General features: G+C 46.0%; 1 protein-coding gene across 1 annotated transcript; it reads right to left on the bottom strand.

Moving 5' to 3' along the window:
* Positions 1-61462: 61462 nt before the first annotated feature.
* Positions 61463-141216, bottom strand: LOC138662889 (zinc finger protein 665-like). The gene is made up of 11 exons (XM_069748881.1): positions 141006-141216; positions 136138-136287; positions 135829-136008; positions 135622-135745; positions 135441-135538; positions 88836-88985; positions 88527-88706; positions 88321-88444; positions 88149-88237; positions 87860-87950; positions 61463-63375 (listed from the first exon to the last, which is right to left on the bottom strand). Exons 2-11 carry the CDS (start codon positions 136213-136215, stop codon positions 61598-61600), a joined length of 2892 nt encoding a protein of 963 aa, XP_069604982.1. The 5' UTR covers positions 136216-136287; positions 141006-141216; the 3' UTR covers positions 61463-61597.
* Between the last annotated feature and the right edge of the window lie 2963 nt (positions 141217-144179).

Raw genomic sequence — 144179 nt, 5'->3', positions numbered from 1 at the left:
CTTGCCTGCCTCAAGATCTACTGTGCCCAGCCACGACTGCGTTTCTGTCTGCAAGAACTCGGACAGAACTTCCGCGGTGTGTCTGTTGTCGCCCAAACACTTCATAGCCAATACAGCCTGCTGACGCTTGCCAGTAGCTGGCCCATAATGGGACAACTAGTGTGCAACAGTGGCAGCTGTGGATGGAGTGGTTTGCCGACTGCCGTCTGTGGACGAGCTCTCGCTTCTGCAGAAGGACGAGGAGGAGGGGGTGCGAACACCTACAGCCAACTGTTTCCTAGACCGTGGGCTAGGCAGAACTGTCCCGAAATTGCTGTCCCCTGTGGACCCTGCATCCACCACATTCACCCAGTGTGCCGTGATGGACACGTAACGTCCCTGGCCATGCCTACTGGTCCATGCATCTGTTGTCAGGTGCACCTTTGTACTCACAGATTGCCTGAGTGCATGGACGATGCGCTCTTTAACATGCTGGTGGAGGGCTGGTATGGCTTTTCTCGAAAAGAAGTGTCGACTGGGTATCTCGTAGCATGGTTCAGCGTAGTCCATCAGGGCTTTGAAAGCTTCGCTTTCAACTAAAGGCCCCTTCACATTAAGCGACGCTGCAGCGATACCGACAACGATCCGGATCGCTGCAGCGTCGCTGGAGAGCTGTCACACAGACAGCTCTCCAGCGACCAACGATGCCGGTAACCAGGGTAAACATCGGGTAACTAAGCGCAGGGCCGCGCTTAGTAACCCGATGTTTACCCTGGTTACCATCCTAAAAGTAAAAAAAAAAACAAGCACTACATACTTACCTACAGCCGTCTGTCCTCCAGCGCTGTGCTCTGCACTCCTCCTGTACTGACTGTGAGCACAGCACCCGAAAGCAGAGCGGTGACGTCATCGCTCTGCTTTCCGGCTGACCGACGCTCACAGCCAGTACAGGAGGAGTGCAGAGCAGAGCGTCGGGGACAGACGGCTGTAGGTAAGTATGTAGTGTTTGTTTTTTTTTACTTTTAGGATGGTAACCAGGGTAAACATCGGGTTACTAAGCGCGGCCCTGCGCTTAGTTACCCGATGTTTACCCTGGTTAGCAGTGAAGGCATCGCTGAATCGGTGTCACACACGCCGATCAAGCGTTGTCAGCAGGAGTCCAGCGACGAAATAAAGTTCTGGACTTTATTCAGCGACCAACGATATCCCAGCAGGGGCCTGATCGTTGGTCGCTGTCACATATAACGATTTCATTAACGATATCGTTGCTACGTCACAAAAAGCAACGATATCGTTAACAATATCGTTATGTGTGAAGGTACCTTTACCGGCAGGGCATCATCTCTAACGAGATTAGTCTAGCTATGTGGGCGTTCAAACCCTGTGTACGCGGATGCGAGGATAAGTATTTCCTTTTTCTAACCAGAGTCTCATGTAGGGTGAGCTGGATCGGAGAGCTGGAGATCGTGGAACTAGCGGGTGTGCCGGTGGACATGGCAGAATGAGAGACTGTTGGAGACAGTATTGTTTCCGCCGGTACCCTACATGCAGTGTTTCCTACTACGAAACTGGTGATTCCCTGACCCTGACTGCTTTGGCCTGGCAAAGAAACCTGCTCAGATACTGCAGGTGGTGCGGAAAATGGTGGCCTTACAGTGACGGCAGGGATGTAGCGTTGCTGACTAGCTTCATTGGCCGAGGGTGCTACAACCTTAAGGGACGTTTGGTAGTTAGTCCAGGCTTGCAAATGCATGGTGGTTAAATGTCTATGCATGCAACTTGTATTGAGACTTTTCAGATTCTGACCTCTGCTTAAGGTAGTTGAACATTTTTGACAGATGACTTTGCGCTGATCAATTGGATGTTGTTTAAAAAATGCCAGACTGCACTCTTTCGAGCCTCAGATCCCTTTTCAGGCATTGCAGACTGAGCTTTAACCGGATGGCCACGCTGTCCTCCAACAGGTTTTGGCTTTGCCACGCGTTTTGTCCCATCTACGGGCCCGGCACATGGAACCTGTTGCGATGTTGATGCCTGCTGCGGCCCCTCCTCCTCCGCTTCAGAACTACTGCCGCCTGCACCCTGGATCAGTACCCTGCGAGGGCAATGTTGTGGTCTGAGTCAAAGGACCAGCATAGTAGTCTGGCTGTGGCTGTGCATCAGTGCACTCCATGTCAGATTCAACTTGTAATGGGCATGGCCTGTTAACTGTTTCACTTTCTAAGCCAGGGACGGTATGTGTAAAGAGCTCCATGGAGTAACCCGTTGTGTCGCCTGCTGCATCCTTCTCTGTTGTTTTTGCTGAAGAGGACAAGGAAGCGACTTGTCCCTGACCGTGAACATCCACTAACGATGCGCTGCTTTTACATTTACCAGTTTCAAAAGAGGAGGCAAAAGAGCTAGAGGCTGAGTCAGCAAGGTAAGCCAAAACTTTGTCTTGCTGCTCCGGCTTTAAAAGCGGTTTTCCTACTCCCAGAAAAGGGAGCGTTCGAGGCCTTCTGTAGCCAGACGACGAACCTGGCTCCACAGCTCCAGACTTAGGTGCAATATTTTTTTTCCCATGACCACCTGATGCTCCACTACCACTACCATCATTACCAGCTGACAATGAACGCCCACGGCCACGACCTCTTCCACCAGACTTCCTCATTGTTTTAAAAACTTAACCAAAGTAACGGTATTTGTTGCTGTCAAACAACTTACACAGTGAGCTATAACTTCAGTATGATTTAGATATCCCTTTACAGGTGGGTGAGACCGCAAGGAAAATCAGGCACAATGTTACACACTCTGTTTTCGGTGGCACCAAATGAGAGAGATGCCACACACGCAGGACTGTCACTCAAGCACAAATATCAATATTGATCTCCCACTGATTTTTTTTAATTTTTTCAGGGAGAATTTAGGAACCAAATAAAAAAAAAATAAATAGGCTTTCTATGGCCCACTATTTGAGAGACAGAGATGGCACACCCAGGAGTCAGGAATGGCACACAAGCAGAAAGGCCAATATTAATCTCCCACTGATTTTTTTTTTTTTTTTCAGGGAGAATTAGAAACCAAATTAAAAAAAAATAGGCTTTCTATGGCCCACTATTTGAGAGAGAGATGGCACACTCAGGACTGGCACACAAGCCCAAAGGCCAATATTAATCTCCCACTGTTTTTTTATTTTATCAGGGAGAATTTATAAACCCCCCCCAAAAAAAAAAACAGAAAATAAAAAGGCTTTCTATGGCCCACTATGTGAGAGAGATGGCACACACAGGGATGGCACTCTAGCAGAAATGCCAATCTTAATCTCTCACAACTTATTTTTTTAGGGAGAATTAAAAAAAAAAAAAAAACAGGGACTGTCCTACAATTACTATCTCCCTGCAGTAATATCAGCCAGGTATGGCAGGCAGCAATAAGGAGTGGACTGATGCACAAATTAAATCAAAAGTGTGGACAAACAAACAAGATAGCTGTGCAGAAAGGAAGGAACAACAGGATTTGTGCTTTGAAAAAAGCAGTTGGTTTGCACAGCGGCGTACACACAGCAATGCAGCTATCAGGGAGCCTTCTAGGGCAGCCCAATGAGCTACAGCGCTGAGGGAAAAAAATGTAGCTTCCACTGTCCCTGCAAACAAAAGGTGGTGTTGGACAGTGGAAATCGCTACAGCACAAGCGGTTTGGTGATTAATGGACCCTGCCTAACGCTATCACTGCTTCTGACGAAGCGGCAGCAACCTCTCCCTAGGCTCAGATCAGCAGCAGTAAGATGGCAGTCGGCGGGAACGCCCCTTTATAGCCCCTGTGACGCCGCAGACAGCAAGCCAATCACTGCAATGCCCTTCTCTAAGATGGTGGGGACCAGGACCTATGTCATCACGCTGCCCACACTCTGCGTCCACCTTCATTGGCTGAGAAATGGCGCTTTTCGCGTCATTGAAACGCGACTTTGGCGTGAAAGTCGCGTACCGCATGGCCGACCCCACACAGTGGTCGGGTCGGGTTTCATGAAACCCGACTTTGCCAAAAGTCGGCGACTTTTGAAAATGAACGATCCGTTTCGCTCAACCCTACACATCAGCTCTATGTTCACAAATGGAAAAATGAAGCATATCAAGAAAAGAACACTGTCCCTACTGTGAAACATGGAGGAAGGTCTGTTCTGTTCTGGGGCTGCTTTGTTGCATCTGGCACAGGGTGTCTAGAATCTGTGCAGGGTACAATGCAATCTCAAGACTATCAAGTGTTTCTAGAGAGAAATGTGCTGCCCAGTGTCAGAAAGCTTGGTCTCAGTCGCAGGTCATGGGGCTTGAAACAGGATAATGACCCAAAACACAGCTAAAAGGACCCCACAATGTCTAAGAGGAAAACATTTGACTATTCTGAAGTGGCTTTCTTTGAGCCCTTACTTAAATCCTATTGAACTTCTTTGGAAAGAGCTGAAACATGCAGTTTGGAAAAGGCAACCTTCAGACACGAGACAACTGGAGCAGTTTGCTCCTGAGCAGTGGCCAAAATACCTGTCGAGAGGTGTAGAAGTCTCATTGACAGTTACAGGAATTGTTTGATTAAAGTGATTGCCTCACAAGGTTTTGCATGAAAATGTTAAGTTAGGGGTACCATCATTTCTGTCCAGGCCTATTTCATGAGTTTTTTTATTTTTTTTTAATTCTGTGGAAGCATGATTGAAAAGCAATGTCTGACTTTCATTTGTTCATTTTCATAGATTTATTTATTATTACTTTTGTCAGATTCAAGTTATTTCTGTGACCATTGTGGGTTTTTCTGTCATTAAACGAGGGGTACCAACAATTTAGACCATGTGTGTAGTAGGAATGAATATTTTGACTCCACAGCCACTTTCCGGAAATTAACACACAGTGGATGTTGGAGAGTGAAAATTACACATCTGCCATTTTATTACCCAGCACATAGTGCCTAGATTGTGCTCCAGGAGACACACCACAAATTAAGTGGATTCTTCTCACTATTATTATTATTATTATTTATATAGCACCATTGATTCCATGGTGCTGTACATGAGAAGGGGTTAAATACAAGTTACAAATATCACATACAGTAAACAAACTAACAATGACTGACTGATACAGAGGGGCGAGGACCCTGCCCTTGCGGGCTTACATTCTACAGGATTATGGGGAAGGAGACAGTAGGTTGAGGGTTGCAGGAGCTCCGGTGTTGGTGAGGCGGTAGCTCCGGTGTTGGTGAGGCGGTAGTATAATATTGCTAAATACACAGATCCTAAATGTTGTTTGAGCACACTGCAAGACTCAGACTTGAAAGCGCATTTTGCTGTTTTGGTTTATAGAAACTCTGTTAGTTTTCAACAGCCTTTGAGCCACTAATAGTGTGGGAACCTCTGTTTTTTCATTGACAGATGATGGACCTGAGTGGGGACTTGTTTTTTGCGAGATGAGAATTAATATTATTTTCGCCTACATAACATTGATTGGTTTCTTTTTATTCGATATTTGGGAGGTAGAATGAACAAACAGTTGAACACCACAAACTGCTGTCTCATCCAACAAGGTTTTCTATTCGACTGTGAACAGTCATTGCCTTGGTAAATAACACCATGTGACACAATTTTTGTTCTTGGCTTCCAAGTGTAATATTTAACTGCTGATGTTTAAAGACTATGGAAAAACGACTACATTCAGCACAAACTTACATTTTATGATCACAGCCCAGAAAAATTTCGTATTTTTTTTGACAAAAAAAGGAAATTATTATATTTTCTTTAGTTCATGCGGTCTGATAAAAAAAACAACACTTGCATGGTGAATAGACAAAGACAGTACAAAATCTCTCAAAAAGGTTCAGAAATGAGTAGGTGTTGTAGATTTGCGAGTGTACTGCAAATCGCTTTCTCGAAGAAGCCCCCAAATGTAGTCCCCATCATGTTTTCTTTACACTGTCTTTGGTAACAACATTCAAAGTCCAATATATCTTGATGAAAGCGCTCGCCTTGCTCCTCTGAGTTCTCATGTTCTCCTTGAACTTGTCAAGATGACCATCAAGTATATGGACTTTGAGAGACATTCTGCATCCCATTATGGCGTAATTCTTTATGAGAGTCTGAACCAACTGCACATAGTTTTCAGCCTTGTGTTTACCCAGGAAGCCATGAAACAGTGCAACAAACTGTTCCAAGCCGTTTTCTCCGTCCTGTTCAGCAGCTTGGCAAACTCATCACATTTTATGACTTTCTTGATCTGCAGTCCGACTAAGATACCAGCCTTGACCTTTGCCTCAGACAGCTTTGGAAAGAGATCTTGGAGGTAATTGAAAGCTGCTGACTCCTTGTCAAGAGCTGTGATAAATTGCTTGATGAGGCCTAACTTTATGTGCAGTGGTGCCATCAGCACCTTCAGAGGTTCTATCAGTGGCTCCCACTTGACGTTGCTCTTCCCCACAGAGTACTCGGTCCGCTGTGGCCTGTCCTTTCTGTGATAGTGCACCTTAGTGTCATGGCTGTCCCAGAGGCAAAGGATATTTTGTGAAACCAACTTGAAGGCCCATCAAAAATTACACCATTTTGAAGTCTGCGATGACCTGCCATCCATAGTCGTCATTAGAGTTGAGCGACCTTGACCTTTTTAGAGTCGAGCCGGGTTTTGCGAAACCCGACTATGTCCAAAGTCGGGTCGAGTGAAATCGGCCGATTATGACGTAAAGTCGGGATCGACCGAAACACGAAACCCAATGCAAGTCAATGGGGCAGCATAGTCGGCAGTGAGTGGGGGCCAGGAAAACACCTAGAGTGCCCATTTTAATGTCAAAACCATCCATTCTTCTTAATGAAGCTTGTCAAGCGTAATTTACCTTAAAATAATTGGAAGGCATTTGAAATTGGGGGTCATTTGGCTAAAGTTGTGGGGGGTAGGGCTGGTTCAAGTAATTAGTGGGCCCAGTAAATCTGGACCACGTCACGGCAGTGGAGCAGGGAGAGGTAAGTATTTCAACTTTGCAAGTGCTGTGATCCTGAGCAAGCAGGGGGGGCCCACTCGTTGGCATTGGCACTGGCACAGGGCCCCTCAAAGTACAGCGGTGTGTTTGCACGGCGGGGGCGCCTCCCACCGGCAGCAACACTTTTGCGTACTATGAGAGGCCCTGTGCCAGTGACGTCGCCAACTAGTATTCCTCCCCCCACCTGATGAAGGAACCTGCACTTTCATCTGCACCTTCCTCTTTGTCCCCGTGTAAGGTGGTATGGTATGCGGGAAGAGCAACCTGACTTTCAGCAGGGTCACAATGTTGTTGTGTAGCGTGCACGGGGAATGTTGCGTTATGGGTCAATGTACCAGCAGACTCATCTATCACTGGCTGGGCAATGGGCACGATGAAGTGGAAACACAGATATAGGCCCAAAGAATAAAGTGGGCTAAATGCAGTTCAAAATTGGTAACACAGGAATAACCAGGGGGCATTGCAGTGGAGGACAACTGGAATGAGAGGCTGACACAGAGAGTAGGGCCAAATCAGTAAGTAGTCGAAATGCAGTTCAAAATTGGCAACCGTAGTAAACAGGCGGCACAGCTTTGTTCAGTGGAGGAGAACAGCAAGGAGTGGCAGACACCGATAGTAGGCCCCAACCCAACTAGTAGGCCAAATGCAGTCTAACATTAACAACTACTTAACGAGAGGCTGAAAATGGAATTTCAGGACAGGAAACCAGGAGAACAGCAAGGAGTGGCAGACACCGATAGTAGGCCCCAAACCAACTAGTACGCCAAATGCAGTTGTTCCATTTAACCACAATTTAATGAGAGCCTGAAGATCGAAGCTCAGGAAAGGCAACCTGGGGAACACCTTGGAGTGTAACACACCATCTCTCTCCACCCCATACCCATTTTGTAGGCCTAATGCAGTGTAGTTTTCTACAACTACTAAACGAGAGTCGGAAGATCGAAGCAATGGCGAGGAAACCTGGAGAACACCTTGGAGTGTAACACACCATCTCTCTCCACCCCATTCCCCATTTTTTAGGCCTAATGCAGCCTACTTTCCGACACCTACTAAACGAGAGCATGAAGATCGAAGCTCAGGAAAGGCAACCTGGGGAACACCTTGGAGTGTAACAACAACCTCTCTCTACACCACGGAAGGGCTGATTCTTAGGAAGGAAGGCTGTTGTAAATAAGCATTGCGCGTCCGAGGGTGATTATATTCTTATTCGGTATCTACTCACCCTCGGACGCGCCATGCTTCTTGATTTGTAATTAATGTTTATTTGCAATGTGCTTTTGACTTACTCAATTATTTTTTTAATTATTGATTTTATTAAATTAATAGTTTAACATCTTATTGGAAATAATTTAAAGGAGACGCGACAGGACAACACTCGGTGGATGCCATATCTGTGTTAACAACTCCAAAAAACTTTCAGTTAACTTCTTGCAGGAGAAAGAAATTGTAGCTGTTGGACCTTTGTAGTACAGTTCCAGATATTTGTTGTGTGTTTGTTTTGATTGTTAAAATGTCTGCATTTGAGATCTCAACACGATCTTATTTTTTATAATCAAATTAATTTTTTAAATATTTTATTAGGTTGGTTCAAGGGGTACACGGGCCGCAGTAGACAGGTCAGTGGAGGCCTAGTGGAAGGAGGGACCGCAGATGCGCCACTGTTTCACCCATACACAATTAGTAGGCCTAATGCAGCGTAGTTTCCAACAGCTACTAAACGAGAGCCGGAAGATCGAAGCTCAGGAAAGGCAACCTGGGGAACACCTTGGAGTGTAACAACAACCTCTCTCTACACCACGGAAGGGCTGATTCTTAGGAAGGAAGGCTGTTGTAAATAAGCATTGCGCGTCCGAGGGTGATTATATTCTTATTCGGTATCTACTCACCCTCGGACGCGCCATGCTTCTTGATTTGTAATTAATGTTTATTTGCAATGTGCTTTTGACTTACTCAATTATTTTTTTAATTATTGATTTTATTAAATTAATAGTTTAACATCTTATTGGAAATAATTTAAAGGAGACGCGACAGGACAACACTCGGTGGATGCCATATCTGTGTTAACAACTCCAAAAAACTTTCAGTTAACTTCTTGCAGGAGAAAGAAATTGTAGCTGTTGGACCTTTGTAGTACAGTTCCAGATATTTGTTGTGTGTTTGTTTTGATTGTTAAAATGTCTGCATTTGAGATCTCAACACGATCTTATTTTTTATAATCAAATTAATTTTTTAAATATTTTATTAGGTTGGTTCAAGGGGTACACGGGCCGCAGTAGACAGGTCAGTGGAGGCCTAGTGGAAGGAGGGACCGCAGATGCGCCACTGTTTCACCCATACACAATTAGTAGGCCTAATGCAGCGTAGTTTCCAACAGCTACTAAACGAGAGCCGGAAGATCGAAGCTCAGGAAAGGCAACCTGGGGAACACCTTGGAGTGTAACAACAACCTCTCTCTACACCACGGAAGGGCTGATTCTTAGGAAGGAAGGCTGTTGTAAATAAGCATTGCGCGTCCGAGGGTGATTATATTCTTATTCGGTATCTACTCACCCTCGGACGCGCCATGCTTCTTGATTTGTAATTAATGTTTATTTGCAATGTGCTTTTGACTTACTCAATTATTTTTTTAATTATTGATTTTATTAAATTAATAGTTTAACATCTTATTGGAAATAATTTAAAGGAGACGCGACAGGACAACACTCGGTGGATGCCATATCTGTGTTAACAACTCCAAAAAACTTTCAGTTAACTTCTTGCAGGAGAAAGAAATTGTAGCTGTTGGACCTTTGTAGTACAGTTCCAGATATTTGTTGTGTGTTTGTTTTGATTGTTAAAATGTCTGCATTTGAGATCTCAACACGATCTTATTTTTTATAATCAAATTAATTTTTTAAATATTTTATTAGGTTGGTTCAAGGGGTACACGGGCCGCAGTAGACAGGTCAGTGGAGGCCTAGTGGAAGGAGGGACCGCAGATGCGCCACTGTTTCACCCATACACAATTAGTAGGCCTAATGCAGCGTAGTTTCCAACAGCTACTAAACGAGAGCCGGAAGATCGAAGCTCAGGAAAGGCAACCTGGGGAACACCTTGGAGTGTAACAACAACCTCTCTCTACACCACGGAAGGGCTGATTCTTAGGAAGGAAGGCTGTTGTAAATAAGCATTGCGCGCCCGAGGGTGATTATATTCTTATTCGGTATCTACTCACCCTCGGACGCGCCATGCTTCTTGATTTGTAATTAATGTTTATTTGCAATGTGCTTTTGACTTACTCAATTATTTTTTTAATTATTGATTTTATTAAATTAATAGTTTAACATCTTATTGGAAATAATTTAAAGGAGACGCGACAGGACAACACTCGGTGGATGCCATATCTGTGTTAACAACTCCAAAAAACTTTCAGTTAACTTCTTGCAGGAGAAAGAAATTGTAGCTGTTGGACCTTTGTAGTACAGTTCCAGATATTTGTTGTGTGTTTGTTTTGATTGTTAAAATGTCTGCATTTGAGATCTCAACACGATCTTATTTTTTATAATCAAATTAATTTTTTAAATATTTTATTAGGTTGGTTCAAGGGGTACACGGGCCGCAGTAGACAGGTCAGTGGAGGCCTAGTGGAAGGAGGGACCGCAGATGCGCCACTGTTTCACCCATACACAATTAGTAGGCCTAATGCAGCGTAGTTTCCAACAGCTACTAAACGAGAGCCGGAAGATCGAAGCTCAGGAAAGGCAACCTGGGGAACACCTTGGAGTGTAACAACAACCTCTCTCTACACCACGGAAGGGCTGATTCTTAGGAAGGAAGGCTGTTGTAAATAAGCATTGCGCGCCCGAGGGTGATTATATTCTTATTCGGTATCTACTCACCCTCGGACGCGCCATGCTTCTTGATTTGTAATTAATGTTTATTTGCAATGTGCTTTTGACTTACTCAATTATTTTTTTAATTATTGATTTTATTAAATTAATAGTTTAACATCTTATTGGAAATAATTTAAAGGAGACGCGACAGGACAACACTCGGTGGATGCCATATCTGTGTTAACAACTCCAAAAAACTTTCAGTTAACTTCTTGCAGGAGAAAGAAATTGTAGCTGTTGGACCTTTGTAGTACAGTTCCAGATATTTGTTGTGTGTTTGTTTTGATTGTTAAAATGTCTGCATTTGAGATCTCAACACGATCTTATTTTTTATAATCAAATTAATTTTTTAAATATTTTATTAGGTTGGTTCAAGGGGTACACGGGCCGCAGTAGACAGGTCAGTGGAGGCCTAGTGGAAGGAGGGACCGCAGATGCGCCACTGTTTCACCCATACACAATTAGTAGGCCTAATGCAGCGTAGTTTCCAACAGCTACTAAACGAGAGCCGGAAGATCGAAGCTCAGGAAAGGCAACCTGGGGAACACCTTGGAGTGTAACAACAACCTCTCTCTACACCACGGAAGGGCTGATTCTTAGGAAGGAAGGCTGTTGTAAATAAGCATTGCGCGTCCGAGGGTGATTATATTCTTATTCGGTATCTACTCACCCTCGGACGCGCCATGCTTCTTGATTTGTAATTAATGTTTATTTGCAATGTGCTTTTGACTTACTCAATTATTTTTTTAATTATTGATTTTATTAAATTAATAGTTTAACATCTTATTGGAAATAATTTAAAGGAGACGCGACAGGACAACACTCGGTGGATGCCATATCTGTGTTAACAACTCCAAAAAACTTTCAGTTAACTTCTTGCAGGAGAAAGAAATTGTAGCTGTTGGACCTTTGTAGTACAGTTCCAGATATTTGTTGTGTGTTTGTTTTGATTGTTAAAATGTCTGCATTTGAGATCTCAACACGATCTTATTTTTTATAATCAAATTAATTTTTTAAATATTTTATTAGGTTGGTTCAAGGGGTACACGGGCCGCAGTAGACAGGTCAGTGGAGGCCTAGTGGAAGGAGGGACCGCAGACAGGCATCGAAGGCCTAAAATAATCACACATGGCTGTAGGCAATTTTAAATTGGTTCCAGGGGTACACGGGCAGCAGTGGTGTGGTCAGTGGAGGCCTAGTGGAAGGAGTGACCACAGACAGGCATCGAAGGCCTAAAATATTAACACATGGCTGTAGGCAATTTTAAATTGGTTCCAGGGGTACTTGGGCAGCAGTGCCCTGGTCAGTGTAGTAGTAGTTGAAAGAATGGACCGCAGACAGGCATCGAAGGCCTAAAATAAAAAAATTGGGCTGGCTGTAGGCAATTTTAAATTGGTTCCAGGGTTACACGGGCAGCAGTGGTGTGGTCAGTGGAGGCCTAGTGGAAGGAGTGACCGCAGACAGGCATCGAAGGCCTAAAATAATAACACATGGCTGTAGGCAATTTTAAATTGGTTCCAGGGTTACACGGGCAGCAGTGGTGTGGTCAGTGGAGGCCTAGTGGAAGGAGTGACCGCAGACAGGCATCGAAGGCCTAAAATAATCACACATGGCTGTAGGCAATTTTAAATTGGTTCCAGGGGTACACGGGCAGCAGTGGTGTGGTCAGTGGAGGCCTAGTGGAAGGAGTGACCACAGACAGGCATCGAAGGCCTAAAATATTAACACATGGCTGTAGGCAATTTTAAATTGGTTCCAGGGGTACTTGGGCAGCAGTGCCCTGGTCAGTGTAGTAGTAGTTGAAAGAATGGACCGCAGACAGGCATCGAAGGCCTAAAATAAAAAAATTGGGCTGGCTGTAGGCAATTTTAAATTGGTTCCAGGGGTACACGGGCAGCAGTGGTGTGGTCAGTGGAGGCCTAGTGGAAGGAGTGACCGCAGACAGGCATCGAAGGCCTAAAATAATAACACATGGCTGTAGGCAATTTTAAATTGGTTCCAGGGTTACACGGGCAGCAGTGGTGTGGTCAGTGGAGGCCTAGTGGAAGGAGTGACCGCAGACAGGCATCGAAGGCCTAAAATAATCACACATGGCTGTAGGCAATTTTAAATTGGTTCCAGGGGTACACGGGCAGCAGTGGTGTGGTCAGTGGAGGCCTAGTGGAAGGAGTGACCACAGACAGGCATCGAAGGCCTAAAATATTAACACATGGCTGTAGGCAATTTTAAATTGGTTCCAGGGGTACTTGGGCAGCAGTGCCCTGGTCAGTGTAGTAGTAGTTGAAAGAATGGACCGCAGACAGGCATCGAAGGCCTAAAATAAAAAAATTGGGCTGGCTGTAGGCAATTTTAAATTGGTTCCAGGGGTACACGGGCAGCAGTGGTGTGGTCAGTGGAGGCCTAGTGGAAGGAGTGACCGCAGACAGGCATCGAAGGCCTAAAATAATAACACATGGCTGTAGGCAATTTTAAATTGGTTCCAGGGTTACACGGGCAGCAGTGGTGTGGTCAGTGGAGGCCTAGTGGAAGGAGTGACCGCAGACAGGCATCGAAGGCCTAAAATAATCACACATGGCTGTAGGCAATTTTAAATTGGTTCCAGGGGTACACGGGCAGCAGTGGTGTGGTCAGTGGAGGCCTAGTGGAAGGAGTGACCACAGACAGGCATCGAAGGCCTAAAATATTAACACATGGCTGTAGGCAATTTTAAATTGGTTCCAGGGGTACACGGGCAGCAGTGGTCTGGTCAGTGGAAGTCTAGTGGAAGGAGTGACCGCAGACAGGCTTCCAAGGCCTAACATAACAAAATTGGGCTGGCTGTAGGCACTTTAAATTGGTTCCAGGGGTACATGGGCAGCAGTGGTCTGGTCAGTGGAAGTCTAGTGGAAGGAGTGACCGCAGACAGGCTTCCAAGGCCTAACATAACAAAATTGGGCTGGCTGTAGGCACTTTAAATTGGTTCCAGGGGTACATGGGCAGCAGTGTATGGTCAGTGGAAGTCTAGTGGAAGGAGTGACGGCAGACAGTCTTCGAAGGCCTAACATAACAAAATTGGGCTGGCTGTAGGCACTTTAAATTGGTTCCAGGGGTACATGGGCAGCAGTGTATGGTCAGTGGAAGTCTAGTGGAAGGAGTGACCGCAGACAGGCTTCGAAGGCCTAACATAACAAAAATGTCAAAACAATGGTATTGTCAGTGCCAGGCATTGAAGGATGTCAGCGCCTAGACTACACATTGGTGAAGCTGTGAGAGATAATTTTGCTAGTGGTAGAGCACTGTTTGAGCTGGGGGGGGGGGAACTGGCTTGTGGCCGGCGGTACAGGCACAGGGCCCCTCATATTACAACGGTGAGTCTGACGTTGGGTGCGCACCACCACCGCCAGAGACACTTTATTGTACTATGAGGGACCCAGTGGCAGTGCCGTCGACCAAAAGCGGCCACACCCACCTCTTCAGACAAACAGCACTCTCAAGGGTCCAAGCGCAAAGTGGCGATAGCACGACCCCGTGTGGGGAGTTTGGCCATTTCGTGAGGTGGAAACATGTCGTATGCTGGACAATCAGGTGAAGAAAATTACGAGATTGGAAAAGTCATTCAGAATAGTCCACAGGCAAGACCTTTTCATAGGAAAGCTAGGTGTCAGCCGGGCAGGGTGGGGCAAAAGATTTTGAAATCCAGTTGTGGTTCATTTTAATGAAGGTTAGATCATCTACATTTTGGGTAGCCAGACGAGTCCTTTTTTCTGTTAGTATTGAACCTGCAGCACTGAATACTCTTTCTGATAGGACACTAGCTGCCGGGCAAGCAAGCTCCTGCAATGCATATTCTGCCAATTCTGGCCAGGTGTCTAATTTGGATGCCCAGTAATCAAATGGGAATGACGGTTGAGGGAGAACGTCGATAAGGGATGAAAAATAGTTTGTAACCATACTGGACAAATGTTGTCTCCTGTCACTTTGAATTGATGCTGCAGTACCTGTCCTGTCTGCGGTCATAGAAAAATCACTCCACAACCTGGTCAGAAAACCCCTCTGGCCAACGCCACTTCTGATTTCTGCCCCTCTAACACCTCTGGTCTGCTGGCCCCTGGAGCTCGTGTGAGAACGATCACGGGCGCTGTGTGCAGGGAATGCCAGAAGCAAACGGTCAACAAGAGTTGATTGTTTTGTTGCTAATATTAGTTCCAAGTTCTCATGTGGCATAATATTTTGCAATTTGCCTTTATAGCGAGGATCAAGGAGGCAGGCCAACCAGTAATCGTCATCGTTCATCATTTTTGTAATGCGTGTGTCCCTTTTGAGGATACGCAAGGCATAATCCGCCATGTGGGCCAAAGTTCCCATTGTCAAATCTGCGGTTGTGCTTGGTTGAGGGGCAGTTGCAGGCAAATCTACGTCACTTGTGTCCCTCAAAAAACCAGAACCCGGCCTTGCCACGCCACCAATTTCCCGTGCCCCCGGGAAAGCTTCCTCATTAAAAATATACTCATCCCCATCATCCTCCTCATCCTCCACCTCCTCTTCGCCCGGTACCTCGTCATGTACACTGCCCTGACCAGACAATCGCTGACTGTCATCAAGGCTTTCCTCTTCCTCTGGTGCAGACGCCTGATCCTTTATGTGCGTCAAACTTTGCATCAGCAGACGCATTAGGGGGATGCTCATGCTTATTATGGCGTTGTCTGCACTAACCAGCCGTGTGCATTCCTCAAAACACTGAAGGACTTGACACATGTCTTGAATCTTCGACCACTGCACACCTGACAACTCCATGTCTGCCATCCTACTGCCTGCCCGTGTATGTGTATCCTCCCACAAAAACATAACAGCCCGCCTCTGTTCGCACAGTCTCTGAAGCATGTGCAGTGTTGAGTTCCACCTTGTTGCAACGTCTATGATTAGGCGATGCTGGGGAAGGTTCAAAGAACGCTGATAGGTCTGCATACGGCTGGAGTGTACAGGCGAACGGCGGATATGTGCGCAAAGTCCACGCACTTTGAGGAGCAGGTCGGATAACCCCGGATAACTTTTCAGGAAGCACTGCACCACCAGGTTTAAGGTGTGAGCCAGGCAAGGAATGTGTTTCAGTTGGGAAAGGGAGATGGCAGCCATGAAATTCCTTCCGTTATCACTCACTACCTTGCCTGCCTCAAGATCTACAGTGCCCAGCCACGACTGCGTTTCTTGCTGCAAGAACTCGGACAGAACTTCCGCGGTGTGTCTATTGTCGCCCAAACACTTCATAGCCAATACAGCCTGCTGACGTATGCCAGTAGCTGCCCCATAATGGGAGACCTGGTGTGCAACAGTGGCAGGTGCGGATGGAGTGTTTGTGCGACTGCGGTCTGTGGACGAGCTCTTGCTTCTGCAGGAGGACGAGGAGGAGGAGGAGGAGGAGGGGGTGCGAACGGCTACAGACAACTGTTTACTAGACCGTGGGCTAGGCAGAACTGTCCCAAACTTGCTGTCCCCTGTGGACCCTGAATCCACCACATTTACCCAGTGTGCCGTGATGGACACGTAACGTCCCTGGCCATGCCTACTGGTCCATGCATCTGTTGTCAGGTGCACCTTTGTGCTCACAGATTGCCTGAGTGCATGGACGATGCGCTCTTTAACATGCTGGTGGAGGGCTGGGATGGCTTTTCTGGAAAAAAAGTGTCGACTGGGTAGCTCGTAGCGTGGTACAGCGTAGTCCATCAGGTCTTTGAAAGCTTCGCTTTCAACTAACCGGTAGGGCATCATCTCTAACGAGATTAGTCTAGCTATGTGGGCGTTCAAACCCTGTGTACGCGGATGCGAGGCTAAGTACTTCCTTTTTCTAACCATAGTCTCATGTAGGGTGAGCTGGACTGGAGAGATGGAGATCGTGGAACTAGCGGGGGTGCCGGTGGACATGGCAGACTGAGAGACGGTGGGAGATGGTATTGTTGCCGCCGGTGCCCTAGATGCAGTGTTTCCTACTACGAAACTGGTGATTCCCTGACCCTGACTGCTTTGGCCTGGCAAAGATACCTGCACAGATACAGCAGGTGGTGCGCTAAATGGTGGTCCTACACTGCCGGAAGGGATGTTGCGTTGATGACTAGCTTCATTGGCCGAGGGTGCAACAACCTTAAGGGACGTTTGGTAGTTAGTCCAAGCTTTCAAATGCATGGTGGTTAAATGTCTATGCATGCAACTAGTATTGAGACTTTTCAGATTCTGACCTCTGCTTAAGGAAGTAGAACATTTTTGACAGATGACTTTGCGCTGATCAATTGGATGTTGTTTAAAAAAATGCCAGACTGCACTCTTTCTAGCATCGGATACCTTTTCAGGCATTGCAGACTGAGCTTTAACCGGATGGCCACGCTGTCCTCCACCAGGTTTTGGCTTTGCCACGCGTTTTGGGCAAGATACGGGCCCGGCAGATGGAACCTGTGGCGATGTTGATGCCTGCTGCGGCCCCTCCTCCTCCTCTGCTTCAGAACTGCTGCCGCCTGCACCCTGTTCCCCCAATGGCTGCCAATCGGGGTCAAGAACTGGGTCATCTAATAACTCTTCTTGTACCTCCTGCGCAACTTCGTCTGTGTCACCGTGTCGTTCGGTGGTATAGCGTTCGTGATGGGGCAACATAGTCTCATCAGGGTCTGATTCTTGATCAGCACCCTGCGAGGGCAATGTTGTGGTCTGAGTCAAAGGACCAGCATAGTAGTCTGGCTGTGGCTGTGCGTCAGTGCACTCCATGTCAGATTCAATTTGTAATGGGCATGGACTGTTAACTGCTTCACTTTCTAAGCCAGGGACGGTATGTGTAAAGAGCTCCATGGAGTAACCCGTTGTGTCGCCTGCTGCATTCTTCTCTGTTGTTGTTTTTGCTGAAGAGGACAAGGAAGTGACTTGTCCCTGACCGTGAACATCCACTAACGACGCGCTGCTTTTACTTTTACCAGTTTCACGAGAGGAGGCAAAAGAGCTAGAGGCTGAGTCAGCAAGATAAGCCAAAACTTGCTCTTGCTGCTCCGGCTTTAAAAGCGGTTTTCCTAATCCCAGAAAAGGGAGCGTTCGAGGCCTTGTGTAGCCGGACGACGAACCTGGCTCCACAGCTCCAGACTTAGGTGCAATATTTTTTTCCCCACGACCACCTGATGCTCCACCACTACCACTACCCTCATTACCAGCTGACAATGAACGCCCCCGGCCACGACCTCTTCCACTAGACTTCCTCATTGTTTTAAAAACGTAACCAAACTAACGTTATTTGTTGCAGTCACACAACTTACACGGTGAGCTATAACTTCAGTATGATTTAGCTACCCCTTTACAGGTTGGTGAGACCACCGCGAAAATCAGGCACAATGTTACACACTCTTTTTTTGGTGGCTGCAAATTAGAGAGATGCCCCACACGCAGGACTGTCACTGAAGCACAAATGTTAATATTAATGTCACACTATTATTTGTTTTTTATTTTTATTTTTTTCAGGAACACTTTAGAAACCCCCCCAAAAAAAAAAAATTGATTTTTGCAGGGAGAATTTAGAAAACAAATGTAACAAACTATATGCTTTCTATGGGCCACTGAGTGAGAGATGACGCACACAGGAATCAGGAGTGGCACACAAGCCCAGAGGCCAATATTTTTCTACCAATGATTGATGGAGTTATTTTCTCTGGTAGATTTTGGAACCCAAATCAAGGAAAAAAAAAATAGGCTTTCTATGGACCACAATTGGAGAGAGAGAGAGAGAGAGAGAGAGAGAGAGAGAGAGATGGCACACCCAGGAGTCAAGACTGGCACACAAGCAGAAAGGCCAATATTAATCTCCCACTGTTTTTTTTTTTTTTTTTTTTTTTTCAGGGAGACTTTAGAAAAAAAATAAATAAAAAAAATATGATTTTATCAGGAAGAATTTAGAAACCAAATAAAATAAAATGATTTTTTCAGGGAGAATTTAGAAAACAAATAAAACCAAAAATAGGCGTTCTATGGCCCACTGACTAAGAGAGAGAGAGAGAGATGGAACGCTTAGTACTGGCACACAAGCCCAAAGGGCAATATTAATCTCCCTTTTTTTTTCCAGGGAGAATTTCTAAAACCCCCCCCAAAAAAAAAATAGGCTTTCTATGGCCCACTATTTGTGAGAGAGATGGGACGCTCAGGACTGGCACAGATGGCACACTCAGGACTGGCACAGAAGCCCAGAGGCCAATATTAATCTCCCTTTTTTTCTGGGAGAATTTATAAAACCAAAAAAATATTTAAATAGGCTTTCTATGGCCCACTATTTGTGAGAGAGATGGCACGCTCAGGACTGGCACAGATGGCACGCTCACAACTGGCACACAAGCCCAGAGGCCAATATTAATCTCCCTTTTTTCAGGGAAAATTTATAAAACCAAAAAAAAAATTAAATAGGCTTTCTATGGCCCACTATTTGTGAGAGAGATGGCACGCTCAGGACTGGCACAGATGGCACGCTCACAACTGGCACACAAGCCCAGAGGCCAATATTAATCTCCCTTTTTTCAGGGAAAATTTATAAAACCAAAAAAAAAATTAAATAGGCTTTCTATGGCCCACTATTTGTGAGAGAGATGGGACGCTCAGGACTGGCACAGATGGCACGCTCAGGACTGGCACAGAAGCCCAGAGGCCAATATTAATCTCCCTTTTTTTCTGGGAGAATTTATAAAACCAAAAAAATATTTAAATAGGCTTTCTATGGCCCACTATTTGTGAGAGAGATGGCACGCTCAGGACTGGCACAGATGGCACGCTCACAACTGGCACACAAGCCCAGAGGCCAATATTAATCTCCCTTTTTTCAGGGAAAATTTATAAAACCAAAAAAAAAATTAAATAGGCTTTCTATGGCCCACTATTTGTGAGAGAGATGGCACGCTCAGGACTGGCACAGATGGCACGCTCACAACTGGCACACAAGCCCAGAGGCCAATATTAATCTCCCTTTTTTTCTGGGAGAATTTATAAAACCAAAAAAATATTTAAATAGGCTTTCTATGGCCCACTATTTGTGAGAGAGATGGCACGCTCAGGACTGGCACAGATGGCACGCTCACAACTGGCACACAAGCCCAGAGGCCAATATTAATCTCCCTTTTTTCAGGGAAAATTTATAAAACCAAAAAAAAAATTAAATAGGCTTTCTATGGCCCACTATTTGTGAGAGAGATGGCACGCTCAGGACTGGCACAGATGGCACGCTCACAACTGGCATACAAGCCCAGAGGCCAATATTAATCTCCCTTTTTTCAGGGAAAATTTATAAAACCAAAAAAAAAATTAAATAGGCTTTCTATGGCCCACTATTTGTGAGAGAGATGGCACGCTCAGGACTGGCACAGATGGCACGCTCACAACTGGCACACAAGCCCAGAGGCCAATATTAATCTCCCTTTTTTCAGGGAAAATTTATAAAACCAAAAAAAAAATTAAATAGGCTTTCTATGGCCCACTATTTGTGAGAGAGATGGCACGCTCAGGACTGGCACAGATGGCACGCTCACAACTGGCATACAAGCCCAGAGGCCAATATTAATCTCCCTTTTTTCAGGGAAAATTTATAAAACCAAAAAAAAAATTAAATAGGCTTTCTATGGCCCACTATTTGTGAGAGAGATGGCACGCTCAGGACTGGCACAGATGGCACGCTCACAACTGGCACACAAGCCCAGAGGCCAATATTAATCTCCCTTTTTTCAGGGAAAATTTATAAAACCAAAAAAAAAATTAAATAGGCTTTCTATGGCCCACTATTTGTGAGAGAGATGGGACGCTCAGGACTGGCACAGATGGCACGCTCAGGACTGGCACAGAAGCCCAGAGGCCAATATTAATCTCCCTTTTTTTCAGGGAGAATTTATAAAACCCAAAAAAAAATAAAATAGGCTTTCTATGGCCCACTATTTGTGAGAGAGATGGCACACTCAGGACTGGCACACAAGCCCAAAGGCCAATATTAATCTCCCACTGTATTTTTATCAGGGAGAATTTATACACCCCACAAAAAAAAATACAGAAAAATGAAAAGGCTTTCTATGGCCCACTATGTGAGAGAGATGGCACACACAGGGATGGCACTCTAGCAGAAATGCCAAATTGCCAATCTTAATCTCCCACCAAAAAAAAAAAAAAAAAAAAAAACAGGGAATGTCCTACAATTACTATCTCCCTGCCTGCAGTAATCTCAGCCAGGTATGGCAGGCAGCTACTATCTCCCTGCCTGCAGTAATCTCAGCCAGGTATGGCAGGCAGCAATAAGGAGTGGACTGATGCACAAATGAAATAAAAAGTGTGGACAAACAAAAAAGATAGCTGTGCAGAAAGGAAGGAACAAGAGGATTTGTGCTTTGAAAAAAGCAGTTGGTTTGCACAGCGGCGTACACACAGCAATGCAGCTATCAGGGAGCCTTCTAGGGCAGCCCAATGAGCTACAGCGCTGAGGGGAAAAAAAAAAAAAAAAAACTTCCACTGTCCCTGCACACCGAGGGTGGTGTTGGACAGTGCAAATCGCTGCAGCACAAGCGGTTTTGTGGTTAATGGACCCTGCCTAACGCTATCCCTGCTTCTGACAAAGCGGCAGCAACCTCTCCCTAAGCTCAGATCAGCAGCAGTAAGATGGCGGTCGGCGGGAACGCCTCTTTATAGCCCCTGTGACGTTGCAGACAGCAAGCCAATCACTGCAATGCCCTTCTCTAAGATGGTGGGGACCAGGACCTATGTCATCACGCTGCCCACACTCTGCGTTTACCTTCATTGGCTGAGAAATGGCGCTTTTCGCGTCATTGAAACGCGACTTTGGCGCGAAAGTCGCGTACCGCATGGCCGACCCCGCACAGGGGTCGGATCGGGTTTCATGAAACCCCGACTTAGCCAAAAGTCGGCGACTTTTGAAAATGTTCGACCCGTTTCGCTCAACCCTAGTCGTCATACTTCAAGGCACTCAGCGACCTTTTGACACTGGTGTAGTTCTCTTTGAGATAGAAAGAGTGAGCCATAGGGAGAGATGGGTAGTTGTTTCCATTGCGAAGCAGCATGGCTTTGAGGCTCCGGAATGAACTGTCAATGAATAGCCGCCATTGACTCGGGTTACAGGTGATACCTTAGCCTCAAAAAGACCAGCCACATTGTTGCAGAAGCACAACCCATCTTCTCAACTGAAGAAATGTTTGGTTACGCTTTCTCTGATCTGTGGCTTGCACGCTTTCATCCAACAAGTTCCATTGCTTGAGCCTGGATGTCAGAAGCTCAGCATTGGACTTGGTAAGACGAAGGTCTCTGATTATATCATTGACATCTTTCTGGTTAGGAAAGTATGGCCTTCTCTCCTCATCTGCATCTGTGAAAATGTAATCTTAGTCTCCAATATCTTCCTCGCTGTCCTACTTGCTGCTTTTTCCTGGAAATCGGGGGAGTTGGAACAGGCATCTCGGGGCAGTGTGGTACTGGGGCAATGGAAGAAGGAATGTCTGGATAAACTATTTGAGGCACATTCTTGCCTGTGCGACGCTTGGCAGGATCCACTATGCAGAAGTAGCAGTTGCTTGAGTGGTCTGTGGGTTGCTGCGAAATTCACGGTATAGCAAACTTCATGGCTCTCTTTTCTCCCCTGTACCAACCTGTAACATAGCAGATATAATTAATTATATAAATTTAAAAGCATGAAATTTTACCCATTATGTAATACAGGGGTGTCAAACTGCATTCCTCGAGGGCTGCAAACAGGTCATGTTTTCAGGATTTCCTTGTACTGCACAGGTGATAATTTAATCACCAACTCATTATTTGTGCAGGTTATTAAATTATCACCTGTGCAGTACAAGGAAATCCTGAAAACATGACCTGTTTGCAGCCCTCGAGGAATGCAGTTTGACACCCCTGATGTAATATATTATTTACTATAGTGCATAGACATATGTGAAAATGTCAATTGCAACTCCTTAAACTGTACTAGCTCTAAATCATTGAAATTCTACAAAATAAAGCACTGCCATCAAAATGAGCAGCAATTGTTCACCTTACCTTCAAGAGTTTTCTTGCAATATTCACATGTGAAATGAGGTGCCCAAGACTTGTCTTGATCCCCGACAGGCATGCCGAAATATGCCTTGTAGGCCTCGCACATCTTACGGCATGCTTTCGTGGAATACTTTCTTTCTCTTGTCTTTATAAATTGTCCACACACGTAGCAAAATGCATCTGCGGGGCGCAAACAACCTCTTGATGCCATCTAAAAAAAATAATTGCTCTTTAACTACGATTCGTTATTCTCTTACTCAGCAATAACATAAACCGAAATGTTGGTTTGAGTCACCTGTGCATTTATATTTGTATGACTACTATTGAACAGTCCTCCATACTATTGAATGTTCTTGAAAGTTCTAAAAGCTTCTAGAATATAGGCTGAACTGGATGGACAAATGTCTTTTTTCGGCCTTACTAACTATGTTACTATGTTACTATGTTACAAGAAACTTCTAGATAATTCTGGAAAATTCTACACAATTCTAGCAGTTCAAGAATATTCTAGAAGACTACTCAGTATTGAATACGAATCGAGATTTTTACCAAAAACAGACAAATTTCAAAATTTCATTGTCCTCATCACAGAAGCAATGTTTTGTTGGAACAACAACTATTTTCTATATGTATTAGGCATAACGGGTTAGGAAAACACACCTTCTACCCAGGAAAAAAAAATATTAAATAGTGTAATTAAAGTTTTTTACATAGCTTGCCATTTTTATAGATAGTTTAAGTAGAAATGTTCAAAAATATAAGACTCAATGATATTTTATTAAAAATAATTGTTTTTATCTTAGCAGATGACTGTACCAGGAGATCAGAGGGACAGCTGACATCTTCAATTTTTAAATCTGATGATCTTGAGATCCTACAAGATACAACTGAAGTGAATGCCATTACTCCAGATACATCATCATCCATTCACAGCAAATATCTATCATCTGATCCTATGAAACAAGTCCCATCTTCTGATTCATTACTGACTACTAAGGAAAATCAAAGTCACAAAAGAGGCATTAAACTGCTCCTAAAGCAAATAAGTCATTTTCATGTTCAGAATGTGGGAAATGTTTTAACAAGAAATCACATTTTGTTACTCACCATAGAACTCACACAGGAGACAAGCCTTTTTCCTGTTCAAAATGTGGAAAATGTTTTAACTGGAAATCAGATTTGGTTAATCATGAGAGAACTCACATGGGGGAGAAGCCTTTTTCCTGTTCAGAATGTGGAAAATGTTTTAACTGGAAATCAGATTTGGTTAAGCACCAGAGAACCCACACAGGGGAGAAGCCTTTTTCCTGTTCAGAATGTGGGAAATGTTTTAACTGGAATTCAGATTTGGTTAATCACTATAGAACTCACACGGGGAGAAGCCTTTTTCATGTTCTGAATGTGGAAAATGTTTTAACCAGAAATCAGATTTTGTTAGACACCATAGAACTCACACGGGGAGAAGCCTTTTTCCTGTTCAGAGTGTGGGAAAAGTTTTAAATGTAAAATAAATCTTGATCGGCATCATAGAACTCATACAGGGGAAAAGCCTTTTTCATGTTCAGAATGTGGGAAATGTTTTACCAAAAAAGGGAATCTTTATGAACACCAAAGAACCCACACAGGAGAGAAGCCGTTTTCATGTTCAGAATGTGGGAAATGTTTTACCCAGAAATGGCATCTTGTTAGTCACCAGAGAACTCACACAGGGGAGAAGCCTTTTTCCTGTTCAGAATGTGGGAAAAGTTTTGCACGTAAATCACTGCTTGTTACTCACCAGAGAATTCACACAGGGGAGAAGCCTTTTTCCTGTTTAGAATGTGGAAAATGTTTTAACCATAAAGCAAATTTTGTTAGTCACCAAATAACTCACTCAGGAGAGAAGCCTTTTTCATGTTCAGAATGTGGGAAATGTTTTAACCAGAAAAGGAATCTTGTTAGTCACCAGAGAACTCACACAGGGGAGAAGCCTTTTTCCTGTTCAGAATGTGGGAATTGTTTTAACTGGAAAGCGCTTCTTGTTAGACATCAGAGCAGTCACACAGAGGAGAAGCCTTTTTCATGTTCAGAATGTGGAAAATGTTTTAAATGGAAAATAGATTTGGTTAATCACCATATAACTCACACAGAGGAGAACATTTTTACATTTTCTTAATGTGGGAAATATTTTACTTGGAAATCAACTGTTAATAAACATCAGAGATGTCACATAGGGGAGAAGCCTTTTTTAGGTTCATAATGTTGGAATAGTTTTAACCAAAATTGAATCTTCTTAAATGGCTTGTCTCTTGTCATTCTTCATGTTTGCTGAAAAAAAGGATAAAACTAAACTTTATTAATTCCAAATGTAAAACTATACCCATAATTCATCCCCTGAAGGTTAGTCAGTAGGTGACTAATAGAAAAATCATGTACCCCACATTTCAGTATATAGGGTGAGGTGACGTATACACACTCACTTTCCAGGACTCTCATTTCTACAGGTTTCATCGTCCTCACCAAAGGCGACTCATCAGGAGACTCTTTAATATTGACCTATATTCAAGCGAGACTTGACAAAAAATAAAGTCATGTATCATGTTATCCGAAACAGTCAGAAAACTAGCCACATATTGGCAGATCCCAGACCTCAAACTATATACTTCATAAGTGTATAAGCCACTCCAGTGTCAGGAATAGACAGTATGTGACAATACAATATAATTCTTGTGTTTTTCTCCTATAGGGAGCACCCTAGTTTGGTAATGTAACAGCTTTTAATTAGTAGTGCAGACTAGGGTTGAGCGACTTTTAGTTTTTTAGGGTCGAGTCGAGTTTCGCGAAACTCGACTATCTCAAAAGTCGAGTCGAGTGAAATCGGCCGATTATCGCGAAAAGTCGGGGATCGACCGAAACACGAAACCCAATGCAACTCAATGGGGAAGCATAGTCGGCAGTGAGTGGAGGCCAGGAAAACATGTACAGTGCCCATTTTAATGGCAAAAACATCCATTCTTGTTACTGAAGCTTGTCAATCTTAATTTACCTTATAATAATAGTAAGGCATTGGAAATTGGGGGTCATTTGGCTAAAGTTGTGGGGGGTAGGGCTGGTTCAAGTATTTAGTGGGCCCAGGAAATCTGGACCACGTCACGGCAGTGGAGCAGGGAGAGGTAAGTATTTCAACTTTGCAAGTGCTGTGATCCTGAGCAAGCAGGGGGGCCCACTCGTTGGCATTGGCACTGGCACAGGGCCCCTCAAAGTACGGCGGTGTGTTTGCACGGCGGGGGCGCCTCCCACCGGCAGCGACACTTTTGCGTACTATGAGGGGCCCTGTGCCAGTGATGTCACCAACGAGTTCCCCCCCACCTGATGAAGGAACCTGCACTTTCATCTGCACCTTCCTCTTTGTCCCTGTGTAAGGTGGTATGGTATGCGGGAAGGGGAACCTGACTTTCAGCAGGGTCACAATCTTGCTGAGTAGCGTGCACTGGGAAAGTTGCGTTATGGGTCAATGTACCAGCAGACTCATCTATCCCTGGCTGGGCAATGGGCAGGATGAGGAGGAAACACAGATATAGGCCCAAATAATAAAGTGGGCTAAATGCAGTTCAAAATTGGTAACAGGAATAACCAGGGGGCATTGCTTTGTTCAGTGGAGTACAACTGTAATGAGAGGCTGACACAGTGAGTAGGCCCAAATCAGTAAGTAGGCTAAATGCAGTTCAAAATTGGTAACAGAAGTAAACAGGCGGCACTGGTTTGTTCAGTGTAGGAGGACATCAAGGAGCGGCAGACACCGTTAGTAGGGCCAACAAAACAAGTAGGCCAAATTCAGTGTTTTATTAAAAACAATTTAACGAGAGCCTGAAGATAGAAGCTAGGGAAAGGCAACCTGGAGAATACCTTGGAGCGGCAGACACCATCTCTACAACCCAGACCCAACTTGTAGGCCTAATGCAGTGTTGTTTCAACAACTACTTACTTTACTTTCAATGTTCTTTTTATTGAAAAACATGTTTATACAAACATTTTCAGTGAGTTAACGATAACATAAATCAATTTTAGGATATAGAGTATAATACAAGAATATCACTTGTTACTAATTCTTTAAGTGCCATTTGTCAGGTATATATATACATTCATACATAGTATCTTTTTGTCAAGTCAAGTAAACTATTCTTGATCCAAATTTTGATTGAAAAATCTGGTAAGAAGAGAAATCAACATGTACATTTGAGGAAAAGAAAAGATAGAAGAAGAAAGGAAATGAAAGTTCAGGTCAGAAGAGTAGGGATGGGGGGGGGAATTGATACCTGGGATGTTAGTATAATGGCTTAAGGTGTTGTTTCTGCTATCTTTGAAAGGAAAGCTTGTTGTGTTCTGTAAAGGGTCCAAGGTTTCCAGACATGGTTAAAGTTTCCTAACTTATGATTGACTCTGGCAGCCAATTCTTCGATATGATATAGTTGTTCTATTTTAAGGTGTAGTTGGGTGGCTGTGGGTATTGTCTTGGTGTTCCAGTGCAGTGGGATCAAGGATTTCCCTGCTGCTATGATGAATTGAGCTAATTTGTCAGCTTCTCTGTCATTTGTCCAAATTGGAATGTGCAGGAATATATTTTCGGGTTTACATGTAGTGCGCTTATTTAGTAGTTTATATATCATTGAATCAACCTCTTTCCAGAGGGGGGCTAAAGTTGGGCAGGACCACCATATGTGTAAGTAGTTGCCTTCTTCAATGCCGCATCTCCAGCAATCAGCAGACGCAGCATGATGCCATCTTTGGATCTGCTTGGGCGTGATATACCATCTAGTGACTAGTTTAAAAGAATTTTCTTGGATTCTCACACATTTTGAGTGACCGTGTGAGTTCCTATAAATGTGTTTGATTTGTGAGTCAGTAAAGGTGCAACCCAAGTCCTTTTCCCATCTGGCCAGGTAGGCGCGCTTCAATGTTATGTCTATTTTGATTAAGGATTGATATATAGTTGACAGAACCTTGGTAGGAGGTCTCAGTCCAGCACATAGTCTTTCGTATGCGGTTAATGGTCTATTAAGATCGGCCTGGCGGCTATATTGATTTGTTATATGAGAGAGTTTTCTGTGCTGCAGGAAAGTTAGGCCTGAGAGACCTGGGATTTTGTGTAAATCTTTCAATGGTATAAGGACGCCATCTTCCAATATGCGCTCTAATGGAATTTGTGTAGCTTGTTTTGGAAGGGAATCCAACAAGTCTGCGATTTTTGCTAAGGGGGATAAAGGTGGAGCCAAATTATGGCGATATTTTTCCCATACTTTAATTGTGGCTAAGGTGTGAATGTTTTTTATTTTTGTTGGGGCGAGGTCATCGTTTTGTCCGAGTAGTATAGAGCGCAAAGGGAGAGGTGACATTTCTTCTTCTATATTTAGCCATTGTTTGCTTTTAGCATTTGTGATCCAGTTAATTGTTCTTGAAATGTGTGCTGCATGATAATATTTTATTATGTCCGGAGCGCTCATTCCTCCCATCTCTTTTGGTAATGTTAGAGTTTTTGAATTAATCCACGGTTTACTTTTCCGCCAGATATAACTAAAAAAAGGGAGTGCACTTTAGAGAGGAAGGATGAAGGAATTTGGATTGGAAGCATGTTAAATACGTAAAGAAACTTTGGCAGGATTATGCTTTTTAATATATTTTTTCTGCCTACCCACGACAGATGTGTGTCCTTCCAAGAGTGGAGGATTTCAGTTGTGTTTCTCAGTAACTGATTGAAATTTAGTTCAAATAAGTTCTTTGTCTGACGCGCACAACTGTATACCCAAGTATTTAAGGCTTTTCGGTTGCCAAGGGAATGAATATGCTAGTTTAAGCTTATTTTCTACATGTATTGGCAGGCCTAAATTCAAGAATTCCGATTTTGTTTCATTTATTTTAAAATTTGATAACTCGCTGAACTTTTCCAGGATAGCTAGTATGGCTGGGATACTCCTCAGTGGTCTAGAGATTACCAACAAAAGGTCATCCGCAAACGCCGCAGTTTTGTAGTGGGCTCCCTGTATCTGTAGGCCTGTTATTTCATTACATTGTTGGATGGCTTGTAAGAGTGGTTCGATTGATAATACAAATAATAACGGGGATAGGGGGCAGCCTTGCCTCGTGCCGTTGTGAATCTGAAATGAGTCTGTCAATGATCCATTAAGTTTAATTCTAGCTGAGGGGCAAGAGTACATTCCCATGATGGCAGATATTGCTGATGGGGGAAAGCCAAATTGTGATTGGGTTTCTTGCAGGAAAACCCAGTCGACCCTATCAAATGCCTTCTCGGCATCAATACTCATTAGTGCAATTCGTAGCTTTCTTAGTTTAGCAAATTGCATTAAATGTAAGATTTTCTAAGTATTGTCTTTCCCCTCTCTTCCTTTGACGAATCCAGATTGGTTCAGGGAGATTAATTGAGGGAGCACCACCGCAACCCTGTCTGCCATCATTCTCGCATATATCTTCAGATCCGTATTTAACAATGATATGGGTCTATAACTGCCACATTGTTCCGGATCTTTCCCTTCTTTATAGATCAGTGAGATTCTGGCTTCAAGCATCTGCCGTGGTGCCGCCCCCCCTCCCGAAGACCATTACACATGTTGAGCATATGGGGGAGCAAGATCTCAGAATTGGTGCTGTAGTAATGATTCGAGAAGCCGTCTGGGCCTGGTGCTTTCCCTTTAGGACACTTCGACAGGGCCGACCGGAGTTCCGCAAGTGTAAATGGCTTTACTAATTGTACTTGTTGGGGTTTAGATAGGGTCGGGAGCTTTAAGCGTTTTAAAAAGGATTGGATATCTTGTTTCTTTTGGTTTTTTTCTTTTTCTCCTTCTTCCGGGCGTAATTGATATAGGGATTTATAGTAGGACAAGAATTCTTTCTCTATCTCGGAGTAATTCTGGGTCTTTAAACCTGATTTTGTTTTAATAAGATGAATGGATGTGCGGGCCGTTCTTTTTTTTATTAGTGACATGGTTAGTTTTGAGGCCTTATCACCATGTACAAATATACGGTTTTTCCAAGAAGCAAAGAACTTAGCTAATTGCTCTCTTAGAATGTCTTTTAATCTTACATAGTAACATAGTTAGTAAGGCCGAAAAAAGACATTTGTCCATCCAGTTCAGCCTATATTCCATCATAATAAATCCCCAGATCTACGTCCTTCTACAGAACCTAATTGTATGATACAATATTGTTCTGCTCCAGGAAGACATCCAGGCCTCTCTTGAACCCCCCGACTGAGTTCGCCATCACCACCTCCTCAGGCAAGCAATTCCAGATTCTCACTGCCCTAACAGTAAAGAATCCTCTTCTATGTTGGTGGAAAAACCTTCTCTCCTCCAGACGCAAAGAATGCCCCCTTGTGCCCGTCACCTTCCTTGGTATAAACAGATCCTCAGCGAGATATTTGTATTGTCCCCTTATATACTTATACATGGTTATTAGATCGCCCCTCAGTCGTCTTTTTTCTAGACTAAATAATCCTAATTTTGCTAATCTATCTGGGTATTGTAGTTCTCCCATCCCCTTTATTAATTTTGTTGCCCTCCTTTGTACTCTCTCTAGTTCCATTATATCCTTCCTGAGCACCGGTGCCCAAAACTGGACACAGTACTCCATGTGCGGTCTAACTAGGGATTTGTACAGAGGCAGTATAATGCTCTCATCATGTGTATCCAGACCTCTTTTAATGCACCCCATGATCCTGTTTGCCTTGGCAGCTGCTGCCTGGCACTGGCTGCTCCAGGTAAGTTTATCATTAACTAGGATCCCCAAGTCCTTCTCCCTGTCAGATTTACCCAGTGGTTTCCCATTCAGTGTGTAATGGTGACATTGATTCCTTGCCTCCTGGTTGTGAGTTCTATCAGGGTTTGTGGCAGTAAGGTTTTCTTATGTTGGGATTCTAAGTGTTTTATCTCTTCATAAAGAGAATCAATCTCCCTGCCTTTCATTTTATTCAAATAGGATGCTATTGATATAAATTCTCCTCTAATTACCGACTTATGTGCCTCCCAAATTATTAGCGGTGATGTCTCCACATTATTAATTATCTCAAAATATGTTGTTATGGCTTTTTGGATACGTATTTTGTTTGCAGCATTATCAAGTAAGGAATCATTTAGTTGCCAAGTTCTGCACGGGGAAAATTGCTTGGACAGTACTAGTTCAGTCGTTACATAAGAGTGGTCAGAAAATAGGGAAGGAACTATCTCCACATGCTTAATTTTGGGTAGTAAGGATCTTGGTGCGAATATATAATCAATACGGTGGTATGAGCCATGCGGGTGAGAGTAGAAGGTATAGTCTCGTGTTGATGGGTGCATGTAGCGCCAAATGTCTATTAGATTCAAGGAGTGCAAGGACTGCTTCAATCTGGCTAAGTCTCTTAAGGAGATCGCACTTTTTTTTTTGTAGTATCTATACTTGGTTCCAGGGCTAGGTTAAAGTCACCTCCCAGTATGAGGATGCCTTCTCTAAAGTCTCTTATATTTTTGAATATGGCTAACAGCCATTTCAGCTGTTTCTTGTTTGGGGCATAAACATTGCATATGGTTACAACCACTCCCGCCAGAATCCCCTTCACAAGCAAGTAGCGGCCATTTGTATCTATCATCTGATCATGGAGTTGAAAAGGAATATCCTTGGCTATGGCCACCGACACTCCTCTTGACTTTTTTTGTGGCGAGGTGGCATGGTACCACCTGTCGTAGTATGCTTTGCTAAATGAAGGGACTTTATTGTCAGTAAAGTGAGTTTCTTGTAGAAGGAGTAAATCGATACCTTTCTTCTTGAAGTGCGAGAGAGTTTGGCCTCTGGATATCGGAGAGTTGAACCCTTTGGTGTTGAACGTGAGCAGTTTGAATATCTTCTGACTATCAGCCATCTGGGTATTTCATTACTCGAAGGAGATCATCCCAAGGTGCCTGGGGAGATGAAGAGGGGGAAGGGACCAGAGGGGGGAAGGAGGGGAAAAGTATAGAAAAAAGGAAAAGTTGAGACAACATAAAGGAATTTAGGACAACCACGCACTCGTTTGAGTGCAACATATTAGAATATTTGTTTGAAAGTAGCGACATACTGTCAGCTAGTTTGGAGGTAAGCTAACAAAACATAACTGTGTTTGATAACCATAACTAAAACATTGTTTTAAAATAATGCCTTAAACTAGTGCGCAATAGGTGCACAATTGGTAAGGAAACAGGAACCCAATTTCAGGGAAAGTCATTAAGACTCAGGACTATTAAAGTTATCCATATAACTTGAAGTTCTTCTCAAGTGTCCTGGTCTTTAGTAGGAGTCGTTCTGGGACCTTTGCGCCTTGTCTTCTGAGATTTGGGTGTGGAAACAGATTGCCATGGTGCCGGAGTAGGAAGGGGTTGCAGTGAGGAGGCTGCATGAAAGGATTCAATGTCCGGGTACTGGTCCAGGGTAATGTTCAGTTCTTTGCAGATTTTCCTGATGTCTACCGACGATCTGGCTTGGAGTCTTTTGTCCTCTGTAATGACTTGTATCCCAAATGGGTAGAGCCAGCGGTACTGCAGTTTTTTCTGGATGAGAGCCTCTGTAAATGGTTTAAGTAAGTAGCGTTTCCGTAGGGTTATCGCTGATAAGTCCTGCAATAATGTGAGCAGTGAGCCTTCAAACTTGACTTCTCGCGCCTCCCTCACACGTCTTAGGCCATGTTCACACCATCCTTTTTTTAATGCGGAATCGCGCGATTTTCCCGCTGCGGGTCCGCAGCTGTTTTCCATGCAGGGTACATTACAATGTACCCTATGGAAAACAGGAACTGCTGTGCCCACATTGCGGAAAATCGCGAAAAAAGCCGCGCTGAATAGCCGCGGTAAAAAAGAAGTACCATGTCACTTCTTTTTGCGGAACTGCAGCGGTTCTGCACCCATAGACCTCCATTGTGAGGTCAAACCCGCAGTAAAACCCGCAGATGAAAAAAATATCTGCGGGTTTTCTGCGGTTTGTGGTGCAGAACCGCTGCAGTGTGGCTGCCCCCCCGTGCCCCAATCCCACCCCCCCATGCTCCGATGCCACCCCCCCGTGCTCCGACGCCCGACCCCCCCCCCCGTGCCCTCATCTCCCCCCCCTTATACTTACCCGGCCTCCCGGTGTCCGTCCGTCCGTCTTCTCCCTGGGCGCCGCCATCTTGCAAAATGGCGGGCGCATGCGCAGTGCGCCCGCCGAATCTGCCGGCCGGCAGATTCGTTCCAAAGTGCATTTTGATCACTGAGATATAACCTATCTCAGTGATCAAAATAAAAAAAATAGTAAATGACCCCCCCCCCCTTTGTCACCCCCATAGGTAGAGACAATAAAAAAATTAAGAATTTTTTTTTTCCACTAAGGTTAGAATAGGGTTAGGGTTAGGGGAAGGGGTAGGGTTAGGGGTAGGGTTAGGGGTAGGGTTAGGGGTAGGGGTAGGGTTAGGGGTATGGTTAGGGGTAGGGGTAGGGTTAGGGTTAGGGGTAGGGCTAGGGGTAGGGGTAGGGTTAGGGTTACGGGTAGGGTTAGGGTATTTTCCGCCATTTTAACCCTAAAAAACTTCCTAGAAAACACACAGACTCTGCATAGAAAACTGCATAAAAAAACGCACTAAAAAAACGCATCAAAAAACGCATAAAAAAAACGCACCAAAAAAAGGACCTGCGTTTTCTGCCAAGAGCTGCAGTTTTTAGTCCTGAAAAAAAAGGAGGGAAATCAGGAACGTGTGAACATAGCCTTAGTATTAAATCTTTAGTGCGGAAATCAAGAAATCTACACAAAACATCCCTAGGAGGTTCTCCTTGTTTAGGCTTGGGACAGAGTTCTCTGTGGATCCTTACGATTTCCATATCTTGTGGATCTTGATCTAATAGGAGGGAGCGGAATATCTCTGTAGCAGCCTTGGTTAGGGCTTAAGCGGCCACAGATTCCGGCAGGCCTTTGATCTTGATGTTGTTCCTGCGCTCTCTATTTTCATGATCCTCTAATGTAGTGTGTACGTTTTTATCTGCTCCTCTTGTGCTTTAATACAGGTCAAGATGGCATTGGAGTATTCCACATGGTTGCTTTGGGCATTCTCTAAAGACTCCAGTCTGTGGCCTTGTTGGGATATCTCTTGCTTAATGTCAATCAGCTCTTTCCCAATGGGTTCCAATACTTTGGACAAGATTCGCTTAATAAAGGAACGTGTTACCGGCTGCTCTTTGCCTCCTGAACCAATATCAGAGTCACTTTCCATGTCTGTATCTGTCTCTCCATCTGGAGCTGGGTCAGAAGGGTAGTTTGTTTTGGCAATACTGGCGGCGGTTAGACATTTTTTTAGATACTTGTCCATGTCTGATTGCGAAGTAAGAGTATTGGCTTTAGTTGATTTTGGTGTTTTAGTACTGGATTTAACCATTGTGCACTGTTTCAGGTTATAAATGTGTGCTTCTAATACCTCCTCTAGCTGTCTGTGGAGTTTATTATAGTTTCATCTTATTTGGGTCACAACAGTCACGCAGTTTGTCAGTTTTATCTCTTCAATCAAGGCAGTAGTGTATAGAAAGTTCTGCTGTTCTGAGGGAATATTATAGCTGGAAATTCCCATATATGACCAGTAGGTGTCAGTACAGGTCTACTTAAGCTCAGATAAGCAATCTAGTGTCTATTGTAGTGGTTTCACTATGTTACTTCAAGGTCTCAGGGGAAGGGCAGTGAACGTTTGCGTTTTGGGTTATTACTGCCCTAGCTTCACCTTTTCTTCTGTGCACTAAGGAAAGATGGTAATCTCTGACAGTTCAGCTTGTGCCCCTTCTTGGACTAGGGGGTCTACTGTATTTAGTCCCAGTTTCAGGTGCTCCTCTCTAGGGGGATCAGTTGTGTTTTCTGGACATTAGCGTGGGACCTGCCCGGAAGCCCCAGCACTCACCAGTACAGGCTTGATCACCTCAGCCCCAGTGCTCAGAGCCTCAGCTGTCGGCACACTTCAGTCACCGCACACCCCGCCAGTCGGTCACTTCCCCCCCCCCCCGTACCTCGCTCTCCACCGGTGAGCGCCGCAGGGATCAGATTCTATGGGGTGCCGCTGGATGGTGGTCGCCTCACAGGAGGCGGCTCCGAAGCATTCAGCGCACAGGTAAGCGCCGCCAGTCTCTCTCCCTCGGGCTTGGCGCCGCAATGAGGGCGGCGGGAAGGGAGGGCGGGAAATCTCCAGCCGGCCAGTGGGGTCTCCTTCACCTCCCGTATGCACCAGGAATTCCGGGACACGCTGGAGTTTTTTGGGTTTTTTTTGGTAGAGTTGTGGCTTTCACCTCAGCGCTGTTTGTTCTTATTTCCCACTATTGGGAGGGTGAGCCACCCGGCGGAGTCCAGTTCTCTGCTGTTAGGCCTCAGGCCTGCCCGTCCTAGGCCTCAAGCCTCCTCCAAGGGCCGGAATTAATTTAAGCGAATCAGATCGCCAATAAGTGACTCCGGTGGTCCTAGATAGGCATATGGGGCTTTCAAATGATGAGATAGGGCTTTCAAGACCCTCAGATTGGCCCGATTGAAAGTCTCAGCAAGGGAGCTCATGAAATGTGCGTCCTGCTGCTTCAGCTGCTAGCCACGCCTCCCCTCCCCCCCCCCCGTTTCAACAACTAATTAACGATAGCTTCAAGATAGAAGCTAGGGAGAGGCAACCTGGAGAACATCTTGGAGCGGCAGACACCATCTCTACAACCCAGACCCAACTTGTAGGCCTAATGCAGTGTTGTTTCAACAACTACTTAATGAGAGCTTCAAGATAGAAGCTAGGGGGAGGCAACCTGGAGAACATCTTGGAGCAGCAGACACCGTCTCTACAACCCAGACCCAACTTGTAGGCCTAATGCAGTGTTGTTTCAACAACTACTTAACGAGAGCTTTGAGATAGAAGCTGGGGAGAGGCAACCTGGAGAACACCTTGGAGCGGCAGACACCGTCTCTACAACCCAGACCCAACTTGTAGGCCTGATGCAGTGTTGTTTCAACAACTACTTAACGAGAGCCTGAAAATGGAATTTCAGGACAGGAAACCAGGAGAACAGCAAGGAGCGGCAGACACCGTTAGTAGGCCCCAACCCAACTAGTAGGCCAAATGCAGTTGTTCCATTTAACAACTATTTAACAAGAGCCTGAAGATAGAAGCTCAGGAAAGACAACCAGGAGAACACCTTGGAGCGGCAGACACCATTAGTAGGCCCCAACCAATCTAGTAGCCCTACTGCAGTTGTTCGATTAAAAAACTATTTAACGAGAGCCTGAAGATTGAAGCTCAGGAAAGGCAACCAGGAGAACACCTTGGAGCGGCAGACACTGTTAGTAGGCCCCAACCAAACTAGTAGCCCCACTGCAGTTGTTCGATTAAAAAACTATTTAACAAGAGCCTGAAGATAGAAGCTCAGAAAAGGCAATCAGGAGAACACCTTGGAGCGGCAGACACTGTTAGTAGGCCTCAACCAAACTAGTAGCCCCACTGCAGTTGTTCGATTAAAAAACTATTTAACAAGAGCATGAAGATAGAAGCTCAGTAAAGGCAATCAGGAGAACACCTTGGAGCGGAAGACTCAGTTTATAGACCACAACGAAACTTGTGGCCCCAATGCAGTTTTATAATTCTGACAGGCTGAAAACCAGCCTTTTTTTTTTTTTTTTAGAGGAGGACAGCTCTATTAAGTGGCGCAGACAGACACTGTTAGTAGGCCTTACACCACAAAGTAGGCTCACTGCAGGTTGAAAAAAGTTACATGGGTACACGGTCGGCATTGGTGTGCTCAGCGGAGGACAAATGGAAGGACGGACCGCAGACAGACTTAGTAGGCCTAAAATTAAAAAAAATAGGCTCAAAGCACCTTCGATTATGTGGCAGGGGTACACAGGCAGCATTGGTGTGGTCAGCGGAGGAAGATTGGAAGGAGTGTCTGACACAGTTAGTACTCCCAAAAAATAAATAGATGTTAATGTCTCACAAAACAAAAAAAAAAAGGGTGGCATACTTAGGTACAAGGGTGGGCTCCTCTGCTGAGTTTCAGACATAGTAATTTGGCAATATAGGACACTGACCCTGACTATTTTAACTAGCATCATACATGTCAACAAATTGGTATTGTCAGTGCTAGACATTGAAGGATGTCAGCGCATAGAGTAAACATTGTTGGAGTTGTGAGAGATAATTTTGCAAGTGGTAGAGCACTGTTCGAGCTGGGGGGGGGAACTCTCTTGTGGCCGGCGGTACAGGCCCAGGGCCCCTCATGTTACAATGGTGTGTCTGACGTTGGGTGCGTGCCACCACCGCCAGAAACACTTTATTGTACTATGAGGGACCCAGTGGCAGTGCCGTCGACCAAAAGCGGGCACACCCACCTCTTCAGACAAACGGCACTCTAACGGGTGCTTGCGCCAAGTGGCGAGACCACGGCCCCATGGGGGGAGTTAGCCCATTTAGGGAGGTGTAAACATGTCGTATGCTGGACAAACAGCTGCTGCAAATTAAGAGATTGGAACAGACAGTAAGACCAGTCCACAAGCAAGACCTTTTTATAGGAAAGCTAGGTGTCAGCCGGGAAAGGTGGGGCAAAATAATTAGAAATCCATGAGTGGTTAATTTTAATGAAGGTTAGATCATCAACATTTTGGTTAGCCCTTTTTTCGGTCAATATTGAACCAGCAGCACTGAATACTCTTTCTGATAGCACACTAGCTGCTGGGCAAGCAAGCTCCTGCAATGCATATTCTGCCAATTCTGGCCAGGTGTCTATTTTGGATGCCCAGTAATCAAATGGGAATGACGGTTGAGGGAGAACATTGATAAGGGATGAAAAATAGTTAGTAACCATACTGGACAAATGTTGTCTCCTGTCACTTTGAATTGATGCTGCAGTACCTGCCCTGTCTGCGGTCATTGCGAAATCACTCCACAACCTGGTCAGAAAACCCCTCTGTCCAACGCCACTTCTGATTTGTGCACCTCTAACACCTCTGCCCTGTTGCCCCCTGCAGCTTGTGTGATATCCATCACCGGCGCTGTGTGCTGGGAATGCCTGAATCAAACAGTCTACAAGAGTTGCTGGTTTGGTTGCTAATATTTGATATTTGTTCGAGGTTCTCATGTGGCATGATATTTTGCAATTTGCCTTTATAGCGAGGATCAAGGAGGCAGGCCAACCAGTAATCATCATCGGTCATCATTTTAATAATGCGTGGGTCCCTTTTGAGGATACGTAAGGCATAATCCGCCATGTGGGCAAAAGTTCCAGTTGTCAAATCTGCGGTTGTGCTGGGTTGAGGGGCAGTTTTAGGAAAATCTACGTCACTTGTCTCCCTCAAAAAACCTGAACCCGGCCTTGCAAAGCCACTAGTTGCTATTGGCCCCGGAGAAGCTTCCTCATTCAAAAAATACTTATCCCCATCATCCTCCTCGTCCTCCTCCTCTTCGCCCGCTACCTCGTCCTGTAGACTGCCCTGACCAGACAATGGCTGACTGTCATCAAGGTTTCCCTCTTCCTCGGCTGCAGACGCCTGCTCCTTTATGTGCGTCAAACTTTGCATCAGCAGACGCATTAGGGGGATGCTCATGCTTATTATGGCGTTGTCTGCACTAACCAGCCGTGTGCATTCCTCAAAACACTGAAAGACTTGACACAGGTCTTGTACCTTCGACCACTGCACACCTGACAACTCCATGTCTGCCATCCAACTGCCTTCCCGTGTATGTGTATCCTCCCACAAATACATAACAGCACGCCTCTGTTCGCACAGTCTCTGAAGCATGTGCAGTGTGGAGTTCCACCTTGTTGCAACGTCGATGATTAGGCGATGCTGGGGAAGGTTCATAGACCGCTGATGGTTCTGCATACGGCTGGAGTGTACGGGCGAACGGCGGATATGCGAGCAAAGTCTGCGCACTTTGAGGAGCAGGTCGGGTAACCCCAGATAACTTTTCAGGAAGCACTGCACCACCAGGTTTAAGGTGTGAGCCAGGCAAGGAATGTGTTTCAGTTGTGTAAGGGCTATGGCAGCCATAAAATTCCTTCCGTTATCACTCACTACCTTGCCTGCCTCAAGATGTACACTGCCCAGCCATGACTGAGTTTCTTGCTGCAAGAACTCGGACAGAAGTTCCGCAGTGTGTCTGTTGTCGCCCAAACATGTCATTGCCAATACAACCTGCTGACGCTTGCCACTAGCTGTCCCATAATGGGACACCTCATGTGCAACAGTGGCAGCTGCGGATGGAGTGGTCATGCGACTGCGGTCTGTGGACGAGCTCTCGCTTCTGCAGGACCGAACGCCTACAGCAAACTGTTTCCTATACGGTGGGCTAGGCCGAACTGTCCCAATATTGCTGTCCCCTGTGGACCCTGCATCCACCACATTAACCAAGTGTGCCGTGATGGACACGTAACGTCCCTGGCCATGCCTACTGGTCCATGCATCTGTTGTCAGGTGCACCTTTGTACTCACAGATTGCCTGAGTGCATGGACGATGCGGTCTTTTACATGCTGGTGGAGGGCTGAGATGGCTTTTCTCGAAAAGAAGTGTCGACTGGGTAGCTTGTAGCGTGGTGCAGCGTAGTCCATCAGGGCTTTAAAAGCTTCACTTTCAACTAACCGGTAGGGCATTCTCTCTAACGAGATTAGTCTAGCAATGTGGGCGTTCAAACCCTGTGTACGCGGATGCGAGGATGAGTACTTCCTTTTCCTAACGAGAGTCTCATGTAGGGTGAGCTGGACTGGAGAGCTGCAGATGGTGGAACTAACGGGGGTGCCGGTGGACATGGCAGACTGAGAGAGGGTTGGAGATGGTATTCTTGCTGGTGCCCTACATGCAGTGTTTCCCACCACGAACCTGGTGATTCCCTGACTGCTTTGGCCTGGCGATGAAACCTGCACATTTACTGCAGGTGGTGCTGGAAATGGGGGGCTTACAGTGAGGGAAGGGATGTAGTGTTGCTGACTAGCTTCATTGGCTGAGGGTGCTACAACCTTATGGGACGTTTGGTAGTTAGTCCAGGCTTGAAAATGCATGGTGGTTAAATGTCTACGCATGCAACTTGTATTTAGACTTTTAAGATTCTGACCTCTGCTTAAGGTAGTTGAACATTTTTGACAGATGACTTTGCGCTGATCATTTGGTTGTTGTTTAAAAAAATTCCAGACTGCACTCTTTCTACTATTGGATACCTTTTCAGGCATTGCAGACTGAGCTTCTTTAACCGAATGGCCACGCTGTCCTACAACTGGTTTTGCCACGCATTTTTGGCCAGATACAGGCCTGGCAGATGGAACCTGTTGCAAGGTTGATGCCTGCTGCGGCTCCTCCTCTTCCACTTCAGAGCTACTGCCGCCTGCACCCTGTTCCCCCAATGGCTGCCAATCGGGGTCAACAACTGGGTCATCTATGACCTCCTCTTCTATCTCGTGAGCAACTTCGTCTGTGTCACTGTGTAAGCCGGTGGTATAGCGTTCGTGACGGGGCACCATAGTCTCATCAGGGTCTGATTCTGGATCAGTACACTGCGAAGGCAATGTTCTGGTCTGAGTCAAACGAACAGCATAGTAATCTGTGCACTCCATGTCCGATTCAACTTGTAATGGGCATGGCTTGTTAACTATTTCACTTTCTAACCCAGGAACGGTATGTGTAAAGAGCTCCATGGAGTAACCCGTTGTGTCACCTGACGCATCCTTCTCTGTTGTTCTTGGTGAAGAAGACAAGGAAGCGACTTGTCCCTGACCGTGAACATCCACTAACGTCGCGCTGCTTTTACATTTAGCAGTTTCAGAAGAGGAGGCGAAAGAGCTATAGGCTGAGTCAGCAAGGAAAGCCAAAACTTGTTCTTGCTGCTCCGGCTTTAAAAGCGGTGTTCCTACTCCCAGAAAAGGGAGCGTTCGGGGCCTTGTGTAGCCAGACGATGCACCTGGCTCAACAACTCGAGACTTAGGTGCTATATTGCTTTTCCCATGACCAACTGATACTCCACCACCACTACCATCATTACCAGCTGGCAATGACCGCCCACGGCCACGACCTCTTCCACCAGACTTCCTCATTGTTTGAAAAACGTAACCAAACTAACGGTATTTGTTACTGTAAAACCAGTTACAAGGTGAACTCAAACTACTGTTGGATTTATATATCCCTTTATAGGTGGGTGAGACTGCAGAGAAAATCAGGCCCAATGTATACAGCTTCTGTGGCAGACAGATATGCCACTAACAGGACTGACGCAGATGCAGACACTACCAATTAAAATCTCCCCCTTTTTATTTTTTCTGGGAGAATATTGAAGAAATGTGGCCCACTCTTATACAGTATATGTTCTGTGGCATAAAATGAAAGACAGATGCCATACACAGGACTGGCACAGAGGCAGAATGGCCAATCTTAATCTCCCACTATTTTTTTTTCTGGGAGAATTTAAAAAAAATCTGGCCCAGTATTACACACTAGGTTTTCTGTGGCACAAAATTAAAGACAGATGCCACACACAGCACTGGCACTGAGGCAGAATTGCCAATCTTAATCTCCCACTATTTTTTTTTTTTATTTATGGGAGAATTGGCAAGAAATCAGGCCCACTGTTAGACTGTATGTTTTCTGTGCCAGAAAATGAGACATAGATGCCACACACAGGACTGGCACTGAGGCAGAATGGCCAATCTTATTCTCCCACTATTTTTTTTTGGGGAGAATTTAAAAAAAATCTGGCCCAGTATTACACATTAGGTTTTCTGTGGCATAAAATTAAAGACAGATGCCACACACAGCACTGGCACTGAGGCAGAATGGCCAATCTTAATCTCCCACTATTTTTTTTAATTTATGTAAGAATTGGCAAGAAATCAGGCCCACTGTTAGACTGTATGTTTTCTGTGCCAGAAAATGAGACACAGATGCCACACACAGGACTGCCACTGATGCAGATTTGCCAATTTTAATCTGCACCCTTTTTTTTTTTTTCTTCAGGGAGACTAGTGAATAAATCTGAGCCACTGTATTAGAGTATATTTTCTGTGGCAGAAAGCAGCTTGAAGAGATATAACGCAAAAAAAAAAAAGGGACTGTCCTACAATTACTATCTCCCTGCAGTAATCTCAGCAAAGTATGGCAGGCAGCAATAACAAGGAGTAGACTGCTGCAAAAAAAAGTCAAAAGTGTGGACAAACAAACAAGACAGCTGTTCAGAAAGGAAGGAGCAACAGGATTTGTGCTTTGAAAAAAGCAGTTGGTTTGCACAGCAGCGTACAAACAGCAATGCAGCTATCAGGGAGCCTTCTAGGGCAGCCCAATGAGCTATAGCGCTGTGGAACAAAATGTAGCCTCCACTGCCCCTGCAAACAAAAGGTGGTGTTGGACAGTGGAAATCGCTACAGCACAAGCGGTTTGGGGGTTAATGTACCCTGCCTAATGCTATCCCTGCTTCTGACGAAGCGGCAGCAACCTCTCCCTATGCTCAGATCAGCAGCAGTAAGATGGCGGTCGGCGGGAACGCCCCTTTATAGCCCCTGTGACACCGCAGAAAGCAAGCAAATCACTGTATTGCCCTTCTCTAAGATGGTGGGGACTGAGACCTATGTCATCACGCTGCCCACACTCTGCGTCCACCTTCATTGGCTGAGAAATGGCGCTTTTCGCGTCATTGAAACGCGACTTTGGCGCGAAAGTCGCGTACCGCGTGGCCGACCCCACACAGGGATCGGGTCGGGTTTCATGAAACCCAACTTTGCCAAAAGTCGGCGACTTATGAAAATGCCCGATCCATTTCGCTCAACCCTAGATATCAGAATTTGGGATTCCAAGAGCTGGCGCAGACTCTATGGCCTGTTTAAGAGCGTAGAAAGCTTTCACGGATTAGGGACATATTGGAAACGCTGACATCTTGAGGTCATCGTACAATGGCTGCATCAGCTTGGAGGCATCTGGAATCCATTGGCGACAAGTGATAGGTCAGCCAACTCCTCTGAAGCCCATGTCTTAAGTTGTTGGCAGAACTCAACACCAGATTCCCATGTAATATCACTGGCAAGTGAGGCATCATTGAACGCGATTTCCATAACTGGCCAATATGCATCGCCTGCTTTAAGATTTGCCAGGGAAATGAGATCTTGCCACGTGGCTGGGTAAGTACTTTGGATTTGAAGCATGCTTCTGTAGAAAGGCATCGGCTGTTTTTCAGGATCTAGAACTTCGTTCAACAGAATAGCAGCTTGCTGGGGTGTATACTTGACATAGAGGGTGGGCTCCTCAGACATAAGCATTGGCACTGTTGGTGGTGGCACCTGAGGCGGGAGTATAGATGACACCGGGAGTACAGATGTAATCCCTTGTGTATGAGGAGCAGGAGGAGGTATCAGTCCTGGAATGAGGGGCTCTATTTGGGCAGCTCTAGTATCATGGTGTGGGGTCCAGGTGATGCAGGCAGTCTTAAAATCTTTAAGGCTGCCGTCACACTAGCAGTATTTGGTCAGTATTTTACATCAGTATTTGTAAACCAAAACCAGGAGTGGAACAAATAGAGGAAAAGTATAATAGAAACACATGCACCACTTCTGCATTTATCACCCACTCCTGGCTTTGGCTACAAATACTGATGTAAAATACTGACAAAATACTGCTGGTGTGATGGCAGCCTAACAGTCCTGTCCTCATTACTAATTAGCCTGACTTCATAGAGGCAGCAAATGCCTGGGGGGCTACACTTGTTTATTATAATTCCAATGATTTCCCTTGTACATGCATGAACAGGGAAACCAAAAATGCCAACACAAATGGCAGGAATTGTCAAGGTCTCAATCTGCTCACTAATATTCGAATACTCTAAAATGCGAGTTATTGCTGCACAAAGTTGTTAAGCACCAACGTCTGGATGAATAGGGTCAAAAGTAGAGGTCACCGCGTGTATGATCATTCTACATGGAAGATTGCCAGCTGTAGTAACCGCTAAGTCCCCAACAGCTATCTGACCACGTGACTCAACAATGATTTGACGGTCAGCTTGAATAGTCGCCCCTCCTGCTTCCACTATAGCTCTAGCTACACCTCCGTTGTACTCTAACCGAGAATTGGCAGCATTAACAATTATAGTCCGTTTCCATTATTGTTATGTCACCTTTTCCCACCACTAAAAAGGGTCCCTCAGGAAGTTCTTTTTCAAAAATAGGTTGCCAACATTCCCTCCCCTTTGTGCTTCCTGTGCTATTGGTATCCTTCTCCCAGATTGAGCCCCCCCTTGATACAGTTGCCACCGTCCCATACAAGTGTGCGCTTGGCTGCGAGAGAGACTGTGAGGTACTGGGTATAGGGTTAGGTAGACTGTGTAAGAGTGCTGTTCTAGCGGAAGCATTGGGAGGAAAGGCCGTTGCTTGGAGCATCTCATGCAGGTGTGGGGCTAAATTGGCAGTGGAAGTGACAGTAGAAAGCATCGGTGCCCGGGACTCCAGGTGGGAGAATTGCTGGATTCATGACAGGAGTGATAGGGGAAAGGGTCGGTGCCCCATTGGAAACCACTGAGACGGGAAACATGGGTAAAGCCTGTTCATTTCCCGAAGGAATATAGTATTGGTCATTACTGGGTAACAAGGATTTAGTGATGTGGTGTGTAGCCTTAGTCTAAGATTTCACCACCAGAAGCAGCACATTTGTCATCCACAAAATGGCCGCCACCAGAATTACATTTGCTACCCACAAAATGGCTGTCACCAGAATTACATTTACCATCCACAAAATAGCCGCCGCCAGAATTGCATTTGCCATCCACAAAATGGCTGCTGGCATCAGAAAAAGCACATGGCCCATTCACAAAATGGCTGCCATCAGAACTAACACATTTGTCATCCACAAAATGGCTGCTGCCAGCATTAACACATTTGCCATCCACAAAATGGCTGCTGCCAGAATTACATTTGCCATCCACAAAGTGCTGCTGCCAGCATTAACACATTTGCCATCCACAAAATGGCTGCTGTCAGTATTAACACATTTGCCATCCACAAAATGGCTGCTGCCAGCATTAATACATTTGCCATCCACAAAATGGCTACCATTAGAATTAGCATATTTTCCATCCACAAAATGGCTGCTGCCAGCATTAACACATTTGCTATCCACAAAATGGCTGCTGCTAGCATTACATTTGCCATCCACAAAATGGCTGCTGCCAGCATTAACACATTTGCCATCCAGAAAATGGCTGCTGACAGCATTAACACATTTGCCACCCACAAAATGGCTGCTGCCAGCATTATATTTGCCATCTACAAAATGGCTGCTGCCAGCATTACATTTGCCATCCACAAAGTGGCTGCTGCCATCAGAGTTAGCACATGGCTCTGGGCCACCATTATATGGTGGTGGCCGCTCACAAGATATATTTTTGTAATACACATAACTCAAAGCTCTACCTTTTTATTCCTTTCCTCTTCTACCCAATTTTCTCTATACAGACTATCAGAGACTCTTTCCCATGCCCAAGCTTTTTTTTTTCTTTCAAGACAATCTTCCACTCCAGGGGCTGTAACCTCCCCCCTCCTGTCATTCCACACAACTTCATAAGCTTTTTACATTGTTTAACATGATTCTTCCCTTCACGAGTAGCCACTAATGTACACGGGTCTATCTTGCTATCTAAATTTGGCTTAGTGCCAATGCGGCAGCACTGCGTTAATTTCTCCATCTTTCTATAGATATCTATATCTCTATCAAGATAACAAACACCAAACAAACAATAAGATGGGGGAGATCACTCAAACCTGAGTTTCTAAAGAGAACTGAGTCTGCAGCATACGCTTCCTATTCCTTCTTGTCACCTGGTCCCTGTCTGACTTCCGTGTTCCGTACTTTACAAACCAATTATTTCCTACTTAATCAAATAACTCCTAAATTACCAGTCCCCATGCTGAGTCAATTCACTCCAAGTCACAAGGCAAAACTAAATTTATTGGGCTCGAACTGAGTAATCTCACTCCAAGTTTACGGGCCGCTACACAATTTATTAGGCACCGAACGGAGTCATCTCACTCCAAGTTAATGGGCACCTACTAGGCCAAGTCAATTCACTCCAGGTCCTAGTCTCTCCTATACAGAACTGAAAATCATATCACAGATGACAACCGTGTACTGTACCACAGACAATATATATATATTTTTTTAAACACTGAAAAATCCGCTTTTTTTTTTTTTTTTAAACGCTGAAAAAAAAATCCGCTTGCTCTTTTAACTACCAGTCATCTCCCCTCTTAACAACACATAACAGGCAGTAGGCAACTAAAACATGTGATGGTTCTGCAATTAAATGACCAGCAGCGGAGAGACCCTTCTGCCGTCTTACAGATACCGCGAAAACCGGACACGGTCAGGCAATCTGCACAGGATACCCCGAAGGACACGGGTAAAGACTACAGATTATAAAAATCAGCAGACTTACCATGTTCTGATAAGGAGGTGATCAGTCTCCTGGTTCGGGGTATTCAGCTCATCCTGCCATTCCACTCACCGGTCCTCAGGGTTCAGGGCTCTTCTTCTGCTGGCCCCAGGTTGGGCGTCAAATATGTTAGGTTGAACAATTAATAAATGTTCACTCCAGTTGCCTACTCCTGGCCTAATGATATTGATCAGGTGCGCACTAAAGAAATACACCAGACAGACACACAGTCAGATGTAAACTCTCCTTGATCAATCTATGGCTCAGCTCCAAGGGCTTTAGTCAGAACACAGGTTTATATAACCCCTGTAAGGGGGCTCGGTTAGCTCTAAAATGGGAGTGATCGGATGTATTCCATTGGTTAGTGGGTTGGGCAATGAGCAAGTCCGTGGGCAGAAACATGAGGTCATCAGGGTGGGTTGGTCCATGAGGTCATCAAGGTGGGCGTCACTGTGGGCATATCTATGAGGTCATCAGGGTGGGCATCATCTTGGATACCGGCACATGGTGTGCTGATACAGGAAATGGCAGCCATCTTTAGTGTCTCACTTTGATCTGAGAAAGCTTATGTAAGGTTAAACAATACATGTTATGGGTTCCTTCTCTCAATCTCTTATGTCTTGAGTAGTGTTGAGCATTCCGATACTGCAAGTATCAGGTATCGGCCGATACTTGCGGTATCGGAATTCCGATACCGAGATCCGATACTTTTGTGGTATCTGGTATCGGTATCGGATCCATAGTGAGGTGTAAAATAAAGAATTAAAATAAAAAATATTGATATATTCACCTCTCCGGCGGCCCCTGGACATCACGCTGGTAACCGGCAGGCTTCTTTGTTTAAAATGAGCGCGTTTAGGACCTGAGGAATGACGTTGCGGCTTCTGATTGGTCGCGTGCCGCCCATGTGACCGCCACGCGACCAATCAGAAGCCGCGACGTCATTCCTCAGGTCCTAAATTCCTAGAATGAGCGCGTTTAGGACCTGAGGAATGACGTCGGGCTTCTGATTGGTCGCGTGCCGCCCATGTGACCGCCACGCGACCAATCAGAAACCGCGACGTCATTCTCAGGCACTAAACTCCTCATTCTAGGAATTTAGGACCTGAGGAATGATGTCGCGGCTTCTGATTGGTCGCGTGGCGGTCACATGGGCGGCACGCGACCAATCAGAAGCCGCGACGTCATTCCTCAGGTCCTAAACGCGCTCATTTTAAACAAAGAAGCCTGCCGGTTACCAGCGTGATGTCCAGGGGCCGCCGGAGAGGTGAATATATCAATATTTTTTATTTTAATTCTTTATTTTACACATTAATATGGATCCCAGGGCCTGAAGGAGAGTTTCCTCTCCTTCAGACCCTGGGAACCATCAGGATACCTTCCGATACTTTCCGATGTCCCATTGACTTGTATTGGTATCGGATATCGTTATCGGCGATATCCGATACTTTTCGGGTATCGGCCGATACTATCCGATACCGATACTTTCAAGTATCGGACGGTATCGCTCAACACTAGTCTTGAGGTTAATTAAGTATTTGATCTTATGGCTCTCCTCAACAATACTATATACAGGGGAGATGACACACACAGGTATATACTATATACAGGGGAGAGGACACACAGGGGTATACTATATACAGGGGGAACACACAGGTATATACTATGTACAGGGGAGATGACACACAGGTATATACTATATACATGAGGAGATGACATACAGGTATATACTATCAGGGCTGTCACTAGAAATTTCGGGGCCCCATACTGGCAACATTTTCAGGGCCCCCTTGAAACTCCGCCCAGGCTCCACCCCAGCCCCGTCTCCAGGCTCCACCCCACGAACTGTCCACAGTCCCACCGCTCTCTCTTGGAAAATCTCCACTTCTCACCTATCACACATTAACAGTTCCCATCACCAGATCACACATATAGCCGGCAGCTTTTGTTTTGGCCAAAAGATTTTTTAAGCTGCCACCATAACACGGTAGACACTTTTGGCCGGGCCCTACTCTACTGTAACCTACTAAATATTTGTTAAAATATGCAATACAATTTAGGTATATTTTTATTTATTTTTCAATTTTTAAAATGACCTATAATACTACATACAAGGAACAAATACCACAGCACTATGACCAGATGACATATTACCACCACAGTGATCGAATAATATAAAATACAAGGAACAAATACCGCTACACCATGACCAGACCACATATTACCACAAATGACTGAATACTACAATACTGATCAGTAATAAAAAAAAAAACCCACAATACTATCACCAGCAGTGCCATTATGCACAGGAGATCTGTAATTAGTAAGCAGTGTCTGTGTACAGGTATTACAGTGATCACCGGTGACATTATACACAGGAGCTCTGTATATAATGTATAGGTAATACAGTGATCACTGGTGACATTGTACACAGGACCTCTGTATATAGTATACAGTGTATAGTGTCAGTGTATAGGTAACACTGACTCACCAGTGACGTCTCTAGGTGAAGTCCTTCATCTTTCATCCAGCACAGACCGCCATCACTTCATACAGCCAGGACTCGTCTCTGCAGGAAATAAAACAGTTATCTCGAGTTCCGCTTGTAGAACACATTACTTAATTTTCCCAACTTCTACATTACACCACATGAAGAAGGCAAAATAGTATCACTCTACACAGTAACAGGACCGCCCCCCCATTTAAAACTGGATACTCAAAAAATAAAATAAATACATCACTGCAATAATAATATCCCTTAATTAGCCCCAATGGTAATATTCGCCATCCTAGCCCCCGTGTGTCTCATTCCAGGCTCCAGCCATATGTTCTCCCATCCTGCCCTCATGAGTATTCATTCTGCCCCATATGATCTCCCCATCCTGCCCCATCTGTCTCCATCGTATCCATCCTGCCCCATCTGTTTCCAATCCTGCCCCATCTCTGTCCAGCACTCTGCCCCATCTCTGTCCAGCACTCTGCCCCATCTCTGTCCAGCACTCTGCCCCATCTCTGTCCAGCACTCTGCCCCATCTCTGGCCAGCACTCTGCCCCATCTCTGGCCAGCCCTCTGCCCCATCTCTGGCCAGCACTCTGCCCCATCTCTGGCCAGCACTCTGCCCCATCTGTGGCCAGCACTCTGCCCCATCTGTGGCCAGCACTCTGCCCCATCTGTGGCCAGCACTCTGCCCCATCTCTGTCCAGCACTCTGCCCCATCTCTGTCCAGCACTCTGCCCCATCTCTGTCCAGCACTCTGCCCCATCTCTGTCCAGCACTCTGCCCCCCATGTGTCCAGCTTTACTGCCCCCACTGTGTCCAGCTTTACTGCCCCCTCTGTGTCCAGCTTTACTGCCCCCTCTGTGTCCAGCTTTCTGCCCCCTCTGTGTCCAGCTTTACTGCCCCCTCTGTGTCCAGCTTTACTGCCCCCTCTGTGTCCAGCTTTCTGCCCCCTCTGTGTCCAGCTTTACTGCCCCCTCTGTGTCCAGCTTTCTGCCCCCCCTGTGTCCAGCTTTACTGCCCCTCTGTGTCCAGCTTTCTGCCCCCTCTGTGTCCAGCTTTCTGCCCCGTGTCCAGCTTTCTGCCCCCTCTGTGTCCAGCTTTACTGCCCCCTCTGTGTCCAGCTTTACTGCCCCCTCTGTGTCCAGCTTTCTGCCCCCTGTGTCCAGCTTTACTGCCCCCTCTGTGTCCAGCTTTACTGCCCCCTCTGTGTCCAGCTTTCTGCCCCCTCTGTGTCCAGCTTTACTGCCCCCTGTGTCCAGCTTTCTGCCCCCCTGTGTCCAGCTTTACTGCCCCCTCTGTGTCCAGCTTTCTGCCCCCCCTGTGTCCAGCTTTCTGCCCCCAGCTTTCTGCCCCCTCTGTGTCCAGCTTTACTGCCCCCTCTGTGTTCAGCTTTACTGCCCTGGGCCCCCCCCTCCCCCGGATCGCCGCTCTCAATAAAAAAAAAAAAAAAGTTCTGCTTACCTGCCGCGCTCCTGATCTCTCCACGCAGCTGCACTGTGCACTCGCCGGCGACTGACAATGACGTCAGACGCCGGCGACCGATGCGGGCCCCCTCTGCTCACCGGGCCCCATACGCCAGTCACGGCTGTAATGCCCTGATGGCGGCCCTGTATACTATATACAGGGGAGATGACACAGGTATATACTATATACAGGAGAGAGGACATACACAGGTATATACTATATGCATGAGGAGATGACATACAGGTATATACTATATACAGGGGAGATGATATACAGGTATATACTATATACAGGGGAAAGACACACAGGTATATACTGTATACATTGGAGAGGACACACAGGTCTATACTATATACAGGGGAGATGACATACAGTTATATACTGTATACAGGAGGAGATGACACACACGTATATACAACCCCTGGCAAAAATTATGTCATCACCGGCCTTGGAGGATGTTCATTCAGTTGTTTAATTTTGTAGAAAAAAAGCAGATCACAGACATGACACAAAATGTCATGAAATGGCAATTCAGAACCACAATGGATGTTGAAGTTCAGAGCACATACAGTGACCTGGCAATAACCCAAAAACATAGGACGAGCTCTGAGACGTGGGAACTCTGTTGACCGCAATCCCTGAACCTCACCAACACACTAAAGGCAGCCGTGGATTGCGCCTAACGCTAACCTATGCAACTCGGCACGGCCTGAGAAACTAGCTAGCCTACCTTGCCTCAGAGAAATTCCCCAAAGGAAAAGGCAGCCCCCCACATATAATGACTGTGAGTGAGATGAAAAGACAAACGTAGAGATGAAACAGATTAAGCAAAGTGAGGCCCACTTTCTGAATAGACCGAGGATAGGAAAGATAACTTTGCGGTCAACACAAAACCCTACAAACAACCACGCAGAGGGGGCAAAAAGACCCTCCGTACCGAACTAACGGCACGGAGGTACACCCTCTGCGTCCCAGAGCTTCCAGCAAGCAACAAAAACCATTAGAGCACGCTGGACAGAAAAAAACAGCAAACAAAAAATAACACAAGCAAAAACTTAGCTTATGCAGAGCCGCAGGCCACAGGAACGATCCAGGAGGAAACTAGACCCACACTAGAACATTGACAGGAGGCCAGGATCAAAGCACTAGGTGGAGTTAAATAGGAAACGTCTAACGACTTCACCACATCACCTGAGGAAGGAGACTCAGAAGCCGCAGTACCACTTGTGGCCACAGGAGGGAGCTCTGCCACAGAATTCACAACAACAAAACTAAAGTCATTTCAAATGGCAACTTTCTGGCTTTAACAAACACTAAAAGAAATCAAGAACAAAAAATGTGATAGTCAGTAATGGTTACTTTTTTAGGACAATTAGACGGGAAAAATTATGGAATCATTCAATTCTGAGGAAAAAATTATGGAATCACCCTGTTGATTTTCATACCCAAAAATAATACCTGCATAAAATTAGATTTGCTCGGTATTCTGCATCTAAAAAGGAGTGATCACACCTTGGAGAGCTGTTGCACCAAGTGGACTCATGGCTCCAACATGAGAGATGTCAATTGAAACAAAGGAAAGGATTATCAAACTCTTAAAAGAGGGTAAACCATCATACAATGTTGCAAAAGATGTTGGTTGTTCACAGTCAGGCTACGTTCAGACTAGCGTTGTGCGCCGCTGCGTCGGCGACGCAACGCACAACGCACGCAAAAACGCGGCAAAACGCACGCAAAAACGCTGCGTTTTGCGACGCGTGCGTCGTTTTTTGCCGAAAATCGGACGCAAGAAAAATGCAACTTGTTGCGTTTTCTTGGTCCGACGCTTGCGGCAAAAAAGACGCACGCGTCGCAAAACGCAACAAGCAAAAACGCTTGCGTCCCCCATGTTAAACATAGGGGCGCATGACGCGTGCGTCGCCGCAGCGTCGCCTGACGCTAACCCGACGCACACTAGCACAACGCTAGTGTGAACGTTGCCTTAGCTGTGTCTAAAATCTGGACCAAATACAAACAACATGGGAAGGTTGTTAAAGGCAAACATACTGGTAGACCAAGGAAGACATCAAAGCATCAAGACCAGAAACTTAAAGTAATATGTCTCCAAAACAGGAAATGCACAACAAAACAAATGAGGAACGAATGGGTGGAAACTGGAGTCAACGTCTGTGACCGAACTGTAACAAACCGCCTAAAGGAAATGGGATTTACACACAGTAAAGCTAAACGTCACCGCTGTGCTCTGCTTTACGGCAGGCACTGACACAGTCAGTGCTGGGAAGCTGACACCGGGGGACGTGACAGACATCGGAATGTGAGTATGTACTGTTTTTGTTTTTTTTTTTTCTTTTACTTTTACAATGGTAACCAGGGTAAATATCGGGTTACTAAGCGCAGCCCTGCACTTAGTAACCCGATGTTTACCCTGGTTACCCAGGGACTTCGGCATCGTTGAAGACAGTTTCAACGATGCCGAAGTCTTTCCCCTGATCGTTGGTTGCTGGAGAGAGCTGTCTGTGTGACAGCTCCCCAGCGACCACACAACGACTTACCAACGATCACGGCCAGGTCGTATCGCTGGTCGTGATCGATGGTAAGTCGTTTAGTGTAGCGGTACCTTTACTCTCTTGCACCACTCCAGTCTGTCCTCAACTCTGCTGCCCGGCTAATCGACCTCTCTCCTCGCTACTCCCCTGCTTCTCCCCTATGCAAATCCCTCCACTGGCTCCCAATTCCCCAACGAATCCAGTTCAAACTACCAACACTGATCTACAGAGCCATCCACAACCTGTCCCCTCCCTATATCTCTGAACTAATCTCCCAATATCTTCCCTCACGTAATCTTCGATCCTCCCAAGACCCCCTACTTTCCTCCACACTTATTCGTTCCTCACACAACCGCCTCCAAGATTTTTCCCGAATATCCCCCATCCTCTGGAATTCCATGTCTCAACACGTCCGATTATCCATCACCCTCGGATCCTTCAGACGGAACCTGAAAACCCATCTCTTCAGGGAAGCCTACAGCCTACAATAACCATGCCGCCGCCAGAGCCGCCACCTCGCCGCCGCCTCACTGCCGGTGCCTCACCACCGCCACAGCCGCTGCCTCCCACAACCTTGTGTCTCTTCCCCACTATCCCTCAGAATGTAAGTCCGCAAGGACAGGGTCCTCTCCGCTCTGTACCAGTCTGCCACTGTAAACCTGTTTACTTTAAACGATATCTATAACCCTGTATGTAACCCCTTTCTCATGTACAGCACCATGGAATTAATGGTGCTATATAAATAAATAATACTGGCCCCTGTGTGCCCCCAAATATTACTACTGGCCCCTGAGTGCCCCCCGTATATTACTACTGGCCCCTGTGTGCCCCCATATATTACTACTGGCCCCTGTGTGCCCCCATATATTACTACTGGCCCCTGTGTGTCCCCATATATTACTACTGGCCCCTGTGTGCCCCCATATAATACTACTGGCCCCCGTGTGCCCCCATATAATACTACTGGCCCCCGTGTGCCCCCATATATTACTACTGGCCCCTGTGTGCCCCAATATATTACTACTGGCCCCTGTGTGTCCCCATATATTACTACTGCCCCCCATGTATTAGTAATGCCACATACAGTTGTTTCTCACAAAATTAGAATATCAAAATGAATTTATTTCAGTTCTTCAATACAGAAAGTGAATCTCATATTCTATAGAGTCATTACACACAGAGTGATCTATTTCACGTGTTTATTTCTGTTAATGTTGATGATTATGGCTTACAGCCAATGAAAACCCAAAAGTCATTACTCAGTAAATTAGAATACTTTATAACACCAGCTTGAAAAATGATTTTAACATCTGAAATGTTGTTCTACTGAAATGTCTGCTCAGTAAATGCACTCAATACTTGGATGGGCTCCTTTTGCATCAATTACTGCATCAACGCAGCGTGGCATGGAGGCGATCAGCCTGTGGCACTGCTTAGGGGTTTATGGAAGCCCAGGTTGCATTGATAGCAGCCTTCAGCTCGTCTGCATTGTTGGGTTTGGTGTCTCTAATTTTCCTCTTGACAATACTCCATAGATTCTCTATGGGGTTCAGGTCAGGCAAGTTTGCTGCCAATCAAGCCCAGTGATACTGTTGTTTGTACACCAGCTATTGGAACTTTTGGCAGTGTGGACAGGTGCCAAGTCCTGCTGGAAAATGACATTTCCATCTCCAAAAAGCTTGTCGGCTGAGGGAAGCATGAAGTGCTCTAAAATGTCCAGGTAGACGGCTGCGCTGACTTTGGTCTTGATAAAACACAATGGACCTACACCAGCAGATGACATGGCTCCCCAAACCACAGTGGCGTATCCAGGGGGGGCAGCCGGGGCATTTCCCCCAGGCGCAGCCGACAGGGGGGCGCCAGCGGGCCGCCTGATGATGCGGCGGTCCAAGGAGGCTCCTCGTCGAGTCATACCCAGGGGTGAGTCAGCAGGGGAGAGGGAGCGGGGGCTTTCTAATTATACTCACCTGCTCCTGGCACGGTTCCTGCAAGTCCCTGTCTCCCCTGCTTCTCTCTGTACTGAGCGGTCACATTATACCGCTCATTACAGTAATGAATATGCGGCTCCACCTCCCATAGAGAAGCAGGGATTGCACCACACCAGGAGCAGGTGAGAATAATGGGGAGGGGAGCGCTGCGCGATATTCACCTGCTCCTCGTTCCAGCCGCCACTCCGTCGTCAGCGTCCTCTGCAGTGACGCTGAGGTCAGAGGGCACATTGATGTAGTTAGTGCGCGTCAGTGCAGAAGACGCTGAAGAAGATGGAGCGGCGGCTGGAACGACGAGCAAGTGAATATTGAAAGTGCCGGGGGCCTGAGCGACGGAGAGGTGAGTATGTGATTTTTTTTTTTTTATCGCAGCAACAAATGGGGCAAGTGTCTGTATGGAGCATCTTATGGGGCCATAACGTTTTTGCAGCATTATATAGGGCAAATGTCTGTATGGAGCATCATATGGGACCATACCGTTTGTGCAGCACTATAATGGGGCAAGTGTATGTATGGGGCCATAATCAACGTTTGTGCAGCACTATATGGGGCAAATATCTTTATGGAGCATCTTATGGGGCCATTATTAACCTTTATGCAGGATTATATGGGGCTCCTGATTCAATATGGATATTCAAAAACACAACCTACTGATGTCTCAATTAATTTTACTTTTATTGGTATCTATTTTAACATTATGGGGATTCAGGAATGTACCTTGGCTTGGTCATACAGATTCAATAGTGTTAAGGTTCAAATGGGGGAGGTTTGGGGGGGGGGCAAACTGATCCTTTGCCCCAGGTGCATGAAAGGCTAGATACACCTCTGCGCATGGCCTGAGTACCCAATGTTAAAGATAGGGTATGCAGGACGCATGCAGACGTAGGCGGAGCTGAAGGAAGAGGAGCGGCAGTGGGTGGGCTTCACGGAGTTAGAAGGCTTTCATTTGCAGCCTTGCCTAATGCTAGTGTGAAACTAGCCTAAAACAATCCTTTTTAACCCCTTTCCGACATCAGGCGTAAATGTCTGACTGCCTCCCTTTGATGTGGGCTCCAGCGCTGATTCTTTTCTGGCACATGTCAGCAATTGCGCCGGAAATCCCGCTCATCAGTGACCTCGTCACATGATCGCAGGTCACCGATGGGTTGGCATGACATCCAGAGGCCTCCAGCAGAAGTCTATGGTTTTCATTGCTGGATTGCTATGAGCACCGCCTGCTAGCCGAAAAGGCATAAACCAGGGATCATCTCGCCAAACTCCTGCTCTCCTTTAAACATTGGCAAAAGGCTACTCAGGCAACACATGGTGAGGATAAAACAGTGTGGCAATGCTTTATTGTAGCACAAAATAGGCAGATAACACAGAACAGTCACAGCACAGTACCCAAGATGTTGAACATTACAGAGTCTCGCCCTTCCGCTGACTCACCGGGAAAATAGCAGCTGTGACTACAGATCTTCCAGGGTCGCTACCTCATCTGTGATACACACACAGAGGAGGTAACGACAAGCGTAGGAAGATGCCAGTCCATACAAGGCCAGTTGATCTGAGGATCACAACCTGGTTTCATATTCCAGGGTCGGTTACTCCACCTGTGGCACGCACAAAGAGGGGAGGTAACAACAAGAGTAGGAAGATGACAGTCCATACAAGGCCAGTTGATCCAAGCATCACAACTTGGCTTCATATTCCAGGATTGGTTACTCCACCTGTGGCATGCACACAGACAAGAGGTAACGACAAGTGTAGGAAGAGGACAGTCCATTGAGTCCATACAAGGCCAGTTGATCTGAGGATCACAACCTGGTTTCATATTCCAGGGTCGGTTACTCCACCTGTGGTACGCACAAAGAGGGGAGGTAACAACAAGAGTAGGAAGATGACAGTCCATACAAGGCCAGTTGATCCGAGCATCACAACTTGGCTTCATATTCCAGGGTTGGTTACTCCACCTGTGACACGCACACAGAGAGGAGGTAACAAGTGTAGGAAGATGACAGTCCACTGAGTCCATACAAGGTACAAGGCCAGTTGATCTGAGGATTACAACCTGGCTTTTCCAAATGTATCCATGGTTCAGTGATGGTCAATAGAGCAGATCTGTATTCTTGCAACCGAGGCTGAAAACCCCTAGGTTGTTTTCCTATAGAATGATAGATCCGTGTTCCTCGTTGTGGAGCAATGATGTAAAATAGCTGCTGTCCTGTCCTTCTCACGTCTTATGATTGCACACATCCCTAGCCTTTATAGCGATATTGCATTCCTTTAGTCTGCTGTGTGATTCCTATAAGTGTATCCTAGTAGTGTGAAGATTAATTTTAGAACTAAAACCAGAAGGATGTATACAGACTGTGCCTTGCTATCTGCCACCATCGCACTCTAACCAGCATGTCTATTCTTCCTACAGGTATGTTCATGCACCCAGCTCTCCAGCCTTGTCTGTCTATGAAGTGCACATACTACATCACCCAACTTTCCACCCAGACTTTCCTCTGCTCCTAGCTTTCACATGGTATGCCTTTCAGCTAACCCCAGCTTACGCCAGTGTTATTTATGACCTTGTTTACTCAATGCTTGATTGTATGCATCTGGTCCATCCTTAATTCTCTGACCAAGATGAGCAGAGACCACTCCTCTCTGCTTCACACCTGAATGCACTTAGTTTTCCATATATTGCATAGCACAAGTCTGCAATGACTTTAGTCTGCTGTGTGATTTCTATAAGTGTGTGCTAGAAGTGTGAAGATTAATTTTAGAATTAAAAGCAGAATTGAACCAGAAGGGAACTGAAGGTAACTGGCCAGTCACTGTAAACAATGTATCTGTTTTCACTTTCACCCCTATAATTCTTCACTTTCTGCAAACTCCCCTAATCCCTACTCCTAGTAAAGAACTGTTCATCTCCTCTTCAATCCTCCCCATCCATCTCACCTCCTCCTCAGAACTGTTCCTTAACATACAATCCTTTCTCCAAGAACAGACAGCCCCCTCTGCCCTTTCCTGCTCCAACCTGCTAACACTTTCTCTGCTCCTTCTCACTGCTGGTGATATCTCTCCAAATCCTGGTCCTCCTCACCACATCCCCACAGTCAGTTCTACCTCCCACCCACGCTCCATCACAAATTTCCGTAACCTCTCTAACCTTATACCCATTCGCCCAGCCCCCACTTCCCCAGTCCCACTAACAGGAGCTCTGTGGAACGCTCGCTCTGTCTGCAACAAGCTTTCCTACATCCACGATCATTTTGTTACTACCAAACTTTCCTTCCTCGCCATCACCGAAACCTGGCTCACCCCTTCTGACACAGCCTCTCCTGCTGCACTTTCCTATGGTGGCATCCACCTTTCTCACACACCCCGCCCCAGCAGCAAGCATGGCGGAGTTGGTTTTCTCCTGTCAGATAACTGCTCCTTCACCCAATCCCACGCTGTTACCCTCCCTTCCTTTGAGGTGCACTCTGTGCGCATCTATGCCCCCACCAACCTCCAACTGGCTGTCATTTACCGCCCCCCAGGGCCAGCCACCACCTTTGACCACTTCACCACCTGGCTACTTAATTTCCTTTCTGCGGACATCCCCACTATCATCATGGGCGACTTCAACATACCCATTGACACTTCCCTCTCAGCTGCCACTAAACTTCTATCTCTCACTTCCTCCTTCGGCCTCACTAAATGGTCTTGTGCAGCCACTCACAAAGATGGTCACACATTGGACCTCATGTTCACCTGCCTCTGCTCCCTATCTAACCTCTCTAACTCACCTCTTCCTCTTTCTGACCACAATCTACTCACATTCTCTTCCCTCTCCACTAATTTTCTACAATCCTCACCCCACAAACTTGCACACTCTCGCAGAAATCTTAAACACCTTGATCTACATTCACTCTCTGAATCCCTCCTCCCTCTCAGACATAAATTCCCTACACAATGCGGATGACGCTGCCGCTCTATATAACACTACAATAGCTGCAGCTTTGGACTCTCTTGCCCCGCTCACACATACCAAAGCTTGCAAAATCAACAGACAGCCCTGGCACACCAGCCTGACCAAAGAACTAAGGCAAGCTTCCAGGGCTGCAGAGCAGAGATGGAAAAGATCCCGAGCACTTTATCGCATTCAAACAATCCCGCACTACTTTCAAGACCACACTTGCCACAGGTAAGCAAACCTACTTCTCATCTCTCATATCTTCCCTGTCTCACAACCCTAAACAGTTATTAAACACCTTCAACTCTCTCCTCCATCCCCCAGCACCTCCTCCCTCCCCACTCATCTCAGCTGAAGACTTTGCCTCATTTTTCAAGCAAAAGATTGAGAACATCAGAGACAGTTTTAGTCTACAACCCCCAGAGCCCTTACTGCCAACTACCCAGCCCTCCACCTCGAAAACCAACTTCTCCACCATTACAGAAGATCGACTCTTCACTCTACTCTCAAGATTGCATCTCACCACCTGTGCACTTGACCAGATCCCTTCCCACTTCATCCCAAACCTCGCCAGTTTTCATCCCAACTCTAACCCATCTCTTCAACCTATCACTAACAACTGGTGTTTCCCCTCAAGCTTTAAACATGCCTCAATCACACCTATCCTCAAAGAGCCCTCTCTTGACCCATCCTCTGTATCTAGCCATCGCCCTATATCTCTTCTCCCCTATGCCTCAAAACTACTGGAACAACATGTCCATCTTGAACTGTCCTCCCATCTATCTTCCTGTTCCCTTTTCGACCGCTTACAATCAGGCTTCCGGTCACACCACTCCACTGAAACTGCCCTAATTAAGGTCACCAATGACCTATTAACCACCAAGAGCAAGCAACACTTCTCTATCCTCCACCTCCTGGACTTGTCCTCTCCCTTTGACACAGTGGACCATTCCCTATTACTACAGACCCTCTCACCCCTTGGCATCACAGACTTGGCCCTATCCTGGATCTCGCCATACCTAACTGACCAAACATTCAGCGTCTCCCATTCACACACCACCTCCTCACCTTGCCCCATATCTGTCGGAGTCCCGCAAGGTTCAGTTCTAGGGCCCCTGCTCTTCTCCCTTAACACTTTTGGCCTGGGAAAACTCATAGAATCTCACGGTTTTCAGTATCATCTCTATGCTGATGACACACAGATCTACATCTCTGGACCAGATATCACCACCCTACTAACCAGAATCCCTCAATGTCTATCCGCTATTTCATCCTTCTCCGCTAGATTTCTAAAACTTAACATGGACAAAACAGAATTCATTGTCTTTCCCCCATCTCATGCCATCCCGCCAACAAACCTATCCATTACAGTAAACGGCTGCCTACTCTCCCTAGTCCCACAAGCTAGCTGTCTCGGGGTAATCCTTGACACTGATCTCTCCTTCAAACCGCATATCCAAGCCCTTTCCACTTCCTGCCGCCTTCAACTCAAAAATATTTCACAGATCCGTACATTCCTAAACCAAGAATCTGCAAAAAACCCTAGTCCATGCCCTCATCATCTCCCGCCTCGACTACTGTAACCTCCTGCTCTGTGGCCTCCCCTCTAACACTCTCGCATCCCTCCAATCTATTCTAAACTCTGCTGCCTGACTAATCCACCTGTCCCCCCGCTATTCTCCAGCCTCTCCCCTCTGTCAATCCCCTCACTGGCACCACATTACCCAGAGACTCCAGTACAAAAGCCTAACCATGACATACGATCCTCACAAGATCTCCTTCTCTACTCCCTTCTTATCTCCTCTTTCCACAATCGCATACAAGATTTCTCTCGCGCATCACCCCTACTCTGGAACTCTCTACCACAACATATCAGACTCTCACCTACCATCGAAATCTTCAAAAAGAACCTGAAGACCTACCTCTTCCGGCAAGCCTACAACCTGCAGTAACCACCGATCGACCAAACCGCTGCATGACCAGCTCTATCCTCACTCATCCCTTGTAGATTGTGAGCCCTCGCGGGCAGGGTCCTCTCTCCTCCTGTACCAGTTGTGACTTGTATTGTTCAAGATTATTGTACCTGTTTTTATTATGTATACCCCTCCTCACATGTAAAGCGCCATGGAATAAATGGCGCTATAATAATAAATAATAATTCCTTGACCACAGCATGGCCATTAGTTAGAGGCTGCTATTGATCTTTGGAGCAGGTAAGTTTTCGCTGAGTGGTACATATTGGGCAGTCTGAAAATGGAGTTTAGTCTAGGACAATTTGTCTGCACTACTAATTAACAGCTGTTACAGTACCAAACTAGGGCAGTCCCTATATGAGGAAAAACACAAGAATTGTACTGTAATGTCACATACTATCTATTCCGGATACTGCAGTGGCTTATAAACTTATGAAGCATATAGATTGAGGTCTGGGATCTGCCAATATGTGGCTAGTTTTCTGACTGTTTCGGATAACATGATACATGACTTTATTTTTTGTCTAGTCTCGCTTGAATATAGGTCAATATTAAATAGTCTCCTGATGAGTCGCCTTTGGTGAGGACGATGAAACCCATAGAAATGAGAGGCTTGAAGAGTGTGTATACGTCACCTCACCCTATACAGTGAACTGTGGGGTACATGATTTTTCTATTAGTCACCTACTGACTAACCTTGAGGGGTTGAATTATGGGTATAGTTTTACATTTGGAATTAATAAAGTTTAGTTTTATCCTTTTGTCAGCAAACATGAGGAATGACAAGAGATAACCCATTTAAGAAGATTCAATTTTGGTTAAAACTATTCCAACATTATGAACATAAAAAAGGCTTCTCCCCTATGTGACATCTCTGATGTTTATTAACAGTTGATTTCCAAGTAAAATATTTCCCACATTAAGAAAATAAAAAAGGCTTCTTCTCTATGTGACTGCTCTGATGTCTATCAAGAAGCACTTTCCATTTAAAACATTTCCCACATTCTGAACATGAAAAGGGCTTCTTCCCTGTGTGAGTTCTCTGGTGACTAACAAGATTCCTTTTCTGGTTAAAACATTTCCCACATTCTGAACAGGAAAAAGGCTTCTCCCCCGTGTGGGTTCTATGGTGCCTAACCAAATCTGATTTCTTGATAAAAGATTTCCCACATTCTGAACAGGTAAAAGGTTTCTCCCCTGTGTGGGTTCTTTGGTGACTAACAAGACGACATTTATGGTTAAAACATTTCCCACATTCTGAACAGGAAAAAGGCTTCTCCCCTGTGTGGGTTCTCTGGTGACTAAAAAGATTCCTTTTCTGGTTAAAACTTTTCCCACATTCTGAACAGGAAAAAGGCTTCTCCCCTGTGTGGGTTCTCTGGTGACTAAAAAGATTGCCTTTCTGGTTAAAACTTTTCCCACATTCTGAACAGGAAAAAGGCTTCTTCCCTGTGTGGGTTCTCTGGTGACTAAAAAGATTCCCTTTCTGGTTAAAACTTTTCCCACATTCTGAACATGAAAAAGGCTTCTTCCCTGTGTGGGTTATCTGGTGAGTAACCAAATCTTTTTTGTTGGTAAAACATTTCCCACATTCTGAACACGAAAAAGGCTTTTCCCCTGTGTGGGTTCTGTGGTGACTAACAAGATATCCTTTCTGGTTAAAACTTTTCCCACATTCTGAACAGAAAAAAGGCTTCTCCCCTGTGTGGGTTCTCTGGTGACTAATAAGATTCACTTTCTGGTTAAAACTTTTCCCACATTCTGAACAGGAAAAAGGCTTCTCCCCTGTGTGGGTTCTCTGGTGACTAAAAAGATTCCTTTTCTGGTTAAAACTTTTCCCACATTCTGAACAGGAAAAAGGATTTTCCCCTGTGTGGGTTCTCTGGTGACTAACAAGATAACTTTTTCGGTTAAAACATTTCCCACATTCTGAACATGAAAAAGGCTTCTTCCCTGTGTGGGTTATCTGGTGAGTAACCAAATCTTTTTTGTTGGTAAAACATTTCCCACATTCTGAACACGAAAAAGGCTTTTCCCCTGTGTGGGTTCTGTGGTGACTAACAAGATATCCTTTCTGGTTAAAACTTTTCCCACATTCTGAATAGGAAAAAGGCTTCTCCCCTGTGTGGGTTCTCTGGTGACTAAAAAGATTCCTTTTCTGGTTAAAACATTTCCCACATTCTGAACATGAAAAGGGCTTCTTCCCTGTGTGAGTTCTCTGGTGACTAACAAGATTCCTTTTCTGGTTAAAACATTTCCCACATTCTGAACAGGAAAAAGGCTTCTCCCCCGTGTGGGTTCTCTCGTGACTAACAAGATGCGATTTCTGCTTAAAACATTTCCCACATTCTGAACAGGAAAAAGGCTTCTCCCCTGTATGGGTTCTCTGGTGACTAACAAGACGACATTTATGGTTAAAACATTTCCCACACTCTAAACATGAAAATGACTTCTTTGCTTTAGGAGCAGTTGGTTTTTTAATGCCTCTTTTGGGACTTTGATTTTCCTTAGTAGTCAGTAATGAATCAGAAGATGAGACCTGTTTCATAGGATCAGATGACAGATCTTTGGTGTGAATTAATGATAATATATCTGGAGAAACAGGAATCACTTCAGTTGGATCTTGTAGGATCTCAAGATCATCAGATTTAAAAATTGAAGATGTCAATTGTCCCTCTGATCTCCTGGTACAGTCATCTGTAAAGATAAACATTTTTTTTTAACAAAATATCTTGAGTTTTATATTATTGAACATTTCTACTTAAACTGTCCATAAAAATGGCAAGCTATGTACAACATTATTTACTAAGACAATGACTGTTTACAGTCTAATAGAAACCTTGTTGGATGAGCCAGTAGTGTGTGGTGTTCAATTGTTTGTTCACTCTGCCTCCCATATATCGAATAGAAAGAAACCAATCAATGTTATGGTCACGCTCACGCCCTGACTGATGGGCGTGAGCTTGGGGGGGTTGCGGCCCCACAAACCAGACTACCCTGGAAGGGGTATAACTATGACAGCTGCCTTGGTCTTCACTGGAGCCTCTGATGGTGAGGTCAGGCTTGTGCGGCAGGCAGCTGCCAGGTGCTACTCCAGGGTGGTGTCTGGCTGTGGCTGCTTATCCCACTTGGGAATGAGGAACACCAGGATTGGTGCGGGCATCAGGCAGGACTAGCAGATGAGCACGGATGAGATTCAGATGAGTAGGCTGGCACGGCTGAGACACAGAGCTGGCAGAGACAGGGCTGGCAGGAACGGCAGAGACACAGGGCTGGCAGGAACGGCAGAGACACAGGGCTGGCAGGAACGGCAGAGACAGGGCTGGTTGGAACGGCAGAGACACAGGGCTGGCAGGAACGGCAGAGACATAGGGCAGGTTGGTGTGGTGTATGAAGGAACAAGTAGGGACCTGTTCACACTGGAGGTGCAGGTACGGAAACAAGCCATAAGGAAAGGAGAATGAAGGAACAGGTTGGGACCTGTTCACACAGGAAGAGAAGTGCAAGGCTGCAGATAGAAGCGGAAGAGCAGCAAGAGATAGCGTAGCAACAGGCAGAGCAGAACCGCAAGAAATGCGTAGAGGAGCTACAGCAAAAGGTTTCTGCTGCAGCAAAGCAGAGCAGAACCGCAAGGAATGCGGAGAGGAGCTGCAGCAAGAGATTCCTGCAGCAACAGGAGCAAAGCAGAGTAGAACGGAGCAGAACCGCAGGAGTGCGGAGCAGAGGTAAAGCCACAAAGGTACAGAGCAGGCAGAGTCGCAAGAGTGCGGAGTATAAGTAGACTGAGAATACAAGGAAAGACACAACAAGGAAGGAAGCCATAGACAAGGAGACCAAGATAACACTAAGTTCAGACAAGGTAATGGAACAAGACAAGGAGCAAGAATAAAGACACAGGGACCAGGATATTCTGCCTCCTGGAGGGCGGACAACAAGATCAAGGCAAGAACACTGAGAAAAGCCTCTAGAGAGGGTGTAATACAGAGTAAGGCCTGGCAAACTCAGAAGCTAAACACAAACTAAGCTAACACATTGCACAAGCCCAGTCCACTGGGTGGAGCTGCACTAAATACTGGTTCCTATAAGAACCAGAGAGTCCATGTGCTGCCCCCCTATGCACACAGCCAGGAAGCATGCAGAGAGCAGAGTCACAGAATATGAAGCTGGCAAGAAACAGAAACCACAATATGACCTGGAGCATTGGGTAAGATAGTGTGAGAGATGAGAGGCCATGCCGTGATGCCAACAGAGTTGTTACAGTTATGTAGGCGAAAATACCACCAATTCTCATCTCGCAAAAACAAGTTCCCACTCAGGTCCATCATCTGTCTATGGAAAAACAGAGGTTTCCACACTATTAGTGGCTCAAAGGCTATTAAAAAGCAACAGAGGTTCTATAAACCAATCCAGCAAAATCCGCTCTCACTTCTGAGTCTTGCAGTCTGCTCAAACAACATTTAGGATCCCTGTATTTAGCAATATTATAGTGAGAAGAATCCACTTAATTTGCAGTGTGTGTCTCCTGGAACACAATCTGGGCACTATGTGCTGGGTAATAAAATGGCAAATGTGTAATTTTCACTCTCCAACATCTACTGCGTCTTAATTTCCAGAAAATGACAGTGGAGTCAAAATAGAGTGAATATTTTGACTCCACTGTCATTTTCTGGAAATTAAGACACACTTGGTCAAAATTGTTGGTACCCCTCGTTTAATGACTGAAAAACCCACAATGGTCACAGAAATAACTTGAATCTGACAAAACTAATAATAAATAAGAGATCTATGATAATGAACAAATTAAAGTCAGACATTGCCTTTCAACCAGGTTTCACAGATTTGAAAAAAAAATAAATAAAACTCACGAAATAGGCCTGGACAGAAATTATGGTAGCCTTAACTCAAGTGCTTTGTGACCACCAACCGTAGATAAACTTCTGCGCTGCACAAAGCCCTGCTAGCGCCGGCGTTTAGCTACCGTTTGTCTACGGTCGGCGGTTTTGTGCTTATCGGGACCCCCACGTACCTTATAATGAAGAGATTCCGGCGCACAATAGTTCCAGTGATCCCCGACCTCATCGAGACCTGATTGGTTCAGGTCCTGATGACGTCAGTGTCACACCAGCCAATGAGACAAATCACTAGGAAAGTTTGTTGTAACAACCAACTTTCCCAGGCGATCTGCCTCATAAAAACGCTGTTTCTCCTCAGATCTCCTGTCAGTGAGAGATTAGAGGAGAAACAGTGTTACAAGTGCTGCTGGCAACAGCTGTGTCAGTCAGCGATCTGGTTAAAAAGTAAAAAAAAAAATAGATGGCAGGTTAGGGTAGGTGCTATAGTTAGGGTTAGTGTTTTAGGCTAAAGTTAGGGTTACTGTTAGGCTAATGTTAGGGTTTATTCTAAAGTTAGGGTTAGGCTAAAGAAGTAGGCTTTTCTCAATGGTCTCCCCAATAACTTGGTCACGTCAGAGTTTTCTATTAGCTTGCTAGAGCATATTGTCCTACAAATAAACTTATATGCGTCCCAATTCACCAGCCAGAATCCATGATCTTATTACATTTTTAGAACTTACATTCGCTATGGGGCTTGTTAAAAAAAAAACGAGCATTCAGTCCTATTGGTCCAACCGCCCTGTCCAAGCCTCCCCAATGGTTTCTGCCGTTCTTCCTAGGACTCGTTATGAAATGCTCATGAGATTTTGGCATTTTAACGACGAGAGTCGATGCCTGCCCAGAAATGACCCAGAACATGACAGACTATTCAAAATCAGACCCATCATCGAATTCTTGACAGAAAAGTTCTTAAAGCTTTACACCCCAACAGAAAACATTTCCATTGATGAGTCCCTTGTAAAATTCGAAGGAAGACTGCACCTCAAGCAATTTATTCCCTCTAACAGGGCAAGGTTCGGAATAAAGTTCTATAAAATGTCTGAAAGTTCAACCTGATACACATCATATTTTTGCATTCATGTGGGGAAAGATAGCCAACTAAACCTACCAGGATGCCCTACTTATCTGAGGACATCTGGAAACATCGTTTGGAGCTGATAACTCCATTATTACAAAAAGGCTACAATCTACGCTGACAACTACTACACCAGCATTCCCCTATTTAAGAGTCTGGTTGAACATAACATGGGGGCTTGTGGGATCATTAGCAAAAACTGTCAGGGGTTTCCACAATCATTGGTCAATGAAAAGTTCCAAAAGGGGCAGTCAGGGGCTTTACGCAATGGAAAGATGCTTGTCCTTAAGTATAAGGATAAAATAGATATTTTTATCTGGAGCTCGATCCACACAGATGCCACAAGGGCCACTGCAGACCAACAGGGATCCACTACTCCAAAACCTGTGTCTGTCATTGACTACAACAAATATATGGGGGGTGTGGACCTTGCAGATCAGGTTCTACAGCCATACCGGGTATCAAGAAAATCATAAACCTGGTATAAAAAGTTAATCATTTATTTGTTTCAGGTGGCCACATATAATTATTTGTGTTACACAAAAAAGCCGGAAATGCAGATACTTTACTTGATTATCAGGAAAAGATCAGTGAAAATCTTGTTTTTGAAAATGTTGTCCCCGCCAATCCTTTAGAATCTGAAGATGTCAGAAGACTCACTGAGCAACATTTTATTGCACTCATTCCAGCAACTGAAATAGGAAAGAACCCCCAGAGAAGATGTCGTGTATGTTCCAAGAGAGGAATGAGGCATGATACCCGCTATTATTGCCCACAATGCCCATCATTGCAGCCTTATGCCTCCATGACTGATTTACAATCTTCCACACAGAACCACGTTTTTAAACTGTTTTGACAGTCAAGCATTTGGTTTATTTAGTGACAGACACATCTGAGTAGAGCTGACTTAACAATTTCCGGGGGTAGGTGGGGGGATGTCTCCAGAGACACAAGCTGAGCACAATATATTGGGCACTACAATGACATTTTTGCTCTAAAACTTCCACTACGTGTGTCTGGAAATCATCCATGTAGTGAAAATGGTCACAACATCCATAGATGAATTCGCAGAGGGGTGTTATTGCCAAAATGGGGTCACTTCAGGGGGGATTCTGTTGTTCTGACACTTTGTGGCTCTCCAAAGTGCCATAACAGCAGAATCCCCCCTGAAGTGACCCCGTTTTTGCAATAACACCCCTCTGCGAATTCATCTATGGATGTTGTGACCATTTACCTATGTAGCTATTTTCCAATGTCAATACAACCAAGAAAAAAAGACCAACCAGAAAGTCCAAAGAATATATTTCAATATTGTTTTCATATGATTTGTTAAATAACAGGTTTAAAAATAACGACGTCAGGGGTTCCCTGATGAAGGCAGCGTGTTGAAACGCGCGTCGGGTGTGGGTGTCAGTCTAGGAGACTGGGCATTTATTACATCACTGTAAGTTTTATGTTATTTTGTTTATTCTGATGATAAATGCTGAGTACTTTATCTTACAGCTACTTTGTCTTCCTGGTCGCACAATATAGTATGTGGAGACACTTACCCCTGGGGGTTTTTTTCTTGCACTATTTTTGCACTTTATTGTTGCTCATTTGGTATTCTTTTTCACTAATTCAATGTTTGCACATGCACATAATATATATATATATATATATATATATATATATATATATACACACACACACACACACACACACATATAAAGTTTTTTCGATTGGATTTTTTCATTTTGAGCATTATTGTATATAACAAATTTTTTAACTCATGTAGTTTTTGCACCACATGTATGAACATGTGTTTATGATTCTCTAGTCACATATAATTTTGAATTTGAGGGAATTCCACATATACTGTATATATTGTGAGGCAGTGACCGGTGTCATATGCGAGGGTCGCTATGTGTCCCCCAGGATGTGCTTGGAAGCATATTAGATCCGCTGGAGTGCCCTGTGCTCACAGCAGGTTGCCTGTGAGACACAGGGAACAATAAAAGTAAGTGTGAACTGGGTCAAGTTATTTGTCCCAGAAATTATTCAGGAAAACCTGGTATGGGCTTTTATTTTGAAACGGACTGCAGGATGGTAGTGGGGCCGGTCCGTTTCCTCCAGCCCAGATCTTATAGTGGCCCATGGCCATAGAATCTGGAGGATAGAAAAAAAAACCCCAGCAAGAGAGTTTGGGTGTGTCAGTCTGGTCTGGGAGTCAGACCTAGGAGGAGGCTTGTGCAGAGCTCCTTCCGTGTGGAGAAACACGGGCCAGGCAGAGCCTGAAAAGCCAGACACCCCAGCGTACACGGGGGTGTAATACGCTCACGGCAGCGGACTGTGGACTGTTGTTATTTTTCCCAGCTGCATACCGAAGGACTTGTTTGCTTTCTTTTCCGGTTTGTGAGTATGCTGTAAAATAAGCAAGACTTTGTTTGAACTTTATATGGGTCACTGCCTATTCACTGCACAGCAAGGACATCGCTACATCACAATTGGTTGGAGAATGCGGAGCAGTGTGAATTAAGGCATACCCCAACGCCATTTGCATGTCTGTTATTAAGCCTGCTACATTGCAATTCAGGCCTACAGACAAAATGGAGGAGATCCTGAGGCAGCTAGTCCTCACACAGCAACAACAGCAACAAACTAATAATCTGTTGCTGCAGCAAATTACAGCCCTGCGAGAGGCACCTCCAGCACCGACCCCGGAACGTCGCGATGCCCGTGACAAGGTCCGCTCCGCTTTGAGGAAATTGAGTCCGGAAGATGACGTGGAAGCTTTCCTCACCGTCTATGAGAGCACGGCAGAACGGGAGAATCTGCCAGCAGCACAGTGGGCTGAAGTTGTGGCTCCGTTCTTGAGGGGTGATGCGCTAAAGGCCTACTTTGACCTCAGTCGGGAGGATACCCAGGACTATTCCAAGTTAAAAGGTGAGATCCTTGCCCGACTGGGGGTTAATACTTATGTGAGAGCTCAACGGGTGTTTTCTTGGACTTTTGTGGAAGCCCAGCCTGCCCGGTCTCAGATTTTTGACTTATTGCAGCTTGTGAAACGGTGGCTCCAACCTGAGACTTTATCCACAAGTCAGATAGTGGAGAGGGTGGTGGTCGACCGACTGGTGAGGGCTCGGCCAGCGGCCATTCAGCGTTGGGGGGGTCAAGGGGACCCGGGTACCCTAGACCAGGTTGTAGGCCTGATAGAGCGATATAAGGCCACCCAGGACTTTATACGGGACACTGCTCCGCTTCGGCTGTCACGTAAGGCTCCGCCAGCTCAGGAGTCTGAGAAAAGTCCACGACCCTCCACTGGGACAAGACCGGACCGAGTCCGTGCTGAGGGGTTGTCTCGGAAAGAGAGTGACCATAGACCTGTGTCCCCTAAACTGGCTCCAAGGTTACCTCGTGCCACAGTCGTTACGTGTTGGCGGTGCCAAGAACCTGGACATGTGGTTGCTAATTGTCCCCTAACAACAGAACCCATGGACTGCAGGTATACCCGCCGCGTGTCTATGTATGCCCAGCCAGTCTGCATTGCCACTACAGACCCTGCCGGTACCGAACCTCAGCTGTGCAGAGTGCTCGTTAACGGGTACCAAACGGATGCTCTCTTGGACTCGGGGAGCTTGGTGACCCTGGTACACGGGTCCTTGGTTGCTGGGGACAGTCCTATTGGACGAAAGGTGGGGGTAGTGTGCATACATGGGGACCTCCGAGAATACCCGACTGCGGAGGTCACGTTCTCCACCCCATGTGGAGAGATAAAACATGTGGTGGGAGTGGTAAAAACTCTTCCGTATGGGACTGTGATGGGTAGAGACTTACCGTTGTTCTGGTCCCTCTGGGAGACCAGAGTTAACCCTCTCAGGGTAAAAAGCATTCCGGGTGCAGAACCCGAAGATCCCGAGTCAGGGATAGCTGCCGTAGGGGTCGCCACGATAGGGACAGTGTGTAATCCCGATAGGTTTCCCCTAGAGGTATTGGCAGGGGAAGTGGAAGAGAATCCACCAATTCATGAGCTGGAGGTGTCACCTGGTAAGTTTGGGACTGCCCAGCTCCAGGATCCCACTCTGACCCGGGCAAGGGAAAGAGTAATCGAGGTAAATGGGGTGGCACAACAACCTGGTGCAGAAAAGGAGTTTCCCCGGATGGCGGTCATCCAGGAGTTACTGTACAGGCTTGATAAAATCCGGGATGAGGTGGTGGAACAACTGGTAGTGCCCCAACCCTATCGTCGGGCGGTGCTCGACATGGCTCACACTCACATGTTGGGGGGGCACATGGGGGCCAAAAAGTGTAGTTACTCACCGATAACGGTGTTTCTCAGAGCCCATGACAGCACTACCAGAGAGAGGGGATCCGCCCTTCAGGGACAGGAAACCTACAGGATAAAAGGGCGGTACCTCTCCCCTGCATCAGTTTTGTTTACAGAGCATCGGAGGTCCTCCAGGTTAGTCACAACAACACAAAAAATATGCAATTTTAATCATAATGCTTAACAGTGAACACCGTGTCTATATGTAAAAACCACTTCACACAAATAATGTGCTCACCGCACACGTGATGAGGGGGGGAATAAGCAGGTGCTGTCATGGGCTCTGAGAAACACCGTTATCGGTGAGTAACTACACTTTTCTCAGTCGCCCATGACAGCACTACCAGAGAGAATTACAGAGATCATTGCTTAGGGAGGGACCACAGCCTGCAGAACCCTTCTCCCGAAGGTTAGGTCAGACGAAGAGGCTAGGTCTAAGCGGTAGTGTCTGAAGAAGGTTGAAGGTGATGACCAGGTGGCCGCCTTACAGATCTGATCTAATGGTACCTCTGACCTTTCGGCCCAGGAGGACGCCATAGCCCTTGTAGAATGTGCCTTCAGTCCTTGCGGAACGGCGTTCCCGGAGGATGAGTACGCCAAAGCTATTGCGTCTGTGACCCATCGAGCTATAGTGCCCTTAGAAGCTTTGAGTCCTTTCCTGGGTCCCTGGAAGCAGATAAAAAGAGACCCTTCCTTCCTATACTGCTGGGTGATTTTTATGTATTGGACCAGGCACCTTTTAACGTCTAGTGTGTGGAATTTCTCTTCCTTCTTATTTTTAGGGTTTTGACAGAAAGAAGGAAGGATTATCTCTTGGGATCTATGGAATGTTGACGCAACTTTCGGTAGATAGGAAGAGTCTGTTTTTAATATAACTTTATCATCCAGAATTTGTGTAAATGGAGGGTTTATGGACAGGGCTTGGAGGTCACTTATCCTACGGGCCGAAGTCAGGGCTATTAGGAGGGCCGTTTTAAGAGAAAGAATTTTAAGGGGTACCGATTCTATGGGCTCAAACGGGGAGTCTGTTAAGGCTGACAGAACTAAGTTCAGATCCCAGGTTGGTAATCTACTTATAGTTAGCGGTTTAGACCTTGCGGCTGCTCTGATAAACCGTATAACCCAAGGGTTGGCTGCTATGTTCTCACAGTATAAAGATCCCAGAGCTGCTATCTGTACCTTTAAGGTACTTACCGAAAGGCCTAAGTCTAAGCCCTTCTGTAGAAATTCTAGTATTTCAGATACTGGAACACCATCTTGCAATTTTACCCCAGAGGAGGACAAAATTTTTTTCCATGTTTTGCCGTATATTTTTGTGGTCACAGGTTTTCTACTTTTCATTAGTGTGGACACTAGCTTGTCAGAAAAACCTCTTTCCCTCAATAGTGACCTCTCAAAAGCCACGCTGTCAGATGGAGATTTTCTGAATGAGGGTGGAACACCGGTCCCTGAGACAGGAGGTCCGGAAGATCCGGAAGCACCCAAGGATCGGTGATTGATAACATCCTCAGCCATGAAAACCAGGCTCTCTTGGGCCAGAAGGGGGCTATCAAGATGAGTCTGGATTTGTCTGATCTTTCTCAGAACTGCTGGAATGAGAATAGTAGGGGGAAATGCATACGTTAGGGTCTGTGTCCAGGGTATTGTGAATGCATCCACAGCCTGAGGATTCCCCCTGGGATCTAGGGAACAGAAAGTTTCCACTTTCTTGTTGTGCATATTGGCAAAGAGGTCTATTACAGGGATCCCCCATAGATCTGTGATTTTGTTGAATATGCCCTGATTTAGAGACCACTCCCCCTGCTTTAGTAGGGTACGACTCAGAAAGTCCGCTTTTTGGTTTTCCACCCCCTTTATATGTAGGGCTGATAGGGACAGGAAGTTGTTTTGTACCAGGCTGAAAATTTCGGAGGTAGTTTCCATTAGTGATTGAGACCTGGTTCCCCCCTGGTGGTTTAAGTAAGCTACTACTACTTTGTTGTCCGAGAATACTCGGACATGATGGCCTTGTAGTTGGTCTAGGAAGTACAGTAGTGCATGATTCACGGCTCAGCTCAGAAAATCGTCTAGACATGGAATAATCAAGACGTCTTCCTCTCTCAGATGTGCCATCATCTCCGCTATCAACTTTGTGAAGATGCGGGGAGCAATTGATATGCCAAAGGGAAGAGCCCTGTATTGGTATTCCCTGGTCTGTCCTTTTATGACTACTGCCAGTCTGAGGAATTTCTGAGAGGTCTTGTGGATGGGGACGTGATAATATGCGTCGCTGAGATCTAGAACTATCATAAAACAGTTGGGAAACAGATTTTTTATCGTTGATTTTATTGACTTCATTTTGAATCTGTAGTTCTTTACATAGGTATTCAACTTCCGTAAGTTTATTATAGTTCGGAAGGTTCCGTCCGGTTTGGGAACCAGGAACAATGGAGAGTAGAATCCCTTCCCTCTCTCCAGAGGGGGAACTTCTTGGATGACAGCCTTGTTTACTAGTTTTACAATTTCTAGTTCTAGAGCTTCTTGTTGATGAGGAGATGATCTCAGCGGTGTTACCACATAATTCCGTGGGGGTAGGGATAGAAATTCTATACGAAGCCCTTCTCCTATTAATTTCAATATCCAAGGGCTGGTCAAAATTTTCTCCCAGGCCGGGAGGAATTGAGTCAATCTCCCTCCCACCCTGGGGAAGACGTCACTTGGGGGGGGGGGGGGGGGGGGCGGGGGTTTCTATCTCGAGGGGAGTTACCAAAAAGGAAACCTCTGTCTTTCCTTCTCCCGTCATCCCATCGGTTTTGCTCCCTCGGTGGTCTCCTTCTAAAAAATGTTCTGTTCCGAAAGGGCCGTTTATTATATGTTGGGGCCAGGATGGGAAAACCTCTCTTTTTATCACCTGCTTTTTGCAGGATATCGTCCAAAGTCTCTCCAAAGAGGAATTTACCTTCACAGGGGATTGAACACAGTTTGTGTTTAGTTTGTAAATCCCCCGGCCAGCTTTTTAACCATAGGGTTCTACGTGCCGCATTTGAGAGAGCTGCCGATTTAGATGTTAATTTAATGGAGTCGGCCGAAGAGTCTGCCAAGAACGCCGCGGCTCCTCTAATCATAGGGATGGAGTCTAAAATTTTATTCCTAGGGACCCCATCTCTAATGTTTCTCTAAGTTGTCGACCCAAATCATTAACGAACGCGACGTACATGCTGCTGCTATAGTTGGCCTTAAGCATCCTCCGGCTGACTCCCAGGCCCCTTTAAGAAAGGTATCTGCTCTTTTGTCAAGAGGGTTTTTCAAGGTTCCCATATCCTCGAATGGTAATGCGAACTTTTTCGAAGCCTTAGCTACCGCAACATCGAGTTTGGGGGCTTTATCCCACGAAACCGAAGCTTCTTCTTCAAAGGGGTATTTCCTTTTAATAGAGGGAACCGATGCATTTTTTCTCTCAGGTTTCTCCCACTCCTTGATTAACGTTTGAATATTTTCATTAACCCTGCTGTTCTGTTTAGATTTCACATACACTTGTACTGTTCCCGGTCATTTTTGACCGTCCTTATAAAATAATAATTTTTAGCTAATCTAAGTGGTTTTTTTAAACAGTTTTTGCACTATTATATTGCTTGTGAAGATGGTTGTTCAAATACCAGAAAAAAAAAAAAAATACAAAGCTTGTTTTATATTTTTTTTATATCCAAAAGGGAACATGGTATTTTTTCGATTTTTGTAAAAATTGATTATTTTTGCAGATAACAAAAAAATCTTGATCTAAATGTTAACTATAAGTAATAATATCAAACATTATGTAGATATACTTTTTTCAAAGGCAAAAAAAAAAAAAAAAGCTTTTTTCTCTATAAAATGGCAAAAAACGTTGTTTTTTATACACTTATACTGTTCCCGGTCATTTTTGACCGGACCTAACAAAGTTGTGATTTGTACCTAATTCAAGTGTTATTTGATTACCTGTTGCATTGTTTTACTGTATGTGAACATGGTTTTCAATAATCAGATGAAAAATTAAATCAAAAACTTTTATTTTTTGAATCAAATAAATTAACATTTTTTGCAATATTTGCTTCATGTTGCACATAAAAACTTTTCTTTATTCTAAACTATATACAAACTTTTCAAAAAAAAAAAAGGTTTTTTGTCAAAAACAAATGATAAATGCGATCAATGTATTACTTGCATTGATCACATGTATAATTTACATGACGCTTGCAGAAGTATTTTGCACATTTGCAACACAATATTAGATTTATGGTTACTGGACGTTGGACAGAATGAGCATCTTTTTCGCTTGCAGCTGGTTGTGATGGTGGAAGCCGTTTCAGTATCAGTGGTGGTCGAAGCTGTTGGCTCGCCGTCTCCACCATGCTCTCGAATTTGTCGGGCCACTTTTTCTGCACTCTCATTTCTTGGATTTCGTGGCCGTGTTTTTACATATGGATTAGTGAGAGACTTCCCCAATTCCTCAATAAAAAGCCGTCGTTTGTGTAATTTTTTTTCTTGCCATTTGGGGTTTATTTCCCGCCACAATACAAAGGCATTATAGGCAGATACATCGATCAGGTTGTAAAAGAGAATCATAGGCCACCTATTTGTTTTTCTTTTACATGTATACGTGCCTACAAGCTGGTCTAATGTGTCAACAGCACCTTTAGTGGCGTTATAGTGAAGAATCATGTCTGGCTTTCTGTCATCTCTCTCACTTATTTTTGCATCATGGTGCATGGTGCTCATGAGGATATCTTGTTTATTTTTTTGGGGAACGTACGACACTACCGTAGTGTCCTTTGTAAAATAAAACATTGAACTGTGTACGTCTCTCTTATTGAGGATACCCTGTGGAAGTTCAGGTTTATTTTTTCGTACAGTACCCAGCATAGTTCTATTGTTTTTTTGTAACATCTGCCCCAATTGGTAGGATGTGAAGAAATTGTCACAGGTAACGTTTCTCCCTTTGAGTCCATGGGTCAAGCCCAAAACTACCCTCATGCCTTGGTTTTTTTCAGGTCTTTCTAGAGGGTTTTTTCCAATATATACTTGAACATTTGCAGCATATGATGTTTTACTGTCACACAGAGTCCAGATTTTTATACCGTATTTTGCTGGTTTACTTGGAATGTATTGCCTGAATGGGCACCTGCCTCTAAATGACACCAGCTGCTCATCAAGTGACATTTTCTACGGTATTATAAAATTTTGGGAGTATCTCGACCCATTTACTCCACAAATCCCTAATTGGGGCAAGTTTATCTGTGCTTCTTCTTTCAGATCTATCCGTTTTGTCATCAAACCGTAGAACTCTGGAAATTTCGTGGAATCTTTCTAAAGACATGGTGGCCCTAAATATATGGCGCCCCGTTTCCGAATTCCACAAACTTTTAGTGGACTCTCCATATGATTTGTATACTCCAGCTAATAGAAGTAACCCGATGTAAGCATTCATAGCCGTCACATCGAAGTTCTTCCATTTATCGCCATAAACCTTTTTTCCCTCAATGTTTGTCATTTGGATAAGTATATTTTGCATGGCTATATTTATGAATAATAGGAATGCCGATTGAATGTCATCAATTCTAGCAATTGCATATCTAGTGGGACCTGGAGTATCTGTGATGACATTTGATGAAGACCTTCTACCAGTCGGAGCAGGAGGCTGCAATTTCCAAACGATATCTTTGTTTTTTGAATTGATTTCTTGCGTCAGACCGGTTGTCGGGGTTTCCACATCAGATTCACCCTCAGAATCCGAGTTCTCGGCAATATCTTCATCCTCACTAATGTTGTCCTCCTCTTCGGAGACATTTTCAGGTGGGACATCCTCGTCTGTATCGGAGTCGTTTATAAACTCCTCCAATTCAGCTTGGGTGAAGTGTCTTCTTCTCATGCTGTAAGGCATCACTGTTGAATGAAAAAATAAAATATATCCATAAACAATGAATGAAAAAAAAAAATCAAAACAATTTCGCAACAATACACACAATACCGTCCCGTCACACATTGAGATATGCCCTGTGATTATGGTGCTGGAGCGTCGCAAACAAAAATGAGGCATGCACTCATTCTATCACAGCAGTGAGAATATGTACTCATAAGCAGACATTGAGTCTACACAACCCTAATGCTAACCCCCTATCATCCATTCTATCACAGCAGTGAGAATATGTACTCATAAGCAGACATTGAGTCTACACAACCCTAATGCTAACCCCCTATCATCCATTTTATCACAGCAGTGAGAATATTGAATAATTTTAGAATAAAAGAATAATTTATCTGTAACATACCTGTAAAAATGGGACTTCAGAGCTCTGACGTCTGAACCTCTGCTCACTCTGTGTTGTCTCCAGCTGAACTGAAACTCTACACTGCTATGTTATCTGTCTACAGATAAGATCAGAGCAGACACCACCCTGCAGCAGGAAAAAGCTCACAGTACAACACTTTAGGTGAATTCTGCTTAGGACAGCATTGCACAGTGTAATACTGTACAACCAGCAAACACATGGAAAATCAGAAAATCATGATTTACAATATGAAATGTTGACAACTGAATGAAACTAGATCTATATGAACAGCAGGGTAAATAAAAACCAGTGAAATAAATTGCGCATAGCTATACTGGAAGCGAATCCGTCGGCTGTATCGCAACTTGAAAATGTTGGTTTGTGTAAATCTGTTCTGACCAAAAGTAGTCAGATACATTGGTAAATAGTAGTAGATGCAATATATAGTTCAAAATGAGGTGATAGCACCTTTATTTTTGTCAAAAATTGTCTGGAGAGCTGAATAAAGGCCTATCGGTCATTTTTGACCGAACAGTACAAGTGTAAAAAAAAATTGTACCAAATAAAGTAAACAAAAATTAAAAAAAAAAAAAAATTCCCACAGATAGTACCCCCCTAATGACGAAAAGTCAGGGAGCCTCAAGTCTCAGAATCACACGCTGAATTTTTATAACATTATAGAATTTCAAAAACGGTCATTTTTGACCTAACAGAACAGCAGGGTTAAGGGGAAATACCTTACGCTTTTTTTGGGAAAGACCACCAAACATAATGTCCTGTACCGTTTTATCAGGACGAGGATCTAACACCCCCATCGTCGATCTTACAGCCTTTACAAGGCCGTCAACCTCATCTAGGGGGAAGCAATGACGACCCCCACTTTCACTGTCTGAAGAGGAGGGGGATGAATCTTGCGTATCCGAGTTTTTACTCTCGGAGCTAGAAGAGTCGGAATTTCTATCAGGAGCTGATTTCTTAGTAGATCTCCTGTCGCTTTTAAGGGAGTTAAACACCGTCTCAACCTCCGCTTTAATTACAGAGCGTAACTCAGAGGCGAAGTTCGGGGTCTCCTCACAGAGGACTCGCTCAATACAGGAGTCGCATAATTTCTTCTCCCAGGACTGTGGTAATGCTTTCTCACATAAGGGGCATGTTCTATTTTTCATCTTCCCCGTTCTCTTCCTTGCCCAAGATAAGGGAGAAGGGGAACCCCAATTACAAAAAATGAGCTTTCACGAAGATCACTCACCAATCTGACGCAGCCACAGGTACCGGTTCTGGAGGAGGGGTAGGATCCTGAGGCGTATGATCCATGGCCGGCCGCAGGTTTACCGCACTAGAACTACATGGTGTGGAATGGCTACTGGATCGGGAACTTCGGTTGCTTGCAGAAGTTCTCTTCCCCTGGGCATCCGGTTTCTGGCGCTGACGATGGCGCTGCTGCTGCTGCGGTGGCGGCGGTGGCTGGAGCTGCTGATCGCTGTCTTCCATCTTGGAACAGCATGCAGCAAGGGTCTGTCAAGTGCACCTTTTTAAAGGGTGGCGCTTGGTCCCCTCCCCCTGTGGCTGCACTGTTTGGGGGAAGCGTTTTTTTTTTTTCTTTCCTAGCCACTGCGCATGTGCGCGCAGCCAGACGACCCGGAAATGAAGGATTCCGGTTCCGGGGCAGCGCCATCTTGGTGTAGCCATTTACCTCACTGCCCCCGAACCGGAAGTTCCTCCACTACTTCCGGTGCGGTGCCATCTTGGATCCTGGCGTCCTGCGGCAGTGTGCTGGAGCGCTCCAACTCCTATCCGGAGTGGCGGCGGCGTTTCCCCCCGCTCACGCTTCCGGACCCCTCGGTCGAAGTCGTGGCGGCCTCGGATACCGGACCAGCCGTGGCAGGGGCCTCCCCGCCGCCAGAACTCGGACTGGCCGGTTCCGGATCTTCGCCAGGTTAGTCTTCTGGTCGTCCATGCCAGGTACCGTCCGAGAAGGTTCCCCGTCAGGGACAGGAAACCAAACTATGCAGGGGAGAGGTACCGCCCTTTTATCCTGTAGGTTTCCTGTCCCTGAAGGGCGGATCCCCTCTCTCTGGTAGTGCTGTCATGGGCGACTGAGAAAAGACGTTAGAGCGCATATTACAGAGGTTCTTTTGGCCTGGTGTCTACGCTGAGGTTACAAAGTACTGTGACACATGTCCTGAGTGTCAACTAACCTCACCCACCACGAACTACCGGAGTCTGTTAGTACCTCTGCCCATCATAGAAGTACCCTTTGAGCGGATAGCGATGGATCTGGTGGGACCAATAGTAAAATCCGCCCGGGGCCATCAGCACATATTAGTAGTCGTAGACTACGCCACCCGGTATCCAGAGGCGATACCGCTCCGGCACACTTCGGCTAAACTAATAGCCCGTGAACTGTTTGCCATGTTTTGTCGTCTTGGGCTCCCCAAGGAGATCTTACAGATCAGGGAACCACTTTTATGTCTAAAGTGACTAGGGAGCTATGTAAATTGCTCCAAATTAAACAGTTGCGTACGTCAGTGTACCATCCACAAACCGATGGGTTGGTCGAGAGGTTTAATAAGACCCTCAAGGCCATGCTCAAAAAGGTGGTCGCCAAGGATGGGAAGGATTGGGATATGTTATTGCCATATTTAATGTTCACCATACGTGAGGTACCGCAAGCGTCCACGGGGTTCTCCCCATTTGAGCTATTGTATGGCAGGCACCCGAGGGGGCTGCTGGATGTAGCCAAAGAGACATGGGAACAGGAGCCCACTCCACATAAGAGTGTTATCGAGTATGTGGCAAGTATGCAGGATCGGATTGCAGTCGTGCAACCCATCGTAAAGGAGCATCTGTTGGATGCCCAGGCCGCTCAGAGCCGTACCTATAATAAAAGGGCCACGGTCAGGTCCTTTAAAGAAGGAGACCGGGTGTTGGTACTAGTGCCCACCCCAGAGTAAACTCATGGCCAAGTGGCAAGGGCCGTATGAGATACGGGGAAAGGTGGGGGAAGTGAATTATAAAGTGTACCAACCCGGGAAAAGAAAACCCGAGCAGTTGTACCATGTAAACCTGCTAAAGGCCTGGAAGGACCGAGAATGTTTGGTCACAGATGCAACTACGGTCATACAATCGGAGGTCCCTCTGGCCCTGGCCAAGGACTCAGCCAGGTGTGAGGTAAAGGTCAATGATGCCCTCACAAAACAGCAGCGGCAGGAGGCTCGAGCTTTGGTACAGCAGAATATGGATGTATTCTCAGAGCTGCCGGGGCGAACCTCAGTGATTCAGCATGACATTGTCACTGAGCCCCGGGTAAAGGTGCGGATGAAACCGTACCGAGTGCCAGAAGCCCGAAGGCAAGCCATCGCGGCCGAGGTAAAGCAAATGCTTCAGTTGGGAGTCATTGAGGAGTCCCAAAGTGAGTGGGCTAGCCCCATTGTACTTATACCAAAACCTGATGGGTCATTATGCTTCTGTAATGACTTTAGGAAGTTAAATGAAGTGTCAAAATTTGACCTGTATCCCATGCCACGGGTGGACGAGCTAATTGAGAGACTGGGGAAGGCGCAGTACTTCACCACGCTGGATCTCACGAAAGGTTACTGGCAGGTTCCCTTAACAGAGTCAGCGAAGGAAAAGACTGCTTTTATAACCCCAGAGGGTCTCTTTCAATACATTGTCTTACCTTTTGGGTTACATGGGGCTCCGGCCACATTCCAGAGGCTGATGGACATTGTGTTAGCACCACATAGAGATTACACATCGGCCTATTTGGATGACATAGTCATCTTTAGTACCGACTGGGATACCCATCTGTCCCAGGTACAAGCAGTGCTAGAGTCTCTTAGAGCCGCAGGGTTAACAGCAAACCCAAAGAAATGTGCGATAGGTCTCACGGAAGCCCGGTACTTGGGATAAGTGATCGGCCGGGGGGTTATCAAACCTCAAGTGAACAAAATTGAGGCCATTCAAAACTGGCCCAAGCCCTTAAGTTCCAAACAAGTGAGGGCATTCCTTGGCATCATTGGGTATTACCGTCGGTTTATACCCAATTTTGCTGGTAAATCGGCTTCCCTAACGGACCTGTTAAAAGGGAAGAAAACGGTGATGGTCAAGTGGAATCCTCAAGCAGAGGAAGCGTTCCAGTCTCTGAAGTCGGCGTTGTATGGACAGCCGGTCCTCATCAGCCCCGACTTCAAGAAAACCTTTATTGTGCAAACAGATGCCTCAGACGTAGGCTTAGGAGCGGTGCTGTCGCAAGAGGTAAATGGGGATGAGCATCCAGTCACCTATTTAAGCAGGAAACTGACCCCGGCAGAGAAAAATTATAGCGTAGTGGAGGAGTGCTTGGCGATCAAATGGGCCTTGGAGTCCCTAGGCTACTATTTGCTCGGGCGTCAGTTTCGGTTGGTAACAGACCATTCACCCCTTGTCTGGATGAGAAATGCAAAGGAAAGGAATGCCCGAGTCACCAGATGGTTCTTGTCCCTACAAAATTTCAGCTTCTCTGTGGAACATCGGGCTGGGAAATCACAGGGAAATGCAGATGCCCTGTCACGGGCACCATGTATGCTGACAAATGTTCAACCCCACAAGTCTGAACAGAGGTAGGGGGGGGGTATGTGAGGCAGTGACCGGTGTCATATGCGAGGGTCGCTATGTGTCCCCCAGGATGTGCTTGGAAGCATATTAGATCCGCTGGAGTGCCCTGTGCTCACAGCAGGTTGCCTGTGAGACACAGGGAACAATAAAAGTAAGTGTGAACTGGGTCAAGTTATTTGTCCCAGAAATTATTCAGGAAAACCTGGTATGGGCTTTTATTTTGAAACGGACTGCAGGATGGTAGTGGGGCCGGTCCGTTTCCTCCAGCCCAGATCTTATAGTGGCCCATGGCCATAGAATCTGGAGGATAGAAAAAAAAACCCCAGCAAGAGAGTTTGGGTGTGTCAGTCTGGTCTGGGAGTCAGACCTAGGAGGAGGCTTGCGCAGAGCTCCTTCCGTGTGGAGAAACACGGGCCAGGCAGAGCCTGAAAAGCCAGACACCCCAGCGTACACGGGGGTGTAATACGCTCACGGCAGCGGACTGTTGTTATTTTTCCCGGCTGCATACCGAAGGACTTGTTTGCTTTCTTTTCCGGTTTGTGAGTATGCTGTAAAATAAACAAGACTTTGTTTGAACTTTATATGGGTCACTGCCTATTCACTGCACAGCAAGGACATCGCTACATCACTATATATATATATATATATATATATATATATATTTATTTATACGAACTGGACTTTGGCGTTCCTGCAGTAACATAGTAACATAAGAAAGTTGTTTTTAAGTACTATCATTCTTTATTATGGATATATATTTTTTTGATCTCATTGTTTTTAAACCTGTTATTTAACAATGAAATCATATGATAACAATATTGAAATATATTCTTTGGACTTTCTGGTCGGTCTTTTTTCTTCTTCTTGGTGGTATAGATATGGTATTTCCGACTGTACTTCCATTTTGCTAGAGCCACTTCCCAGGAATACATATGGTTCACAATAGTTGACACAATGTGTGTTTGACTTGTGTTAGATATATTTTTTTATAGTATTCTTTGGGTAGTGTCCCTGATTCGTGCTAATTGTTACTATGTTCCAATGTAAATTCTGTGGTTAAACAACATTTTAGTGGTAAAAATGTAATTATTATTTTTTTTCACTGCCTAATGGTATAATTTTCTATGGAACAGCTGTGGTGTCAGTATGCTCACTGCACCACTAGAAGAATTCATTCAGGGAAGTATTGTGCAAAATGCAGTCACTTTTGGGGGCTTATGCTGTTCTGGCACCTCAGGGGCTCTGACAATGTGACATGTCACCCACAAACAATTCCAGCAAAATCTGCTCTCCAATATGGCGTTCATTCCCTTCTGAGTTCTGCGATGTGCCCAAACAGTAGTTTACCCCCACATACAGTGGGGCAAAAAAGTATTTAGTCAGTCAGCAATAGTGCAAGTTCCACCACTTAAAAAGATGAGAGGCGTCTGTAATTTACATCATAGGTAGACCTCAACTATGGGAGACAAACTGAGAAAAAAAAATCCAGAAAATCACATTGTCTGTTTTTTTAACATTTTATTTGCATATTATGGTGGAAAATAAGTATTTGGTCAGAAACAAAATTTCATCTCAATACTTTGTAATATATCCTTTGTTGGCAATGACAGAGGTCAAACGTTTTCTGTAAGTCTTTACAAGGTTGCCACACACTGTTGTTGGTATGTTGGCCCATTCCTCCATGCAGATCTCCTCTAGAGCAGTGATGTTTTTGGCTTTTCGCTTGGCAACACGGACTTTCAACTCCCTCCAAAGGTTTTCTATAGGGTTGAGATCTGGAGACTGGCTAGGCCACTCCAGGACCTTGAAATGCTTCTTACGAAGCAACTCCTTCGTTGCCCTGGCGGTGTGCTTTGGATCATTGTCATGTTGAAAGACCCAGCCACGTTTCATCTTCAATGCCCTTGCTGATGGAAGGAGGTTTGCACTCAAAATCTCACGATACATGGCCCCATTCATTCTTTCATGTACCCGGATCAGTCGTCCTGGCCCCTTTGCAGAGAAACAGCCCCAAAGCATGATGTTTCCACCACCATGCTTTACAGTAGGTATGGTGTTTGATGGATGCAACTCAGTATTCTTTTTCCTCCAAACACGACAAGTTGTGTTTCTACCAAACAGTTCCAGTTTGGTTTCATCAGACCATAGGACATTCTCCCAAAACTCCTCTGGATCATCCAAATGCTCTCTAGCAAACTTCAGACGGGCCCGGACATGTACTGGCTTAAGCAGTGGGACACGTCTGGCACTGCAGGATCTGAGTCCATGGTTTCGTTGTGTGTTACTTATGGTAGGCCTTGTTACATTGGTCCCAGCTCTCTGCAGTTCATTCACTAGGTCACCCCGCGTGGTTCTGGGATTTTTGCTCACCGTTCTTGTGATCATTCTGACCCCACGGGGTGGGATTTTGCGTGGAGCCCCAGATCGAGGGAGATTATCAGTGGTCTTGTATGTCTTCCATTTTCTAATTATTGCTCCCACTGTTGATTTCTTCACTCCAAGCTGGTTGGCTATTGCAGATTCAGTCTTCCCAGCCTGGTGCAGGACTACAATTTTGTTTCTGGTGTCCTTTGACAGCTCTTTGGTCTTCACCATAGTGGAGTTTGGAGTCAGACTGTTTGAGGGTGTGCACAGGTGTCTTTTTATACTGATAAGTTTAAACAGGTGCCATTACTACAGGTAATGAGTGGAGGAAAGAGGAGACTCTTAAAGAAGAAGTTACAGGTCTGTGAGAGCCAGAAATCTTGATTGTTTGTTTCTGACCAAATACTTATTTTCCACCATAATATGCAAAAAAAATGTTAAAAAAACAGACAATGTGATTTTCTGGATTTTTTTTTCTCAGTTTGTCTCCCATAGTTGAGGTCTACCTATGATGTAAATTACAGACGCCTCTCATCTTTTTAAATGGTGGAACTTGCACTATTGCTGACTGACTAAATACTTTTTTGCCCCACTGTATGGGATGTCAGCATACTCAGGAGAAATTGCACAACTTTTGGGGTCTAATTTCACCTGTTACCCTTTGGAAAAAAAATTGAGGGCGCAAAGATCATTTTTTGTGGAACAAATATGATTTTTTATTTTCACAGCTTCACGTGATTAACTTTTGTGAAGCACTTGGGGGTTCAAAGTGCCCACCACACATCTAGATAAGTTCGTTGGGGGGGTCTAGTTTCCACAATAGGGTCACTTGTTGGGGGTTTCCACTGTTTAGACACCTCAGGGGCTCTGACAATGTGACATGTCACCCACAAACAATTCCAGCAAAATCTGCTCTCCAATATGGCACTCCTTCCGTTCCGAGCTCTGCCATGCGCCCAAACAGTAGTATTCCCCCACATACGGGGTATCGGCGTGCTCAGGAGATATTGCAGAACAAAATATATATAGTCCATTTTCTCCTGTTACCCTCGTGAAAGTAAAAAAAATTAGGTCTTAGGCTGTGTGCCCACGCTGCGTTTTTTAGGCGTTCTGCTAAAAATGCATTCCTATGCAATCCTATGGGATTCTGCAGTTGCTTTGCCCATGCTGCGGATTTTCCCGGTTTTGCATAGCGGTAAAATCTGCAGTATGTTCATTCCGCAGCCATAGGATTGCATTGAAACGCTCACTTTACGCATGTGGCTATGCCCACCATGCGTAAAGTGAGCGCTTCATGTGCGGATGGTACCCAGGTCTGGAGGAGAGGAGACTCTCCTCCAGGCTCTGCTGAGATCCATATTCATGTAAAAACAAAGAATAAAAAAAAAAAAAAAATAGGAATATACCGTACTTACCTTCTGATGGCCCCAGGAGTCCTCCCGCCTCTCAGCAGTGCACGCGGCGGCTTCCGTTCCCAGGGATGCATTGCAATAAGGACCTTTGGGACGTCGCGGTCACGCGACCGTGATGTCACAAAGGTCCTTTCGCGCAAAGCATCCCTGGGAATGGAACGTACCAGGAGCAAGGCTGGGGAGATCGGGGGCTATCGGAAGGTGAGAATAGCCATATTTTTTTTTATTATTTTGATTCTATATTTTAACTGTTGATGCTGTAAAAGTTGGTCACACTTGTCAAGCACTATGCACTATGACCAACCTGTCAATCACTTTTCCAAGCAATGCTTCAAATCGCTTGGAAAAAACAAGCATTCTGCAAGGTAAAAACGCTTGCAATATGCTTGTGTTTTGCGGGAAAATGCATGCGAATTCTGCATGCGTTTTACCCGTGGCAGGGAGTTGTGGAAATGCTGCGGAAATTTCTGCAGTATTTCTGCAACGTGGGCACAAAGCCTTAATGAAAATTTTCGTGAAAGAAAAGTAAATGTTTATTTTTTCCTTCCACATTCCATTCATTCCTGTGAAGCACCTGAAGGGTTAATAAACTTCTTAAATGTGGTTTTGAGCACCTTGAGGGGTGCAGTTTTTAGAATGGTGTCACTTCTGTCATATTGACCCCCCAAACTCACTTTAAACTTGATGTGGTCCCTAAAAAAAATGGTTTTGTAAATTTTGTTGTAAAAATGAGAAATTGCTGGTCACCTTTTAACCCTTATATTTTTCTAAGAAAAAAAAATGTCTTTCCAAAATTGTGCTGATGTAAAGTAGCCATGTCAGAAATGTTATTTATTAACTATTTTGTGTGACATGACTCTGATTTAAGAGCATAAAAATACAAATTTAGAAAATTACTCGAGTATATATGGTATATTCCAGCCATCAGCCATGCGCAGCTCAGAGATACATCATGGCACCGGTGTGATGGGTTTATGTAGATTATCACAATCCTCCTGGAAGTTAGTCGGTTTTAATACAAATTGAAAAGTCAGGATAAAGGGAAACACTGTTATTGTACAGAAATTCACACTTGGCCTCACTGCACATTTAATGTTGTTCATCATAAAAGTGAACTTTGGCCAGAAAGACTGGCCCTGGTCTTGTAGGGACCATATGATCACATTCAGCAGCACAGAAGGGAGAGAAGGGAGATTCATCCGATAAGATCTCAGGGTTCTAGGAAGCCAACAGCATCATTACCCTCCGCTTTCTCTTACAGGCCCATCATCATATTTTTCTTCAAGTGATTTCTATCTACGTACGCTGGCATTTGGCTTTATAGTTCACAGATCTGGGCAGGTAACAGCGTCTCCTAAACCCAGGGGGTAGGTGGATCTACCAGGTTGTAAGTTCTATAGAAAAGGGCTTTCAATGCCCAAAGTCATTAGAACAGTTTTGGGTGGAGGAGAATGTTGTGGTCTAGAGGTAAAATGGTGATCATGGTAATACGGCTGGACTACACCACCGATAAAGCAGCCACAGCCGGTGACTGAGAAGAATCTGTGACCTCTGCATTTAGTGGTTACTACTCACCTGGGTAAAGCAGAAACATTACTTGCCACTCACTATTTAAAAAAATAGATTCCTTCTTTATTGTACATCCGGGCCAAATAAATTAAATGAAACATTTTCAGTCCGTCTTAGGACCTTCATCAGAGTATTCTTATTGGAGAAAACTGTATGTCTTATGTAATTATGGGAATAAAGGCGGCTGTATGTGGTCTGGTGACGGTGGTGCCAGCTGGACCTGGTGGGGTTATTCACATAATAGGAGAGGAACCTCCTCACTCACCGGTGGTATCGCCATATGACAGACCTGGGCAATAAGCACCATTCCCTTTGCTAGTTTCCTGCCAAGTTCTGGAGTGCTGACATCCCTTAGCAGCGCTATTCCTGTTGCAGGTTCTTTGCATATTGCATATTATTCCTCTCCGATTATGTGAATAGCCCCACCAGGTCCAGCTGGCACCACCGTCACCAGACCACATACAGACGCCTTTATTCTGATGAAGGTCCTATGACGGACCGAAAATATTTAATTTAATTTATCTGGTTTGGATGTACAATAAAGAAGGAATCTATTTTTTTTTCAAATAGTGAGTGCCAAGTATTTTTTTTTTTTGCTTTATTGTATGGGTTGGATACCAGACTTCAGCACCACCAGCAGTATTATTCCAGAGTGCCGTGATATTTATTTCCTTTCTACTCACCTGGGTAGCCATATGTAGGAATCTCCTCTTTACACAACTCATCCCCCCTCACATATGTCTCTGTAGTATTAATATGGGTCAGATCTTCACCCTGAAACAAATATTATAAAAGTCACCGACAGATGGAGAAGGCACATCTATGATCAGCTCTAATCCTGCCATTTCCACCGTTCTCATTACACAAGTATAAAACATATAATACTGGTGGATTAAACAAGACTGAGGACAAGACCTTCACCGGCGTCTACACATCATAGGGGAGATCTCCTGACACCTTCTCTCCATCTACCTGATGATCCTGAGGATCTTCTTGCTTGCAGTCTTGTGGAAGAAGAGGACGGGGACATCTCTCTGGTGTTGTCCTCTTACTGGATAGATCTGGAGGAAACACATACAGGGAGTGAATTCATTCTTTACATACAGATAATTATAGGCCGTGTGTATTTAGTCCTGTCTATTACCTGGAGATGTGAGGGGCTGGGGAACCTCCATTATGACGTTCTTGTACAGATCTCTGTGTCCTTCTAAATACTCCCACTCCTCCATGGAGAAATAGACAGCGACATCCTGACACCTTATAGGAACCTGACACATACAATGATACCGTCATCTCCCGATCCCTTCATAGTGTTACTGTATAATGTCCCAGCATTCCCAGCAGTGTCACCTCTCCAGTCAGCAGCTCAATCATCTTGTAGGTGAGTTCTAGGATCTTCTGGTCATTGATGTCCTCATGGATCAGAGGGTGAGGTGGAGGCCCCGTGATTGGGATCAGGGGTCTTCCCCATCCCTCAGACACAGGGTCCTGACAGCGATCACTAGAGGTCTTCTTCACCACTGTGTAATCCTGGTAATGGAGAGACACATTAATAAATCTCACTACAGACATTTCCAGAGTCCTCACCTCTCCAGTTCTGTCCATCTGTTATTCCCATAGATAAGAATGATGTAATGTGACGTCATCAGAATCTCTCACCTCTCCAGTAAGCCGGAAGAGGATCTCTAGGGTGAGGTGTAATATCCTCTCCGCCATCTTGTCTCTGTCCATATCCATCTTTGATGGGTAAATCAGGAAAATTCTCTTTTGTAGAAGATCTTCACTGAGAGGATCCGATATTGTAGAGACCTGAATGAGAAGATGAGCCGATGTAACATCATAAGAATCCTGTAATAATACAATTACTGGAGATAATAAGGGAAACATATGAGGAGATTTATTATTTTACAGTATTTAGTTTCCTTCTTTACATCTACTAATAAATCCTATATATTTAGGCCACAGACAACAAGCAGTTTCCTCCTCGGAGTCGGCAGCTGAATACGTTTCTCATAGACTCATCTTCCATAACGCTAATTCTCGTCTCATTTACCGACCCTGGAATCGGCATTAGCAATACTGCAGGAGATATTCATTACACGCGACATGAGAAATAACTACTTCATGATGAGGGCGACATCTTCATCTTCTACTACGGCTCTAGAGACAGATTTGGCCAGAGTCGGTCACTGACTCCATCACCACCGGCCTCTATAGGAAGGTTTCCCGTCTTCCCCGCACTGTAATCTTTTATCACATTAGATCTCAGCTCTGATTCACACACAGAAGTTTGAGGCTTTTAGAAAAGATTTTTTGTTTCCACAATCAACGCGGACAGAAATGATCTGATCCCAAAGTCTCCATGTACAGTGATTTATGGGGTTTATTTCTGGCCTGAGGCATTCCTATATGACAGGAAAAACACCAGAAAAAAAACAGATATTGAAATGTTTCTAAAAAAAATTGGCTCCAACAATTCTTGTAAAAAGAAAAAAAATCATGGAAAACAGAGAAGACATTTTTTATTTTTTCACACAAACTATTGTTTTTGTTTTCCTAAATTAACTCTTTTGGGTCCCAGAACATAGATGTGCACCACAGGGACGGCGCAGATGAGGCTACACAAAAACCCTGGCAGTTTAACCACTTGCTGCTGTGAAAAGCAAACATGGCATCTAAGAAGGTGACAGAGTTTGGCTGAATGCTCCCCGCCCCCAAGTACTGGATAGTATGGGGCGGCCTAGTTATTACGATACGCCAATCATAGTTTCAGCAACAAGAAATATCCATCACTATATGGAAAGCAGAGTCACTGCACAATGTTAGTTAAGTCTCGTCCATAACTACTTTATTATACTCTATTATCCTGTACACAGTGGAGGAGATAGAAATCACAGGTCCGACAGCAACAGCTGGAATTGGGCCTCCAACGGAAAGAAAAAAAAAAAAAAAAAAAAAAAATTATATATATATATATATATATATATATATATATATATATATATATATATATATATATATATATATATATATATATATATATATATATATATATATATATATAAAGCTGAGTGTATGCACGTACAGTACAGACCAAAAGTTTGGACACACCTTCTGATTTAAAGATTTTTCTGTATTTTCATGACTATGAAAATTGTACCTTCACACTGAAGGCATCAAAACTATGAATTAACACATGTGGAATTATATACTTAACAAAAAAAGCGTGAAACAACTGAAATTATGTCATATATTCTAGGTTCTTCAAAGTAGCCACCTTTTGCTTTGATGACTGCTTTGCACACTCTTGGCATTCTCTTGATGAGCTTCTAGAGGTCGTCACCGGGAATGGTTTTCACTTCACAGGTGTGCCCTGTCAGGTTTAATAAGTGGGATTTTTAAATGGGGTTGGGACCATCAGTTGTGTTGAGCAGAAATCTGGTGGATACACAGCTGATAGTCCTACTGAATAGACTGTTATCATTTGTATAATGACAAGAAAAAGCAGCTAAGCAAAGAAAAACGAGTGGCCATCATTACTTTAAGAAGTGAAGGTCAGTCAGTCTGAAAAATTGGGCAAACTTTGAAAGTGTCACCAAGTGCAGTGGCAAAAAACATCAAGCGCTACAAAAAAACTGGCTCACATGAGGACTGCCCCAGGAAAGGAAGACCAAGAGTCACCTCTGCTTCTGAGGTAAGTTTATCCGAGTCACCAGCCTCGGAAATCACAGGTTAACAGCAGCTCAGATTAGAGACCAGGTCAATGCCACACAGAGTTCTAGCAGCAGACACATCTCTACAACAACTGTTAAGAGGAGATTTTGTGCAACAGGCCTTCATGGTAAAATAGCTGCTAGGAAACCACTGCTAAGGACAGGCAACAAGCAGAAGAGATTTGTTTGGGCTAAAGAACATAAGGAATGAACATTACACCAATGGAAATCTGTGCTTTGGTCTGATGAGTCCAAGTTTGAGATCTTTGGTTCCAACCACCGTGTCTTTGTGCAACGCAGAAAAGGTGAATGGATGGGCTCTACATGCCTGGTTTCCACCATAAAGCATGGAGGAGGTGGTGTGATGGTGTGGGGGTAATTGCGGGTGACACTGTTGGGGATTTATTCAAAATTGAAGGCATACTGAACCAGCATGGCTACCACAGCATCATGCTATTCCATCCGGTTTGCGTTTAGTTGGACCATCATTTATTTTTCAACAGTACAATGACCCCAAACACACCTCCTGGCTGTGTAAGGGCTATGAGAGTGATGGGGTGCTACACCAGATGACCTGGCCTCCACAGTCACCAGACCTGAACCCAATCGAGATGGTTTGGGGTGAGCTGGACCGCAGAGTGAAGGCAAAAGGGCCGACAAGTGCTAAGCATCTCTGGGAACGCCTTCAAGATTGTTGGAAGACCATTTCCGGTGATGACCTCTTGAAGCTCATCAAGAGAATGCCAAGAGTGTGCAAAGCAGTCATCAAAGCAAAAGGTGGCTCTTTTGAAGAACCTAGAATATAAAGACATAATTTCAGTTGTTTTACACTTTTGTGTTAAGTATATAATTCTGTGAAGGAACAAATTATGAAAGATTCTCCATTTTGTGCAAGATTCTCCATTTTGTGCAAGATTCTCCATTTTCTGCTTTGACTCCATTTTCTTGTTGGTTAAAGATAAATTCTGTTATTCCATGAAGTAACTCTGTTCTGTTTCTCATGAAGATAACATTTTTGTTATTCAACTAGTCTATGGTTTATAATTGGTATAAAGACCTCGAGTGTGCTAACCCGAGCCAGGGAGGGGACTCGGGAGTGTATCGCTAGATAAGACTTTGAGGCACCTGTTAATACATTTTTTATGCCAAAAAGACACGACCATATATGTAGTTTCCATTCTTTCTGTATTCTTATAGGTTAAGTTTTTCCTGCATTTTTATAGGTTAAGTGTTGAAAGTGTGTTTTTATACTATTGGTTGAAGTAGAATTTGCTAACATGATAAAAACGCAACACAATAAACAGAGGGTAAGAATCTCCTTTGATTCTCCCAAACAGAGCTACGTCTCCGTCTGGTCATTCTCAGTTGCCGGCAACACCCTGTTAATTAATTTGAAAATCACTAAGGTCAACCGTGAAGGGTCACTTTAGATCCTCCCTCAACAGCTTGGCGCCCATACGTGGGGTTCCCAATTAGGGACTCCTCTTCCCCGGAGGACAACAAGACAAAGGACCCTCGGACCGGACGCAGGCACTGGAAAATTGGGACTGATGATCCCCCACGACAACCACGGTAAGTTGGCAGTTATACTGTTCAGACTGACAGTTTGGTGTGGTTTTCCTGTGTTTGTGCTGCAAAGAGGATCTGAGGTTGTCCCCTATGGTGGGGTGATTCTTGGGTGGAATCATATAGAGGTGTAGTTCCGTTGGGAGCCCAGTGCTCGAACCGTACCTCATAAGGGACGGACACCCCGGATTGACCAGTGATTGTAATTCTCTTTATAGTCAAAATATCCTGAATTCCTGATCATTGTTAGAATCAGGCGCGGTGAGGTGATCGAAGATTGGGTAGGATACGTAACTAAGGAATATATAGAAGTATACAGTATATATATATCCAGAGGTATTTGGAGGGAATGTCTAAGACGCCCTCCTCCTTTCACTGAGTACCGCGTTTTTGGGTTGTCGCAGTGGGGGACAGAGAGACCCGTGAAACAAACCGTAAGGCCGCTCGGTATTGTACACAAGTAAAGTAAGGATATTTAGCTCAAAAGGTGAATCATGTTTCCGTGGAACAAAAAGAAGACTTTGAATTTGTGTGATGAATCTGATACCGTTAGTCTTATGATTAAAAGACGAGGAAAGAAATCTGTCAGGAATGCAGGAAAAATATTCTCAATGATGGGTTTTCCTAAGGGCGGGAGGCTACAGCCTACGTTATGGGACGAAGGTATCAGAAAGAACAAGGGAAGGTTGATTGATAATGGTTTGTTTAAAGATGCTGTGGAATTCCGTGGTCTGGCACATGAATTGACGAAGGGTATGTGGAGGTAGAAGAGGAAGTGAGTTCTGACTGTCTCTGTTATTGCTATGTTGAAAAAGGAAAGTTGTCTACTCCTATGATAAAGTCCGGATGTTTTGTGGTGCAGGAAGGTATTGAGAAAGCGATTGAGAGTAATGTGTCAGAAAGACAAACAATTAAAAATGATGATCTGGAACAGGGAGTCTCCCTGCTAGATGATGAGGTCCCTCCCCAGGAAATCAAGCCTCTTCTCCCGACTGTAAGCTCTGTGCCCCTTAACCCCAAAGCTCCAATATATCCTGGGTTGTCAAAACTTAGTGCACCCCCACCCTATAATCCTGCCGGGTGGATTTGTGATGTATGCGGAGTTACTAATTCTCAGTGGAGACAGGTCTGTTACAATTGTGGAGCGAGGAGACTCGGAGTCGTAGCCCCCACCTTTCCCTTGCTGAACGCTGACGGAACTTATTATCAGCCACCGCCAGCACCAGCTCCTGTCATGCCTAGTATTGCTAGCGGTTATGAGTATCCGCCCCCTCCTACTTTAGTCACCCGCTCAGAGACGGGATACACAGAGGAGATAGAAGATTTCCAGGAAATGTATTCTAATGTTATTCCTGGACCCCACAGCTATGATGTGCTCTTTAGGATAGGGACAGGGGATCTTACGAAGCAGCACGTTGGGGCCATAGTAAATGCCGCAAATAATCAACTCCACCATGCTGGAGGACTGGCCGCAACAATTTCACAGAAAGGTGGACCTATGATACAGGAAGAATCTAATTCATATATACAAACTTATGGCCAGGTAGAAACAGGACAGGTCGCAGCAACCAGAGCAGGACAGCTGCCGTGCCAATATGTGATACATGCAGTGGGACCACGATATGATCCTACCAATATCCCAAGATCCCAACAATTACTTACCGAGGCTGTCCAGAATGCAATCCTGTATGCCTCCTCTGTCCCCCCCAGTACGATGCCTCAACGTACAATGGCCATCCCATTAATCTCTGCCGGTATTTTTCAATATCCCAGGAAGGATGCCGCTATGGTCATAGTATCAGCAATAGAGCGGTGTATACAGAGAAACCCCATAAAATTGGAGGAGGTCCGATTTGTCCTTGACAGCCGCCTAACGGCCCATCAGGCAATACAATCTCTAACTGTAACAGAGCCTCCTGCCCCACTTCCACAGCAGATGCCCCTTGTGCCCGTACTACCGCCACCTCCTCCCGCCTCCGAGTCAGTGATATCAGAGTTTGGAGAGGATGATGTGGAAACTATTCCTGACAGGCTAAAGTATACCCCCTTTTCTCCATCCCAGATAAACACCCTTTGTAACCAGTTACCAGATCCAGAAACATCCCCCATGGCCTTCTATAGACAAATAGCAGCGAATCGAGAGATTTATTCCACTCCCCGGAAAGATCTGTTACACTTACTCCAAGTGAAGGCTGGAGAGGGGTATTTTCCAATTATTGAGGGTGGCATAATGTATAATGTGAACCTGGATGGGGGAACCTATGAGCGTGGTGTTGATTTCTGTAATGCTTTAAAGGTTTGGGCACAAGATAGATTAGCGGACCAAGCTACCTCCCTCACAGATGTCACACAGGACAAGGGGGAGACTGCCGAGAAGTTCTATGGGCGTCTTATGGTAGTGTTTAAAGATTTGGGGTTTTCACTGTATAATAAAGCCCATTCACACCTTTTTGTGGCAGCTTTGATGTCCGGCCTTAAATCTGAATTGAAAGAGTCAATAATGTCAGTTAGACCTGACATCGAGAATTCCACTCCGGACGATGCACTAAAAGTAATTAAAAGTTTTCAAAAGAATTTAGCACGTTCTGCATCAACAGTAAAATCAAGGGTTAAAACTGTAGCTGCAGCGATCTCAGCTCCAATTCCAGCCCCCACCCCAGGTACAAGTACGCAGCTGGTTCCTTATCAGTGGCCTGCCCAGCAGCAAACTTCAGTTCAAGCCCTCCCACCTTATACGAATTCAGTCACCTACTCCAATATCTCTTTTAACCCTATGTCTGGGAATCTCGCTCCCCAGCCCCGCCGCACCAGTTCTCGCTTGCAGTGCTGGCGCTGTGGCCGACTCGGTCACTTTCAGAGAGATTGTCACACCCCTGCTGACAGATGCTATCCTCAAGTTCCCCCTTCCAGTCGCAATCTGAATACTGGAAACCCTAGGGGATACTCTAGTTACGGACAACCTCAAAATCCTGATAATCGCCCATACTGAAGGGGTGGCCAACCAGGGTCTGCCATCACAATGTCCTCCACCAAACCTGGGGCATGCTCATCTGTCACGCTTCCTGTCGGGGACACTCTTGTTAAGTTTATGGTAGACACTGGGGCGGCCAACTCTATAATCAAGTCATCAGATGTACCTACGGATATCCCTATTCAATTCTCGGATCAAGAGCTTGTTTTAATTGGAGTAGATGGCAGACCCAATAAACATACTCTTACAAAACCTATCCCTGTGGGTCCTTTCCCTGAAGTTACTGCTCAGTTTGTAATCTCTCCCACATGTCCAGTAAATTTACTGGGGGCAGATTTATTATCACAGTTCCGCTCCAGAATACAATTCCAAGATGATGGTCAGATGGTCCTCACATTATATAACCGCTATGCGGATAAAGATAGTGAGGAGATCTGTATCCTACATGCCCTTCCTACGGTTATGATGGCCCTGATAGGCCCAGATCCACCCCCAATCATGCCTGAGGACCAGCGACTCACCCCATATCTCTCAGAGATACCACCTAAACTTTGGTCAAAAGGGCCAGATGATATAGGGAAAATGCCTGTAGATCCAGTAAAAGTGTTTCTCAAACCTGGTGCCCCTTTTCCCAAAGTCCATCAGTACCCTTTGAGACATGATCAGGAGCAGGGCCTAAAAAGGCAAATACAAACGTTACTCGATAATGGTGCCCTGGTACCCTGTGTTTCCCCATGTAACACACCCTTGTTTCCCGTTAAGAAAAAGACCCCACCCGGCCAACCCCCTGTGTACCGGCTGGTACAAGATCTACGGGCAGTTGATGCAGTTACTGTTCTAGAAACTCCGGTGGTGCCTAATCCACATACTCTTGTCCCAGATACCTCAGGATGCTGCTTGTTTCACAGTCATCGATCTTGCAAATGCCTTCTTCAGCATTCCATTACACCCAGATTGCAAAGTTTCTGTTTGCTTTCACTTATCAGGGACGACAATTGACGTGGACAGTTATGCCACAAGGGGCCCAAAACAGTCCCAATCAGTTTGCAAAAAATATGGGCGAGTGTCTTTTACCCTGGCAGTTAGAACACCCCTATGTCACGCTGCTTCAGTATGTGGATGATCTTTTGTTGTATGCACAAACAGAGCAGGAAGCCATTGTTGCCACTGTTAGCCTCCTCAAGTATCTGGCAGATCTGAACTGTCGGGTTTCGGCCTCGAAACTTCAGTTCTGCCTTGGTCAAGTGATATTTTTGGGTCACTGTCTCCTTCAAGGTGCCAGACACCTCAAAGAAGAAAGAAAAATAGCCGTCAGCTCCCTTGCTTTCCCAAAAGATGAGACTGAACTCCAGCGTTTTCTTGGACTATGTACTTATTGTCGTCAGTGGATACCAGACGCACCCCGCATAATGCAACCTCTCTACAATGCCTTAAAAGACGGTATAATGAACTATAAGGAAAGATCACCAGTTTGTATGGAAAGCCTTTATCGTGCCTTCTCTGAATTAAAGCGGCTTATTGCCTCCGCCCCTGCCTTGGGCATCCCGGACTATACTCGACCGTTCCATTTATATGTGTCTGAAAATGAAGGACACGCTGCAGGGGTACTTACACAGTTGCATGGCAATAGACAACGACCAGTGGGCTACTATTCGGACCGCCTCGATCCTGTGGCCCGGGCGTCACCAAGTTGTATGAGGGCAGTTCACGCCACTCATTCGTCGCTTGACAAGACTGCAGACATAATTCTTGGACATGAGACGCATATTTTTGCCCCGCATGATATCGCAGCAATACTGACACTCCAACAGCCAAGACATTTGACCGTACAACGACACTTGCGGCTAGTGTTCACTCCTTTTCCCTGATTACGTCAAATTGCATCGCTGTACTACAATCAACCCCGCTACTTTACTGCCGGTTCCCAAGAAGGATGGCAGTGATGAGGATTACCTCCAACATGACTGTTCCCAACTCCTGACTGAAGAGACAGCTACTCCATCAAATGTCAGCGAAAACCCACTTCCAAATCCTGATCTGGTGTTATACACAGATGGTTCAAGATATGCTGATGAGTTTGGCAGATTCCACACCGGATACGCTGTTACCACAGAAGACACTGTAGTGCACGCAGCTGCACTCCCGCCCTCACAGTCAGCACAAGAAGCAGAACTTCAGGCTCTGTCTACTGCATGTGTTCTGGCCAAAGACAGGCGGGCTAATATATACACGGACTCACAGTATGCATTTGGTATTGCTCATGATTTCGGAGCCCTATGGGCCAATCGAGGGTTTATTACTACTGCCGGAACTCCAGTGAAGAATGCTGAAGCTGTTAAAACCCTCATGGATTCAATCAAATTACCTACCCAGTGGCCATTATCAAGGTCAAGGCTCACAGCCCTAGGAACAGTCCACAGACTGTTGGTAATGCCTTTGCGGATATGCAAGCAAAAGCCGCTGCTCTTCTGCCTATTGAACTAACCATACCAACTATGGTGACCACACGCTCTCAGCGTAAACAGTTACAAGAAACACTGACTCTACAGGAACCTGATGATCTACGCCAGACTGAGGTTTTCTGCCGGACCCCGCGAGACCGTTTAATGACGATGCAGAGAATGTCCCCAAAGGAAGAAGTGAAGCAGTGGATGGCTGATGGAGCACGTATGGACAATGGTCTCTGGAAAAAGGACCAACTTGTGTGTCTCCCTAAGCGGATGTACCCTGCTATTGCCACGTGGGCGCATGGGCCCACACATCGAGGAAAAAACCAGGCCCTTGCCCTGGTACAAAAATTCTTCTGGGCTCCAGGTATTTCTACAGTCCTGACAGCACTCAACCGTGCATGTAACATCTGTCAGACCTGCAATCCCGGTCAACTTCAACGTGTACCCCCAAAGCACCTTGCTAAGCCCGACTATCCTTTCCAAAGGCTCCAGGTGGACCACATCACGTTGCCTAAGTCTGGAAGGTATGAATATTGTCTGGTGGTTGTCGACATGTTCTCCAGTTGGCCAGAAGCATTCCCTGTTACCAACATGACTGCAAAAACCACAGCGAAGAAACTGGTGATGGATATGGTGTTCCAGAAGTTGTTGAAAGTGACCAAGGCCCGGCCTTTTCTTCTCATGTGTATCAGGAGGTTCTGACAATGCTTGGATCCACGGTAGCCCTCCATACTCCGTACCATCCACAATCCAGTGGGAAAGTTGAAAGGTTGAACGGCACACTGAAGGGACAATTGACCAAAATGATGCAGGAGACTACGGCTCCATGGCCAGAGCTCCTACCCATTGTACTGTACCACATTCGTACTACCCTTATTGCAAAACATGGCCTGTCCCCATATGAGATATTGTTTGGTGCTAGGCCCTCAGTTGCAAATTTCCAGCCTCAGCAGTTGTCAGAGGAAACTGACCGTACTGTTCAATATGTTATTCAGCTTAGTAAAAATCTTGCTAACACCCATGCTCTAGTTTCTTCTTCCCTTCCAGATCCAGCAGCAACAGACACTTGTCACAACTTGAAGCCTGGTGATTTTGTGGTCGTGAAAAGGCATGTCAGAAAACACGGACTACAACCCTTGTATGACGGTCCCTACCAAGTCCTCCTCATCACCCCTACCTCAGTGAAATTGGAAGGAAGGACGACGTGGATCCACGCATCGCACTGCAAGCTGGTCAAACAGACTAGTAGCAAATAAGGGAACATAATGTTTTGGTTTTTCGCATTTTCCATATTATTGGTAACCGCATGGGACAGCCTAAATTCCCCAACATCCTTGAATAATAAGTTTGTACAACATCATGAAAGTTTACTGAGAGATTTGTTGAATAATTCCCAGTCTCTGGCAGATTGCTGGATTTGCACACATTCACCAGTGTCAGCCACAAGTATCCCCTTTTTGGCTATTCCTGTCCCACCTGAGGAGTTGTTTGCCTGGACTAACTGTTCTGACACATTCGCTAACAATGCCACAGATAATGCTAAGTTATGGAATACTACTGTCGGTATACCTATTGTGGGATGGGTGGGGTACCCCTGGTGGTAAGGTAACCTTTCAGGAAGCGATAAACACCTTCAATATCTAGCCTATGAAGGAGGGGCTTGGGTACCTAAGAATAAGACTAGCCTAACCAATCTAGGGCAAGTTCCAACGTATGGTTTACAAATTAGTTTTGATGTGACCTCATACTCTACTGATGCTTTCAAACCAATATTGTTAGAAAGAATGATACATAATACGTTATGGAAATTTTCTAGTCTGTTTTTACAAGGTTCTAAAAACATCTGTGCTAGTGTTCCTGGTAATATACCTTGTAATGAGTCCTCTGGATATGTGCCAGGAACCCCCACTTGTGGGAATCCTGATGTAGGTTATTGTAGTCCTCTAGGACAGTCTCCACCTTGGTGTATACTTCAGAATGTGTCTGCATTTATAGATTTAGTTCATAGATTGGTACTGCAACATTCAGCCTTATGGGATTTACCTGTTGATATGTTCTGGGTGTGTGGAGACAATGCTTATAAATGGTTGCCAGTAGGTGTAAAGGGCACCTGCACTCTAGGTCGATTGACCCCGGCCACCTTTGTCCTCTCAAGGATGGATACACAGCTCTTCTCTACACCGATTTCACAAAGCTATCTGATGAAGATGTTGAAGCCAAGCGTATGGCTACTTTCAAAAGATCCCCACCACCGCCATCAACAATTGTTATTCGTAAATTCTAGCATACAGGGGGGACGGGTACGCCGCAACAGCCATGGCTGGTAACATGGCACCAGTCATGTGAAGACCAGTACCCCTCGAGCTTATAGCTTGGGATAGTACCTCTGATGCTGGACATTAATTAACAAAATTTATCTAGGGGGGGGAATGTGAAGGAACAAATTATGAAAGATTCTCCATTTTGTGCAAGATTCTCCATTTTCTGCTTTGACTCCATTTTCTTGTTGGTTAAAGATAAATTCTGTTATTCCATGAAGTAACTCTGTTCTGTTTCTCATGAAGATAACATTTTTGTTATTCAACTAGTCTATGGTTTATAATTGGTATAAAGACCTCGAGTGTGCTAACCCGAGCCAGGGAGGGGACTCGGGAGTGTATCGCTAGATAAGACTTTGAGGCACCTGTTAATACATTTTTTATGCCAAAAAGACACGACCATATATGTAGTTTCCATTCTTTCTGTATTCTTATAGGTTAAGTTTTTCCTGCATTTTTATAGGTTAAGTGTTGAAAGTGTGTTTTTATACTATTGGTTGAAGTAGAATTTGCTAACATGATAAAAACGCAACACAATAAACAGAGGGTAAGAATCTCCTTTGATTCTCCCAAACAGAGCTACATCTCCGTCTGGTCATTCTCAGTTGCCGGCAACACCCTGTTAATTTGAAAATCACTAAGGTCAACCGTGAAGGGTCACTTTAGATCCTCCCTCAACAATTCCACATGTGTTAATTCATAGTTTTGATGCCTTCAGTGTGAATTTACAATTTTCATAGTCATGAAAATACAGAAAAATCTTTAAATGAGAAGGTGTGTATGTATGTATGTACAGTAGCGTTTCCCTTACTTCGGGTCTTGGGGGACACTCGCTTGGCACGGGATCAACGCATACAGGCTCGGTTTTCTTACAAAACACAGTCTCTTCTCTTAGGTTTATTTCACATCCACATAAACAACATCTTCAGGAACTTGACAACAGCATGAACACCGTCTGTACATATTCACCTTTATAACAGTACCTCACTGATCCCAATCAGCATAACACACATTTTTCAGACCATTACCCGTTGACAATCTACACGGGTTCCTGGACACCTCTTGGCCTCAAAGATGTCCCAGACACAATGTGTCTCTTTTCATTCACTCTGACCCCGGTCAGTACAACACGGATCTCCATCCGTTACCTGTTGGTGCCGCACAGGTTCTCGGACACCTCTCTTCCTTAGAGGCATCCCACAGACATTTTCACTCTTCCTTTCATTCTGACCCCGGTCAGTACAACACGGATCTCAATCCGTTATCTGTCGTCGCTTCAAAGCTGCACAGGTTCTCGGATACCTCTCTTCCTTAGAGGCATCCTTCCGACATTCCTTCTTTCTGATGTTGCTGTCACTTGGCACTGCCACATCTATTATCACTGCTGTCTTCTGATCCTGGTCTACTATCACAATGTCTGGTTGGTTAGCCAACACCTGCTTATCCGTCTGGATCTTGAAGTCCCACAGGATTTTAGCCCTTTCATTCTCCACAACTATTTTGGAGGTCTCCCAACTGGACTTAGGGGGAATTAGCCCATATGCTGTGCAGATGTTCCTGCATACAATTCCCGCTACTTGACTGTGGCATTCAGTAAACGCTGTTCCTGCTTGCATTTTGCATCCTGCCACTATGTGTTGGACGGTTTCTGAGGTTTCTTTGCATAGTCTGCACCTTGGGTCTTGTCTTGTGTGGTAGATTCCTGCTTCTATGGATCCTGTACTTAGTGGTTGCTGTTGTGCCGCTATGATTAGTGCCTCTGTGCTGTCTCGGAGTCCAGCTTTCTCCAACCATTGGTAGGATTTCTCCATGTCAGCCACCTGCATTATCTGTTGATGATACATCCCATGCAGCGGCTTGTCTTGCCATGGCGGTTCATGTTCCTGTTCTTCCTTCCAGATCTGTTGTTGTTGCTGCCTTAGGCTTTCTCTCAGCATCTCATCTTTTGGTGCCATTTTTCTGATGTATTCCTGGATACTCCTTATTTCATCCGTGATGGTGGCTTGGATGCTTATCAAGCCTCGACCACCCTCCTTTCTGTTGGTATACAATCTTTGGGTGTTAAACTTAAGGTACCTTCACACTAAGCGACGCTGCAGCGATACCGACGATGTCGATCGCTGCAGCGTAGCTGTTTGGTCGCTGGAGAGCTGTCACACAGACAGCTCTCCAGCGACCAACGATGCCGGTAACCAGGGTAAACATTGGGTTACTAAGCGCAGGGCCGCGCTTAGTAACCCGATGTTTACCATGGTTACCATCGTAAAAGTAAAAAAAACAAACACTACATACTTACCTTCAGCTGTCTGTCCCCGGTGCTCTGCTTTCCTGCACTGACTGTGAGCACAGCGGCCGGAAAGCAGAGCGGTGACGTCACCGCTCTGCTTTCCGGCTGACCGGCGCTCACAGCCAGTGCAGGAAGCAGAGCGCCGGGGACAGACAGCTGAAGGTAAGTATGTAGTGTTTTTTTTTACTTTTACGATGGTAACCAGGGTAAACATCGGGTTACTAAGCGCGGCCCTGCGCTTAGTAACCCGATGTTTACCCTGGCTACCAGTGAAGACATCGCTGAATCGGCGTTACACACGCCGATTCAGCGATGTCTGCAGGGAGTCCAGCGACGAAATAAAGTTCTGGACTTTCTGCAGCGACCAACGATGGCACAGCAGGATCCTGATCGCTGCTGCGTGTCAAACACAACGATATCGCTAGCCAGGACGCTGCAACGTCACGGATCGCTAGCGATATCGTTGTGAAGTTGTTTAGTGTGAAGGTACCTTTAGGGTTGAAACCTCCATGCATTCTGAGGAGCTTTTGTGTTTTCACATCTGCAGCTTCCATCTCTTCTTTTGGCCAGCACAGAATGCCAGCAGGGTATCTGATAACTGGCAGGGCATATATATATTGATGTGGTGGATTTTATTCTTCCCATTGAGCTGGTTCTTCAGGACCTGTCTTACCCTTTGATGGTATTTGGATGTTGCTGCTTTCCTTGCCTCCATCATGGTTACCATATCTCTGTGGGATGCCGAGGTACTTGTAGCATGTCTGTACATCTGCTATGTGCCCTACTGGTAATTTCCCCTGGATAACTTGCTAGCTTATCTTGCTGTATTATGTCAGAACGTGCAGGTGATGCGAATGATTTAAATAAATGGATCTTTCTTACTGCCTTGTAGAGATCTATTTTAAAATCTACCATATTGAATTCCATCCGGTAAGCAATAATTTAGACCCTTTGACAAAACAGAAAGATGTGCCTCATTTTTACATCGGCAAGACAATTCGACCGCTGTTTGTCCGAATCAGGGAGCACTTCAATTCAATATGTACAGGGAAGGGGGTGCCCCGATTAATTAAACGTGTAAGAGAGCAACATGAAGGTAACGTCCAAGTATTACGTTTTGCAGGGTTAGAAAAAGTTTCCTTGCCGCAACAAGGAGGAAACCTTCATCGCATCTTCCTGAGAAATGAAGCCAGGTGGATTTTGCGTGCAGACGCATCGGGACCAATAGGGTTCAATGAAAAAATTGATGTCAGTTTTTCTGTAAAGGGCTTTGATGTTGAACAGTTTGTATTATTGAGGGTAATTTGTTGCGATATGTAATTGTTTTTAATCTTTTATATTGTGTGTTATTTCACTTGTTTTCCGGTTAAAAGGACCCACCTCACTTCCTCCCGTCATAGGACCCGTTGAAGTGCTTTAAGCACGAAACGGCCGTCGTCCGTGTGTGTTCACAACCCTCCCTGCAACACATAAATTATGTCCGAATAAACTTGATGGTTCATCACGGGTGAGTGCGCTTCACTTTTCTTTTTTTGGTATTGTGTTGAGATTGGTCTGTCCGGATCTTGAGAGACTACTCTATCTACTAGGAGCTGGTGCTTAGGAGCCTCTGGTGTCAGTCCCAATGCCTTTCTGAGCTGGATTCATGTACTGGTTCATATGGTTCTGTAGCTTGGTGGCTATGATGCCTGACAGAAGTTTCCATGTTGTTGTAAGGTAGTGTTACCGATGCTGCTCCTATGCGTCGCCGCTCCTCCGCTGCTCTGCCTGGGGTCCACAGCTCTCACCGCTCTGTCCCGAGGTCTGCTCCCGCCCGTCCTGCTCCTGGGCCTGTGAGCGCGGGATCCTCCGCTGCAGCGCGCTCCCAGCATTCCATTTCCGGGTCCGTGCGCTTCTCTGATTCCCCAGCACTTTCGGTGTCCGGCTCCTTGGCAGGTACGCTCTCTTTGCGCAGGCGCTCTAGGTTTCCCCAGGGGCGCAGGCGCAGTTTTCCTGTTACCCCTTCCTGAGGTCATTAGGTCAGACTTCTCTTACCCAATCCTGTTCCTGCCTCTACTATAAGAGGTAGGCTCTCCGGTTCTCTGGTGCCAGATTGTTTTAGCTCTTTTGCTATTGCCTCCGGCTCTCTCCGCTTCCCTCCTCAGCGTGCTCACCGTTTTCGTCTGTGCTTACGCTTCCCTTTCGTTCCTGCCTTCTCTTGGTTTAATACCTTTCTTTTGCTGGTCACCCTGCTTTTGTTCTTACCTTCCTTTGTTGTTTTGTTTGTTTCCTCAGCGGCCTCTTCGTTCCGGCCTCCCGGTCCTCCAGTCACGTCCACGGATACCTGAATGATCTTCTTGTATCCAGCTTCCTCTTTTTCCCTTCTTCCTGGAGCCGTCCCTCCTGGTATCTTCACCGTGGGTGAGTGACCTCTGGGCTTGCTCCTTGCGGTCCCTGTATAGGGGTCGTTTTCTACCTTAGGTCCGCTCGCCCAGGGGTAGGTCTCCCCACGGTCCAGAGGGTCCACTCTAGTTTTCTTCTCGGAACGCTATAGTAGAATCTGGCCATGGACCCCGCAGGTACCCTTTTTTCCGCCCAGAAGGAGTTAGCCCATTTGCGTGATAATCAGCAGCGCATAATGGCTTTTATGAAGTCTATGGAGTCACGCTTAACCTCCATTCAGACTACTGACCCTGTTAATGCCGCCCAATTGGCTCCAACAGGAGCTTACTCAGCAACGGGATACCCAGGCCCGCATGCTGTGCTATATGGCTTCTATCGATAACCGCCTGTTTAGTCTTCAGTCTGCCCCTGCTGCAGCTGCGCAAGCATCCCATCTGGCCTCCAGTCCTTTGCCTACTCCTCATCCTCCTCCTCGCCTGGGCAAACCTCCCAGGTACTCCGGCGATCCTAAGCTCTGTCGGGGGGTTTTAAATCAATGCCGTCTCCATTTCGAGCTTCTGCCTCTTCAGTACCCCTCGGATCGGACTAGAGTGGCATTTATAGTGTCTCACCTGGAAGGAGAGGCGTTGGCTTGGTTTAATCCCTTGTGGGAGCGTGATGATCCCTGTTGTGAATTCAGCTTTTGGGCTCCCTCCGGTGGTTGTAGAGGGTAATGCAGTTGTGCCTGGACTGCAGGAGTGGACAGGTGTATCTACTAATTGCAACTGACTGGGGTATATAGCTTTGCTGGATCCTTTAGTCAGTGCCAGTTGTCCATTGTTTTTGAAGGATTCACTTCCCTGCTGGTCTCTCCAGTTTGCTGTGTTTTTCCTACAAAGATAAGTCCTGGCTTTGTTTTTGCTGACCACCTGCTGTGGACCTTACAGTTCTGTGCATTTTCAAGTTTTAGTCTTGTCCAGCTTGGTCTGTGAAGGATTTTTTGCAGCCTAGCTATTTCTCTGGAGATGCAGATATACCCCCCATGTCTTTAGTCAGATGTGGTGATCCGTATTTTCTGCGGTGGATATTTTCTAGTGTTTTTATACTGACCGCATAGTACTCTGTTCTATTCTTTCTTTTTAGCTAGTATGGCCTCCTATGCTAAAATCTGATTTCATATCTGCGTATGTTATTTCCCTCTCCTCTCACAGTCAATATTTGTGGGGGGCCATCTATCCTTTGGGGATTTTCTCTGAGGCAAGATAGGTTTCCTGTTTCTGTCTTTAGGGGTAGTTAGATCTTAGGCTGTGCCCATGGGTCTAGGGAGTGTTAGGTACCCCCCACGGCTACTTCTAGTTGCGCTGCTAGGTTCAGGATTAGCGGTCAGTACAGGGACCACCTACTCCAGAGTCCGTCTCATGCTGCTCCTAGGCCACCAGATCATAACAGATCCTGTAGTCTGCCACCTGGAGGATTTTCTTGAGACCTTTCGTAAAGTTTTTGATGAGCCCGGACGTTTAGCTTCTACTACCGAGTCTCTCTTTAATTTACGTCAAGGTTCCTCTTCTGTTGGACAATATTCCATTCGCTTCCGTACTCTGGCCTCGGAACTGGGGTGGAACAATGAGGCTCTTGTGGGGGCTTTTTGGCGGGGCTTGTCTAGCCGGATTAAGGACGAGCTAGCCGGTCGTGATACCCCAACTTCTCTTGAGGATCTTATCTCCCTCGCTACCCGGATTAACCTCCGCTTTCAGGAGCGATCTCGGGAGTCTGCTCGAGAGAGACCTAATCCTATCCCTTCTACCTTCCGTCAGTCTAGCAGTCCTCGTGCTCCCGTTTCTGTTCCTTCTTCAGCGCCAACTTCTGAACCCATGCAAGTGGATCGAGTAAAAATGGCGGAACAACACCGCAAGGAGAGGCGCACCCAGGGCCTCTGCTTTTATTGTGGTAGTGCCGCTCACTTTCTCCGCAGCTGTCCAGATAGACCGGAAAACTCTTCCGCCTAGGACAGGTAAGAGAGGCCTCCCTAGGTGTCCGTGTTTCCTCTCATCCTTTGACTCTTTCTTTCTGTTCTTTTTGTCTCTAATCAGTATCGGTCTTCCGAGGTGGCGTATGTGGATTCAGGTGCAGCAGGCAATTTTATCAGTCTTGAGGCGGCTCGGAGGCTTCGCGTTCCTGTATTCTCTTTGGACTCTCCTCGCCTGATTGCTTCTGTGGATGAAAGACCTTTACAGGAGGCAATTTCTTTCGTTACAGAGGAAGTGGAGATTCAAATCGGGGCTCTGCATCAAGAAAGGATCGCTTTTTATGTTTTGCCTAACCTCTCTCATGCCTGCTTGCTTGGTCTCCCCTGGCTTCGAGTTCACGAACCTACCCTGAATTGGCGCACAGGAGACATGCTTCGGTGGGGCCCTTCGTGTCATGATCGCTGTCTTCGGTCAATATGCCCTGCTTCCCCTTCTCAGCCTACTGGAGTTCCTGTTGGTTTGCCTACTCCTTACTGGTCGTATGCCGACGTCTTCGATAAAAAGGAGGCTGAGAGTCCTCCTCCCCATCGTTCCTACGATTGTCCGGTGGATCTTCTTCCCGGTTGCTCTCCACCCCGAGGGAGAATTTATCTGCTTTCAGCAGCTGAGACCAAGTCTATGTCGGAGTACATACGAGAGAACCTTGCTAAAGGATTCATCCGGAAGTCCTCTTCTCCTGCTGGAGCTGGGTTCTTCTTTGTGAAGAAGAAGGACGGTTCCTTAAGACCATGTATTGACTATCGGGGATTGAACAGTATCACGGTCAAGAAAAGGTATCCCCTGCCCCTTATACTGGAGCTCTTCGACCGCCTTCGAGGTGCTCGTATTTTTACGAAGCTTGATTTATGAGGCGCCTACAATTTAGTCCGGATCCGCTCCGGCGACAAGTGGAAGACCGCCTTTAACACCCGGGATGGACATTACGAGTATTTAGTTATACCTTTCGGCCTCTGCAATGCTCCCGCGGTATTCCAAGAGCTCGTCAACGACGTATTCCGAGATCTCCTCTACTCTTGTGTTTTGGTTTATTTGGATGATATTCTTGTTTTTTCTCCAGATCTCCCATCGCATTGCAGGAGTGTTCGTGAGGTCTTGCAATGCCTAAGAGACAACCACTTGTATGCCAAGTTAGAGAAATGTGTGTTCGAGCACACCTCTTTGCCATTCCTTGGATACATTGTCTTGGACTCTGGTCTTAAAATGGATCCTGAGAAGGTGAATGCCATTATTAACTGGCCGCGGCCCTGCGGAGTGAAAGCCATCCAACGCTTCATCGGATTCACCAATTACTACAGGCAATTCATCCCGCATTTTTCTTCCGTGATCCGTCCTCTGTTCTCTCACTCGCAAGGGTTCCTGCTCCAAGGAGTGGACTCCAGAGGCAGAGGAGATCTTTGCTCTACTTAAAAAGTCTTTTTCTTCCGCGCCTGTCTTGCATCACCCGGAGAGGAACAAGCCATTTATTCTGGAAGTTGACGCCTCTTCTACAGGTGCTGGAGCCGTGCTCTCACAAAAGACCCCTGAGGGTCGAACAGCTCCATGCGGTTTCTTCTCTAAAGCCTTTTCGACTTCTGAACGGAACTATACCATTGGAGATCGAGAGTTGTTGGCCATCAAATTGGCTTTAGATGAGTGGAGGTATCTGCTAGAGGGGTCTGTTCATCCTTTTGTAATCTTCTTCGATCACAAGAATCTTACTTACCTGCAAACTGCGCAAAGATTAAATCCACGTCAAGCTAGATGGTCTTTGTTTTTTGCTCGCTTTGAGTTTGAACTTCGTTTCCGGCCCGGCAACAGGAACATAAAAGGCTGACGCTTTGTCCAGGTCATTCCAATCGTCAGATTCTGTGGAGGAGCCAGCATACATCATTGATCCTACTAAAATTGTAACCGTCGGTCCCCTACAGATGTTCCGTCCTCCACCGGGTAAGACGCTAGTCTCGGATGATGACACTAGAAGGGTCTTATCTTGGGGTCATTCTTCCATATTGGCTGGTCATGCAGGTACTAAGAAGACTTACCTTCTCATCTCTCGGTACTATTGGTGGCCTACCTTACGTCAGGATGTAAAGGAATTCGTAGCTTCTTGTCCCTCATGTGCCAGAAACAAGGTACCTAGATGACTACCACTTGGGAATCTGCTTCCTCTTCCAGTCCCATCTGCACCGTGGCAGCATATTGCCATGGACTTCATCACCGATCTTCCCTGCTCTTCCGCATGTACGGTCAACCTTGTCGTAGTGGACAGATTCTCTAAGATGGCTCACTTTATTCTGCTGACCGGTTTACCTTCTGCTCCTAAGTTGGCAAACTTTTATTCAAAACATCTTCAAATTCCATGGTCTTCCTCAGCACATCGTGTCAGACAGAGGGGTACAATTTACTTCCCGCTTTTGGAGAGCTTTGTGCAAACTTTTAAAGGTGAACCTGGACTTCTCTTCCGCATATCACCCACAAACCAACGGTCAGGCGGAACGAACCAACCAGACTTTGGCTGTCTATCTACGGCATTTCTCTAATGCTCATCATAATGACTGGGTCAATTTGCTTCCTTGGGCGGAGTTTGCCTACAACAACCATTCCAGCGAGTCCTCTGCAAGAACCCCGTTTTTCATTGCTTTTGGACAGCACCCTGGTGTGCCCCTACCAGTCTCTCCTGCCTCTGGTGTTCCAGCAGCTGACTATGGCTCTCAAGTTTTCTTCAATCTGGGACGAGGTCAAAGAGACGTTAAAACAAGCTTCTTCAAGAATGAAGAGACAAGCAGACAAGAGGCGTTTAGATTCTCCTCCTTTCTCTCCTGGTGATAAGGTCTGGCTTTCTTCAAGATTCATCAGACTCAAGATTTCTTCCTACAAACTAGGTCCACGTTTCATTGGTCCTTTTGAGATTCTGCGTCGAGTCAACAATGTCGCTTACAAGCTGAGATTGCCTGCTTCGCTTCGTATACCCAATACGTTTCATGTCTCTCTTCTCAAACCAGCCATCTTTAACCGTTTTCATCCCTCCTCTTGTACCTCTTCTCAAACAGTCAGCACTGACAACTAGGGTTGAGCGAAACGGATCGTTCATTTTCAAAAGTCGCCGACTTTTGGCAAAGTCGGGTTTCATGAAACCCGACCCCTGTGTGGGGTCGGCCATGCGGTACACGACTTTCGCGCCAAAGTCGCGTTTCAATGACGCGAAAAGAGCCATTTCTCAGCCAATGAAGGTGGACGCAGAGTGTGGGCAGCGTGAGGACATAGGTCCTGGTCGCCACCATCTTAGAGAAGGGCATTGCAGTGATTGGCTTGCTGTCTGCGGCGTCACAGGGGCTATAAAGAGGCGTTCCCGCCGACCGACATCTTACTGCTGCTGATCTGAGCCTAGGGAGAGGTTGCTGCCGCTTCGTCAGAAGCAGAGATAGCGTTAGGCAGGGTCCATTAACCACCAAACCGCTTGTGCTGTAGCGATTTCCACTGTCCAACACCACCTTTTGTTTGCAGGGACAGTGGAAGCTACATTTTTTTTCCTCAGCGCTGTAGCTCATTGGGCTGCCCTAGAAGGCTCCCTGATAGCTGCATTGCTGTGTGTACGCCGCTGTGCAAACCAACTGCTTTTTTCAAAGCACAAATCCTGTTGTTCCTTCCTTTCTGCACAGCTATCTTTTTTGTTTGTCCACACTTTTTATTTAATTCGTGCATCAGTCCACTCCTTATTGCTGCCTGCCATACCTGGCTGAGATTACTGCAGGGAGATAGTAATTGTAGGACAGTCCCTTTTTTTTTTTTTTTTTTTTTAATTCTCCCTAAAAAAATAAGTTGTGGGAGATTAAGATTGGCATTTCTGCTAGAGTGCCATCCCTGTGTGTGCCATCTCTCTCTCACATAGTGGGCCATAGAAAGCCTTTTTTTTTTCTTTTTTTTTTATTGGGTTTATAAATTCTCCCTGAAAAAAAAAAACCAGTGGGAGATTAATATTGGCCTTTGGGCTTGTGTGCCAGTCCTGAGTGTGCCATCTCTCTCTCAAATAGTGGGCCATAGAAAGCCTATTTATTTAAAAAAAAAAAAAATTTGGTTTCTAAATTCTCCCTGAAAAAATAACAAAAAACCGTGGGAGATTAATATTGGCCTTTCTGCTTGTGTGCCAGTCCTGACTCCTGAGTGTGCCATCTCTCTCTCTCTCTCAAATAGTGGGCCATAGAAAGCCTATTTTTTTTTAATTTAGTTTCTAAATTCTCCCTGAAAAAATTAAAAAAAAACAGTGGGAGATTAATATTGACATTTGTGCTTGAGTGACCGTCCTGCGTGTGTGGCATCTCTCTCATTTGGTGCCACAGAAAATAGAGTGTGTAACATTGTGCCTGATTTTCCTTGCGGTCTCACCCACCTGTAAAGGGATATCTAAATCATACTGAAGTTATAGCTCACCGTGTAAGTTGTTTGACAGCAACAAATACCGTTACTTTGGTTACATTTTTAAAACAATGAGGAAGTCTGGAGGAAGAGGTCGTGGCCGTGGGCGTTCATTGCCAGCTGGTAATGATGGTAGTGGCCAGACTACTATGCTGTTCCTTTGACTCAGACCACAACATTGCCCTCGCAGGGTACTGATCCAGAATCAGACCCTGATGAGACTATGGTGCCCCGTCACGAACGCTATACCACCGACTTACACGGTGACACAGACGAAGTTGCACACGAGATAGAAGAGGAGGTTATAGATGACCCAGTTGTTGACCCCGATTGGCAGCCATTGGGGGAACAGGGTGCAGGCGGCAGTAGTTCTGAAATGGAGGAGGAGGGGCCGCAGCAGGCATCAACATCGCAACAGGTTCCATCTGCCGGGCCCGTATCTGGCACAAAACGCGTGGCAAAGCCAAAACCTGTTGGAGGACAGCGTGGCCATCCGGTTAAAGCTCAGTCTGCAATGCCTGAAAAGGGATCCGATGCTCGAAAGAGTACAGTCTGGCATTTTTTTAAACAACATCCAATTGATCAGCACAAAGTCATCTGTCAAAAATGTTCAACTACCTTAAGCAGAGGTCAGAATCTGAAAAGTCTCAATACAAGTTGCATGCATAGACATTTAACCACCATGCATTTTCAAGCCTGGACTAACTACCAAACGTCCCTTAAGGTTGTAGCACCCTCGGCCAATGAAGCTAGTCAGCAACGCTACATCCCTTCAGCCACTGTAAGGCCACCATTTTCCGCACCACCTGCAGTATCTGTGCAGGTTTCTTTGCCAGGCCAAAGCAGTCAGGGTCAGGGAATCACCAGTTTCGTAGTAGGAAACACTGCATCTAGGGCAACGGCGGAAACAATACTGTCTCCAACCGTCTCTCAGTCTGCCATGTCCACCAGCACACCCGCTAGTTCCACGATCTCCAGCTCTCCAGTCCAGCTCAGCCTACATGAGACTCTCGTTAGAAAAAGGAAGTACTTATCCTCGCATCCGCGTACACAGGGTTTGAACGCCCACATAGCTAGACTAATCTCGTTAGAGATGATGCCCTACCGGTTAGTTGAAAGCGAAGCTTTCAAAGCCTTGATGGACTACGCTGAACCACGCTACGAGCTACCCAGTCGACACGTCTTTTCGAGAAAAGCCATCCCAGCCCTCCACCAGCATGTTAAAGAGCGCATCGTCCATGCACTCAGGCAATCTGTGAGTAGAAAGGTGCACCTGACAACAGATATATGGACCAGTAGGCATGGCCAGGGACGTTACATGTCCATCACGGCACACTGGGTGGATGCAGGGTCCACAGGAGACATCAATTTCGGGACAGTTCTGCCTAGCCCACGGTCTAGAAAACAGTTGGCTGTAGGCGTTCGCACCCCCTCCTCCTCGTCCTCCTGCAGAAGCGAGAGCTTGTCCACACACCGCAGTCGCCCAACCACTCCATCCGCAGCTGCCACTGTTGCACACCAGTTGTCCCATTATGGGGCAGCTACTGGCAAGCGTCAGCAGGCTGTATTGGCTATGAAGTGTTTGGGCGACAACAGACACACCGCGGAAGTTCTGTCCGAGTTCTTGCAGAAAGAAACGCAGTCGTGGCTGGGCACAGTAGATCTTGAGGCAGGCAAGGTAGTGAGTGATAACGGAAGGAATTTCATGGCTGCCATCTCCCTTTCCCAACTGAAACACATTCCTTGCCTGGCTCACACCTTAAACCTGGTGGTGCAGTGCTTCCTGAAAAGTTATCCGGGGTTATCCGACCTGCTCCTCAAAGTGCGCGGACTTTGCTCACATATCCGCCGTTCGCCCGTACACTCCAGCCGTATGCAGACCTATCAGCGGTCTTTGAACCTTCCCCAGCATCGCCTAATCATAGACGTTGCAACAAGGTGGAACTCAACACTGCACATGCTTCAGAGACTGTGCGAACAGAGGCGGGCTGTTATGTTTTTGTGGGAGGATACACATACACGGGCAGGCAGTAGGATGGCAGACATGGAGTTGTCAGGTGTGCAGTGGTCGAAGATACAAGACATGTGTCAAGTCCTTCAGTGTTTTGAGGAATGCACACGGCTGGTTAGTGCAGACAACGCCATAATAAGCATGAGCATCCCCCTAATGCGTCTGCTGATGCAAAGTTTGACGCACATAAAGGAGCAGGCGTCTGCAGCAGAGGAAAAGGAAAGCCTTGATGACAGTCAGCCATTGTCTGGTCAGGGCAGTGTACAGGACGAGGTAGCGGGTGAAGAGGAGGATGATGGGGATGAGTATATTTTTAATGAGGAAGCTTTTCCGGGCCACTGGAAATTGGTGGCGTGGCAAGGCCGGGTTCTGGTTTTTGAGGGACACAAGTGACGTAGATTTGCCTGAAACTGCCCCTCAAACAAGCACAACCGCAGATTTGACAACTGGAACTTTGGCCCACATGGCGGATTATGCCTTACGTATCCTCAAAAGGGACACACGCATTACTAAAATGATGAACGATGACGATTACTGGTTGGCCTGCCTCCTTGATCCTCGCTATAAAGGCAAATTGCAAAATATTATGCCACATGAGAACTTGGAACTAATATTAGCAACCAATCAACTCTTGTTGACCGTTTGCTTCAGGCATTCCCAGCACACAGCGCCCGTGATCGTTCTCACACGAGCTGCAGGGGGCAGCAGACCAGAGGTGTTACAGGTGCAGAAATCAGAAGTGGCGTTGGACAGAGGGGTTTTCTGACCAGGTTGTGGAGCGATTTTGCTATGACCGCAGACAGGACAGGTACTGCTGCATAAATTCAAAGTGACAGGAGACAACATTTGTCCAGTATGGTTACTAACTATTTTTCATCCCTTATCGATGTTCTCCCTCAACCGTCATTCCCATTTGATTACTGGGCATCCAAATTAGACACCTGGCCAGAATTGGCAGAATATGCATTGCAGGAGCTTGCTTGCCCGGCAGCTAGTGTCCTATCAGAAGGAGTATTCAGTGCTGCAGGTTCAATATTAACCGAAAAAAGGACTCGTCTGGCTACCCAAAATGTTGATGATCTAACCTTTATTAAAATGAACCACAACTGGATTTCGAATTCTTTTGCCCCACCTTGCCCGGCCGACACCTAGCTTTCTTATGAAAAGGTCTTGCCTGTGGACTACTCTGAATGACTTTTCCAATCTCGTAATTTGCAGCAGCTGATTGTCCAGCATACGACATGTTTACACCTCCCTAAATGGCCAAACTCCCCACACGGGGCCGTGGTATCGCCACTTGGCGCAAGCACCCGTGAGAGTGCTGTTTGTCTGAAGAGGTGGGTGTGCCCGCTTTTGGTCGACGGCACTGCCAATGGGTCCTTCATAGTACAATAAAGTGTCTCTGGCGGTGCACACTCAACGTCAGACACACTGTTGTAACATGAGGGGCCCTGGGCCTGTACCGCCGGCCACAAGAGAGTTCCCCCACCCCCAGCTCAAACATTGCTCTACCACTTGCACAATTATCTCTCACAGTTCCACCAATGTTTAGTCTATGCGCTGACATCCTTAAATTCCTGCCACTGACAATACCACTGTGTTGACATGTATGATGGTACTTAACATAGTCAGGGGCAGTGTCCTATATTTACCCAAGTAAATACTTTGTGCCAAATTACTAGGTCTGAAACTACGCAGAGGAGCCCACCCCTGTACCTAATGATTGCACCCTTTTGTGTTTTCGTTTTGTTGTAATGCGAGACATTAACATGTATTTATTGTTTGGGACTACTAACTGGCAGACACTCATTACAATCGGCCTCTGCTGACAACACCAATGCTGCCTGTGTACCCCTGCAAGAGAATTCCAAGTGTCTACAGCCAAATTTTATTATGTTAGGCCTACTATGCCTGTCTGCGGTCCCTCCTTCCACTAGTCCTCCACTGACCAGACCACTGCTGCCCGTGTACCCCTGGAACCAATTTTAAAGTGCCTACAGCGCAATTTTATTGTTAGGCCTTCGAAGCCTGTCTGCGGTCCCTCCTTACACTTTTCCTCCACTGACCAGACCACTGCTGCCCGTGTACCCCTGGAACCAATTTTAAAGTGCCTACAGCCATATTTTACTATGTTAGGCCTACTACGCCTGTCTGCGGTCCCTCCTTACACTTGTCCTCCACTGACCAGACCACTGCTGCCCGTGTACCCCTGGAACCAATTTTAAAGTGCCTACAGCCCAATTTTATTATGTTAGGCCTTCTAAGCCTGTCTGCGGGCCCTCCTTACACTTGTCCTCCACTGACCAAACCACTGCTGCCCGTGTACCCCTGGAACCAATTTTAAAGTGCCTACAGCCCGATTTTATTATGTTAGGCCTTCGAAGCCTGTCTGCGGTCCCTCCTTCCACTAGTCCTCCACTGACCGGACCACTGCTGCCCGTGTACCCCTGGAACCAATTTTAAAGTGCCTACAGCCATATTTTATTATGTTAGGCCTACTACGCCTGTCTGCGGTCCCTCCTTACACTTGTCCTCCACTGACCAGACCACTGCTGCCCGTGTACCCCTGGAACCAATTTTAAAGTGCCTACAGCGCAATTTTATTGTTAGGCCTTCGAAGCCTGTCTGCGGTCCCTCCTTACACTTTTCCTCCACTGACCAGACCACTGCTGCCCGTGTACCCCTGGAACCAATTTTAAAGTGCCTACAGCCATATTTTACTATGTTAGGCCTACTACGCCTGTCTGCGGTCCCTCCTTACACTTGTCCTCCACTGACCAGACCACTGCTGCCCGTGTACCCCTGGAACCAATTTTAAAGTGCCTACAGCCCAATTTTATTATGTTAGGCCTTCTAAGCCTGTCTGCGGGCCCTCCTTACACTTGTCCTCCACTGACCAAACCACTGCTGCCCGTGTACCCCTGGAACCAATTTTAAAGTGCCTACAGCCCGATTTTATTATGTTAGGCCTTCGAAGCCTGTCTGCGGTCCCTCCTTCCACTAGTCCTCCACTGACCGGACCACTGCTGCCCGTGTACCCCTGGAACCAATTTTAAAGTGCCTACAGCCATATTTTATTATGTTAGGCCTACTACGCCTGTCTGCGGTCCCTCCTTACACTTGTCCTCCACTGACCAGACCACTGCTGCCCATGTACCCCTGGAACCAATTTTAAAGTGCCTACAGCCATATTTTATTATGTTAGGCCTACTTCGCCTGTCTGCGGTCCCTCCTTCCACTAGGCCTCCACTGACCAGACCACTGCTGCCCGTGTACCCCTGGAACCAATTATAAAGTGCCTACAGCCCAATTTTATTATGTTAGGACACACTAGTGTCCACCAGCACCAAGAATGTTATGCAGGATATGTATGTATAATAGTTTCCATGTGAAATGCATCAGTCCACAGGCTGCACCCCTGGACAAGATATTCTCTTTCGGACCTCCCCCCCACCTTTGTAATTCCCACAGTAAATATTGGCAGGCTCCGGCCCCCTGCGGCTATTGTAATGTATGTCTGGCCCGCTGTTTTCCTATTGGCGTGCCCTGTGTATCTGTGTTATATATTCTGTGTGCTGTAAATAAAGGGTGTTCTTAGACTGGAAATACGTGCAAAAGCAGTCAGCTTTTATATGCTCTCATGTAATCAAGAAATTCCTGCCAACGTCCTTCATTCAGAATCTAGCAAAAGCAGAGTGGACCTCCTGAAACACGGGGTGGTACTGAAAGAGGTACCCTAGTTTGGTAGACCCCGTTACAGACATATTCTCAGGGTGGCCAGAAGCCTTTCCAGTCTAAAATAAGTCAGCAAAGACCACTGCAAAGAAGCTCCTTTCTGAGATAGTGTGCAGATATGGTCTCCCAGAAACCATAGAGAGTGACCAAGGGCCTGCATTCACTGCCAACCTCACAAAAGAGATATGGGACGCACTCGGGACCGAGTTGGCCCTTCACTCTCCATATCACCCACAGAGAAGTTGTAAGGTTGAGAGGTTAAATGGGACGCTGAAATGTAAAATGCTGAAAGCAGCACAGGAAACAGGGAAACCATGGCATGAGAGTCTCCCTCTTGCACTATTTAGTGTCAGAAACACAACATCTGGTTCTACCAAACTTAGCCCATATGAGATCCTGTTTGGAAGTACTCCCAGGCTAGGATTGTACTTCCCACAGCAGTTGTCCATGCAGTATGACACTTTGACTAAGTTTGTGATTGAATTAACAAAGCACCCAACTAAAATACATTCTCGAGTGTTTTCATCCATCCCAGCTCCTGAGGACCTAGAGGGAACCCACCAGATCCAGCCCGGTAATTGGGTCCTAACCAAGAAGTTCAACAGACGTACCCTTGAGCCCAGATACAACGGCCCGTACCAAGTCCTGTTGACCACTGCCACAGCAGTCAAGCTTGAAGGAAAGCCCACATAGATCCATGCTTCCCACTGCAAGAAGGTGCCAGATCCAGTGGCCAGTGGCGACTGCCACTCTTCATCCATCTGATACTTATCCTTTATCTAGCTCCAGCAGTAGCCAAGGGGCTATCACCCATGAAGAGGGTATAGTAACTTTCTGGTATAATGTTTCCACCCCCAGGGTCATATATCAATTTGATTATTGTCTCATAGTTGAATGCCCAGGCCCCATGGCACAGTTTGATATCTGGCTAGGCACTCAATTCATCTGTGTCACCACAGCTGAAAGGGGGGAAGGGTCAAACTGTGAGGATTGGTCACTTGTTGGGTGGCACGCTGTTATGTTTGCTAATGACAGGTGTTATGAAGGCAATCCAGAAACACAGTGTGCTTAGCGATCAGAGCGCACACAGTGATCTGACAAATACCCAAAAATACAAGAACGAGCTCTGAGACGTGGAAACTCTGTAGACTGCACACCTGATCCTATCCTAAACACAACTAAAAGCGGCTGTGGATTGCGCCTAACAATTACCTAGGCAACTCGGCACAGCCTAAGAAACTAGCTAGCCTGAAGATAGAAAAATAGGCCTGACTTGCCCCAGAGAAATTCCCCAAAGGAAAAGGCAGCCCCCCACATATAATGACTGTGAGTAAGATGAAAAGACAAAACGTAGGGATGAAATAGATTCAGCAAAGTGGGGCCCGATATTCTAGGACAGAGCGAGGACAGTAAAGCGAACTTTGCAGTCTACAAAAAACCCTAAAGCAAAACCACGCAAAGGGGGCAAAAAAAAACCACCGTGCCGAACGGCACGGCGGTACACCCTTTGCGTCTCAGAGCTTCCAGCAAAACAAAAGACAAGCTGGACAGAAAAAAAGCAACAAAAAAGCAAAAAGCACTTAGCTATACAGAGCAGCAGGTCACAGGAACAATCAGGAGAAGCTCAGATCCAACACTGAAACATTGACAAGGAGCAAGGATAGCAGCATCAGGCGGAGTTAAGTAATGAAGCAGTTAACGAGCTCACCAGAACACCTGAGGGAGGAAGCTCAGAAGCTGCAGTACCACTTGTGACCACAGGAGTGAATTCAGCCACAGAATTCACAACAGTACCCCCCCTTGAGGAGGGGTCACCGAACCCTCACCAGAGCCCCCAGGCCGACCAGGATGAGCCGCATGAAAGGCACGAACAAGATCGGAAGCATGAACATCAGAGGCAAAAACCCAGGAATTATCTTCCTGAGCATAACCCTTCCATTTAACCAGATACTGGAGTTTCCGTCTAGAAACACGAGAATCCAAAATCTTCTCCACAATATACTCCAATTCCCCCTCCACCAAAACCGGGGCAGGAGGCTCAACAGATGGAACCATAGGTGCCACGTATCTCCGCAACAACGACCTATGGAATACATTATGTATGGAAAAGGAGTCTGGGAGGGTCAAACGAAAAGACACAGGATTGAGAACCTCAGAAATCCTATACGGACCAATAAAACGAGGTTTAAATTTAGGAGAGGAAACCTTCATAGGAATATGACGAGAAGATAACCAAACCAGATCCCCAACACGAAGTCGGGGACCCACACGGCGTCTGCGATTAGCGAAAAGTTGAGCTTTCTCCTGGGACAAGATCAAATTGTCCACTACCTGAGTCCAGATCTGCAGCAACCTATCCACCACAGAATCCACACCAGGACAGTCCGAAGACTCAACCTGTCCTGAAGAGAAACGAGGATGGAACCCAGAATTGCAAAAAAATGGAGAAACCAAGGTAGCCGAGCTGGCCCGATTATTAAGGGCGAACTCAGCCAACGGCAAAAAGGACACCCAATCATCCTGGTCTGCAGAAACAAAACATCTCAGATATGTTTCCAAGGTCTGATTGGTTCGTTCGGTCTGGCCATTAGTCTGAGGATGGAAAGCCGAGGAAAAGGATAGGTCAATGCCCATCCTACCACAAAAGGCTCGCCAAAACCTTGAAACAAACTGGGAACCTCTGTCAGAAACAATATTCTCAGGAATGCCATGCAACCGAACCACATGCTGAAAGAACAAAGGTACCAAATCAGAGGAGGAAGGCAATTTAGCCAAGGGCACCAGATGGACCATTTTAGAAAAGCGATCACAGACCACCCAAATGACTGACATCTTTTGAGAAACGGGAAGGTCAGAAATGAAATCCATAGAGATATGTGTCCAAGGCCTCTTTGGGACCGGCAAGGGCAAAAGCAACCCACTGGCACGAGAACAGCAGGGCTTAGCCCTAGCACAAATCCCACAGGACTGCACAAAAGTACGTACATCCCGTGACAGAGATGGCCACCAGAAGGATCTAGCCACTAACTCTCTGGTACCAAAGATTCCAGGATGACCAGCCAACACCGAACAATGAAGTTCAGAGATAAGTTTATTAGTCCACCTATCAGGGACGAATAGTTTCTCTGCTGGACAACGATCAGGTTTATTCGCCTGAAATTTTTGCAGCACCCGCCGCAAATCAGGGGAGATGGCAGACACAATGACTCCTTCCTTGAGGATACCCGCTGGCTCAGATAAACCCGGAGAGTCGGGCACAAAACTCCTAGACAGAGCATCCGCCTTCACATTTTTAGAGCCCGGAAGGTACGAAATCACAAAGTCGAAGCGGGCAAAAAATAACGACCAACGGGCCTGTCTAGGATTCAAGCGCTTGGCAGACTCGAGATAAGTCAAGTTCTTATGATCAGTCAATACCACCACGCGATGCTTAGCTCCTTCAAGCCAATGACGCCACTCCTCGAATGCCCACTTCATGGCCAGCAACTCTCGATTGCCCACATCATAATTACGCTCAGCGGGCGAAAACTTCCTGGAAAAGAAAGCACATGGTTTCATCACTGAGCAATCAGAACCTCTCTGTGACAAAACCGCCCCTGCTCCAATCTCAGAAGCATCAACCTCGACCTGGAACGGAAGAGAAACATCTGGCTGACACAACACAGGGGCAGAACAAAAACGACGCTTCAACTCCTGAAAAGCTTCCACAGCAGCAGAAGACCAATTAACCAAATCAGCACCCTTCTTGGTCAAATCGGTCAATGGTTTGGCAATGCTAGAAAAATTACAGATGAAGCGACGATAAAAATTAGCAAAGCCCAGGAACTTTTGCAGACTTTTCAGAGATGTCGGCTGAATCCAATCCTGGATGGCTTGGACCTTAACTGGATCCATCTCGATAGTAGAAGGGGTAAAGATGAACCCCAAAAATGAAACTTTCTGCACACCGAAGAGACACTTTGATCCCTTCACAAACAAAGAGTTAGCACGCAGGACCTGAAAAACCATTCTGACCTGCTTCACATGAGACTCCCAATCATCTGAGAAGATCAAAATGTCATCCAAGTAAACAATCAGGAATTTATCCAGATACTCACGGAAGATGTCATGCATAAAAGACTGAAACACAGATGGAGCATTGGCAAGTCCGAACGGCATCACTAGATACTCAAAATGACCCTCGGGCGTATTGAATGCAGTTTTCCATTCATCTCCTTGCCTGATTCTCACCAGATTATACGCACCACGAAGATCTATCTTAGTGAACCAACTAGCCCCCTTAATCCGAGCAAACAAGTCAGATAACAATGGCAAGGGATACTGAAATTTAACAGTGATCTTATTAAGAAGGCGGTAATCAATACACGGTCTCAGCGAACCATCCTTCTTGGCTACAAAGAAGAACCCTGCTCCCAGTGGTGATGACGATGGGCGAATATGTCCCTTCTCCAGGGATTCCTTCACATAACTGCGCATAGCGGCGTGTTCGGGCACGGATAAATTAAATAAACGACCTTTAGGGAATTTACTACCAGGAATCAAATTGATAGCACAATCACAATCCCTATGCGGAGGTAGATCATCGGACTTGGGCTCTTCAAATACATCCTGATAATCAGACAAGAACTCTGGGACCTCAGAAGGGGTGGATGACGAAATCGACAAAAATGGAACATCACCATGTACCCCATGACAACCCCAGCTGGATACCGACATGGAATTCCAATCCAATACTGGATTATGGGTTTGTAGCCATGGCAACCCCAACACGACCACATCATGCAGATTATGCAACACCAGAAAGCGAATAACTTCCTGATGTGCAGGAGCCATGCACATGGTCAGCTGGGCCCAGTATTGAGGTTTATTCTTGGCCAAAGGTGTAGCATCAATTCCTCTCAATGGAATAGGAAACCGCAAAGGCTCCACGAAAAACCCACAACGTTTAGCATAATCCAAATCCATCAGATTCAGGGCAGCGCCCGAATCCACAAACGCCATGACAGAAAACGACGACAAAGAGCATATCAAGGTAATGGACAGAAGGAATTTGGACTGTACAGTACCAATGACGGCAGACCTAGCGGACCGCTTAGTGCGCTTAGGACAATCAGAAATAGCATGAGTGGAATCACCACAGTAGAAACACAGACCATTCAGACGTCTGTATTCCTGCCGTTCAACTCTAGTCATAGTCCTATCGCACTGCATAGGCTCAGGTTTAACCTCAGGCAGTACCGCCAAATGGTGCACAGATTTACGCTCGCGCAAGCGTCGACCGATCTGAATGGCCAAAGACAAAGACTCATTTAAACCAGCAGGCATAGGAAATCCCACCATGACATCCTTAAGAGCCTCAGAGAGACCCTTTCTGAACAAAGCTGCCAGCGCAGATTCATTCCACTGAGTGAGTATTGACCATTTCCTAAATTTCTGACAATATACTTCTATATCATCCTGACCCTGGCACAAAGCCAGCAAATTTTTCTCAGCCTGATCCACTGAATTAGGCTCATCGTACAGCAATCCGAGCGCCAGGAAAAACGCATCGACACTACTCAATGCAGGGTCTCCTGGCGCAAGAGAAAATGCCCAGTCTTGAGGGTCGCCGCGCAAAAAAGAAATAATAATCAAAACCTGTTGAATAGGATTACCAGAAGAATGAGGTTTCAAGGCCAGAAATAGCTTACAATTATTTTTGAAACTTAGAAACTTAGTTCTATCTCCAAAAAACAAATCAGGAATAGGAATTCTTGGTTCTAACATAGATTTCTGATCAATAGTATCTTGAATTTTTTGGACATTTATAACGAGATTATCCATTGAAGAGCACAGACCCTGAATATCCATGTCCACACCTGTGTCCAGAATCACCCAAATGTCTAGGGGAAAAAAAAAAGTGAACACAGAGCCGAAAAAAAAAAAAATGATGTCAGAACTTTTTCTTTCCCTCTATTGAGAATCATTAGTTAGGCTCCTTGTACTGTTATGTTTGCTAATGACAGGTGTTATGAAGGCAATCCAGAAACACAGTGTGCTTAGCGATCAGAGCGCACACAGTGATCTGACAAATACCCAAAAATACAAGAACGAGCTCTGAGACGTGGAAACTCTGTAGACTGCACACCTGATCCTATCCTAAACACAACTAAAAGCGGCTGTGGATTGCGCCTAACAACTACCTAGGCAACTCGGCACAGCCTAAGAAACTAGCTAGCCTAAAGATAGAAAAATAGGCCTGACTTGCCCCAGAGAAATTCCCCAAAGGAAAAGGCAGCCCCCCACATATAATGACTGTGAGTAAGATGAAAAGACAAAACGTAGGGATGATATAGATTCAGCAAAGTGGGGCCCGATATTCTAGGACAGAGCGAGGACAGTAAAGCGAACTTTGCAGTCTACAAAAAACCCTAAAGCAAAACCACGCAAAGGGGGCAAAAAAAACCCACCGTGCCGAACTAACGGCACGGCGGTACACCCTTTGCGTCTCAGAGCTTCCAGCAAAACAAAAGACAAGCTGGACAGAAAAAAAGCAACAAAAAAGCAAAAAGCACTTAGCTATACAGAGCAGCAGGTCACAGGAACAATCAGGAGAAGCTCAGATCCAACACTGAAACATTGACAAGGAGCAAGGATAGCAGCATCAGGCGGAGTTAAGTAATGAAGCAGTTAACGAGCTCACCAGAACACCTGAGGGAGGAAGCTCAGAAGCTGCAGTACCACTTGTGACCACAGGAGTGAATTCAGCCACAGAATTCACAACAGCACGCCAGTGAAAGTATGTGGCGATATCAGCCAGTCCTAGCCCTGCAACAAAGGGACAAATGGGGAGCCAGCCTAATCACCCGTATGACCCTGACCAACACCCCTTTCAAAGGCCAGAAAGCCTTTCGGGGTTCAGTGCTCTCCATCCCTGCCACCCACTGTCCCAAAGAGGAATGCATAGTTCTCTACCTTACTACTGACAATCCTTCAGAAGATGACCAAGGGTTATATGTACTAGGCTCAAGTACAAAACTTGGTGGGGGGGGGGGGAAAGGTGGTGACAAAATAGGGAAATTTCGATTGAGAAATCTTGATTCCGGGCGTATCTCTGAAACTGAAGAGATAGAAGAAACAATACCAGGAGCCAAATTCCTATTAGATTTGACCTATGAGGATAAACTTGCCATAGAAACAGGATTCTCTGACTCCAATGTCTGGCTCGAGTGGGTAAGATACACTGTTACTAATGTGAATCGCTCCTCATGCATAGCCTGTACCGCTGCCAGAACTCGTTTAGGCACAGTACCTTTCCCAATAAACCCACGGGTAAATGAAAAGGGATTCTTATGTGTCCTGTCCCTGCACATGGATACACCGGATTACGTACCGGTAATGCTCTTTTATAGAGCCACGACAGCACCCACTTGAAAGAGGGGATCCGCCCCTAGGAACAGGAAACCCTATGGAGAGAATAAAAGGGGCGGTCCCCCTCGCTCCCACAGTTGGGTTACAGAGATTGCGAGGAACCGCCCACCAGATTTTAGTAGGTCATTCAATATTATCATTTATTATTAGTTAACTTAAGTATGGCTAACTACAAGAACCAAACACCCTTAACCGTGCTCCTAAATAAAAAACCTATAAGGGTGTGAAGTAAAGGGGTGCTGTCGTGGCTCTATAAAAGAGCATTACCGGTACGTAATCCGGTGTTTTCTCTTCGCCACGACAGCACCCACTTGAGAGACTTTTAGAGAGATTCATTTGGGAGGGATCACCGTGTTAATGACTGATCTACCAAAGGACAAGTCAGATGAGGAAGACAAGTCTAATCTATAGTGATTATAGAAGGTAGTAGGAGAAGACCAGGTTGCGGCCTTACATATCAGTTCTATTGGAACCTCCGCTCGTTCAGCCCAGGATGATGCTATCGCCCGGGTGGAATGTGCTTTTACGGTCTCAGGCGGATTCTCCCCTTTGGATGAATAGGCCAGACATATTGCATCCCGAATCCATCGAGATAAAGTACCCTTCGTGATTCCAGCTCCTTTTCTATGACCCTGGAAGGAAACAAAGAGAGCCCTGCTCTTCCTCCAGGCACTAGTCCTATCTAAATAGGCTATTATGGCTCTCCTCACATCTAATGTGTGGTATTTTTGTTCTTCCTGATTTGTAGTGTTATCATAGAAGGAAGGAAGGAAAATTTCTTGTGATCTGTGAAATTTAGTGCATACTTTGGGTAAGTATGAAGGGTCTGTCTTTAGGACAACTCTATCTGGGAATATTGACATAAAGGGAGGATCTATCGATAGTGCCTGTATGTCGCTTACTCTTCTCGCTGATACTAAGGCGACAAGAAGAGCTGTCTTGAGGGAGACATGTTTTATGTGAGCTGAATGTAGTGGCTCAAAAGGATGGTCTGTTAGAGCTTCAAGTACTAAATTAACATCCCAAGGTGGTACGTGGGGAATTTGAACTGTCTCTGACCTCTGGCATGCTGCAACAAACCTGGCTACCCATTTGTTACCTGCAATATCGTGACCATATAAAGCACCAAGCGCAGAAATGTGTACTTTTAAGGTACTGACTGCCAGACCTAAATCGCGCCCTTTTTGAAGAAATTCTAAAACCATAGGGATATGAATTTCGTTTGACAGGGCCGTCGGGTAGAGGTTTAGAAATTTTTTCCACACTCTTATATAGATGGAGGTAGTGGATTTCTTTCTACTTAACAGCAGAGTGTCAATCACTTTGTTAGAAAAACCTCTCATCTTTAGCAGCTGCCTCTCAAATTCCAGGCTGTTAACCGTAGACCCTTCACATGAGGGTGGTTGAAGGGGCCCTGGAAAAGAAGATCCTGATCCTCCGGGAGGATCCATGGGTCTGAGATTGACATGGCTCTCAGCCAGGAAAACCATGGCCTCTTGGGCCAGAACGGAGCTATTAAGATCACGATTGCTCTGTCCTCCCTTATCTTCCTGATTACTGTTGGAAGTAATATCAACGGGGGAAAGGCATATGCTTTCTGAAATACCCATGGAACTTGTAGGGCGTCGAAGATATCTGGACTGTCGGATCGGAACAATGAAGCGAACTTTTTGACTTGCCTGTTGTGCCTTGCTGCAAAAAGGTCTATCTCGGGAGTGCCCCATTTTTTTACTATCATGAAAAAGATACGACTTAGAACCCATTCTACTTGGTGGAGGGTGTGGCGACTGAGGAAATCTGCCTTCGAATTGTCGATTCCTCTCACATGCAGTGCTGATAGGGATAGAAGGTGCTCCTCTGCTATGGCTAGAATGTCGTCGGCTATAGACATGAGAGCTTATGATCTTGTTCCCCCTTGGTGGTTTATATATGCAACTGCTGTCATGTTGTCTGAAAGGATTCTTGTATGCGTTCCGTGTAGCTGCGGAAGGAATTTAGATAAGGCATGATAGATAGCCTTCAGCTCTTTTTTTTATTAGAAGAATCATCCGATTCTTTAAGAGACCACAGACCTTGCACTATTTGATCTCCTAAGTGTGCTCCCCAACCACTAGGACTGGCATCAGTGAAAATAGTTTTTGAAGGTTTAACCACCCAGGGAACCCCACTGGTAAAATGATTCGGATCTAACCACCAGGTGAGAGATTGTAACACGTCTGTTGGTAAAGAAACAAGACTATCTAACCGGCCCTGTAACCTTTCTTCCTCCTGAAGTATTGTATACTGTCATTTTCTACTATGGAATTGGGCCCACGGAACAGCTGGAATACATGATGTGAAGGAACCAAGAAGGGACATACCTTCTCTTAGGGAAATTAGGGGGTTATTAATCACCGATTGTACCTTGTTTATAATTGCTATTTTTTTAGACTCGGGAAGAAAGCACCTTTGATTTATAGAATCTAGAATAAGTCCTAGAAATTTTTGACGAGTTGTGGGGGACAATCTAGACTTTTCCCAGTTTACTAACCACCCTAATTCCTCTAGGGACGAAATTGAATCAAATAAACGTTGATGACATTGAGAAAGGGAGTTCCCCACTATCAAGAGGTCATCTAAATATGGTATTATGAGGGTGTCTTTTAACCTCAAATATGACATTACCTCTGACATTAGTTTTGTGAAAACTCTAGGGGCTATTGATAGTCCAAAGGGCATTGCTGTATATTGGTAATGCCGTATCTGACCTTTCATCTTAACTGCCACCCGTAGATATTGTTGATGCTCAATGAAGATTGGAAGATGGTAATATGCATCTTTAAGGTCAAGATCGGCCATGAAGCAATGGGGAAACAGAAGCTTAATAGTTGACCGAATAGATTCCATTTTAAAAGTTTGGTTCTCTAAGAAGACGTTTAGTCTCCTAAGGTTAATTATTGTTCTAAATGATCCGTCTGGTTACGAAATCAAAAATAAAGGGGAATAAAACCCCCTCCCTTTTTGATGAAAAGGGACTTCCATTAATACTCCTTTGGACAGGAGAGTTATTATTTCCTGCTCTAAGGCCTCTTGTTGTGATTGAGACCTTAAGTAAGTTAATAAAAAATAGAGTCCGGAGGGACTCGGGTAAATTTTAATTTTAGACCCGTAGTTATAAGGCTAGTTGCCCATGGATTAGAAGTTATTGCCAGCCATTGTGTAGAGAAGAAGGACAACCTACCACCAACGGGTAGATCTGTCCTAACGGGGTTTATCCTCAGGTTTGAAAGGGCGTTTTCCGAAAAAAGCTCCTATTTGTTTAAAGTCTTTATTAGCCCAACGGTCCTGGTTTTTATAGTCTTGTCTTCTGTTAAACATGGGCTTTTGGAACGCTCTCCTATAGGATGGAAGATACAGTGGGGCAAAAAAGTATTTAGTCAGTCAGCAATAGTGCAAGTTCCACCATTTAAAAAGATGACAGGCGTCTGTAATTTACATCATAGGTAGACCTCAACTATGGGAGACAAACTGAGAAAAAAAAAAATCCAGAAAATCACATTGTCTGTTTTTTTAACATTTTTTTTGCATATTATGGTGGAAAATAAGTATTTGGTCAGAAACAAACAATCAAGATTTCTGGCTCTCACAGACCTGTAACTTCTTCTTTAAGAGTCTCCTCTTTCCTCCACTCATTACCTGTAGTAATGGCACCTGTTTAAACTTGTTATCAGTATAAAAAGACACCTGTGCACACCCTCAAACAGTCTGACTCCAAACTCCACTATGGTGAAGACCAAAGAGCTGTCAAAGGACACCAGAAACAAAATTGTAGCCCTGCACCAGGCTGGGAAGACTGAATCTGCAATAGCCAACCAGCTTGGAGTGAAGAAATCAACAGTGGGAGCAATAATTAGAAAATGGAAGACATACAACACCACTGAATCTCCCTCGATATGGGGCTCCTCGCAAAATCCCACCCCGTGGGGTCAGAATGATCGCAAGAACGGTGAGCAAAAATCCCAGAACCACGCGGGGTGACCTAGTGAATGAACTGCAGAGAGCTGGGACCAATGTAACAAGGCCTACCATAAGTAACACACTGCGCCACCATGGACTCAGATCCTGCAGTGCCAGACGTGTCCCACTGCTTAAGCCAGTACATGTCCGGACCCGTCTGAAGTTTGCTAGAGAGCATTTGGATGATCCAGAGGAGTTTTGGGAGAATGTCCTATGGTCTGATGAAACCAAACTGGAACTGTTTGGTAGAAACACAACTTGTCGTGTTTGGAGGAAAAAGAATACTGAGTTGCATCCATCAAACACCATACCTACTGTAAAGCATGGTGGTGGAAACATCATGCTTTGGGGCTGTTTCTCTGCAAAGGGGCCAGGACGACTGATCCGGGTACATGAAAGAATGAATGGGGCCATGTATCGTGAGATTTTGAGTGCAAACCTCCTTCCATCAGCAAGGGCATTGAAGATGAAACGTGGCTGGGTCTTTCAACATGACAATGATCCAAAGCACACCGCCAGGGCAACGATGGAGTGGCTTCGTAAGAAGCATTTCAAGGTCCTGGAGTGGCCTAGCCAGTCTCCAGATTTCAACCCTATAGAAAACCTTTGGAGGGAGTTGAAAGTCCGTGTTGCCAAGCCAAAAACATCACTGCTCTAGAGGAGATCTGCATGGAGGAATGGGCCAACATACCAACAACAGTGTGTGGCAACCTTGTGAAGACTTACAGAAAACGTTTGACCTCTGTCATTGCCAACAAAGGATATATTACAAAGTATTGAGATGAAATTTTGTTTCTGACCAAATACTTATTTTCCACCATAATATGCAAATAAAATGTTAAAAAAAACAGACAATGTGATTTTCTGGATCTTTTTTTTCTCAGTTTGTCTCCCATAGTTGAGGTCTACCTATGATGTAAATTACAGACGCCTCTCATCTTTTTAAGTGGTGGAACTTGCACTATTGCTGACTGACTAAATACTTTTTTGCCCCACTGTAAGTGTTATTGGGGAACCCCTTCTTCCTCTCACCCGCTTTGGTAAGAATTTCATCCAACCTAGTAGCAAATAGGTACTCACCCTGGCATGGCAGACCACATAACTTAGACTTCGTTTGGGGATCTCCTTTCCACCCCTTTAGCCACAAGGCGCGGCGAGCCGCGTTGGTCAGACCTGCCGATTCGGCTGCTAATCGTATAGAATCAGCTGAAGAATCCGCTAAAAAGGCAGAAGCTCCTCTAATCAATGGTATGGAAGACATGAGTTTATTCCGGGAAAGGCCACCTTTCAATCCTTCTTCTAAATCATTCAACTAGACTAGCATGGACCTAGCAGTGCATGTAGCCGAAATAGCCGGTCTGAAAGCTCCTGTACAGGACTCCCATGCTCTTTTTTAGAAGGGAATCAGCTTTCCGGTCAAGCGGGTCTTGTAAAGATCCCGAATCTTCTACAGGCAGTAAAGATTTCCTAGAAGTGGATGCCACTGCCGCATCTACCTTCGGGGCTTTTGACCATTTGGAGAAATCCTCGTCATTAAAGGGATAGCGTCTTTTTGACGAAGATGGCAACCCTCTTTGTCCCTGGCTTTCCCACTCTTTTTTGACGAAATCCTTTATTGCTGGAATAACAAGAAAAGAAGGTCTTTTTCTTTCAGACAGGCCAGCAAACATCACGTCCTGTGGCATTTTAAGGGTTTTTGCATCTTCAATACCCATGGTGTTACATACTGATTTGACTAAATTGTCAATACTGTCTGTAGGAAAGCATGTATCCTGCTCACCCTCTGAGGATATAAACTCTTGGGAACCGTCTGAATCTTTATCCTCAACATCAGAAGATTGTTCAGACCTAGGAGAATTATATCTTTTCCTATTCTCAGAAATTTTATCCGAGCTTCGAAAGGCTCGTAATTCTTCTGTAATCATACTTCTTATATCTTCCGACCTTACTGAAGACTCCTCACGTAAGGTGGATTCGATGCATGACTGGCACAGCTTCTTTAAATAAGTATCCGGGAGTGGCTGAGAGCATAAAGCACATTGCTTATGTTTGGATTTCCCTGTTCTTTTTGCCTAGGGAATTAGATAAAGAGGGAAGTATAATCAGCCTAATAGGGTAGACAGACACTCACCCCAGTGAAGCTGTTGTCACAATACCGGCTGAAGAGGAGGAGACGGAGGCACAGATGGAAGAGCCGACCGGTCCGACCTCTTTTCCCTGGCACTCTTAGAAGAAGACCTGCGGCTGCTGCTTGTCCGGCTACCAGGTGTTATAGCGGTGACTTCGGATGAAGGCAACGCTGTGTCCTGGGGAGATGCCATGATGGACGCCGGGTATCAGCGCCGACGTCCTTTTGTAATGGGGCCGCCATCTTCTTCCTGCTGCACTTGGAAGTGACCACTACATCCGGGTTGCGGCTCTGCTGTACGCGCCTGTGCCTCCATCCAGCGTTCGCGCAGGCGCCGTCCTCCTCCTGTATCACCCCGGAAGTTGTGGTAATACTTCCGGGGGACAAATACCGGGCCACACGCTGCCTGTATGCCACAGAGGATGGCGTCACAGGTTCTCTTACCCCAGCGATCTGTTCCCTGCAGGTCGGCTGAATGGACATCCGTGAGCCAGGCGACTCCCCGACTCTGGCCTCACGGTACCTGCCAGCAGAGGGGGGAAGCTGTCACAGGACCCCCGACACTGTTTCCAGCTCTGGAGCCCTTGCCGTCCCTATACAGGTAAACTGCGCAAGCGGCATCCAGGCTGGGCATCCTCTTCTCTCCAGGTGTCTCCCGTAGGAAAAGGAAACCAACTGTGGGAGCGAGGGGGACCGCCCCTTTTATTCTCTCCATAGGGTTTCCTGTTCCTAGGGGCGGATCCCCTCTCTCAAGTGGGTGCTGTCGTGGCGAAGAGAAAAACCAGCTAGGTAACTTACATAAATGCCAAACTGTATCTCACTTATACCCACCTCACCAAAGTAACGAACCAACTGGCCATGGGATCACCTCCTATCCAGGGAACTACACCTGTTTTGAAAGGAAAGGTCCCGGACGACAGGTAAATAACCTACCATCTGAATACTGTAATGACCAGATAATCCCGGTCCAGGAGGGCAGTCTATACAATGACTCTTTGTTGGTAGGTCAAATCTACCAATTGCCTGATTTATATTGGCTATGTGGGGACATGAAAATCAGGCCTAAACTTAATATCCCTTGGAAAGGACAGTGTGCTATGATAAAAGCCCTTATGCCCTTTTATATCTTTGATCTACCTAATTTTTTTTCTAAGCCTCCCAATAGCCACAATATTATAGGCATTATCAACAATCATATCAATGCTATTACTGTATATGCATTATGTAAAAATGGAGGGCAGGTCAGTGAGGGATCAGTGACCTGTCACAAGCCAATAAGATGAATATGTAATCCAAGCACCACATAAAGCCACAGCCCGGCCCTCAGAGCACCAATAAAGCCCCGCCCACAGCCCTGCCCCAGAGCACCACAAAGCCCCGCCCACAGCACCACCCTAGAGCAGAGGTGTCAAACTGCATTCCTCGAGGGCCGCCAACAGGTCATGTTTTCAGGATTTCCTTAGCATTCCACAAGGTGCTGGAGTCATTCTGTGCAGGTGATTAAATGACCTAGAGCACCACAAAGCCCCGCCCACATCACCACCCTAGAGCACCACAAAGCCCCGCCCACAGCACCACCCCAGAGCACCACAAAGCCCCGCCCACAGCGCCACCCCAGAGCACCACAAAGCCCCGCCCACAGCACCACATAAAGCCCCGCCCCAGAGCATGAGAATCTCATTAACTGAAAACTACAAATACAGATTACACAACAGTAAACCAGAGTTGCATTCATTTATGGTGGCCCATTGGAGCTACTATGAGTCCCGACCAGAAGATTAGAGAAAATAATATTGCTCCCCATTTCAGGAGAGATTGTGCAGTAATCTGAATTTCTTAGGATCAAAAACAATGTAATTTATGAGGTGGAGTGAATCCATGAAACCAGGGCTGGAGCCAACACAGCTCCTGCAGTCGGGAATAAATGTATATTACAGCCATCAGCCACGCACAGCTCAGAGATATATCATGGCACCGGTATGATGTGTTTATGTAGATTATCACAATCCTCCTGGAAGTTAGTCGGTTTTAATACAAATTGAAAAGTCAGGATAAAGGGAAACACTGTTATTGTACAGAAATTCACACTTGGCCTCACTGCACATTTATTGTTGTTCATCATAAAAGTGAAGTTTGGCCAGAAAGACTGGACCTGGTCTTGTAGGGACCATATGATCACATTCAGCAGCACAGAAGGGAGAGAAGGGAGATTCATCCCATAAGATCTCAGGGTTCTAGGAAGCCAACAGAATCATTACCCTCCGCTTTCTCTTACAGGCCCATCAGAATATTTTTCTTCAAGTAATTTTCTATCTTGTCAGCACATTCTACGTACGCTGTCATTTGGCTTTATAGTTTACAGATCTGGGCAGGTAACAGCGTCTCCTAAACCCAGGTGGTAGATGGATCTACCAGGTTGTAAGATCTATAGAAAAGGGCTTTCAATGCCCAAAGTCATTTGAACAGTTTTGGGTGGAGAAGAATGTTGTGGTCTAGAGGCAAAATGGTGATCATGGTAATACGGCCGGACTACACCACCTATAAAGCAGCCACAGCCGGTGACTGAGAAGAATCTGTGACCTCTCTGCATTTATTGGTTACTACTCACCTGGGTAGTCATATGTGGGAATCTCCTCTTTACACCTGTAACATCCCTGCCGGCATCACTGCATGGCCTTCCATTCCCCACCTGCCTGTTACATCTACTCACACACCCAGTGCCATGCTGTGAGATCTGTCTGCTGCTGGTTCCATGCCATGTGCTTCATGGCGGCCTGCTCTGTGTACACTTCCTGGCTGTGTGCATAGAGGGGCGGCACCAGCCACTCCGGATTCTTATTGAGACTGTGTGCACCTCCCTAAGGTGCTTCTGGCCAATAGCCTTGAGGCCTCTGATACTTAAGGCATCCTCACCCATTGGAGGATGCCTGAGCAAACTATTCCCCTCAGTTAGCATTTGCTACTGAGCTGCCAGGTCGTGTGTTTCCTGTCTCAGAGGGCTGCACTATTGCAGGCCTTCATCTGTGTTCTGTTTGTGTATCCGTGTCCGTTCCTGTCTGTACTCTGGTCTATGTCCGTCCCTGCTCCTTCTTTGTCATTAGTCATTTCCCACTCTGCTGTGTGTACCTCTGCCTTATCTTTCTGCTCTGTTCGCCACTGTCTGTGGCTCTTCTTCTCTCTGCTCAGTTCTACCACAACCTGTGGTTCTGTGTCTCTCAGCTCTGCTCTCTGACCTTGCTCGGCACTCTGTGGCTTTGCTCTGCGGCTCCGCTGCTTGCGGTTCTACGTCTTTAGCTCTTGGCTCCGCCTCCAGCGTCTCCGCTCTTGGCTCCGCCTCCAGCGTCTCCGCTCTTGGCTCCGCCTCCAGCGTCTCCGCTCTTGGCTCCGCCTCCAGCGTCTCCGCTCTTGGCTCCGCCTCCAGCGTCTCCGCTCTTGGCTCCGCCTCCAGCGTCTCCGCTCTTGGCTCCGCCTCCAGCGTCTCCGCTCTTGGCTCCGCCTCCAGCGTCTCCGCTCTTGGCTCCGCCTCCAGCGTCTCCGCTCTTGGCTCCGCCTCCAGCGTCTCCGCTCTTGGCTCCGCCTCCAGCGTCTCCGCTCTTGGCTCCGCCTCCAGCGTCTCCGCTCTTGGCTCCGCCTCCAGCGTCTCCGCTCTTGGCTCCGCCTCCAGCGTCTCCGCTCTTGGCTCCGCCTCCAGCGTCTCTGCTCTTGGCTCCGCCTCCAGCGTCTCTGCTCTTGGCTCCGCCTCCAGCGTCTCTGCTCTTGGCTCCGCCTCCAGCGTCTCTGCTCTTGGCTCCGCCTCCAGCGTCTCTGCTCTTGGCTCCGCCTCCAGCGTCTCTGCTCTTGGCTCCGCCTCCAGCGTCTCTGCTCTTGGCTCCGCCTCCAGCGTCTCTGCTCTTGGCTCCGCCTCCAGCGTCTCTGCTCTTGGCTCCGCCTCCAGCGTCTCTGCTCTTGGCTCCGCCTCCAGCATCTCTGCTCTTGGCTCCGCCTCCTGCGGCTCCGTCCTTGGCTCTGCCTTCTCCACTCTCTGCTCTGCCTTCTCTACTCTGCCTTCTCCTTCTCTGCTCATAGCTCTGCCTTCTCCTTCTCTTCTCTTAGCTCCGCCTTCTACTCGTACTCAGCCTCCTGCGATTCAGCTTTGCTTCCACTCTTGCTCTATCTTTATTCTGCAACTTTCCATACAGGTCTCTACCTGTTGCTTTATATTCTCCAGTCTGAACAGGTTCTTACCTGTTTCCACACATCCATCTGAATCCCAGTTCCTACCAGAGTATCAGTCCGGTCTGCCAGTGCCAGCCGTGCCCGCCTGTCTGCCTGAGTGCCAGCCGTGCCTGTCTGCCTGCCTGTATCTTCGTCAAGCCAGTCCGCCCGTCAGGGCCTCTGCCATACCCGTCTGTCAGCCAGTGTCACAGCCGTGCCTGCCTGCCCGTGTCTTGTCCCTGGTGGGATGAGCATCCACAGTCCGACTCCACCCTGGAGTGGTACCTGGTAGCTTCCTATTGCACAAGTCTGACCTCACCATCAGAGGCTCCAGCGAACACCTAGGAAGCTACTTAGTTACGCCCCTTCCAGGGAAGTTCGGTCTGTGGTCCAGTGGGGCCACACCCCCAGGCGCCCGAGCCAACCAGTCTAGGTGCGAGCGTTACAACACCACTCATCCCCCCTCACATATGTCTCTGTAGTATTAATATGGGTCAGATCTTCACTCTGAAACAAATATTGTAGAAGTCACTGACAGATGGAGAAGTCACATCTATGATCAGCTCTAATCCTGCCATCTCCACCGTTCTCATTACACAGGTATAAAACCTATAATACTGGTGATTAAAACAAGACTGAGCACAAGACCTTCACCAGCATCTACACATCATAGGGGAGATCTCCTGACACCACCTCTCCATCTACCTGATGATCCTGAGGAGCATTGGGATCTTCTTGGTTAAAGTCTTGTGGAAGAAGAAGACGGGGACATCTCTCTGGTGTTGTCCTTTTACTGGATAGATCTGGAGGAAACACATACAGGGACTGAATTCATTCTTTACATACAGATAATTATAGGCCGTGTGTATTTAGCCCTGTCTATTACCTGGTGATGTGAGGAGCTGGGGAACCTCCATTATGACGTTCTCGTACAGATCTCTGTGTCCTTCTAAATACTCCCACTCCTCCATGGAGAAATAGACAGCGACATCCTGACACCTTATAGGAACCTGACACATACAATGATACCGTCATCCCCCCGATCTCTTCATAGTGTTACTGTACAATGTCCCAGCATTCCCAGCAGTGTCACCTCTCCAGTCAGCAGCTCAATCATCTTGTAGATGAGTTCTAGGATCTTCTGGTCATTGATGTCCTCATGGATCAGGAGGTGAGGTGAAGGCCCCGTGATTGGGCTCAGCGGTCTTCCCCATCCCTCAGACACAGGGTCCTGACAGCGATCACTAGAGGTCTTCTTCACCACCGTGTAATCCTGGTAACGGAGAGACACATTAATAAATCTCACTACAGACATTTCCAGAGTCCTCACCTCTCTAGTTCTGTCCATCTGTTATTGCCATAGATAAGAATGATGTAATGAGAAGACATCAGAATCTCTCACCTCTCCAGTAAGCCGGAAGAGGATCTCTAGGGTGAGGTGTAATATCCTCTCCGCCATCTTGTCTCTGTCCACATCCATCTTTGATGGGTAAATCAGGAAAATTTTCTTTTGTAGAAGATCTTCACTGAGAGGATCCGATATTGTAGAAACCTGAATGAGAAGATGAGCCGATGTAACATCGTAAGAATCCTGTGTAATATATGGGGGCACACAGGAGCCAGAAGTAATATATGGGGGTACACAGGGGTCAGTAGTAATATATGGGGTCACACAGGGGTCAGTAGTAATATATGGGGGTACACAGGGGTCAGTAGTAATATATGGGGTCACACAGGGGTCAGTAGTAATATATGGGGGCACACAGGGGCCAGTAGTAATATATGGGGGCACACAGGGGCCAGTAGTAATATACGGGGGCACACAGGGGCCAGTAGTAATATACGGGGGCACACAGGGGCCAGTAGTAATATACGGGGGCCAGTAGTAATATATGGGGGCACACGGGGGCCAGTAGTAATATATGGGGGCACACGGGGGCCAGTAGTAATATATGGGGGCACACGGGGGACACTAATACTAGTTAGGGCCACATAGAAGGACTTATGGCCCCTGTAGGTTAACCCCTTCCCGACCTTTGATGCACTGCATGCGTCATGAAAACCTGTGCCAATCCGACCTGTGACGCAGCATATGAGTCATGGTCGGATCGCGCTCCTGCAGGCCGGGTGAAAGGGTTAATTGTAATTTCACCCAACCTGCAGGGACAGGGGGAGTTGTACTTGAGTCCAGGGGAGAGGATTCGCCCCTCCTCCCCCCATGGCTACGATCGCTCTGATTGGCTGTTGAAAGTGTCGTTTCACTTTCAATCAGAGCGATAGTAATATTTCACCAATGAAAATTGGTGAAATATTACAATCCAGCCATGGCCGATGCTGCAATAGCATCAGCCATGGCTGGAGACCGCGATCTGCCCCCCACCGCCACCAATCTCCTCCCCTCCGTCCGGTCATAAACTGTCCTCCGCTCCCCTCCGTCCTCCTGTCCGCTCCCTCCCCCCCGCTGTCCGACCCCCCTCCCCCCCATCATACTTACCTACCTCCTGTGTCCCTCCCGGTGTCCGTCCGTCTGTTCCATGGGCGCCGCCATCTTGCAAAATGGCGGACGCATACGCAGTGCGCCCGCCGAATCTGCCGGGCGGCAGATTCGTTACAAGTACATTTTTATCGCTGTGATAGGTTCTATCACAGCGATCAAAATAAAAACAATAATAAATAACCCCCCCCCCCCCCCTTCATCACCCCCATAGGTAGGGACAAAAATAAAATAAAGAAAATATTTTTTTTTCCCACTAGGGTTAGGGTGAGGGCTAGGGTTAGGGCTAGAATTAGGCTATGTGCACGTGGTGCGGATTTGGCTGCGGATCCGCAGCGGATTCGCCGCTGCGGATTCGTAGCAGTTTTCCATCAGGTTTATAGTACCACGTAAACCTATGGAAAACCAAATCCGCTGTGCCCATGGTGCGGAAAATACCGCGCGGAAACGCTGTTGTATTTTCCGCAGCATGCCAATTCTTTGTGCGGATTCCGCATCGTTTTACACCTGTTCCTCAATAGGAATCAGCAAGTGAAATCCGCACAAAAAACACTGGAAATCCGCTGGAAATCCGCAGGTAAAACGCAGTGCCTTTTAACTGCGGATTTTTCAAAAATGGTGCGGAAAAATCTCACACAAATCCGCAACGTGGGCACATAGCCTTAGGCTGGGTGCACATTGCGTTAGTGGGTGTCTGCTAACGGAATCCATTACATGGCGCAATTAACGCTATGTAACGGATCCGTTAGAGCACCCATTGACCGCAATGTACTAACACATTACTAACGTATGCCTTTTTTGGCATGCGTCAGCGATGTCCCGTTATTTTCAGACGGACCTCGAACGCTGCTTGCAGCGTTCAGGGTCCGTTCTTCGCTAGCGCAGATCGGGCATCTGTGCTAGCGGGATCACAAAACGCAATCCCTTTTTGGACATTGCGTTAGCGCATTCCGTTAGCGTATGCGCTGAACGGATTGCTCTAACGCAATGTGAACCTAGCCTTAGGGTTAGGGTTGGAATTAGGGCTAGGGTTGGAAATAGGGTTAATATTAGACTGTGGTTAGGGTTATGGTTGGGATTAGGGTTAGGATTAGGGTTAGGATTAGGGTCGGGGTTAGGGTTGGAATTAGGGTTAGGGGTGTGTTGGGGTTAGGGTTGTGATTAGGGTTATGGCTAGAGTTGGGATTAGGGTTAGGGGTGTGTTGGGGTTAGTGTTGGAGGTAGAATTGAGGGGTTTCCACTGTTTAGGCACCTCAGGGGTCTCCAAACGCAACATGGCGCCACCATTGATTCCAGCCAATCTCGTATTCAAAAAGTCAAATGGTGCTCCCTCCCTTCCGAGCCCTGACGTGCGCCCAAACAGTGGTTTACCCCCACATATGGGGTACCAGCGTACTCAGGACACACTGGGCAACAATTATTGGGGTCCAATTTCTCCTGTTACCCTTGTGAAAATAAAAAATTGCTTGCGAAAACATAATTTTTGAGGAAAGAAAAATGATTTTTTATTTTCACAGCTCTGCGTTGTAAACTTCTGTGAAGCACTTGAGGGTTCAAAGTGCTCCCCACACATCTAGATAAGTTCCCTGGGGGGTCTAGTTTCCAAAATGGGGTCACTTGTGGGAGGTTTCTACTGTTTAGGCACATCAGGGGCTCTGCAAACGTAACATGATGCCCGCAGACCATTCCATCAAAGTCTGCATTTCAAAAGTCACTACTTCCCTTCCGAGCCCCATCGTGTGCCCAAACAGTGGTTTACCCCCACATATAGAGTATCAGCGTACTCAGGACAAACTGGCCAACAACTTTTGGGGTCCAATTTCTCCTGTTACTCTTGTGAAAATAAAAAATTGCGGGCTAAAAAATAATTTTTGAGGAAAGAAAAATGATTTTTTATTTTCACGGCTCTGCGTTATAAACTTCTGTGAAGCACTTGGGGGTTTAAAGTGCTCACCGCACATTAGATTAGTTCCATGGGAGGTCTAGTTTCCAAAATGGGGTCACATGTGGGGGAGCTCCAATGTTTAGGCACACAGGGGCTCTCCAAACGCAACATGGTGTCCGCTAACGATTGGAGCCAATTTTTCATTGAAAAAGTCAAATGGCGCTCCTGCCCTTCCGAACCCTGCTGTGCGCCCAAACAGTGGTTCCCCCCCACATATTGGGCATCGACTCAGGACAAATTGTACAATAACTTTTGGGGTCCAGTTTCCCTTTTTACCTTTTGGAAAATAAAAAAATTGTTGCTAAAACATCATTTTTGTGACTAAAATTTAAATGTTCCATGTTTTCCTTCCATGATGCTTCTGCTGCTGTGAAGCACCTGAAGGGTTAATAAACTTCTTGAATGTGGTTTTGTGCACCTTGAGGGGGTGCAGTTTTTAGAATGGTGTCACTTTGGGGTATTTTCAGCCATACAGACCCCTCAAACTGACTTCAAATGTGAGGTGGTCCCTAAAAAAAATGGTTTTGTAAATTTTGTTGTAAAAATGAGAAATCGCTGGTCAAATTTTAACCCTTACAACTTCCTAGCAAAAAAAAAAAAAATTTTGTTTCCAAAATTGTGCTGATGTAAAGTAGACGTGTGGGAAATGTTATTTATTAACTATTTTGTGTCACATAACTCTCTGGTTTAACAATAAAAATTCAAAATGTGAAAATTGAGACATTTTCAAAATTTTTGCCAAATTTCCATTTTTTTTTTTCACAAATAAACGCAAAAATTACACTGGGGAACACAATTTTTTAAGAGTTTAGGTCAGACAACTGTTCTTAATTAATTTTTGGATGCTGAATCCAGAAACGATCTCAGTTTTTCTCTATCACATCAAGTTTTTGAACTATAGGTTTTTTGTCTTCTCAAAACTATGTAAACCACTGTACCTGAAAAGTGTTTGTTTGTTTTTTTTATATAGTACAAATATGAACAAAAAAATGAAATATATAAGAAAGGCATGACAAAGTTGTGACTACTCTTACAAGTTGCCACGTAGCTCTATATGAGTGGAATTGTAATCAGGTAACACGTCTTATCACAGATATCAGTGCAATTGTGCTTCTCTGGCAGGTAAGTTGTGGAGGAAAAACTTGACGTGCTAGAAAAAAACTGACTACATTTTTGGAATCAGCATGCCAATTTTAGTATAAATCAGCTCAAAAACCGAACTCAACAGAAACATTTTTTTTCAAATTGTTCCCCTGTGTTATCGACCTAAATTTACCACTAACATGAAGCCCAATACGTCACGAAAAAAACAATCTCAGAACCGCTAGGATCCGTTGAAGCGTTCCCGAGTTATTACCTCATAAAGGGTCACTGGTCAGAATTGTAAGAAACGGCCAGGTCATTCAGGTCAAAATAGGCTGGGTCATGAAGGGGTTAATAGGGGAATATCACCATGTGGGGAAGAAGGGAGAATTCTTACAGCGGCCGGTACACAGGGGAGGAAAACGCACTCACTGCACAGACACAGCCAGGACCCCAGGTGTGAATAGCGCTATAGTGAGGGGGCGGAGTATGGAGGCGGTATAGGAGGAGGAATCCCCCACAAGGAGGAAGACGAGGACTGCGCAGACTCCACCTGCAGAGCCGCACACCGGGAATCCACGGGGATAAGAAGCTTCTAGACTCTGCAGTAAATACTAAACTACTATGCGGCTCCTCCCGGTGTGACGTCATTTCCAGGGCGTGTCACACAGGGGGCGTGCCCTGACTCAGTACAGACAGAGAAGCCGCCATTACACGGGCAGACAGCGGCCATACAGTCCAGGCTCACCTGGGAGAACACAGATCCCTGCCGCGTCCTGACCGCACTGTGCGGCTCCAGCTCCCGCCAGCCAGTGTGCTGCCTCCTACTGCGCAGCCGCCCGGAGAGCCGCCCCCTGCCGTCACGTGGCGCTCGCAGAGTCACGGTACTACATTTCCCGGCGTTCCCTGCGTGTCGCTTCCGGAGTGACGCTCGGGTTGACAAGTGCGGGTAGCGAGTATTGAATTCGCAGGTTGAATGTGTTGTGGGCGAGTCAGGGGAGTGGCAGTCTCTGTGAGCTGCAGCGCTGATTGGTTCATCAGGGTCTTTGTGAGCTGCAGCGCTGATTGGTTCATCAGGGCATGGAAGGCGGTGGATTTAGGAGCGCGCTCTGTTCCTGAGACGACAGGCTTGCAATATGGAAGGAGCACTTTCAGGAGCGCGCATTTGTGCCGAAGCGCATTCAGGAGCGCGCATTTATGCCTTTCGGCGCGCGTTTCGAATGTGAGGAAGCGCGCATTCAGGATCGGAGGATCCCTAGTCTGCCTGTAGTAATCTGTTGCGTTTATTCCCAGCGGATCCGTATTCTGCCTGTAGTAATCTGTTGCGTTTATTCCCAGCGGATCCGTATTCTGCCTGTAGTAATCTGTTGCGTTTATTCCCAGCGGATCCGTATTCTGCCTGTAGTAATCTGTTGCGTTTATTCCCAGCGGATCCGTATTCTGCCTGTAGTAATCTGTTGCGTTTATTCCCAGCGGATCCGTATTCTGCCTGTAATAATCTGTTGCGTTTATTACCAGCGGATCCGTATTCTGCCTGTAGTAATCTGTTGCCTTTATTCCCAGCGGATCCGTATTCTGCCTGTAATAATCTGTTGCGTTTATTCCCAGCGGATCCGTATTCTGCCTGTAGTAATCTGTTGCGTTTATTCCCAGCGGATCCGTATTCTGCCTGTAGTAATCTCTTGCGTTTATTCCCAGCGGATCCGTATTCTCCCTGTAGTAATCTGTTGCGTTTATTCCCAGCGGATCCGTATTCTGCCTGTAGTAAGCTGTTGCGTTTATTCCCAGCGGATCCGTATTCTGCCTGTAGTGAGCTGTTGCGTTTATTCCCAGCGGATCCGTATTCTGCTTGTAGTAATCTGTTGCCTTTATTCCCAGCGGATCCGTATTCTGCTTGTAGTAATCTGTTGCCTTTATTCCCAGAGGATCCGTATTCTGCCTGTAGTAAGCTGTTGCGTTTATTCCCAGCGGATCCGTATTCTGCCTGTAGTGAGCTGTTGTGTTTATTCCCAGCGGATCCGTATTCTGCTTGTAGTAATCTGTTGCGTTTATTCCCAGCGGATCCGTATTCTGCCTGTAGTAATCTGTTGCGTTTATTCCCAGCGGATCCGTATTCTGCTTGTAGTAATCTGTTGACTTTATTCCCAGCGGATCCGTATTCTGCCTGTAATAATTTGTTGCCTTTATTCCCAGCGGATCCGTATTCTGCCTGTAGTGAGCTGTTGCGTTTATTCCCAGCGTATCCGTATTCTGCCTGTAGTAATCTGTTGCGTTTATTCCCAGCGGATCCGTATTCTGCCTGTAGTGAGCTGTTGCGTTTATTCCCAGCGGATCCGTATTCTGCTTGTAGTAAGCTGTTGCGTTTATTCCCAGCGGATCCGTATTCTGCCTGTAATAATCTGTTGCGTTTATTCCCAGCAGATCCGTAGTGCAGTGCACAGTAAATTACAGCAGTGCGCAGGTGCCTGGAAAGGTCAGAGAGGCCCAGCGCCTGCAGTACTTTGCTGTGCCCTCAACAGGGCAGATCAGTACGGCTGCGCAGGAGACGCGACACGAAGCAAGGAAGAGGACGTCATCGTATGAAGATGGGAGGCTCTGGACCGCGATGCCCATCGAATGGGACAGCCCCCCCCCTCCCGGGTGAGTATAATCTTGTTTTTCTATTCGCCACGACAGCACCCACTAGAGAGAGGGGATCCGCCCCTAGGAACAGGAAACCTACAGACAGATAAAAGGGGCGGCCCCCCCTCGCTCCTCAGTTGGTTTCTTGTTCCTAGAAGGGAACCCACAGAGAAAACTCTATGGCTAAGAAGAGGTAAGTGCTAATGAATGCACGGCGCAGTGTGGATACCTGCGGTAATGCCCTCCTAAGTGGAGCTGAGCAGCGGTGCGGCGTCCCTGGGCGGAATCTTCCCTCCGTTCCCTCCAGAGGTAAGAGGCGACATGGTGTGGGAAGCAGCGCTTAGGGCGCTTCCGGTATGCAGCAGACGCGGGCGCATGCGCAGTAGCGTCGGCGTCCCATGGAAGGAAGCTTGAACTTCCGGGGTCGCAGTGTCAGAGGACCATTTCCGGGGGAACCGCCATATTGGATTCCCCCATGCAGTGTCCGGACGCCGGACTTGTGAGTAAAAAAAAAAAAAAAAATTTAGGAGGGGATGTATGCAGGAGTGGCTACACTATAAAGGTCAGGATTAGAAGTGCAGTCAGTGTGCATTATGTCGTCCCAAGAGGAGGTCCGTGTGCACTCCATGGAAGAGCCACTAGTACCTAGTAGCGAAACCAGGAAAAAGAGCAGTGGACACTCTAAGATAAGTGACTCCACTGATAAATCGGGAAGGAAATCGTCCCGTTCCACATCCCAAACTAAGGCAACCCTGCAGCCGGTAAAATTAATACGCTGGGTGAGTGTACACATAGCTTCACTGAAGCATATATTGATTCCTTTGCTTGTATTATTCTAGGCAAAGAGGACGGGGAAGAGTAAGCACAAACAATGTGCTATATGTACCGAACCCCTGCCTGACTCCTATACTAAGAGTCTATGTCAGGCATGTATAGATAACACCTTACGGCAGGAGGAATCTGTGAAAATGAATGAGATACGGCTCATAATTCGGGAAGAACTTCAGTCGTTAGGGGGCGGTTCTTCCTCGATTAATATCGAGAAAAAGAAAAGAAGAGTATCCTCACCTAGAGCTGACACGTCAGCAGAGAGTGGGGAGGTCGACTCTGATGTCTCTCAACTGTCTGATTCTTCAGGGGAAGAAGACTTTGTTTGCTTTCCAACTGAAGGCATAAACAACTTGGTTAAATCGGTGAGAAATACGATGGGGGTATCTGAGTCAAAAGAACCCCAAACACCACAGGAAATCATGTTTGCTGGTCTTTCCCAACGGAAAGGCCACGTGTTTCCAATAAACCA

Source organism: Ranitomeya imitator, chromosome 2, assembly GCF_032444005.1.
Source record: "Ranitomeya imitator isolate aRanImi1 chromosome 2, aRanImi1.pri, whole genome shotgun sequence".
Classification (NCBI taxonomy): domain Eukaryota; kingdom Metazoa; phylum Chordata; class Amphibia; order Anura; family Dendrobatidae; genus Ranitomeya; species Ranitomeya imitator.
This window is presented reverse-complemented; position numbering and strand designations above follow the sequence as displayed.

Bases quoted from the DNA above. Each gene is read 5' to 3' on its own strand.
- LOC138662889 (XM_069748881.1), bottom strand. From the start codon at position 136,215: ATGGATGTGGACAGAGACAAGATGGCGGAGAGGATATTACACCTCACC. The intron at 88,986-135,440 runs GTAGATGGAGAG...CTTCTCATTCAG, and splicing joins ATGCTCCTCAGGATCATCAG to GTCTCTACAATATCGGATCC. The intron at 87,951-88,148 runs GTAGATGGAGAG...TATTTGTTTCAG, and splicing joins AAGATCCTCAGGATCATCAG to GGTGAAGATCTGACCCATAT.